At 36.9% G+C, this 144,179-nt stretch overlaps 1 protein-coding gene and 1 pseudogene across 13 annotated transcripts; both read right to left on the bottom strand.

Annotated features, from left to right (window-relative positions):
* Positions 1-944: 944 nt before the first annotated feature.
* PALS2 (protein associated with LIN7 2, MAGUK p55 family member) lies at positions 945-99,254 on the bottom strand. 12 transcript variants are annotated; one of them, XM_081079517.1, is made up of 13 exons: positions 98,988-99,254; positions 52,136-52,257; positions 39,726-39,878; positions 36,141-36,290; positions 35,144-35,371; positions 25,994-26,035; positions 24,423-24,554; positions 22,401-22,500; positions 22,008-22,076; positions 20,263-20,424; positions 10,037-10,239; positions 8,629-8,757; positions 945-1,403 (listed from the first exon to the last, which is right to left on the bottom strand). In XM_081079517.1, exons 2-13 carry the CDS (start codon positions 52,250-52,252, stop codon positions 1,227-1,229), a joined length of 1,662 nt encoding a protein of 553 aa, XP_080935643.1. In that variant the 5' UTR covers positions 52,253-52,257; positions 98,988-99,254; the 3' UTR covers positions 945-1,226. The 12 variants fall into 12 exon arrangements, with proteins under 12 accessions (XP_080935643.1, XP_080935642.1, XP_080935649.1 ...); XM_081079516.1 differs by having other exon boundaries at positions 52,136-52,254; positions 98,988-99,239; XM_081079523.1 differs by having other exon boundaries at positions 98,998-99,077.
* LOC308510324 (coenzyme Q-binding protein COQ10 homolog B, mitochondrial-like) lies at positions 56,796-57,533 on the bottom strand (annotated as a pseudogene). Its single transcript has one exon. The product of its transcript is annotated as a coenzyme Q-binding protein COQ10 homolog B, mitochondrial-like (transcript).
* Positions 99,255-144,179: the final 44,925 nt, after the last annotated feature.

A 144,179-nucleotide genomic window follows, 5' to 3' on the forward strand; every position in this document is an offset into this window, starting at 1 on the left:
TAGAGGAGAACTGTTTTACTAATGATTAAACAAAATAGTGCATTTCCTTACAGAAATGTAAAATATATATATATGTATATATATATTATATAATACATACAATGTACATATTATATAATGTATATATTATATATAGATAAAACAGCTAACACTTATTTCCAAATTTTAAAAATCGTTCAGTGGATTGGGTTCTCAACACAACAAATCGAAGAAATACCTTAATGATCCCATCACACTTCCTATCACATGCTAACAGTTCACCATCCCCACCTGCACCCCCCACTGCAAACTTAGAGGCATTTTTAAGCATCACAGAAATTTGCAGAGGCGCGATACATTTGCCGACCATATCCTAATAAAACACTGTCTAAAATAGGTTCATTTTTGTCAGATAAACTTTTACATGTGAAAATAAATAAACTGTTAAGTGTCATTTTGCGGTAAGGTTTTAAAGGAGAAGGCACTCTCTCAGTGTGCAACGGCCTTGCTTGGTGTACATACACACACGTTCACTCAACATCAGCCCGTCACTGCAACAAATGAGAGTGCAAGGTATTGCTCTTTGTTTCTTTCACTAAAGGTAGAAACGAAGGGGAAGAAACCCAATAAGTCTGTATAAAGTAGAACGGATAGCCACACATCTCTGAAATAACAAAACTACATAGCATTGAGCAGACTTTCATGTCAGATTTGGATGGTGGTAGGCTAGCTGTAGCACTGACGTTAAATTTCTGCTTCTATAAGACATTATATTAGGAAAGAAGGCCAATAACTACTACTTTCTCCTAAATCAGAGTAACTACTCTTCACTAGTTAAATACTGAACTAAATGACAGCTTTACAAAACTATTTCAAGTATTCATTATCACAGTGAAAATGTGAGACCAACGTTAGAATGAATGATTTGAAAATTCTTTGATGAAAAAGGCAAGGGTACTAAATCAAAACATATACAAAATGCTTCAACGCATTTCTTTATGTGATATGAATAGAAAGATTATCCATAAAAAGTTAGAAAAATTAAGATAAATTATATATTAGTACACCTTCCCAACCACATTTTATATAAAAATTCAGAATAGTGTACTGGTATTTCAATCCACACAATAAAAATGCCTGGACTTGGCAGATATCTTCTATCTGTGCATGTATTTTCTCAGTAAAAGGTTTATTTGTTGCAGTCACTTTTTAAAAGTTGTATTTTAATTGTGAACCTTATTGAATCATCAGTAAACCCAGCTGATGGGGACCCACTGTGGCTCCATTCTCAGTTTCTCTATGGCAGTTTGTAGTTTCTCAAAGGCTTTGTCCAGATTGTCGTTTACGATGATCAAATCAAAATAGTGGTTGTATGCTCTTTGAATTCGTGCACTTTCATCCACTGTTTTCTTCAAGTCAGAGTCCTGTTGAAGAGTTTTAAAAGTAAATGTAAATTTTTTTAAAAAAAAATATTAGAATATATATTTACTTGCTCAAACACCAACTCAAAGTGAACATAAGAAGTAAGTAGGTTTGATAATTTTTTATTTTGATTCTGATATTAATCCTCAAAATCTAATCTATGCAGAGTGTTAAAAAAAGACATTACCACCTGTTCATATACTAGTCTTTCCAGCTGCATTCATGTTTGCACTTATATCCTGTATCTTCTATTTCACTGATTATTAGGATAATATTCCTAATTAAAAGGCTGCTGACAATAATCTGAGGGTGAAATCTAAGGTAATAAAAGAATTATTGCAGGTGACCAGTCTCTAGCCCAACTATATCATCCTTTTCAAAAGATTTGTATCTTAGGGACTCTGTAGATCATGGAACCTAATTTGTAGTGGTTGTTAAGCTCAAAGCCAAATTTGGTACCAATCTCTAAGAAAGAGATTCTTAGAAATGCATTTTGAAGACTCACTTTACATTTATTTATTTATTTTAGCTAGCATTGTTTATATTTCATAAAATATTTCTAGTCATTTTGGAATGATGTGGGGGAATAAATAAGTAATGGGTTCTGCATGAACAAGTAAAGCTTTTCATTAAATTACAAGTGTTTTGAAGTTTCACAACACTACACATTCTTCAAATATTTACTGAGCTCCTACTGTAAAAGTGCCTACTGTATTGCATTATCTGTGGATATAACAATGAATAAGATAGAGTGGGTTCCTACTCTAAAGTGAAGGGGACAAACACAAAAATTGCAAGTTGTAATAAGTACCATAAAAGAAACTAACCAGGAACAAAAACCATTTTAAGGGATGTACTTTAGACAGAGTGATTACAAAGACATTAAGTAAATGACATTTAAACTGAGAACTATAGCAGGAGAAAGCATTCCAGGCAGAGGAAACAGTGATGCAAAATTCAAGGGAAATGACGCTGCTGTGTTTAAGATACTGAAAGATCAGGATGGACAGAGAGGAAGAGGGGGCAACAGGTTGAGATGAACAAGGAGTGAGTCATGGAGGATCTAGACGCAATGGAAAGACATCACTGGGTTATGATGGTGACAGAGGAGATGGAAATGACACCAGACTGCAAGTACATTTCGGTGATAAAAATCATCAGGATTAGCTGATAGGCTGAATGTGAAAAGTGAGGAAAATGAATGAATTAAGAATAACTCTTGGGTTTTCAGCTTGAGTAAATGGGTAGTTGCAGAAGATGCAGAGTTGGGGAGTGCGACAGGGAGAATACGACTTTTGGGGAAAAACAAAATGTTCTGCTTTGTACACATTAAGTTTAGTGTGTCTGTGAGACATCCAGGTGGAGATGTAAAGTAAGTAGGCAACTGGTTATGCAAGTCAGAGCTCTGAGATCTGGCTGAATTCTATATAAATTAGGACTCATCAGCATAACAATGACATAAATGTTTATATAAAGAAAAGCATAGAAAGAAAAATGGGTTCTTAAGTAGGCCTAAGGACCACTAATACCTAGGTTTAAGTTAATACTTTCATTGCGATAGCTAAATAAGTTTGAAACATTTATTGTAGATGTATAATCAAAACACAATTCAACTTGAAAACAATTCTTACCTATTATAGTCATTAGCAATCTGGCTTCTTAAAAAAAAATCAGTTTTTTGACAATACAATTCTGTAACAATAATTGAGTACACCATATAGATGGAAGGATGATTAAAGAATCTATATATGTTATAGAGTGATCCTCAGAAGGTAAGTGAAAAACACAAGCAGACTAATTAGCTACCGTTTATGTTAGAAATGGAGGAGGAAGGATACACATACATACTTGCTTATATTATTAAAAAATAGTGAAAATGGCTACCCATTATGGTTGGAAGGAAACAGAGAGCACAGAGAAAAGCTAAAGTTTTTTGTTTTTAAGATTTACTTTGGAATTATGAAAATGTATAAAAACATATAATAAAATTACATTCAAATAAAAAAAGAGCAACACCTAAAAATCAATAGCAAAATGAAACAAACTTGTGTTTTAAGTTGATGGTTTAACCACATAGGAATTATTTCAGTGACTTTAAAATAAAATAGTACCCAGTGGGATATATCCTAAGAACAATTTAGAAAAAAGTCTGAAACTTAAAACTTTTCAATAATCATACTGTTAATTATTTACCACTAAGAGGAACCAGGGCTGATTCCTGGTTTTGACCAAGAAATCTGTAAAGATAACCTGGAACAGCTTTTTGTACCAGGAAGCAAAGAATCATCACATTATTGGGGTTGTGTTAAAAAGACCCACAAGACAAGCTGAATAGGCTCTTACAAGCTGAAGACAGGACAATTTAAACATTAAAAAGAATACTACCCAGCCTAAGTACACAGAGAGGAATCATCCCAAGTGACTTTGAAACAGTGATTTGACTGTCTATACTTAGCGGCGTAAATCACAGGATTGAAAAAAATAAAAAACAGTTCACAGTATTCAAGCCTGGTAATTGTGTTGGTGTACTTATTCTCAGGCTGCTGTGTGTGTACCGTGGGACAAAGCAAATGAGCAATTACGTATAATTCTAACATTCCCAGTGTTTTTTTTTTTTTTTTTTTTTTTTTTTTTTTTTAAAGATTTTATTGGAGAAGGGAATAGGACTTTATTGGGGAACAGTGTGTACTTCCAGGACTTTTTTCCAAGTCAAGTTGTTGTCCTTTCAATCTTAGTTGTGGAGGGTACCATTCAGCTTCAAGTTGTTGTCCTTCCAGTCTTAGTTGTGGAGGGCGCAGCTCAGCCTCAGGTCCAGTTGCCATTGCTAGTTGCAGGGGGTGCAGCCCACCATCCCTTGCGGGAGTCGAACTGGCAACCTTGTGGTTGAGAGGATGCGCTCCAGCCAACTGAGCCATTCGGGAGGCAGCTCAGCTCAAGGTGCCGTGTTCAATCTTAGTTGCAGGGGGTGCTGCGCCCATCCCTTGTGGGACTCGAGTTGTTGAACCGGCAACCTTGTGGTTGAGAGCCCACTGGCCCATGTGCATTCCCAGTGTTTTTGAGAACTAGGGTACTCAGCATAGAAGGAATTAAACATAAAAAAGAGGTTAAATAAAATCCCTGTAACCCTCAATTTGATTGGAAAGTATAAGTATGAATTTATGATATACTTTCCTTCAAACACAAAAGCATTGGTGTGATCAAACAATATGGTGAATGTTTAAATTAAAAGAAAAAATTTTATTACAGTAAAAGACACATTGCTATTAATTTCCCGCAAAATACTCCCCCTCGCTTTGAACGCACTTATCACATCGTTCTTGTCACTTTCTGACGCAGTTCTGGAAGTCCTCTTTTGTGTCGTTAGTTGTGCTGTTGTGGCTGCCTCAGTGTCCTGAATCATTTTGACTTTGGGGAAGACCCAGAAGTCACACAGTGCCAGATCCAGTGAATAAGTTGGATGAGGACACACCGTAATGTTGTTATTTGACAGAAATTGCTGTACCAGAAGCGATGTGTGCCATGGAACATTGTCATGATGGAGGATGATGTACAGCACACTTTACAACACACCTTCTCTCAACCGTAGCTCACACCTGACTGACTGCACCGAACAAGTTCAAACTTGTCACACTGTTACTACGGTTCAATGCACTACTTCCCATATTGAAGATCCCTGTCTGTCCGTTGGATGGCACTTGGCAGCAGCATTCACCGCATTTTGTGATCACAATGGAAAGACTCCATGTCACACATCGCTTCTGGTATAGGGCAATTTCTGTCAAATAAAAACATGATTGTGTGTCCTCATCCATCTTCTTTACTGGATCTGGAACTGTGCGACTTCTGGCTCTTCTCCAAAGTCAAAATGATTGACATCAAAGCAGCCACGACAGCACAACTAAAGACACTCATGAAAGAGGACTTCCAGAACTGCTTCAGAAAGTGGCAAGAATGATGGGATAAGTGTGTTCGAAGCGAGGGGGAGTATTTTGAGGGGGATTAATGGCAATGAGTCTTTTACTGTAATAATTTTCTTAAATTTAAACATTCACCATATTATTTGATTACACCTCATGTATCCTAGCTCTGTCTACCTAAAACAGGGGTGTCCAAAATTTTTTCAACGTTTTTTACCAAGGGCCATATGCGGTAAAATACACAAACAGCCAGGCCCCTCACTCGAGGTGAAGTAGATATTGCCTCACCTGGTTTATTTAAGTAAATTAAATATATTTTTGGAATTTGCTGTGGGCCAATAAAAAATGGATTGTGGGCCGCAGTTGGCCCGTGGGCTGCAATTTGGACACCCCTGACCTAAAAGGTGTAGCTAGAAATGATAATTGATCTTGTGACAATGTACATCCGTAACGTTATGGCCTTCAAATACCATTCATCCTAAAACGAACCAGAGCTTCGTGGAGAAATAGCTGATTCCTGGCCTGGAATGAGAAATGCACAAGATGAGCCTGGAACATTTGTCATACCAAATCGTAAGGAAGCCATTTGAGACCGTTAGGCTCATGAAATAAGGTCAAGGGCCAACTTAAACAAGCTCTTATTTGTCAGAGATGAGATTATTTGAGCATCGATAATAACTGCAAATAATTGTTTTACTCAGACATCAAATAAGTTTAAACCCATAATGAAACTAAAAAAAAACCAAAGTAAGAAAATCTTACTTGGTCATCTGTCACGTCTGATGGCTCTTATGGAACAAAACCGACCCATAAAGGGAAAGTATCAAGCATATATCTTGACTTTCCTATAGGAACTCTACTTCAGAGTAATCAACTATTGATGAGAAAAAGTTACTTTTTAGACGCACTCTAGTTTATAAATGCAGAAAGAATTAGAAGCTTCGAATATTAGCACTTTACAATCCCTAAAAAATAACTGACCCAGATCAACAAAACTTGCTAAAATCATTAGATGAAAAGCTACTGGGGAACTTGACAGATCTGGTTAACATCTGAATGCACTGATTAATCTTATCACAAAATGAGAGACAGCCTTTTCCTTCCTTCCTCCCTTCCTTCCTTCTTTTTTTTTTTTTGTAAAAGAGGATAGTTTATTAAAAGTAAAGAGTAAAGAATCGCAGCTCTCAGAACGAGAAGGGGTCCTGACTAGGTTGCCCCGAGACAGCCTTTTTCATATGCCTCATAATGTAACCAAATAAGAAGTACCACTTATCAAATATTCTTGAAAAAATAACTGAATCTGTATCTGATCAAGTCTCTATCAGTTCGCAGGAAAAACAAGGAATAGAAAAACGACACAGTGGCGACAGAATTGGTAAAATCCAGACTATGGAACACTCTATAGGATAAACGACCCAGTTTTTTGAATAACTGAATTAAAAGGTTAAAAGAGAAGGGAGGAGGAAGACAGTGAGAACTTAAGATTAAAAGAGACTAAAGGGACATCTGCTTTCAGCTAAAACGCAGTAACAGAAATCAGATTAACCCTCTTGCTTGACAACTTAAAACAGACAAAATGTATGAACAATAGTTTTTAAGACATTGTACATCAGGCAATGAAAGACAGATATCCCAGAGAGACAGGGAACAAATGAAGCTAGCCTTGTGATTATCCCCGACTACTGGCCTGAAAGAGTTTCCAAGAGGAAAGAGTTTCCAGCGAGGCATAGCCCAAGAGGAGCCCATGGAACTCTAAGTCAGGACAGAGCTGAGCCCAGGAGGCCAAAAATGGCTGGACAGAATACCGGGTGGAATAGCAGCATGGACAGAGAACTTCTTAGACTTCACAAAAGGTCTCCTTCCAGCATTCAGCTGAGTACCAATCAGTACACATGTACAAATACCAGAGGCCACCAGAGAGCCACCAGAGAGGATGTGAGGTTCCCGAGCCAGGAACAGGACCTATTCCCACGAAGCACCAGGCACCTGGGAGAATGCTCCAATGGTCTTACCTCAGTAGTGGAGAAAGAATGTCCCTAGAATGAGAACTGCTCTGGTCCTGTCTAACACATTTTAAAAGTAAGACATGAAAGGAACAAACTAGTTCTAAACAACTATGCTCACAATGTCTGGTACCCAATAAAAAATGACCAGGATTACAAAGAAGCAGGAAAATATGACCCATAATGAGGAGCCAAGTCATTCAATCAAAACCGACCCAGAATTCGCACGTATGTTAGAAATAGATGATGACATGAAAACACTTATTATAACTATAACTGTAGATATTCAAAAAGTTACGTAGAGACATGGAGCAACCCGAGAAAGAACAAAGAGGACTAACACTACTGGATTTCAAGACTAAGCAGCTACAGTGTGGGAAGAGATAGAGCAGAGGAGGCAGGGATTCTGAGGGGCACAAGGAAGCCTCTCGAGGTAATGGACACGTCCATAATCTTGACTGCGATGGCTGCATGGGTGTATATATATGCCCAGACTTAACAAGTTGTACGTTTTCAATGTGAACAGTTTATTGTATGTCAATTATACCTCAACTAAGCTGGGGGAAAAAAGATTTAAAAGACACCAAGAAAATGCAATGGATTGATCTTACTTGGATCCTGATATATTTATCTTGGGGAAATTCAAAGATTCCAAGATTGTATATTGATGATATTACGAAGTTACTCTTATTAATGTTTTACATGTTGATGGTGTTATGGTTATGTTGAAAAAGTCTTTACCTTTTAGAAATAAATTCTAAAGTATTTATGATTGATATGATATCAAAGCTTTGCTTCAAAATAATTCAAAGTAAGGGAGGAAGTGAGGAGAGGTGTAACTGAAACAAAAATAGACACACGTTATTGAAGCTAGGTGATGGGTACATGGAAATTCATTTTTTTCTCTTTTGTATATATTTAAAATTTTCCATTATATGAAAAAAGAGAGAGGGAGAGCAAGAGAAAACATGTAACAGAAACTAAAATGGTCTTGGGGCCCATTTACCTCATTAGTAAAATATGGGGTTGGATTAATAGGCATGTTTTAATACTGGTCCATTTCATTTACATAGAGGGAGTAAGCTTTTGTTTTAAAATAAAGTGAACAATGATTTCTAAGTAAGAACAATACTATTTCAAATCCTAACTATTAATATATCTAGTGAATGAATTTTTATTCTATAATAGCTTAGGTAGTATGTTTATTTCATAAATGTTATTATACAGAATGAAATATGCTCAAAAGCAAAGGACAAGGAAAAGTTTTGGGAGGAAGTGCTACTGTTAGCCCGCCCAGAGCTGCTCACCGTCAGAAGCTTGGTAGTGATGCCAGCATCCACCACAGCCTTGTGCATGGCACGTAACGTCTCTAGTTCCGGAGCAGCAATAAATACAACGTAGGGCATGAACTCAGATGTCCTCAGTACTTTCAGGGCCTGTGCAGAGGAATGATGACACACCAATTTACGTAGAATTTGAATTTGTATTATGTTGCCCTTTAATGTATATTAAATAATCAAAGTCTAGCTGCCCTCTTCCTAAGGATTAAGGATGTAACTTAACACTTGCCCAACTTCAAGTCTTTTGATTCCATATGGTATTTTCCTAAAATAGTGATCCGTTAATTGTGTTCTGACCTCAGTCGCACTACTCTTGGATGCTCTTAAACAAAAGATTGAACTCAATGATCCGAAAGTCATCAAGAATGATGTATCTATAGAATCACCGATACGGAGTTCAGCACAGGGAATAGAGTCAATAGAATTGTAATAGATATGTATGATGTTAGGGGGGCAGTAGATTGGGGGAGGAGGGTTATCACTTTGTGGCTATTGCATTATTTTGCTTACCTGAAACTTAAAAAAAAAAGTTAATTGTAGAATTCTGCTGTTAATATTGAAAAAACTAGTGTCTATTAATTGGAGACTGGTTATATAAATTAATATACATCCATACTATGAAATGCTATGCAGCAATTACAAAGAATAAAAACAACTCTATGGTAACTGACATGAATAGATTTTCAAGAAATACTGTTTAATGAAAAAAAGCTAAAGAATTTATATAGATCTTTTTCCATTTAGGTAAAAAAGAAACAAAAATAGAAAACTCATTACATTATCCATGTATATGTATATATATATATTATATATATATATATATTTTATATATATATATATATATATATATATATATATATATATATATATATATATATATATATATATATATAAACTTAAGGCATACTAAAAAGACAGAAAGATACATCCCAAACTATTGATCAGAATTATCTCTAAGTAGGGAAGTGAGGTTGGATTGAGTGTGGAGCAGTGGGAAGGGGTCAGTGAAAGACATGGAATAAAGACGAAATGAAGTGTGTGTGTGTGTGTTGGGTGGGAAGGGGTGCAACTTCAAATTTTTATTCTTGATATTGTAGCCTTATTTAAATTTTAAATTGAACATTTCCTAACACATGCATTTATATATTACTTGAGCAAGTAAATAAATACTGAACTTCTATCAAGTTTCTATTGCTATCCAAGCCTCTGCTGGCTAACTGATCACAGATTTATTAACCAGTGGATGCATAATGAGGTTCTCTATCACCAACAGGTAATAGGGAAAGAGCCACCTTCACAATCTCAAAACAAAAGAAAACAAAAAGTCCATAAGAAATAAAATTTAAAACACAGCACTAGAATCCATGCAGCTTACTTGAGGGTTGACATCCAAAATGCAAGTTCGTCCAGTTTGGACAACTTCAAGAATAGAATCAATCTTGGTTCCATAGAGATTTCCTTCGTATTCTCCATGTTCCAAATATTTTCCGGCTTTAATATCTGCTTCCATCTCAGATCGTGACATGAATTTATATGCCTGGCCATCTTTTTCATCTTCCCTTGGTTTCCGTGAAGTAACTAAATGTGAGAATTTGTACAAAGAGAATGCAGGGTATTAGAAAATAGACTAAAATGAACAGGGTAGCTTAAGATTTTTCACTTTACTGCAGCTGTTGGCAAACTACGGCCTATGGCCAAATCTGGCCTGCTTCTTATTTTTGTAAAAAAGTTTTATTGGACCACAGCTACGCTCATTCCTTTTATCATCTATGGTTTCCTTTGGTCTGTAATACTGGTGGAGTAGCTGCAACAGAGATTAGACGGCCTGCAAAGCCTAAAATATTTACTATGTGGCTCCTGAATAAAATAGTTGGCTGACCCCTGATCTACAGGAATGTTTTAAGATCTAGTCCCCAGTATACAGTTTGTCTCCTAAAACTGTGAGTTACAAGGTCATTTGGAAACTCAAAATATTACCTAGAAGTAGAGTCCTACATTTAAATTCTTAATTATGGTGAATCCCAGTAAGTGTGAGGTAAATTGCAAATGAGCATCTTTTCTAGCTGACCAGCACTTCCCTTCTTAAGGAACATCAACTATATCCTTTCTTTATACTTTAACATTTCGTAATTGAGGGCCCAGCAAGTGAGCAAAGCTCTCCTATTCTTAGTTGGCATTATCAATTTTCTGAAGTGTAGTTTCACACACAAGTTATCTATCCTTTATCTCATCTCAACACCAAACCTTTCTTTTAGCTTCCAGCTTACTGATATTCCCAACCATTAATTGTTCTATTTTTCACTTTAGTGGTGGAGTGAGCTACCTCAAAGTTATTACCGTCTATTAATTTTCTCTACTCTGACCTGAGGTGTATACTCTTTCTGAGAGAATGAGAATGAATAGACAAGTCAAAATTTAGGAGATTCTTTTGTCTGATATTTTAGAGCTCTAAGTATGGCCAGAGACTTACAACTCCTTTACAAATTGGGCCATGCTAGGAATGGACTATTACCACCTTTCAAACTTTTGCAAAAGGCAGAGTTAGGTACTCTCTGCCAGCTGATTAATACTAGCTGGGAAGAAGGGAAGTAATTTGTGTGTGTATGTTATTTTCAAGTTTAGCCTTAATCTGAGTTTGGCTGGATCAGATATAAAAAAGTATCCAATTTCTAATCGAGTACTTTTGCATACAGAATATCTGATGAAATCATTAAACATATACAATTAAAATGAGGAAGTAATCAGATCAAAAGTAGACAGTATTTTGACTATTTGTAATAAGTATAACACATCAGGAAAACTTTGAGAACAAAATGAACTTCAAACTCAAGCTCAGTAATAGGGTGTAATTCCTAGACGAGACCATTATGTGCAACAGGACTCCCTTTTTCCCGTTGTTTCTGGCTCAGCCTTGAAAGTGACCATCCCAGACCACTGTGCAGAGCATTTATAAAGTACTTTAAAGATCTTCAAGATGCGGTGACGTTTCATAGTAAAAAATGTGTGCTCTCAAAGGTTCTAGAATTATTCACCAAAGGTGGTCTGATAAAATTTCTAAGGCAATTTTAAACCCCCCAGATAGACACATACTAGAACTTGGCTCAGTATCTGTGAACATAATTTTAGAAGAGTACTATTTTTTGGTGAAGCTCTGTGGTAAAACCACATATGGGATTGGGCTGCTTGAAAAAAATACACATGTATAGGCACACGACTGCCCCACTGGCATCTCTACATGCTGAGAGAATCTTCATTCTTGGCGAAGTGTCTTTAGTTTACAAGAGAACTTTAACTACAAACTCATTCTCTAGTGAACACTCAAAAACGAAATCTATATTTTTGCCACATATTTAAGCCCATTTTCATTTCCAGAACAGAGAAATTGGAACAAGGTAGCTTGATTACAACTGATTTCTTAGGCTTATGTGCTAAGCAACTAAGTAATATAATCTCTTGGGAGTATAATTTTTGTGATTGATAGGCAAAATATTAGCAACTCCTCAAATAATGAGGAAACAATAAAAAAAGTAACATTTTATTTGTTGGTCTCAAGATGTCAATGTTAAAGGGAAAACAGGATTCATAAGGTAGCTTATCCCTGTGGATTACCAATTTTTTCCTATTTTATTTCAGGATCATTTTATAAAGAAAATTAAATCAATTTAATACAATGCCAGCATTTAAGTCCTTCCTTATAAGACTTCCCCATCTATACCACCTGACAATGTGTAACACAATCTCATGTATCAGAAATTAGGCAAGCTTGTCACATTTTATCAGCGTTTCTTTTTTTGTTGATTCAGAGGCTTAAGAAAAGCTAGATACCATAGAAATGCAAACGATTTAAAGAGCAGTCAAAAGTGACTTGATGTTTGGATATACATAAATCTTTCTACATAAAAATTCAGATTTGAATCTTTACCAATACTAAGTCTGTTGAAAAGTAAAATAGTATAGCTTTCTGTAAATTAAATTGTTACTAAGAAATCAATAAATTTATATATATTATATATTATATATATATATATACACACATATACATATATCTCCTTTGGTGTAATAATTTTACATCAGAGATTTGTGTATACATACTATGTCATCTCCTTACTTGTAACAAAAATAACCACCTCAATCATATAAATGAGTAACAATAGTAATCATTAAATAAAGCATAGTATACTTATATGCTGGAACATTAAGAAGCTATAAAGATTAATTTTTAAGGGTTTTAAAATCATAGTAAAATATACATAACATAAAATTTATCATTTAACCATTTTAAGTGCACAATTCAGTGATATTAAGTACATTCACACTGTTGTGCAACTATCATCACTATCCATCTCCAGAACCTTCCATCTAAACTAAAACTCTATACCCATTAAACGATACTCCCCATTATGCCCTACCCTAGGCCCTGGTAACCACTACTCCACTTTCTGTCTCTGAGTTTTACCTCATATAAGTGGAATCATGCAGTATTTGTCCTTTTGTGTCTGGCTCATTTCACTCAACCTAATGTTTTTAAGGTTCATCGATGTTATAACATGGATTAAAATTTCATTCTTTTTAAAGGCTGAATAATAATCTGTTGTATGTACAAGTACATATCACATTTAGTGTATACATCCATCCACTGATGAACAACTGAACTGTTTCCACTTTTGGCTACTGTAAATAACGCTGCTATGAGCATTCATGTACAGATACCTGAGCCTCTGTTTTGAATTCTTTTGGGTTTATACCTAGCAGTTGAATTGCTGAATCAGATGGTAATTCTATATTTAAGTTTTTGAGGAAAGACCATACTGTTTTCCACAACGGGTACTCCTTTTCACATTCCCACCAGTAATGCGTTAGGGTTCTAATATCTCCACATCTTTGTCATCACTTGTTATTTTCTATTTTTGTTTTTTAATATATATAATACCATCCTAATGGATACGTCGTGGTACATCACTGAGACTCTCTAATTTGTACTTCCCTAATATTAGTGATGTTCAGCATCTGTTCATGTGCTTATTGGCCATTTATATGTCTTTGCAGAAATGTCTATTCAAGTTCTTAGCCCATTTTGAATTGGTTTGTTTCTTTTTTTGTTGTTGAGTTGTAGAGTTAATATTTACAAAAAACAGAGTAATGATTTGTGAGAAAAAGCTCATGATATAATAATGTCCATTCATTCAAAATATTTACTGGATTGATACTCTGTGCCTGACCCTGTTCTAGATGCTGGATCCACAGAAGTACAAGGGACAAACAAATTCTCTGTTCTCATGAGACATATTCTTGAGCATGAAGATAGGTGAACAGTCAAATAACAAATAAGAATTTAAGTGCTAACATACAAGCACTAGGTATTGGGGAGGCTACTTTAGAATGAATGATCAGTGAAGGCCTCTAAGAAAATGAGACCTGAATAAAAAGTAAAATGCAGGCATGTGAACATCTGGGAGGCAGAGTGCTCCAGACTGAAAGACCAACAAGCACAAAAAGATGTGAATGGTAAGTGTGAGGAATGTGAAGAAATGATCAGTGTATTAAGTAAGGAAAAAAGCATGCAAATTTTATATGAATAATGTGATTGCAGTTCTGTAATTTGAAGTTATTTCAATTGTTTTCTTTATATTTATAAACAGAATGTTGAATGACACTTTTCTCAGAGTCTCAGAATTTCCTTCAAGTCCCAAGTAGGTGCTAGAATGCCAAAGATCTACAGCCTCCTCTTTCAGAGTTTGCCAAAAAGCAGACAGCTTAATCCTGGGGTCATTTACCTAACCACCTACCTCTATCTTACGTATACTCAAAAAGGAGTCACTGAGTTAACGAGTCACAGGTTTGGAGGTAATGCTTTGTTTTCTTTTTCTCCTTACCCCATGGAAAAATGATTCCCTCTGGAGAATTCTGAAAGGCCATGATGATATGTCAGTGAGGTGGCCTGTACTTTCACTATTTGGCAAAGCAAGAATGAATTTCCTGGGGAAGGCAGGGGGTGGTGGTGGTAGTGCGTGTGTGAGTTTCTAAAGATATACTGGCTTGAGCTGTTCTTAAGGTATCCTGCCTAGAAAGACAGTATGAAGGGTAGAGAATCATGTAAAAGAGAATATGAAGTATGGTATTGGAGCTTGGACTGGGTCTCTAGGGGACAGCTGGAGATCATAGTATTCTTGCCAGGGAATTGCAAAGTATGGAGTTCTCTACAGTCTCCAAAACATGATCCAACTATATGTTGTCTACAAAGACACTCCTTACAGTCAAAGACATAAATAGATTGAAAGTAAAAGGATAGAAAAGATATACCACACAAACAGTAATCCAAATAGAGCTGGAGTGGCTGTACTCTATCAGACAAAATAGACTTTAAAACAAAAATTGTTATTAGGGACAAAGAAGAACATTTTATAATGATAAGTGTCAATCCATCAAGATAAAATAAATATAAATACACATGCATCTAACAACAGAGCCCAAAAATACATGAAGCAAAAACTGACAGAATCGAAGGCAGAGCTATGTAAGTCAATAATAATATTTGGAGACTTCAACATCCCACTTACAATAATGGACAGAACAAATAAGAATAAAATCAACAAGGAATCAGAAGGCCTGAACAACACTTTAAATCAATTAAACCTAACAGAAATCGATAGAACACTCCACCCAACAGCTGCAGAATACACATTCTTCCCAAGTATACCTGGGACAGTCTCCAGGACAGACCCTACCTGAGGTTATAAAACAAGTCTCCATGTTCTCTGACCACAATGGAATGAACTAGAAATCAATAACAGAAGAAGTTTGTGAAATTCAAAAAATATGTGGAAATTAAACAATACATTCTTAAACAATTAATGGTCAAATAAGAAATCACAGTGAAATTAGAAAATACTTCGAGATAAATGAAAATAAGAACACAATGCCAAAAATTATGACATAGAGCTAAAGCAGTGCTTATAGTGAATTTCATAACTGTAAATGCCTGTTATAAAAAAAGATCTCAAAGCTAACCTACCCTTCCACCTAAAAACAATGGAAAAATGGCAAACTAAACAAAGCAAGAAGAAAGAAGGTAATAATAAGGATTACAGCAGAAATCAATGAAATAGAGAATAGAAAAACAATATGCAAAATCAACAAAAGCAAGTTAGTTCTTTGAAAAGATCAACAATTGTCAAACCTTTATGTAGACTGACCAAGAAGAGTCAAATTATTAAAATCGAGAGAGAGAGAGAGAGAGAGAGAGAGAGAGAGAGAGAGAGAGAGAGAGAAGGAAAGAAAGAGGGGTATTACTATTGACTCTGTAGAAGTTCTGAAGCTGATTAAAAAGAAATAGAAAAATCTCAGCAGACCAATAACAAGCAAAGAAATTGAATTAGTAATCAAAACTTCCTACAAAGAAAACCCCAGGCTCAGAAGGCTTCATGGGTAAATTCTACAAAGCATTTAAAGAAGAATAAACAGCAACCCTTCACAAACTCTTCCAAAAAAACAGAAGAGAAAGGAACACTTCCCAACTCCTTCTATGAGTCCAGTATTACCACGATATTAAAATTGGCCAGCAACATCACACAAAACAAACACTACAGACCAATCTCTTATGAGTATAGATGCACAAATCCTTAACAAAATACTAGCAAACTAAGTCCAGAAGCATATAAAAATTAATACACACTGTGAAATGGGATTTACCACAGGAATGTAAATAATGTAAAAGAATAAAAAAAATCATATGATCATCTCAATAGACAAAGAAAAGGGATTTGACCAAATCCAGTACCCCCTTTCATGATAAAGTTAATGAACCAGAAAATTTCTACATCTGATGAAGAATACTTATAAAAAAACTACAGCTAACATCATACTTAGTGATGAAAGACTGATTGCTATCTCTCTAAGATCATGAACAAAATAAGAAAGTCCACGTCTGCCACTTCTATTCCACACTGCACTGGAAGGTCTAAGTGAGGGCAATGGCATCAAAAAGATTAAAATACTTAGAAATAAATTTGACAAAAGAAGCATAAGACTTGTACATTGAAAACGACAATATCATTGAAAGAAATCAATGGAAAGTCATCTCATGTTCATGAGCTGGACGCCTTAAAGTTATCAAAATGGCAATACTCCCCCAACTGATCTACAGATTTAACACAATCCCTGTCAAAATCCTAGCTGCCTTTTCTGCAGGGGTGGAAAGCTTATAATTTATACAGAAATGCCAGGGACTCAGAATAGCCAAAAGAATCTTGAAAAAGAACAAATTTGGAAGATTCACAATTTCTGATTTCGAAATTATAAGAATGCAGTAATCAATGCAATGCAGAGTAGGCACAAGGATAGACATATAGGTTAATGAAATAGAGAGTCCATACGTAAATCTTCATATTTACTTTTGACAAGGGTGGCAGGGCAATTCAATGGAGGAAAGAACAGTCTTTCAATAAACTGTGCTGGGACAACTGGATATCTGCAAGCTAAAGAATGAGGTTGAACCCTCTTCTCACTTTTTCACAAAAATTAACTCAAAATTGATCATAAATCTAAGTATAAGAAATAGTGCTATAAAACTCTTTGAAGAAAGTATAAAAATTTTGTGAACTCAGATTAAGCAAAGCCTTCTTAGGTATGATACCAAAAGCATAAGTCACAAAATAAAAAGATATGTAATACTGAACTTTATAAAATGATAAAGTTTTGTGCAAAGCACACTATCAAGAAAATTTAAAAATCCCTACAGAATGGGTGAAAATATTTGTAATCATATATCTGATAAGAGATTTGTATCCAGAATATAAAAAGAACTCCTCTTAACAACAACAAAAAGACAACCCAATTGAAAAATGGACAATTCATCTGAATAGACATTTATCCAAAGAAGATCAACAAATGGCCTATAAAATAAATGAAAAGTTGCCCAACATTGTTAGCCTCTAGGGAAATGCAAATTAGAACCACAATGAGATACAATTTCACATCTACTAAGATAACTATAATCAAAAAGTCAGATGACAAATGCTGAGGATGTAGAGAAATTGGAACCTTCACACATTGCTGGGAGTGTAAACAGCACAGCCAAAGCAGAAAACAATGTGGCAGTTTCTCAAAAAGTTAAACACAGAGTCACTATGTGACCTATCAATTCCATTCCTAGGTATATAGCTGAGAAAAATCAAACAGGTATGTCCAGATAAATACCTGCAAACAAATGTTAATAGCAGCATTATTCATAATAGCTCAAAAAAATAGAGCTCTCCAAATGTCTGTCAACTGATGAAGAGATAAAAATGTGATGTAGCCATAAAATGGAATAGCATTTAACAATAAAAAGAAACTAAGTACCAATGCAAAAACATGGATGAACCTTGAAAACTTATGTTAAACAAAGTCTATCACAAAAGACCACATATTGTATAATCACATTACTGTAAAATGTCCAGATAGGCCAATGTATCGTGACAGAAAGCCCACTAACCATCAGCGTACACAATGAGTTAGAAAAGATGCACGGAAGGCACATTATTATATTCAATTTCAAAAAACTGAAAAACAACAAAATAAAACAAAAGACCCTGAATATCTGTGAAAGAAAAAAAATCAGGTCATGTATGCAATAACAAAAATTAGAAAGCATTGAACTTCCTAATAGAACTGGATTCAAGAGTAACATCTTTTGAGTTTTAGAATCTAGAATGTCTGTTCTCCGTGAAATAATCAACTACAGGGCAGAAAATATACATCGTCAAATACAAAGATGCAGAGTTACATCACACACACCATTTCTTGTGAAGTAACAAGAAGATGTGCCAAGCAAAACAAGGCAATAAACTACGAAAGATAATGAGACCCTGGAACACCAGCTTCACCCCAGGACAGCAACCTGGGGAAGCTCTGTGTTAACGGTGGGCGACCAGAACGGAGAGCATGCCATCCTCACTGGAGCAGGAAGGCAGGTCCTGAGACAGAGGTCTCCGATAAAAAAACACGACTTAATGGATAAGTGAGGCTTTGGTTTAAAACAAAACTATACACATATACACATAAAATCAAGGTAAAGAGGGGAAGAAAAAAAGATGTCTAGTGACTGCTGGGTCGGGGGAGAGGCTGTTGAAAGTAAAATTGAATTAACTGCAACTAGAGCTCTCTCTACAGCTCTCTCTATATTGGGAGGGCAGCCAGGAAGTCAGTAAATGAGGTCTACACGGGATAAAGCAAGAAACAGCAGAATGAAGACATTATTAAGAAATATGCAATACTACCAAAAGAAGTAGCAAAAAGAGTGAAAAATGACTATTTCTGGTAAGTAGACCAGAGGTGGGGTAGAGGAAGACTGGGGGTTATTTTTTACATTACATGTCTTTAAGAACTACTTGATTAAAATACTGGATATGTATTAATTTGCCAAAAATGAAAAATAAAGTACTTAAAATACTTTCAGCACAGTGAGGTTTTCATAACTCCTTAACTAGGATTTGTCTGAATTTAGTGATTTATACTGTCTACAATGGAATCCAAAGCCGTATCCTGAAGGGATTATAAATAGCACATGGGGGCAATGATAAGGCTATTCCCCCAACCAGCCCCTAACAATTTTAGCAATAAGATTAGTCACTGAGAATTAAACCTCAAAACATACTGGGTGAAAGCCGAGAAACTCTAAAATTCATCTAAAAGAGATGGAATGACATTAGGCTAAAATTTGACACAGAACAGCTTACATTTATTAATATACCTAAAGAAATACTGTGTTAACCAAAGAGGGGCCTGGTCAACAATAGGAGCACAGAAAGGGGAGCTATAACAGCAACACTGGCTTGTCTCCTGCATTGTTTAGGGGACAGAGCATGAAAGTTCCCACAAATAAAGGTACATGCATCCTCAGAGTAAGACAAGTGTATATTAGTCCTGATAATAAATCAGGGCTATCATCTAACTCCTTGATCTAATTCCATTCTCATCAAGCATACTTTGGACAGCATTACTGAATTTTCCATATAAATATGCAAATAGAGAAAGAATGCAAAGATCATAAAATGAATATTTGGTTCACTTAATGGTTACACTTCCCATCAGTATCATTTTATTTTCTGTATCAATCTTTGTGACCTTAATTAACGCTGCCTGCTCTGGAAGATGAATTGCTCTTGGTGTGCTATCAAAAATCAGGTTTATGACCTTGCAGGACTGAGAGCTACAAGCCAAATCACATAAATTCGCTAAGGGATTGCCACACTGGGAAGTGTCTGAGGATTCAGCAGTTTCTCCCTTTTCTTTACACTAAATTTGGGGAAAAATACAACTTTTCAGATAGACAGCAAATGCAAAAGAAAATACCAAATTGATGCTGATTTTGCCACAACTCTTAATGCTTGCATTTAACTAACATTTCTGGACTGAAAAGTTTGGAGAAGCAATTGCTATCAGGCAGTACGCCAACAGGGCAAGAGCGCTATTTCAAGGCAGCTATAGTCACTGAATTTTTCAATATCTTCTACTTCTTCGTTTTCACTGACATAATACTTGGGAATAAAAATAATAATAATCTGCCCCCACTACATTTTCCTGCCAATTAAATAGCAATGAAAACACACACAAAAAACTTACATGGCACTGTAGTTCCAAATCTAGTGGGATTCAACACTATGAACCTGTTTTTCAAGCTCCTTCGTCCCACACCTTGAGCTCCTATCAATACTAATGTCTTTCTCTGGAAGGGAGGCATTTTGGCTACCTCCTCATATATTTGTATTTCATGACGATCAAATTCTAAATGGAAAAGGAAATGGAAAAACATCATATTTGGTTATCTTTTGTATGGATGAAAAACCTCTGCTCTTCTGTTCAGTAATGGCTTAGGTGTCTTAATAGTTAAACATCATTTGAATTGTACTCAGTACAGATTTGTTTTTATACATTTGATAAAGTACAATAAATTATTTTTTATTTTGATTGAAGCATCTGCTTCCATCCATTTGCCCTTAAAAATGTGTCTAGCCAAGCTAGAAAAGTGCCTATGCTTTATCCTTATCAGACAGTCTATCTGTTAAAATCCCTTTCTTATCAATTCATCAGAATTCCTTTAATATAAATAATCAAATGACAAATGGTTTATCTAATTTTATTGCTAAAAAGTGTGCATCAAATATGGAGGACAGCAAAAAAAAAAAAAAAAAAAAATGGAGGACAGCAGTACCCAGAGCATGGCTGCTTAAGTAAGTCCTATGGAATGAGTATGTCCTTCCAGTGACATAAATGAATAAATACTGTCTGGTGATTCTGCAAATAGTTTGATTAATAAAGATTAACAGTTTGATTAATAACATGCATATAAACAATATACTGACATTTAAATATTAAAATTCTGAATTTATGTATAAAATAAAATATAGGATCCAAATTATTTTCAGTAGAAACACATTCCAAAATTATAATGTTAGTCAATGGGAAAGTTATGAATTTTCTATTTTGCAATAAAGTTTTAAGGACATATATATAATGAATAATAAGGCCAAAATGAATTTGAAATATATTACCTGTTATTCTGGCTATAACTCTCTATCTATTTCTTCCTTTGGTTATTGTTTTAACAGCAACTCTTTCTTTGCACAATTTCTCCATCATACATTAAACTAATATTACGGGAGAGTCTATTTTCTCATTATTATATTATTTCCTTTATTGTATGCTATTTATTTTATTACCAATAGAGAGGCAGCTCTGAAGTCAAGACAGTACTTTAACACTGTCAATTCCTTTGACAGAGCCTTCTGATTCAGAGAGCTGCATTTCACTCCTATCAGCCTCTATAACTGAAAAGAATAACTATAGTAGTTGTTATATTTATCTTTGCTTAAGGCTAAAAGATTTAAGAGAGAATTCTATTCGATCAGACTAAGACTTATATGGTCCAGTACTATTTCTCCCAACATACCATGGACAATGTTATGGCAGAATATATAGCTACCCTTTATCATATCTTTTAATATCTTCATAAAGGCATTTTGCTCTTTAGAAATGACATAAATTACTATCAAAGTTTTCTGAACAAATAGTTCCAATTATAACATTGCCCCTTCATTAATACAAGAATATATCCTAATCAATTAATTTTATTGTAAACTATACTCATAAAATAAAGCATACTGGTGAGAGTATAAGTATATACAATACCAGAATTTAAATAATGTCTTCATATTATATTTTACCATGCATTCACATGCCAACCCCTTGCAATTTGGTACTAATCTGAATTACATTCATGTAAAATTGTACCTGTAGAGTTTATGTCACACCGATTAACAGTATAAAGCTACTTCACTCAGACTTCTCCAAAAGTATTTCAAACATACCTGCATTTCTGGTTGTGAGATACATCATCTTTTTCTTTTTTTTGCTACTTATGGTTCCACAGAAAGGTCCTGAAGAAAGACAAGGCAAATGTAACTTAAACATTATGTAAAAATATGATAAAAGTGCCCTGTGGTGTTCTGTAGGGGTGGGAGAATTGCCCTCCCAGTGTTGGACCCTACAAGCAGAAGGGAGCAGCTGAACTACTGAATTCTGATACCATCCCAGCAGGTGGCAGAGAGGGATGGAAAAGTTTTGAAAGGGATATGATAAAGTAGATGATAGGGATTAATTCTAGACATATTTTAAATAAATTCATTTGCTAATTCAGATGAAAGAGGCAAAGAAAGATGGCCACAAAGGACTACTGTTACTTATTGTGTGGAGCTCATCACCTGAATTGTCCCAGTCTCTTCTAACAAATGCCTTTCTCTTCTCTTCCAGGAACTGGCTTGGAATGAGACCAGCGCTTCCTCCCTCTTTTACATGGCTAGCCTAGAATCAAATTAATGAATTGTATATCTCAGTGACCAAAATTTGAGACCATAATCTAAAAAGTAGGACAAGCAGTAGTCAGTAAAAAAAAAAAAAATATGTATCACATTTGCTCTTAAAAATTGACCTTGAGATTTAAATCCATGGCATTGTCAAGTTAAAATATTTAAACACTTTAGCTCTAAGGAATCAACTGGCATCTAATCAATCCACCATCTGGTAGGGGAATTTGGGAACCAAAATAAGTAAGTAGACAGGCTCTTTTAACTTACTAAAACTTTTTATTTGCAATACTAAGTTAGTCAAAGAACGGAAAGGAATAAATGTGGAAAAGGAATAAATTGTATGTGTTCACACATTTCATCTAGCATCCTTTAGTAAGGTATTCATTATCAAACTTAATCCTAACATGTTGATATCTCCTGAGGCCGAATCAAAGAAAAAGACAATAGTGGAAAAACAGAGTGGAGAGTTTAATTCATGCTCCCAGGAATCTGAATATCCTGAGAGGTAGTAAGTTTAAAATAGGTAAAACTTCACCTACTGTCAAGAAACTAACTTTTCAAATAAATTCTAAAGAAGTGTTATACTAGAATAGTGGCTGGAGAACTGGCTGCTAATGGCTTATCCCATAAAGTTAGTGACTTTATCCTTATAGCTAGCATAAAAAAAATCTGGTATATCTTTAGCAATTAAAATACTGAAAAATGGAATTAAATAATAGACCACAAATTGCAGGAAGAAACCGAGATAATGACGACAGGATTAGAAAAGTAGAGATGGCATTCACAGAAAGGGGAAAAAGAAAAAAATGGGCAAGTTCTAGATAGGAAACAGAAAGCAGATTTTTTTTTTTTTTTGATGAGCATTCTAAGAAATTCAGTGGAAACCTCTTGAAATTATGAATTTTAGATAATTTACTCATTTCTTAGTTATTTCATTACATAGTACACTTATACATGTCTTAATTTACATTTAAGGACACATTAAAAGATTGTTCTCATTCTTGGTTTGGAAAAGATTTCAATCTCTTCTAAATTCATTCGCCTTTAGAAGTCAATATAACTTATTAGAGCTAATGTGAGTTACTGATATCTGTTTAATTTAAAGTTCAGTGCTAGGTCCTGGGTCCTTTTCTCTCACAGCTTGTTCTTTAATGAGACTCTCACGGGCTCTGACAGTTTAAGGGATTTTTGGACTTTCTGATTTGTCAGTTTCTCCAATTCTGAATACTGTGGTTAGCTGATGTAAACAATGACAAAAAGACATTAACTGCTGCTAGAGATTTCTGAAAGCTGTATTAGAGAAAAGGAGAAAGAACATTATTACAAAGATCTTCTGGAAAATGGAGGGGAGCGGGGAATACAGTGATAACACACATCCCTTTCCATATAGTACACAGATTTCAATCCAAGACCAAAACCCAACACTGATGATAAAGCAAACCTTCATTTCTCAATAACTGAGAAGAAGTGGGCAAATAGATTTAATAGCTTAAGGAATTATGTTTTATTTGCCATGAGTGTGTACAGAGGCAGAGGAAACAAGACAAAGACTACTATAACCACAATGACAGACTCCTCATTGAAACAAACAAAATGGACATTGAAAACGGATCACCCCAATGGAGTTGTTCTTGACCAATTCTTTATCTTACTGCAATCACCCACGTGGAAGAACCAACTGCTCTAATCCTTACACCAACAGGCTAGTTAATTCTGCATTCATTAACAGCTACTCACAAATTCCCTCCCAATTTGGTCTTCTGTCCACAAAATTAGCAGCCATGAAGCAAGAGCTGTTCACGCAGGAAAATCACTGGAACAAATGCTAATACCTTCTTCCTGAATATTTTAGATATTGGCCAGATATAAGATTGAAAATAAAAAAGTAGTTGAGGAAATTCTGAGAAGCATACTAACCTGCCACCAGTTTGGATCTTCTCTGTTTACGATCTGAAGAATTTCTCCTTTTGAAAACTTCAATCCTGCTTCTTTGCAAGGTATCAGGTTATCATTGTATGGATTATAATCAAAATGACATTTCACAAATACCTAAAATACACAGCACAATTAAAAATACTACAGATGTATCATTTGTCACTGGAATTTTGAAATCTTTTCCAAACCACTGTGATTTTATTGTAATTGACAAATGTAGTTAGTACTTCAACTAAGGAACTTATGTCTCTCAAATAAAAATTAAAATTTTAGAACATTAATAATTTGGTCTCAGAAAAAGAAAATATGAAATAAACATTAGTAGCACATTAAAATTTAATTTCTATTTTAACTTCTCATTTCAAATCCAGAGTTTGATTATCATTTTATTCCACCATCCTTAAACTTACCCCCAAATCTTCACACGATTTTCCAACCAACACTGCGTAATTTTTATGCAAGTAAGTGCTACTTTCTAATTAACATCCTGAGACAATATATGTAGTTGATTTAAGGCATATGTTTCAGATATATTAGGACTGACTGTTTGAAAGGGCCCTAAAACCAAAATTAAATAAAAGTTCATGTTGAAGTCAGACCTCAAATATATTTAGTAACCTTAAAAAAAATTAAAAGCCCAACTTTCATCCCTGGTAATGGTATTTTTTTATATCACATAGACTTATACTGGCCAAAACTAGTGTGGAAAATACTTTTCTGGAATCATTTTGCTCTAATTTAAATGATCAGCAGGCATTAAATTAATTGTAAGACAAATACTGAAAAAGTCTTGAAACTACTACCAATTTAAATTTATTCAACTATATAAATCTTATCAATAAAAGTATGTTAGTTACCAGTTAGTTATGATCTACAATATCTAGAATATTTTGCTTATTCACTTTAATTTGAATTCTAATTAAGTTAAGCATTTTCAGTATTTGATGGCAAGTTCAGACTAACTCTTAAAACAAACTATTTTCATACATATTTATAGAAATTCAAATGTTATCTTCTAAAGAATTGACTTAGCATTTAACAAGCAGGAAAGTACATAATTAGTTTTAGTTAATGTTATTTTTCTATTTGTTTATCATACTTCTATAATAAAACCACAAAATATTCAAATAACATAAGTAGATACATTATATTATTAGTGTAGAAAAATGTAATGTGATGGATGCATATTAAAATAATTTAAAAATAATTCAGGAACATCAGACAAAATTTTAGTTATTTACAATTAGATGATTTTGATAGAAAGCATTCAGAATATTTTTATAACTCTGGAAAGACCAAATGTTAATGCTTAAAAAGTCAGTAAGCCCCTAATTTGTTTCAATACACTATTTTAGAAATATCTAAAAAGCCAGCATACAAACCATATTAAGACTGCCTAAAATGTGACAATTGGCTAACTTGACAATGGCATGCAGCTCAATGTTTTGGCAACAGGAAAAACCCAAAATGATTAAGTTTAATCCAGGTAAATTTAGTTTGCTGATCAGACAGAAATACAGAGTACCAGACACTGCCATGGAATGACATCATACCTGACGGATGAGTGCCGGATGCCTCTCCATATTGATGCAACTCTAAAAACATAGTTTTCATTGCATAAATAAAGCCAGGCTTTAAACTGATAATAAATTAACAAAATATAAACAAACTACTGGCCTATTTTATTACTTCACTCATTTGATAAAGCAATTACTTCCCTAAGTAATTGACCATTGGTTATAATATCTGAAAATTATAAATGATAAAAGTGAAAAGTGAGAGGTATTTGAAATGAGGCAGAGAAAAAGAATAGGCATGCAAAGTTGTAAAAATACTTGGATACTCCTTACTTCTCAAGAGAGCTGCACTGACTGAATAATAAGAGCATCCTGCCGTCTAAACATGAATATGTCTGTCATTCTTATCTGTGGGACTGAACATGTTTTGTAACCATAAAGCTCAGACTTTGAGAGTCCAAATTTCAAATATTCATTCCCCTATTCTCATCAGATTGTTCTGGAAATGTCATTTGTGGAACAAAAACCATATTTTTCAAATGTAAAAGATTTCTAAAAGGAACAATTTTTATTTTTTCATTTATCAAATTAATTTTGGAACATTACTCCCATGCTCAAAAACTCAGATTAAACTGGTTTTACTTAAAAATTTATCTGAAAACTGAATGAACCCAATCGTTCTGTAATGACCTTAAATCATTAGAGATTTGAATAGATTAAGTGTAATTATATTTTAAGTGCATTTTAAAGTGTTTCAGTAATAGGCTATAGATGTTAAGTCTTCATTTGTTATTAAGAAGTTACTAAGCACGACCTGCTAAAATATTTCAATCTCATATTCTTATCACTAAAAAAAGAACCAAATAACCAACAATTTAAAGGAGATGGAAGAGAGAAAAGGAAGTACAAATGCCTTTTAAACCTGAGGGAGATATTCAACCTCACTCAGAGTAGAAATACAAATTAAAACTATATTATGATAACATTTTCTTTCGGTCAGATTAGCAGAAATCCAAAAATTTGATATTCTTTGGCTGGGACTATGGACCAATGCTCACTTTCCAAACAGGTTGGTGCAAGACCTGGTTCAATCCTCTGGGAGGATAATCTGGCAATAGCTATTAAAATTACAAATGCAAAAACTTTCTGACCTAGCAATCCCTCTCTGGGAAAGTATTCAATAGCAATGTTACTCAGACATACGCAAAATGACTTATGTAGATAGAAGACAATTAACTATTTAATTATTCCTAATCGGAAAAGATTGGAAGCAACTAATCATTTAATAATAGGGAACTGGTTAAACAAATAATGGTAAATCTATGTAATATAACACTATATAGATGTTAAAAAAGGAGGGAGGGGTGTATTTCAAGAGGTAGACTATGTATACCAAAAAGGAAAGATCCACAAGATAACGTGGTGAAGTGAAAAAAACAAAGGTTCAGAATGTGTATGCTTGTGTAACCTTTTCATAAAAAAAGAGGTGGAAGGAGAAAAAGAATATAGAATTTTCACTTACTTGCCTATGAATAGAGATTCTGGAAAGATAAACAAATAGCATGATATCTTATGGGGGAAGTGAGGACTAGAGAGTAGAGGATTAGGAGGGAGGTTTCAACTGAATATAAATTTATTATTTCTTGAATTTTGAACCATGGGAATGATAAACCTATTGAACAATTAAATGTTTATGGTAATACAAGTAAAGATAAAATGACTCCCACTTCTGACTAAGATAAAATAACAAGGATCCTCCAACCTGAAACTAAAACACTGGACAAAATTTATGAAACATTTTTCAAGATACCAGACAAAGTGATTCCTAAAAAGTGGAAACAAACACGATGAGCTATACAATTGCTCCAGCTAACTGTATAGAGAAAGTTTCCAGGTTCCAACTTGGGAAGGGAGAATCTGGGTGGAGTCTGGTGGTTTCCAAGTTGAAAAGATGAGCTGGGAGACCAGTGAGATCAAGGTGGCTACAGTGAACAGAACAGAGTATCAGTGAGGAAAGGGGTGCACAGAGCAAGGGCTTGAGAATTGCAGAGGATTCACTCTTCAGCTAAGTACTGATCAATACATATGTTATAAGGACACTATCCAAGACTAAGTAAACAAACAGCGTTACAGGGAATATCAGGAGGTCATACAGGGTCAGTAAGAGTCTCTGTTTTCATCAGGATGAGTAGAAAAACCTCGTAATTCATGAGGCATTGAGTATTCAGAAGGGTTATACTATACACTTAATCCTGCTCTGGTTGCACCTAATAAAGTCTAAAAATCAATATCTGAAAGGATCAAACTGCTCCCAAGTAACAAGTATACTAGAGCAAAGCTTAAGACTATTTCTAAGAATACAAAAATATCCAGTACTCAACAAAGTAAAATTCACGATGTCTGGCTTCCTATCAAAAATGACCAGGCATGCAAATAAGAAGGAAAATAACCTAAAACGTGGAGAAAAATCAATCAAGAGTGATCCAGAAATGACAGATATGATGGAATTAGTAGACAAGAACACTAGTTATTTTTAACTTTACATATTGTATTCATATGTTCAAGAAGCTAGAAAAAAGGATTCTACATGTTAGGTAGAAACACAGCAGATATAAAAGACTCAATTCAAATTTCTAGAAATAAAACCCAAAATGTCTGAGATGAACAGTACAAAAGATGTCATTAACAGCAGATGAGACATTGCAGAAGAAAAGGTTAGTAAACTTGAAGACATAGCAACAGACACTATACAACATGAAAACCTGGGAGAAAACAAGACTGAAATAAATGAACAGCGTGTCAGTGAGCTATGGGACAACTTCAAGGATTCTAATAGACTTAGAACTGGGGTCACCAAAGGACAGGAGAAACAGAGGAATAGAATATATATTTGAAGAAGTAACAGTGAAAAATTTTCCAAATTTAAGGGAGGAAATAGTCTGTAACAAATGGAACTGGAAAAATTGGATATTTACATGCAAAAACCCTCTTTGATCCGTATCTTACACCCTATACAAACACTCACGAAGTAAATAGATCATAGAGTCATAATCAGGGCAGGATACTATTCTTCTAAAGATTTTCTTTCGTTTTTCTTTTTTTTCTTAGTTTCAGGTGTACAAAGCAATGTAACAGACGTTTATCATTTATACCCCTCACCAAGTGATAACCCCTCTCCCCCAATCTTCTACCCCTCTGCATCGCATACAGCTGTTACATTTCCACTCTCTATTCCTAATGCTGTACTCCACTTCTTGTGACCGTGTGTATGTGTGTGTGTGTGTGTGTATATATAAATATATATACATTTATATATATATTAAATTAGAGTTGACATTATTTTTCAGCTTCAGGTGTACAGTGCAGTGATCAGGTATCTACACAATCCCTAATCTCCCTAATAAGACAAGTGTCTAAAAAAATAAATAAATAAAATAAAGATTTTTCAAGTGTTTGAACATGGCCCGTTACATGCAGAGACAGAGAGACAGAGACAGACAGACAGACAGACAGACAGACAGACAGACACACACACACACACACACACACACACACACACACACACACACAGTTTGAGATCAAGGAAACCAGAATACATTTGTTAGAAAAGCTTTGAGGAGCAATTCACACTCCTCTCTGGTAAATATCCATCTGTGGGCCACAAATTTCAGCTTCTGTCAGTCAAAAAAAAAAAAAAAAATCTACTAACCTAAATTGCTCAGAATTATACTAATAATAATCCTTAATTTACATTACAATAAAATCTGGTCCATGGTAGGCCTGCATTTATTTGTTTATTTCATTAGTTTTAATACAATAATGAGCTTGCCACCTGAAACAGACGTTAGAGACCTACGTGGTCCTCCTGCCCACATTCTATTCCATCACTCTGGCTTCCCCAACCACAGTAACCCTCACGCCGAACCTTGTTCACAAAATCCTTGCTTTCCTTTTGTACAGTTTTATTGCATCCACAGGTATTCTTTAAAAGTATATATTTAGGGCTGGCCCCTTGGCTCAGTTGGAGTGCCATGCTCCTAACGCCAAGGTCACCAGTTCGATTCCCACATGGGCCAGTGACCTGCGCTCTGTCCTACACAATTAGACTGAGAAACAACGCCTTGAACCAGAGTGGGGGGTGAGGTGGAAGAAGGGGGAAAAAATAAAAGTATATATTTAGTTATTTTAAACTTAAAAATAGTATCATGCTATAGAGCATGCATGTATTTTTTTGGAATTTACATACTTGTTAATATGTTTCCAGTCGTGTGTGTATACACACACACACACACACACACACACACACATGATTGCTGTAGGAAATTACTATCTTGATATATGTGAATATGCAACTCTGATAATGCTGAATTTCCCCCTTAATGTGGTTATACCAATTTACACTGCCACTGGCAATATAGGAGAGATACTGTGGATTCACATCTACATTTTTTGCCAACTGAATGTTATAAAATGGCATCTCACATTGTGACTTTTAATCTCTCTTCATGTTTACTGACAGTGGACCGTGCATCTCCTTTCACTTGATTTGTGTATGTAGACTGAAACAAACACAACTTCATATATTATCCCTATGAACAACCAAGTTCATTAATTGAATAGTCTCTCCTTCTCTCACTTAAAAGACATATCATCTCTGTCATATCAAAGCAATATGTTTGTAGGTCTCATTCTGAACTCTCGATTCCATTGATCATTTCTGTCTTTCTCCTTGCCAATACTGCAATATCTTAATTCCTACACCTTAACAATAAGCCTCTATTTCTGCTTTTCTGACCCAGAAGTGCCTTGGCTATTCATCTTATCAAATACTATGAAAAACCCTATTGGAATTTTTATTGGAATTTCATTGAATCTACAAGTCAATTTGAGGAAAATTGACATCTTCACAATACCGTCTTTCTGTTCATGAACATGATCTATATCTCTGTTTATTCAGATTTCCATCATAATTTTTGTGTGTGTAGCGGTCTTGAGTATTTTTGTTAGATTTATTCCTGGACATAAATGTGACATTCTCTGACTCTACTGTAAATGACGCCTGTCTCTCTTATATTTCTATATGCTTGCTCATGACATACAGAAATGCAACTGACTTTTGTATGTTAATCTTGTTTTCAAGTACCTTGCTAACCTCTATTATTTCTAATAATTTATAGTTTTGCAGGGTTTCTACGTAAAAAAATCTTATTATTTGAAAATGATGTTTTATTTTCTCCTTTCCAAACCTTTTGCTTTTATATTTTTGTCTTTTTGTGCTTATGGATCTTTCAATAAAATATTAGATGGAAGTGATGCTGGTGAACATCGTTCTCTAATTCTTAATTTTTCTTTAACTCGGCAAAGGCTATTAATCCTAGTTTTAAACTTTAGTTCTGGCTTCTTTGGCTTAATTAACTACAAACAAATAATTGTGTATAAATAATAATTTAAAAAGCAGCAGTGTCCAAGGGCCTCAGAATGTCATTACATCCTAAACAAAAATTTTTAAAGCAGTCAAAATTCTTGATGTTTTATTATTTTTAAAAAAGTTCAATTCCACTTGCCTCGCTGTTGGAAGCCTCATCAAAATTCTGAACAGTTGTCACCCTCTTTCCCAATAGCAACTGGTGCTTTTCCATCCAGCTTCTGCCAGTTGAGCTTGTTGACACCAAGGTGGCCTAAGATGCTGGGATGGTGGGTGGCATTTCTGTCAGCTGTTTTGTCTCAGCATGGCTGGTAATGGGGAAAACATTTGCTGCCAGAGACGTGTGAGCTTTAGTGTTGTTAAAGTGGGTCACTATCCCCTGGTCTGCAAACATACTTAGCTTTTTAATACCGGAAATACTGTTTATTCCTAGTTTCTTTGAGGATAATTAAAGATTCTTGTATCATCTATTATAACAGATAATTGTTGTACCATCTGTTACTCTATATATCATCTCAGGGCAGTTCCTTTTTACCAGTCACAATTATGCCTGAAATTTGGCAAGTTTCTCTTGGCACTCATGTCATCTTGGGCAGACGAGCGGAGGAGTCCAGTTCCTGATTTTAAAGAGAATGATTCCAACACTCAATTATTCAGAATGTTTATTCTTTTTTAAGTGAAATCAAGAAGGCTCTTTCCTATTCCTAACTTCCTAATCTTTTTAAAAGAGTCATGAACAGGTATTGAATTTTGTCAAATTTTCTATTGAGGTTTTTCTCTTTTAATCTGTTAATGTGCTTGGTTATATACGAGGTATATGGATTTTTCTAATATGAAACCATCCTATTATACATGGGATAAATCCAACTGGACATGTGTTATCATTTTTATACATCATTACATTTCATTTGCTAATATTTCATTGAGAAATTTTACATGTATATCCTTGAGTGAAATGGAACTTTAATTTATTTTCTTACATTTTTGGCACCTGGGTCATACTGGTCTCAAAGAATAAGTTAAAAAGAATTCCTACCATTTTGGCCTTCATGAATAGGTGGAACCGAACCTATATGTAAATTGAAGAACTTCAGAATTAACTACAACTTAAGTCACCCTGGTCTTCAGATTTAAATATGTAAATCCTTAGGTTTCGTGAAAGATTTAGGATTTTTAGTAAGAACCTCAAATGATACTGATCGAGCGATGTACTGACTGACCATGCTTTGAAAACCACCACCCTGAGTAGGGCGAGCTCCTGGCTTCCCCCTGATCTCACAGCAACCGAGAGGAAGAGCTAAGGCAGGTCCAACAGCACTACACGGTGGAGCTTCAGTGAAAGACCTGCAGAGGGTAAAGGCCCTTGCTCCTTCCCCCTTGTGTCTCTTAGTGAGACGACCAGTTTGCCCAGGACAGTCCTTATTCCAGCATTCCAGCATAATGCCTATTATTCCAGTATAATGTGTAATTGCTCCCCCTTTCCCTTAAAAAAATGTCCCAATATGGATATGTTTTAGCTCTCCTGTTGGAAGCCTTCATGTTACAGTCTCTTTTCTTTTTTATGGTAGGACAGGCTTGTGACTGCCTTAGGCTTGGATGACCTCTCCTTCCCCATTTCAATGCCCTCTCCAAGTTCTAAAGGCTAAATAAAAACCAGAGCTTGAGAAGGCATGAGATGGGAAAAATTTATGCCTAAAATAGGGCTAAATATCCTTGCACTTCACGTCAATCTGACCAATTCACCAGGTGCAGAATCTACAAAGGAATTTGGGCCAAAGGCCACTATTAACATTATAAAAACATTCTTTTCCTGTAAAAGTCCATTACAGCCATGGTGAGCTGTAAGAATTCTGAGTTTGGAACATGGAGGGTGGGAGGGAGTGGGGGGGTGGATCTTCCTCTTATGCCTAACATATAATTTTAAAAAACAGAGAAAGACAAGTACCATATGATTTCACTAATATGTGAAATGTGAAAACAAAATAAACAAAAAAACAACAGAAACAAACTCATAGATGCAGAGAACAAATTGATGGTTGACAGATGGGAATGGGATTGGAGGGATGGGTAGATAAGGTGAAGGAATTAAGTAGAAATTGGCAGTTATAAAAATAGTTATGGGGATGTAAATAAAGTACAGCATAGGGAATATAGTCAATAATATTGTAATAACTATGTGTGGTGCCAGATGGGTACTAGACTTATAGGGATGATTACTTCTTAAGTTATATAAAGTCTAACCACTATGTTGTACCTGAAACTAACATAATATTGTATGTCAACTATAATTAAAAAATACTAAAAAGAACTCTTAGGTTCTACTTTTCCGATCTATTCAAGTCCAAATGGAAATGTACCAGTCGAGGAATAAAGGTAGTCTGAAATATACTGGCAATATGAATTGTCTATTTTCTAGTACCATTTCTTTCATGATTCTTTTCCTTGAAGACAAGGTCTCTATCTTCATTTCAACCAAAGTTCATTACAAGCCTATGTTTATTCAGAAGTCCAGTTTACATACTAAAATCTGTATCCATCCTCCACTGAGCAATATAAAACAGGTATTCAAGACATATTATTTCAAAGTACATTGAAATATAAAAACCAGGCTTTAAAATTTTCATATTAACAATATAAAAATAAAATACACTAGCAGTATATTAAGTACAAAACTTACAATTTCACTCACACATGAAACAATAAATTTCTAGAATAAACCTGAACAATTAAAGGCATCTAATACATTGGCAGATATTTCCAATTTCTACATTTTCTAGTCTTGAAAACTCCTCAGTTCCAACACTCCTACCATAACCGTCAATGGTTTCTTTGCAATTACTTTACCACTTTTTCTTTCTTTGCGATTCTATCACATGCCACTACCTCACAATACCTCACACCGCCACCATCACCACAATAGCGGCAGCTATTTGTTAAGCGCTCACTATGTGCCAGGTGCTTCTATGAGAGCTTTGCATGAATTAACTCATTTAATCCTCAAAACAATCTTCTGAGAAAAGAAATATTATCCCTAACTATATGTGCGAGAAAATGAAGCAGAGAAGATAAGCTCCTAAGTGGCAGCACTTAGGTATTTGAACTCAAGCAATCATCGTAACCTATCATTAGAGTCTTTCACAAACCACCTCACACCTTGAAACACCTGCTGCCTGGTGACACAATCACATCTCTCGTTTCTGAAATTCACTCAACATAATGAGGCTCAATGATCATTGTCATTAAAACATTCCCCTGTTCAATAATCTATTTCACCTAAAAATTAGTTTAAAAATACAGACCGAATGTATACACACCAGGTGTTCACGACTCTCTTCAGTCTGGACCCACCCTCTTTCTGGCCTCATTCTCTAGCCCATCACATGAACACTAAAGCTACAGGTGTATCGACTACATTCTTATTATGTTCCCCAGGACTTGGAATATAATAGGTATCAAAATGCTAGATTAATGACTAAAAGGCTTTATATGGTTTTTCTGATACCTAGCTGTAGGTTACTGAAATAGCAGGGTTCATGGTGTTCACAAAGAGATTTCATTACTAATTCCTCTGTATAGTAAGATAATGTTAATTGTTTAAAAATTCAAAATTTCACTCAAGACAAAATAAGGCAATTCAGAACAATTAAATTGAACTTTTTTTCTCTTTTCTTTAGCAAAAGAGCAGCAACTGGTGGTTATATCCAACAGTGTGATTAAAGAAATAAAGTGCTCTTAATATTATCAAGAATTTTGTTACTCACCTGTTGCGGAATAATGGTGTCTCTATAGCTTGGTAAAATTTTTAGGGTGACACTTCCACTAATATTTTTCAGTAATTCTTGTAATTCCTTTGGATTGTTTCCAACCTCATGGCCATTGACTTCTTTAATGATATCTCCCACATGAAGCAGACCTTGTCGATCTATCATGCCTCCATGAAGGATTCGGGCAATCACCAGATCATTATTTTCAACCCTAAATGTTACACCCTAAAGGAAAAAAGGACCGGAATTGTCACAGATTTTGGAGTTTTAGGAAAAAATCTTAAAATACTCATGAACATGCATATATAACAAAGTAAATCTAAAAGCAGGTGAGTGAATTATTCCTAGTTTCCCCATGTTCTCTCCTGTTTCAATACGCTACTCTCATTAAACCATGTGCAACTGTGACAACACAGACCACCTCTTAACCTTAAAAATGAAACATGGATTAGGCTGCATTCCACAGGATAAAAGGAAGTTCAAAGGAATAAGAAAAGACAGTTGTGCATTCTGATGGCCTTGTTCCTGGCTTTCTTTCCCATTTCGCTGTTCTTATAGTCAGGACCCAGAAATAATTTTAGCAGGGAACTGTGAACTTCACTACTTAAAGAGCCCTACCATGTCTTCGCTTTTTAATAACAACTTTCTTCTGTGTTTTGATACTGTCATTAGAGAGCTTCCTGAGTTTATTCCTTCAAATGGTATAGGGAAAAAATGAAGCACTATCTTCTGAAATTTTTGCTACCCATTGGCAAACTTCTTCTGGCCTCTATTTCAGTTTAACTTTTTATTTGGATTTAATTCTGTATGCTAAATAAAGCTGAGAGTGCATCATCTTTGAATTTTATTCATAGACCAAAAAAGGCTGATAAAACAAACACAAATAAAGTTTTCATAACGATCCAAATTATGAAAGAGAAGAAAATAAGAGCAGTGACTAAGCCACAAGTATGTCAGATTTCAGATTTAAGAAGACACCGATTTATCTACTCACCAATGGTTCCCCAGCTCTTTTGTGAATACCAAGAATACGAATGGCATCTACTGGTAATAACTGATTATTGACAGAATTATTCATTTCCGGGCTTGAAGGAGGTGAGTCATAACACTTTGATGCCACGATATCATGGGCCTCCAGGAGTGACTATAAGGATTCAAAACAGCCATTAATTATGATGGAATAAGGTATTAAAGATAACTTAGTTCATTATCCCAGTGGAGTACTAAAAATTTCCCAGGCATGCATTAAATCCACAAATATGAGTTGTCAAATGCATATAGAACCTTTTAAAAAATATTTTTAATTATCAAACAATATCCTATTCCTTGTTTAAAAAGACCTGAAGAGCTTGATAGGGTTTTGTGACTTTTTTTAAAGTGGCATGTTCAGTGGAAACTGAACCTAGATTTCCAAGTGTGGTGCAATGGAGGCACTGGATTTCATTCCTACCAGCGTCATCACCATCATCAGCATTCAGTACTTACCACCCAATCCTACTAAAATTGTTATGTTAATTATGCCACATCACTTTCACATGTACAAAATGTCTGTTAAAAAAATGTCCAATAGAAAATGAAAATGTATCAGCATGTTATGTAATGATGGGAAATTTTGTATTACCAATAAAAGTTGTAGTCTCTAAAATACACATTTTTAGGGGGGAAAAAAGAGCCAGTAATGGTCCTGAATATAACCTACTTTTACCTTCTACATAAACTATACACACCATCATTGTCATCATCATACTATCATCAGAGATGACTTTGATCCAGGTTTCTAGGAATTTCTTTTTTGTATATTTATTTTTATTTTTCATTTCTACTGTAATGGGGTATACTCAACATAAAGCTAAGTTTAAAAAATCTGAGTGAATGGAATGCAAGTTTAAAAACAATAATTCAAAACAGAAAGAAGGAAGAAAATGTCAGCAGGCTCAGAATAGAAATAAACAGCATTTGGGCTTAACTGGTAATTTTTGGTCATTTCACAAAAATATGTGTAAGAAACTAAAGAAAAATATCAAAAGGAAAAATTTCACAAATCCATATATAAGGATTACTCCTATAAATGCTGCAAGTCACTCAACTCTCTAACTTGGGCTGCTTAGTTTCACGCTATACCCTTCCTAGGGAGTATTATCTACTCCTGTGACTTGAACCATTATTTAAACATTGATAAATCCCAATTTGTATCTTTGGTCCAGAACTCTCCTGAGCTTCAGATTCATAAACTAAAAATCTGCCTACAACTGGACAAAATGATGGTAATTTGAAAATAAAAAGAGTTGATTGCAGAAGATTGAAACATAATGAATTAACTAAAAATCCTTAAGTCCATAGTGCTACTGAAAAAAACAAAGGACTGAAAAAACTTTTTTGCTACTCTTTAGGATTGCTACTTTAAACAATTCTTTACTTTGAAAATTAGTGAAGGGAAAGATCAAGCATTTCCCTGACTTTTCAGTAGGAAATGCATTATAGTGTAACTAGAATAAATAGTCCACTTGGTAAGGAAAAGCTCTATTTTATATAGGAACACCAGCTAATAAATGTAGAATGAGAGAGTTTGAAAATTGTCATTTTGCAACCTCTAATGAAAATATTGATTCAGAGATTATTAGTGTGTGCTTGTTAGTACATAAATGGTTGAAAGGAAATAGCATTTGTATAATGCTGGGATAATAACATACTAGATTACTCCCTAGTGGAGAGGCTTTCAAAGGAAGGATTAAACTGTCATTACCCTTAATCAAGGGACCAATCTCAGCATCAATAGTGGTGGGTCATCCAGGTTTATACATCTTCTGATGTATTCTAATTCATATTGCATCACATCACTTAAGATACATTCCAAATAATTAACTTGAATCATCAACCTTTTAGACAGAACTTCTGTTTACAGGAAATAGAAGGGGTAACTAAACAACACAGCAGGGAAGCAAAACGACACATCCAGGGATTGGGACATTCTGCAGGACAACAGCCTGGTCTCTTCAAAAGGTCAACACCATAATCAAGGGAGAGGGATGGTCTGTCCAGATGCTACACATAAGCCTAAGTTGGAAACTAGTATGTACAAACCAGCTATAAAGAATATTTTGGCATCAAGTAAAGACATTTGAATATAGTATGTGTACTACACGAGATGGCAGTCCAAATAAATGGAAAAGTGGAAATCAATGATTGATAAAAAGGCTAAGTTACAAAAATAGCTTGTAGAAAGTGATCTCAATCAATAAAGGAAAAAAATATGTACATTTAACGCATAGAAAAAAATGGAGGAATATGTACTAAGATAGTACAGTAGTAATTTGGGTAGTAAGAAAGCGATGTCTTAATTTTTGTATTTTTGCTTGCTTATATTTTCTAGTTTTATGTGTTTGTATAAATTTATACATTTATTAAATCTTATACATTTATTTAAAGAAATATATAGCATGTCTGAAAGCTCTACCCAGATGCTTCCGAAGTATCACAAACTTAACATGGTCAGTTACCTTAATATTAACACGTCCAAAACAGTTGCTCCTAGAGTGTTCCGTATCTCAGTGGATGCCATCAATTGTGTCTCAGAAAACCTATCCTTAATGAACTTTCCACATCTCCTACAATTGTCACATGTAACCAATCACCAAGTCCCACTGATTTACTGCTTAAAACTTGAAAATCCTCACATTTTTACACTGCCATCACAATTTCTTGCCTTAGTACTTAATAATATCGCTCTACAATCTGACCTGTTCCTGTTTAATACCTCCTCTCATCCCTGCCTAAGGTGTCCCTCAGGATAAAATCTGAATACCTTAGTGTGTCTTTTTGTACCTAAGATAGTGATTTATGTAGGAACCATCTCGTTATAAATCTTCTTATTTTACTGTAACATTGTTGGAGAGTCATGGAAAGTCTTTGAGAAAAAGCAAACAGGTGTTGCCATTTGATTTTCAACACTAAGATTTGCAGCGGAAAGTAGGTGACACTTTATTCTTCTATCCTAGGACAATTTATTAAATATCCCATTCTTTCTCCACTAAAATGTAATATCTCTAGCATAAATCAAGTTGCCATATGTGTGTGGATGTATTTGTGGGGTTTCTATTCTGATTGATTAACCTATTTTTCTAATACTGACCCAAAAACCACAGTCTTAATTACAGATTTATAAGAAATCTTCCCCACCCTTTCTCTTCTGAAACTGATTCTTCTTTGTTAAAATGATTAACTCTTCACTGATAATAGATCAATGCTTAAACTGCACTTATTTTTGGTACCTATCTAAAGTATATTACGCAACAGTTTCCATCCTTACACTGCTTTCTTTTGTTCCAAGACCATCAACTGCACCCAAACCTTAGAAGCGCCACTGAAGATGTGCATAACTGGTCATAAGGAGGTCCAGGGGACCGGTAGTAAGGAAGAAAAATTCACCATCATGGGGATAAAAACATCTCTAGCATGTGGTCTGATGGTGAATCAGGGTTTTTTTTTTGTTTTGTTTTGTTTTTTAATTACACAAAGAGAAAACCCATTTTCATGTATTTCTGTGACAGATATCATACATTATCTGATAGAGGAAGCTAACCTGGAAGTGAGGCTCTTTGAGGATTCCAACCAGTTCTGCCACATTTTCATCCACAGGTACTAGAGGAGTGATATCTTCAAGAATTTCATTGACTAATTCCAAGTTATTGTCGCTGACAGCTTCTAGTTTTGAATCTTCTAGCCTCTCATGAGCCTGAAAAGGCAACAGTATGTTAAAGAACACATTATTTTGCTTCAGACTGTGTTTTTTTTTCTTGATTTGTTTCTTTTTCATAAAGAAAGTTCAAAAAGATATTACTTGGAGGTTTGATTCATTGAAACCAATTTAATACTTCAATCAGATGCAGTATTATAGTTTTTTTAGTTATTGTTATTATGCAGTATTAATAAATCTTGGCCCCTCTTCCTATCCTAAAAGTCAGAGAAAAGTCATTTTTAAAATTAAACCATGAAAAAACTAAATAGGCTGGATGACAATTTAAAATTGTCATATTTCCTACACAATAGAACTTCCTAATGACACTTTAGTCTAGGATCAAACTCTAAATAAACTGTTCATGCTTTATTAAAGTAAATCCAATAAAAATAAAGAATAGGAACATAATTGTTATATAGATTACCATTCAAAAAATAATAAAAATCATTTTGGGAACCCCTGAATCCTAAAGCTACCATTTTCCAATTGTGAAAAAGTCAGTTCAGGGAAGGCTGCTCTTGAACTGGACCCTTAAGGACCACAGGATTTCATGTCTCTATATCTTAAGCTGTTTTTCAAAAAAATCTCACAGTTTTTTCCCCACAGAAAATAGACCACGAATTACACTGTCACAGAAAAGATGTAGTCCTAATTATCCTTTAATAGTGGGAGGAAAGCAGAGTTTTAATTTCAAACTGAGAATGAATACTACTCAGTCTTCATCTTTTAGGGTTCTTTGTTTTTCTGATAAATGGTTGCTGTGTGATTTTGAAGACAGGCAAAGCATAATTATTAAGATTTAATTTTTAAGTGAAACCATGTAAAATGACAAGTCTTATGCTAAATATTTTAAGATTCATTTCTGCATGTGATGAAGAAAAGTCCAAATTTCAAGTGGCAACAGTATCAACTAAATTTTATCTGATACCTATAATACCTTAGATGTTATTTCTATAATACAGAATGAATCTTTCAAAGTCTAAATACACATTCTAACTTTTTAAATGCAGTATTTTCATTTAAATGTATTTTTTTCAGGTGATTCACAAAGCAAAGTTTTTAAGTGAAAGAGGGGCTATATGTTAAGCAACATTTTTATAAAACACCTCAGGAGAAGAAATTTTAAGTCACATGAAATAAACTGATAAAAAAAGAAATTTTAACTGCTATTAAACAAAGAAAATGTCAAAAGACCAAATGTAATTTAAACAGAGGGAAAAGTTTCTATTAGACTTAGATAAGAAAAAAATTAAGACTAGAAAACGCCACAAAGAATGAGAATAGGTAAATGTGTAATTTTCTGAAAGCCTGATAAGGATAGGAAAAAAACTAAAATAATGTACATTACTAGTTACCGCTTACAAAACAAGCTAGAATTTCTATTTTAATAGAGATATTTCCTTTAATAAATATCTCATTTAGCATCATTAACCTTGTGATACTCTACACTCATGATGGTACACGAAAGCTTAGGAAAACACATTTACTTAACATTTACTGAGGGCCTTTTTGTGTGTGTCACAAACTACATTTTCAGTACAGTGAGTGTGTGTGTCTTCAGCAAAGGTTGGTATGTTATTATCATCCTCACCTCATAGACAAAGACACTTGGGGCAAAATGAGATAAAGCGATTTGCCTGAGTTGACAATACTGATTAAGTGGCAGATCAGATGTCTAACATCAAGGTTTGAGCTCTTACCTACTAAAGCTTATTTGACTTTATCACTATAGAGGAAGCCATGCTAACATCACCTTGTAGTTAATTATTCTATCTCATGCACGATGCCTTAATTTCATTTATTTAAATATGTGAAAGACGCTGTCACTGACTGCTAGTTGAATTGTTGCTTCAGCCTGGCTCTTCTAGCCCAGATGTGTTAATTCTGTTCCACCACATCTATTCCCATAGTTATTTTACACTCCTATGGTTCAGAATACCACCCAGTTCTTCCACTTCCACCCTTCTCCTCTATGTAAGAGCTATCTATAAAGACTATCTCTTTCTCCAGGAAACAGATAATGACTAGCTTACAATTTTCAGGTACTACGCCAATATATTTTCTATAATATCCAATGTTACATGATCAGCATATAGTAACAATACTTTAGACATTGGTAGATATTGGTTCAATCCAAGACTTTGAGACAGAAAGGAACAGAAATGGCCATTGACTCGAAAACCCTAAAATAGCTCCCTTCCTTTTTCTATGTTCCCTTCCTTTTTCTTATTGCTCCCAATTGGGTGGGGACAGGTGGGAATGTGGAAAGACTACTGGCAAGACAGAAAGAAGAAGTCAAGAGGTAGAATTATTAAAAAAAAAAAAAATGCCTGAAGGTTTTTTCACAACTGCACAGACTGGTTCTATGGTAGGAAAGAATTTCACTGTACAATACAGAAACTCTCAGAGGAAAATAAAGTTGTTTAGTGAAACTGCAGCTATAATTATATTAACATGGAAAACCAATTTCTGAAATATAGTTGGGTTCAAGTGAGATCAATTTTGTTTTTTCCAAGAAAGCAAATGCAATCCATATTTGTTAATATGTAACTTTCTAAGCTTCAAGATATTGTGAAATTTAAAGTCAGAATATATTTAGTAGCTTTCACAAGGCAAGTACCAACTTAAATTTAACTAATCAAACCAAAGACAAAGGAAACACTGAAAACTGACCAGAGGGACAGAGGAATCATGCTATTTGAATAAATGAAGCTTCTTTCCTTTAAGAAAAAGCATTAATAGAAATCTAGCAAACTCAATAAAAACATATGTCACCTGCCACAAGTAGTTGGAAGAACATGCCATGACTGGCTTTGCAAGTCACTTGGACCTGACACAAACATGGCCTAGCCTTCTTGTGTGCCCAGTTCTGAGAATCCTATTCTCACTACTGCACCTCAGAAAAACGAACTGCAAAGAACAAAAAGTTCTTTCACAACTTCTGGGTATTTCATCCAAGAACAGTCCAACCATGCTTGCAAATTAAAAAAAAAAAAATAAGCAAAAATTGTGGGCTATATCTAAAATGACAAATACTATTATCTAGTAATGATAATGCCATTATTATTATTATCTGTAGTAACCTTGCGTTTCTCCCTTAAAAGCAAGGACCAAAATATTAAAAACTTTGTTTCTGTCTTCTTAGAACATGACTAAGTATGTAGCAGTTGCTCGTTAAATATTTCTTAATAAAGCGAAGTAAATGGGAAATAAGTTTAACTGTGGTCGAGAGTCATCGTCTTTTATCGTAGAGACTTTAGAACAAGAAAGATGAAGTCCACAGTCAACAATAAACAAGAATTTGAGCGGGAAGTAGAAATGAGACAGAAAGGATGGAGAACTCAATTTTTATTTTGCTTCTGCATACATTATATCCAAAAGGATGACATTTGCTCTGAACAAAAAAAAAATGGATGAAATAAGTATAAGTAAATTAGAATTTAATTCTCTAATGAGTAAAGAACTTGTCAAAAATCATCCAGTCAACCAAAAGGAGTTCAAACTCTTAGATTAGATAAATTATATCTCAAGGTACTCAGGGAAGCTTCTAAATGACACTGCTGAGCCACTCTTAGAGATATATGTAGAATTAAGAGAACCACGCAGATGTCAAAAAACTAGAAATGGAAATCTGTTATATTTTTAAAAAGGAGAAAGAATCTTTTTAAAAAGCTTGACTTTAATAGTATTCAGACAATACAAAAGAATCTTTTTATAACCTTTGAGTGGGAAAGACCTTTCTAAAGGTCTTTAAAGATTCAAACCTGGAAGCTATAAATTAAGCAAGCAAGCAAACAAAAGCCCCCAATAAAATTAACTACATAAACATTTAAAATTTCTTGTCAAAAATCAGCAAAGTCACAATACAAATGATAAACTGGGGTCAAAATACTTACGAATCATCTCACATACAAAACATTAATTTCACACCAATGAGATCAATAATACATTAAGAGAAATTGAACACAGAATATGAACAGCAAATTCACAGGAAGGGATATTCAAATATCCCTTAATCATGTGAAAAGATACAACAACAAAACCTCATTCATGATAAAGATACAAATTAAGACTATCATAAAATATGCTTTTTTTTCCTTATCAGATTGGCAAAAATAAGAATTCTGGTAACATAGTATACTGGTGAGAATATGGTAGAAGACAGCCATTCTCACACATAGTTGTCTGGTGGGAATATTCTAGTGAGCAATTTGATTATATTTACCAAAATTAGAGTGATTCTTTTTAGATTTATCCTAAAGATATACAGACATGTGCAAAATAACATGTAGCAAGACTACACATTATAGCGTGGTTTGTATGAGAAAAAGCCACCTCAGTATCTATCAAAAGGTTAACTAAAAATTTTCTGGTATATACATACAATGAAATATGATGCCATTTTTACAGAGAATGAAGGTGCTCTATAGGTACTGATATGGAATCATATACCAAAAAAAACCAAGATTTCTATTTTAGATAAACCCGCAGCATTATTATATTTAATAGTGAATACTATTGTATTTAATAGATGCTTTCCCCCTCTCACCATTCTATTCAACATTTATACTAGAGATCCTAGTCAGGACAACTAGTCAAAAAAAAAAGATAAAAGGTATCTAGATTGGAAAGAGATAAAACTATCTTTATTCATATAATTTGTATTCAGAAAATTATAAGGAATCCACCAGAAACCATCAGAACCAATAAACATGTTCAGCCAGGTTGCAGGACACAAGATCAATGACAAAAATCAACTTCAGTTCTATACACGAGCAACGAACAATCAAAAATCAAATTAGGAAAATAATGCCATTCATAATAGCATTGAAAATAATACTTAAAGAAATGTAAAACTTATACTCTGAAAACTACAAAATATCGTTGAATAAAAGATTTAAATAAATGGAAAATCATTTCATGTTCATGGATCTGAAGAGTTAACATTGTTAAGATGGCAACACTCCCCAGAATTATCTACAGGTTTGATACAATGCCCACTGGAATCCCAGCATATTTCTTTGTAGAAACTGACGAGCTGATTCTAAAAATTCATATGGAATTACAAGGGACCCAGAATAGCCAAACAATCCTGAAAGTGACCAAAGTAGGATGACTGACACTTCCCGATTGCAAAACTTAACTACAAAGCTACAATAACCAAAACAGTACGGTACTGGCATGAAGACAGGTGTACATCCTAATGGAAGAGAGTCCAGAAATAAATCCTCACATATATAGCCAAATAATTTTTGACAAGGCTGCCAAAATGATTCAACGGGGAGAGGATGGTTTTTCTACAACACATGGTGCTGGAAAACTGGATATTCACATGCAAAACAATGAAGTAGGATCCTTACCTAACATTATATACAAAAATCAAAATGGATCAAAGACCGAAATGCAGAACTAAAACCATACAACTCTTAGGAAAGAACATAGGGCAAAATCTTCACAGCACTGGATTTGGCAGATTTCTAGGAAATGACACTACAGGCAAAGGCAACAAAAGAAAAAATAGGTAAATTGGACTTCATGAAAATTTAAAAACTTTGTGCACCAAAAGACAGTATCAAGAGTAAAAAGACAACCACCAGAATGGGAGAAATATTTGCAAATTATATGAGGTCAGACAAGTAAGTTGGTGAACTTGTTGCAACGATGCTGCTAACCTTTTCTGAGATCAGAGGGATTATTCATTATGAATTTGTACCAACTAGACAAACAGTTAACCAAGTTCACTATTTGGAAGTGCTGAAAAGGCTGCATGAAAATGTTAGACGACCTGAACTTTCCACCAACTATTCATGGCTGTTGCATCATGACAATGCACCAGCTCACACGGCACTGTCTGTGAGGGAGTTTTTAGCTAGTAAACAAGTAACGGTATTGGAACACCCCCCCCCACTCACCTGATCTGGTCCCCAATGACTTCTTTCTTTACCCAAAGATAAAGGAAATATTGAAAGGAAGACATTTTGATGACATTCAGGACATCAAGGGTAAGATGACGACAGCTCTGATGGCCATTCCAGAAAAAAAGTTCCAAAATTGCTTTGAAGGGTGGACTAGGCACTGGCATCAGTGTATAGCTTCCCAAGGGGAGTACTTTGAACATGACCATAGTGATATTCAGCAATGAGGGTTGTAGCACTTTTTCTAGGATGAGTTTGCAAACTTAATTGTCAGACCTCATATATCTGATAAGGGAGTAACATCCAGAATACATAGAGGTCTCCTAACATTCAACAAGAACAAAAACCCTGATTCAAAATGTAAAGGCCTTGAATAGACATTTCTCCAAAGATATAGAAATGGCCAATAAGCACATGAAAAAGTACCAGTGAACCAGAAGATACGTCAATAGAAACCTCCCATACTAAAAATCAAAGAGAAAAAGGAATGAAACATGGAACAGAATACCTAAGGAATAAGGGACAATTACAAAGATGTAACATATCATAAAGGGAATACACAAGAATGAGAAAAGGGAACAGAAGAAATATTTGCGATACATTTGTTACAATTAATGAGCTAATATTGATACAGTTATTAAGTCTATAGCTTACATTAGGGCCCACACTATGTGTTTGTTATATAGTTCCATGGATTTTGACAGATGCATAATGTCATTTACCTACCTTTACAGTATCATACAGAATAGTTTTTCACTGCCCTAAAAATGCCCTGTGCTCAACCTATTCACCCCTCCTTTGACCTTTCCCAAATCCTGGCAACTACTTTTTTTTCCTGTACTCTCCTCAATTTTTCCTTTTTCTAGAGTGTCAATAGTTGGAATCATACATTATGCAGCCTTTTTAGACTGGCTTCTTTCCCTTAGCAATAAGCATTTAAGGTTCCTCCATGTCTTTTCATGGCTTGGTAGCTCATTTCTTCTTTATCACTGAGTGATAATATTCCATTATCTGGACGCACCACACTTTGTTTATCCACACATCTACTGAAGGACATCTTGGTTACTTCTAAGTTTTCACAATTATGAATAAAGCTGTCATAAACATTCATGTGTAGGATTCTGTGTGGCCACACGAGTAATTTATCAACTCGGGTAAATACCAAGGACAGTATGGATTGTATGGTAGTGACACTATGTTTAGCTTTGTAAAAAACTGCCAGACTGTCTTCCAAAGGAGTTGTACCATTTTTCATTGATACTGGCAACAAATGAGCAGCTTCTTTTAGGATATATGTTTTGCAAATATTTTCTCCAGGCTATAGCTTGCCTTTTCATTTTCGTAATGGTGTCTTTTGAAGAGGAAAAGTTTTTAATTTGGATAAAATTCTAGTCAAATTTTTCATTCAGCTTCATGCTTTTTATATCTTACCTAAAAGGTTTTTCCCTAACCCAGCGTCAGAGTTTTTCCTTATGTGTTCTTTTAGAAGTTTTACCTCTTACAATTTATATCTATAATCTATTTTGAGCTAATTTTTGCATACAGTATGAGGAAAAAGATGATGTTTTAGGGTTTTTTTGCATATAAATATTCAGTTATTCTAGCAACACTTATTGAAAAGACTAGCTAGCATTTCTTCATTTAATTACTATGGCACTATTAATAAAAATCAACTGGCCATATACATGTTGGTCTCTTTCTGGACTTTACTCTGTGCCATTGCTCTATCTGCCAATATTACATTCTCTTCATTATTGGGGTCATTGTAATCCTTGAAATCAGGGGGTGGAAGACATCAATTTTGTTCTTTTTCAAAACTGTGGAGGCTAGTCTAGGTCCCGAAATTCTGACAGGTGTCATACTGAATCTACAGTTCAGTTTGTGGAGAATAAGCATGTTTAAGAGTATTGAGCCTTCCAATCCCTTAATTTATGTATGTTCGTATGTACAGACATACCTCGTTTTATTGCATTGGCTTTATTGCACTTCACAGATATTACATTTTTTACAAATTGAAGGGTTGTGGCAACCCTGTGTCAAGCAAGTCCACCAGTACCATTTTTCCAACAGCATTTGCTCACTTTGTGTCTTTGTGTCACATTTTGGTAATTCTCACAACATTTCAAACTTCATTATTACTAAATTTGTTATGGTGATCTCTGAGCAGTTATCTTTGATGTTACTACTATAATTGTTTTGGGGGCACCACAAACCTCACCAGGAAACCTAAGATGGTGACCCTAATTGACAAATGTGTGTGTTCTGACTGCTCCACCAACCAGCAGTTCCCCCATCTCCTTCTCTTTGGGCCTCTCTACTCCCTGAGACACAATAATACTGAAATTAGGCCAATTAATAATTCTACAATGTTCTCTAAGTGTTCAAGTGAAAGGAAGAGTCACACTTCACTCACTTCAAATCAAAGGTTAGAAATGATTACACTTAGCGAGGAAGGCACTAAAGCTTAGGCCGAGACAGGCTGGAAATTAGGCCTGTTGTGCCAAACGGTTAGCCAAGTTGTGGATGCAAACAAACAAACAAAAAGCTCTTAAAGGAAACTAGGAGTGCTACTCCAGTAAACACTCAAATGATAAGAAAGTGAAATAGCCCTACTGCTGACAGGGAGAAAGGTTTAGTGGTCTGGATATAGAAGATCAAACCAGCCACAACATTCCTTTCAGCCAAAGACTATTTCAGAGCAAGGCCCTAACTCTCTTCAATTCTATGAAGGCTGAGAGAAGTGAGGAAGCTGCAGAGAAAAGTTTGAAGCTGGCAGAGGTTAGGTCATTAGGTTTTAGAAAAGAAGCCGTCTCCATAACATGAAGTGCAAAGTGAGTCAGCAGTGCTGATGTAAAAGCTGCAGCAAGTTATCCAGATCTAGTTAAGAGTACTAATGAAGGTGGCTAAACTAAACAACAGATTACACTGCACAACTGATTTTGAATGTAGATAAAACAGCCTTATATTGGAAGCCATCTAGGACTTTCATAGCTAGAGAGGAAAAGTTAACGCCTGGCTTCAAAGCTTCAAGGGACAGGCTGACTCTCTTGCTAGGAGCTAATGCAGCTGGTGACTTTAAGTTGAAGCCAATGCTTATATACAGTCTGAAAATCCTATGGCCCTTAAGAACTATGCTAGACTTACTGGGTCTGTGCTCTGTAAGTGGAACAACAAAGCCTGGATGACAGCACATTTGTTTACAACATGGTTTACTGAATATTTTAAGCCCACTGTTGAGATTTGGTTAGTAAAAAAGATTCCTTTTAAATAATTACTGCTCATTGACAATGCACATGAGCTCTGACGGAGACGTACAATGAGGTTAATGTGGTTTTCATACTTGCCAACACCATATCTATGCTGCAGTCCATGGATCAAAGAGTAATTTTTACTTTCAAGTCTTATTATTTAAGAAATGCATTCCAAAAGGATATAGCTACCATAGACAGTGATTCCTCTAATGGAACTGGGCAAAGAAAATTGTAAACCTTCTGGAAGAGATCATCATTCTAGATGCCATTAAGAATATTTGTGATTCATGTTGTCGCAAATGGCACTATTTCATCTTTTCTTATGGCAGAAGAGGATCTTGAGATTATTATGCTAAGCAAAATAAAGCAAACAGAAAAAGTGGAGAACCATATGATTTCACTGATATGTGGGATATAAAACTGAAAACAACAAAGAAACTAGACAAACAAATAAAGAAACAAAAACTCATGGACACAGAAAATAGTTTAGTGGTTACCAGAGCCAAGGATGCGGGGGATGTGGATGAACGGGATCAAATGTATGGTGATGGAAGGAGAACTGACTCTGGGTGGTGAGCACACAATGGGATACATAGATGATGTATTGCAGAATTGTACACCTGAAACCTATGCAACTTTACTAACCACTGTCACCCCCAATAAACTTCAAGAAAAAAAAAAGGAAAAGAATATTTGTGATTTATGGGAAGAGGTCAAAATATCAACATTAAGAGAAGTTTGAAAGAACTGGATTCCAGTTCTCATGGATGACTCTGAGGGGTTCAAGACTTTTGTGGAGGAAGTAACTACAGATGTGATGAAAATATCAAGAGAACTAGAATTAGAAGTGGGGCCTGAAAATGTGACTGAATTGCTATAGTCTCATGATAAACTTTAATGAATGAGGAACTGCTTCTTAAAGATGCACAAAGAAAGTGGTTTCTTAGGATGCAGTCTACCTCTGATGAGGGTGCTGTGAAGACTGTTGAAACGACAACAAAGGATTCAGAATAGTATATAAGCTTGGTTGACATGGCAGCAGCAGGGTTTGAGGACTCACTCCAATTTTGAAAGAAGTTCTACTGTGGGGAAATGCTATCAAAGAGCATCGCCTGCTACAGAGAAACTGTTCACTAAAGGAAAAGTCAATCGAAGTAGCAAACTTCACTGTTGTCTCCTTTTAAAAAATTGTCACAGCCACCCCAACTTTCAGCAACCACCACCTTGATCAATCAGCAGACACCAACACTACGGCTAGACCCTCCACCAGCAAAGAGTTTGACTTGCTGAAGGCTCACATTATGGTTAGCAATTTTTTTTTTAGCAATAAAGTATATTTAAATTCAAGTTAAGTTCATTGCTTTTTAGATACAATGCTACTGCACACTTAATAGACGACAGTATGGTATAAACATAACTTTTCTATGCACTGGAAACCAAAAAATTTGCATGACTTGTTCTAGTGCAGTATTTGTTTTATTGCTGTGGTCTGGAACAGAATCTGCAATATCCCTGAGGTATACCTGTGTCATGTATTTTAAAGACCTCTGTAAACTAATAAGCACATTTTAAGATGCCTTATATGATAATATCTAGTTTCTAAACCTACAGATCAAAAGCTATACATTAAATGAATATGGCGACAGAGGTGTAATAGATACATTCACAATAAACTGACAACTAACAACTTAACATGAAGGGAAGAGTCAAAAACTATTTTTAAAGTATCAACAAGAGCTCAGGGTGAGCCATTTAATAAAGGCTGAAACAGCCTCTATGAATTTCAACAGACCCTGAAGCTATTACTTTTTCTCAACACAATACAGTGAATGATATTTATGAGAAAAAGCTTGAATCTGAAAGTAAATCATATCCTAGATAGTATGATTAAAGGAAAAGACTATATAATAAACTTTGGATAGAGTGAAATCAAAAATTATAAAGATATCGGGGGTGGAGAGGTGGGGTAGTACTAGACTTATCAGAGGGAATCACTTCGTAAGTTATATAAATGTCTAACCACTATGCTGTACACCTGAAATTAATAGAACATTGAATGTCAGGTGTAACTGACATATTTTTTTAAATTGTTTTTAATTACAAAAATAAAAATTTCAGTTGGGTTATCTGCAAGTGGATTAGTTCTATGTAGGAGCCGAAGCCTTTATACCATGTGATCTTTTTTTTTCTCCTTCACCTTCCCCCACTCCTCCTTTAATCTTGACCAGATCCTGTATCATGTGATCGCTGAATGATTAAGTTTGTGAATAAAATGAAGAATCTGCATTATTAATTCATTCTTACCAACGGGAAACTTTGTAAAAGGTATGATTTTTCAGCAGTCTTAAAGAAAACAAGTAATAGACTATGGCTAAAAAACGATCATGGGAGAGGGTGAAATCAACACTCTGGAACAGACAAAATGGCTCTGTGAAGAAAAGGTCAGAGAGCGCATGGGGCATAGGTTTTTCAAAGCAAGAATCATTTGCGGGAATGTTAAAGAATGGGACAGGAGGGTTGTGAAGTAGTTAATACACTAAGCTTTAGTGATGCTTTTAAAAATTATTGCAGGGCATAGTATAAGTGAAATAAAACTGGACCAAAAGCAGTTATATTTATGGATGAGCTAAGATTACTAAAGAGCTGATTATGGAAATAGACTTAAAATATCAGGGTTATCTAAGAGAAAACAAGATTTCAGGAAGTATTAGACATAGGAAGTCAAGAACTAAAATGAAAAACAGGTACATGGTATAACAAAATCAGTACCTTGCTGTTGAAAATTGAGATACGACCAGGATCTTTTTCACAGGTCCTGTTGTAACATAACTGTTTGGTTATGATTCCCCTAAAACTTTAAATGTGTTAGGTTAAAACTAAGAGTCATTTCATCCTTTATTTAAAATCAGCATAGAAAAGGCAAAAATGGTCTAACTTTGGTGTACAGTAAGATTTCATTATGTTGTGTTATTATTTGCTAACTAAGCATAAGGCAATCAACCAGGTTCTAAAACAGTAAGATCTGAAAAGACCTCTGCAAAAACAATTTTAAAAATAACTTGGTAATCTTATGAATAAACCAGTATACCTTAGCAAGTGATTTTACAATAGGATTCTCCATAATCCCCTTGAGGAAAATTAGGTCTATTTCTTCTGCTCCTGTAGATGAGGGCAGCTCCGTAAGGTTATCCAACACTTGCTGCATTGCTGCTGTGATAAAAGCAATAAAAGAAAAAAAACAACAACCTTAAATTCCAAGGCATTCATTGTGAAATACGATTCGAATTCAAATAAAAAGGCATTAACAACATTCTTGAAAAATCATATTTTAAAAAACTGAATTGTTAAATAGTGTACGATTCAAATTTACTTCCCATGAATTGGTAGCAGGACAGGTTTTTTATATGCCATTTGGGCTTTATCAGACTACCTTATACTTACTTACAAACTTACATTTGCTTTGCATTTTTCAAATTAAAGAACTTTACTCAAGAAGAAATTTGAAATTTTAACAGATCTATAAAAAGTAAAGAGATTGGATTAGTAACCAGGAAAACCTCCCACAAACCCAGAATCAGATGGTTTCACTGGTGAATTCTATTAAACATTAAAGAATTAAAACCAATACTTCACAAAGTATTGGAAACACCTCCCAACTATTCTATGAGATCCTAATACCAAATGCAGACAAAGACATCAGAAAAAATTACAGCCAATATCCTTTATAAATGAAGATGCAAAAATCTTTAGTAAAAAACTAGCAAACTGAATCCAGCAACATATGAAAAGAATTGTACACAATGACAAAGTACAATTTATCCCAGGGTTCATCAACATATGAAAATCTGTCAATGTAATACACTGTATTAATAGTACAAAAACAACAAAAAAAACCACACAATATCTCAAAAGGCACAAAGAAAGCATTTGACAAAATCCATTATCCTTTCATGATAAAAAGCATTCATTCAACAAACTAGGTACAGAAGGGAAATTTCCTCAACTTGATGAAGGGCTTCTATGAAAAAATTCCATAGCTGACATCACACTTAATGGTGAAAGACTGAATGCTTTCCAGAAGATCAGGAACAAGGCAAGGACGTGTACTTGCGCCACTTCTACTCAACACCGTACTGGAGGGTCTACGTAAACAAGGCAGTTAGGCAAGAAAAAGAAAAGGCAATGAACAACCTGAAAATGAAATTAAGAAAATAATTCCTCTTACAACAGCATCAAAAACATTAAATTAGAAATAATGTCACAAAAGAAATGCAAGATTTGTACACTGAAACTATAAAACATCATTGAAAGAAGACTTACATAAATAGGAAGATATCCCTTATTCATGGTGATATTCACCAAATTGATCCACAGATTTAATGCAATCCCTATTTAAATCTTAGCTGTCCTCCTCCTTTTTGCAGAAATTTTTAAAAAAATTTCTTGGAATGACAATTGTTAGTAAAGTTACATAGATTTCAGGTGTACAATTCTGTATTACATCATCTATAAATCCTATTATGTTCACCACCCAGAGTCAGTTCTCCTTCCATCACCATATATTTGATCCCCCTTACCCTCATCTCCCTCCCCCCACCCCTCTTACCCTCTGGTAACCACTAAACTATTGTCTGTGTCTATGAGTTTTTGTTTCTCATTTGTTTGTCTTGTTCTTTTGTTGTTTTTGGTTTATATACCACATACCAGTGAAATCATATGGTTCTCTGCTTTTTCTGTCTGACTTATTTCACTTAGCATTATACTCTCAAGATCCATCCATGTTGTCACAAATGTTCTGATATCATCTTTTCTTACCACCGAATAGTATTCCATTGTGTATATATACCACAACTTCTTTATCCATTCATCTATCGAAGGACATTTTGGTTGGTTCCAGGTCTTGGCCACCATAAACAAAGCTGCAATGAACATTGGAGCAAACGTGTCTTTATGGATACATGTTTTCAGATTTTTTGGGTAGATACCCAGGAGAGGGATTGCTGAGTCATATGGTTAAGTCTATTCGTAATTTTTTGAGGAACCTCCACACTGCCTTCCATAACAACTGCACCAGTCTGCATTCTCACCAACAGTGTATGAGGGTTCCTTTTTCTCCACAGCCTCTCCAACACTTGTTACTATTTGTCTTGTTGATGATAGCCATTCTGACTGGGGTGAGGTGGTATCTCATTGTGGTTTTTATTTGCCTTTCTCTGATGATTAGTGATGTTGAGCATTTTTTCATGTGTGTATTTGCCATTTGTATGTCCTCTTTGGAGAAATGTCTCTTCAGGTCCTCTGCCCATTTTTCAATTGGGTTGTTTGTTTTTTTGTTGTTGAGTTTCATGAGCTCCTTGTATATTTTGGATATTAGACCCTTATCGAAGGCACTCTTTGCAAAAATCTTTTCCCATTCAGTTGGTTGCCTCTTCATTTTGTCAATGGTTTCTTTTGCTGTGCAGAAGCTTTTAAGTTTCATATAGTCCCATTCATTTATTTTAGCTTTTACTTCCCTTGCCTTTGGAGTCAAATTCATAAAATGCTCTTTGAACCCAAGGTCCATAAGTTTAGTACCTATGTTTTCTTCTATGCAGTTTATTGTGTCAGGTCATATGCTTAAATCTTTGATCCATTTTGAATTAATTTTGTTACATGGTGACAGATAGCAGTCCAGTTTCATTCTTTTGCACATGGCTATCCAATTCTCCCAGCACCATTTATTGAAGAGGCTGTCTTTTCTCCATTGTATGTTTTTAGCTTCTTTGTCAAAAAATTATCTGTCCATATTTATGTGGTTTTATTTCTGGGTTCTCAATTCTATTCCATTGGTCTATGTGTCTGTTTTTCTGCCAATACCATGCTGTTTTGATTATTGTAGCCCTGTAGTGGCAATTTTTGTAAAATCAATAGTTAGTGCTTTTCATATGGGACTCTTACAAGTTATTTTCCAAACGTTCCAACAAACTTTTCAGTTCTATCGGTAATTTTTCCAAATGCTCAAATAATTTTCTAACACTCTATTAGATCTATTCCCTGACTTCTACCACTCAACTCTCTCCCCAAGTAATCTTTTCCTGTATGTTAAATCTAGGTAAGTTCATCATCATCTAGGTCTCCTACTCAGTATATGTAAAAGAGTGACAATTCTGGAAGTTTAGAGGTGAACAGGACAAAAATGTCCCCTTAAAACAAGAAGGTAAAGCAGTATTGGGAAGATGAAGAAAGACGAAAGAAGGAAGACACAAGGAAATAAAGAATACAAACAAAGGCACCTTCATAATTTTGCTTGAGGTCCAATATGTACCTTTAAGTAGGTAGGAAACAATACAATCAATAATCTAGAAGTATTTTCACCCTGTGGCTATAAATTTTCTTAGCTCTACTTCTCATAATTACTTTTTTCTTTCCTTTGACATTCTGTATTTGCCTTTATTTTTATTTTTAACTTTTATTATGGAAATTTTAAAATATATACAATAGGAGACAAATAATATAATGAACCCAATATTATCAGCTCCAACAATTAGCAATTTATGGCAATCTTATTACATACCCCTATATAATTCTTAGGTAACTTTGAAGCAAATCCCCGATATATTTCAGTGTATATGGCTAAAGGATCAGGACTCTTTTGAAACAACATAACCAAAATACTGTTAGCACACCTAACAAAGTAACAATAGTCCTAAATATCATCAAATATCTACCATGCTTCCCCGAAAACAAGATCCGGTCTTACATTAAGGTTTGCTCCAAAAGACACAGTAGGGCTTACATTCAGGGGATGCCATCCTGAAACATCATTCTAGGGCTTATTTTCCGGTTAGGTCTTATTTTCAGGGAAATACAGTAGTTGGTGTTCAAATTTCCAGTTGTACTAAAGGTTTTTATTTATTTACTTTTTAAAACAAATTAACTTTATTAAGTTACCACTTCAGTCTTTACATTGATTTATTTACAAAAATATCAGTTTGAAATACATTATTGAAAGGGAGTACGCGCAATAAATAGAAAATAGGGATATATGGTGCTGGAGACATATTAACTAACTTATCTTCATCTGTTGCCCATTATTGTAGACATAATTTGATGCACAATCAGCATTATTGAGTACCTGGGAGAGGGTTGCAAACTATAAGAAAAGTAGCTTAAAGCTATGGACCATTCACGCCAAAAAAATATTCATTGTTTATCAGGGAGCTAACCTCACTATAGTATTGATTTATCTACCACTACTCACAAGAACAATTTTAAAATAATAAACGTGCCAGGGAACTTTCATTAACAGTACTTTTAAGTCAAAGTTTTTACTGTAAGTATATGATGATTACTCAAATATCCTAACCCATGAGGCAGATCCTGTGACAATAAATTATAAATAGTCTGAATTTAATAACTTAAACATGATATGGTTAAAATAATACATACTAGGTATCTCAACTAACTAAAAGGTTTAAATTTAGTTTTAGTTTCTGCTCAAAAGAGTGGTGCCAGTATTCTAGTAATAGTAATCACATACTATTATTGTAAATATTCTATTATACACATTACTTTGAATTATACTTGACTGAATTCTGTGTATCCATGGTTCCATATTCCAAGTGCAAATTTTCAACGGTGCAGATTTAAAATCAAAGCTGGGTTGAACAAATGCTTTCTGACTTCTGAAAGCAAACGACAAAGGCACATTTTAAAAGTGAATAAACTGAAGTTACAAGTAGGCAACCAGTCCCAGTTCTTTTTTCCCTTTACGTTTGATGAACTTGATGAAGCATTAATTCCTGAGGTATATGTTTCTGGACCATACATACAGCTTACATACTCTTCTTTCAAAGGCAGCTACCAGCTGCTTTACAACTTCATCAAAAAATAATGTGGCAAGCTGAGAGTGCAGAAGTGACTGAAATTCAAAAGAAATCGAAAAATACAAGGTACGAGTTCTTGGGTAACCAGGAAGATTTGGGCTAAAATGCCAAACAGTCTCCAAGTGATTGAAAAGCTTCCCATGGATACAGAGTGCCTTTCCAATGTGGTCTCGCCATGGTTACTACAGATGAATAGCGCTGCACTATAGAGTGGAAACCCAACTTCTAATCGTATTTTGCAGTATCCAGATCTCTCTGACACTATATCTGATTGTTTGGACCAAGGAACAAAATGCTTGTACTCCTCCATTCCACACAGAACAGCAGACATTTCCTGCCGAGAGCATCCTACAATTCTCCTCTCTGAATATTTTCTTTTGTTAATGGTGCAGCAATTTTGAAGAAAGTTCTTGCATATATCTCCTTAGGCAAAACTGAGGTATGTAGTGGAAGAGTCGGGCTCATCCGTATACCACGATGGGAAGCCAAATGTCTCATGTTCCACGAAGGCCCCTGAACCGAAATGGGGGCTCCAGCTGCTGCCGCCAACTCAGGACGACATCCCGAGTCCAAGACCACATTTCTCAGGGCCCTCTGACCAACCCAAGCTGCCATGAACATCTCCTGTATTAAAAGATGTATCTTCTACATTGGTGCTTAAGGTGCTTAAATTTTTATAATTGCGCTGAATTAATTAAATGGGAAGAAAAGTGGTGGAGATTGTGAAATATACCCTTGGTTATCCTGAAGATCTTCGTAAGTTGTTTGAGTCTTTATTATATGAAATTTAATTAAAAACTGTCAATATCAGTTTTTAAAAATTGTCAATATTCCATGTCCTGGAAAGGCAATCTTGAACATTACCAAGTTGCCCAACATTCCTGAACTGGTTTGTACATTTTCAGAGTTCTAATGCAAATACAATAGGCCCCCACATCGCCAGGTCTGGCTGGGTCTCCCCAGTAAGGAAACGGCCGGGGAGCGCCAGGGAACCAGGGCTCACGAGGCGGGCCACGGGATGATGGAAGAAGTTCTGCACAGGACGGGGCGGCCATGACGCCCAGCAGCACCTGGCTGCCCAGGAGGAACGCTGTGCTGCCGAAGGTCAAAAGCGACCTGGTATTTGTGCTACTATGTATCTCTGTGAAGAAGCAAATTATGTGCTTTTCGAATTACGAAATCTTGAAGGAGACCTCGTGACCCTGTGGGACACGTGCCCTCAGAGACTTGAAAGAGGAGGCGGATTCTCGGCGACTATTCAGGCTTCAGCGTGTCCAGTATGAACCCTGGCTCCTCCTGCAGGATGAGGCAAGCCTGCGCCAGCCGGAAAGCCGGGAAAGCGGAACTGCTACAACCATGTGCACAAGGAAGAGCTCCGGATGCCGGCCCTGCCTCTGAGATCCCGTTTCGAGCTGAAGGCTGGCACCCCGTCCCTAACGGGCAAGCACTTGTGCCCCCGCCCGCTGGGTCTCCCAGCCACCAGACCGCCTGCAAGGGTGTGTGGCAGGAGCTCACTCACACCGGGCTGCACGGCTCACACAGCCCGCTGTGCAACACGCGCCCGGGGCCCGAGGGCACGTGTGCTACCAGGAGGCGCTGAGGGACCGGCCACTGTGGTCCACGCACAAGGGGGCGGCCTCCGCCACAGTACCAGTCAGTGGCCAGAGACTAAGCCAGTGTCCTGATGTCTCCCCAGCAACCTTCAGGTAACATACCTCCCCTCCAGTCAGAAGAGCAAACCTTCCCAGCACTTGGAACTGAGGAGCTTTAGGACAACTGCTGACGCGGGGGTGGGGGGGGGGGCGAGCTGTGACGAGCTGCAGGGCTCTCGCTGAGCACTGAGCCACAGGACGGCATGTGCTTGCCGTGCAGCCCCGGGGCGTCCCGCTACTTACGCCCCACAGGACCAGCCGAAGCCCCTCTGAGTCCAGAGCTCTGAGAGCTCACACTACAGTCTCATCCCCTGCCCTTTCTTAGGGACAGTTCCAAATAAAGTCTGCTAACCTGGCCTGCTCCCGGCTACTTAATCCCGAAGGTGCGAGCTGGGGTGAAGAGACTTGGTGTCTTCCATATCTTCTCCTTTGTACGTAGCTGAATGGGAATTGTTTGGGTTTGGGGCCTCGCAGCGCTGACTGGTGGGGAGGACACAGGAACTGGTGGGAAGGCTGGGGGAGGCGGTGGGTGTACGCGCAACCCCTTACCCTGCTGTCCCTGTTAAACTAGGATGTTAACACATGAACACAATTTCCCTGCCATGCAAGGATCTGTCCTAACACTTTCATTCCTCACTCTGTTGTGAATAAAATGATAATGTTCTGACACCTGGCATAATCCCATCCCCCCTCTTTTATTGGGATGCAGTGGGACAGTATGAAAGAAGAGGTCCCCCAACAAGTTGATCCACTGGTCTGACTTTATAAATTAGTTATCTAATAACATAAACTATTAAAAAATACAATTCTTTTTAACCAAATTATCCTAAACATGTGAAAAAACAAAATATATAAGACATGAGAGAGAATTAACCACATAAAATATTAAAACATAATTTAAATCTACAATAATTACTCAGACATGGAGAACCACAAGGCAACTCCAGTGTATGTAAAAGCTTAATATATGAAATAGGAAGCTCTCTGCAGTGAGAACTTTGCAAAGTTGGGTAGGAGCCAGAGAAGCAGGGAAGTGTCCTGATTTACTCTGAGATTCTGGGAAGAAAGGAAAGTCCCCAAACTCAGAAGGTAAATTTTTAGAAAGGTCCACTCCCCCGTCATAATCACTAGAGAATGGACCCTTTAATTACAAGCCAGATTCAATGATATATAAATTGGATTCTTATTTGAGCTAGAGAAAAACTAATATATTTAATCTAGATACTTCAGTTACAAATATGAACAAATCAAGAAATCACAAAACACTTGTAAAAGCATTAACCGCCAAAGAAACAGAATTACTTTGGGGTCAGGTGGGGGAAGAAAAAAAGGAGCAAAAGAGATTTTTTAAAAAAGGATTAAATTATAATGTGCAGGAAGATCAAACTGAAGAATTCTCCCACTAGAAAAGAGTAATGAGGAAAACTGCTGTGGGTCATGAAAAAATAAAATTTACACGGTAAAATTTGCATGGTAACAGGAAATTGAGAAATTGGAAAAAAAAAAACAGAATAAAAGAGAAAGCAGAAATCAATCAAAAAAAATCATAGATTTGATCATTAAGCTAGCTTTTTCAAAAGACCAATAAAAGACAAATACTTGGCAAGTCTGATTAAGAAAAGAGAAGACACAAGTAACATTAGGAATGCAATGAGAAAATAACTGCAGGCATAAAGATTTAAAAAGGGAATACAATGAACAACTTTATTTTAAAATCCAGACAAATAGATATTTTCTCAGAAAATGTCAATTACTAAAGTTTAGGAGAAAGAGGTAAAAATGGAAATAGTTCATAATAGAAGAAATTGAAAAGGTTTTCAAAGATATACCCTTTTATAAAGACATTAGTCCTGAACAAATTTAAGAATATATTCTATCAAGCCTTCAAGAAAGATAATTCATGTTTTTAAAATAAAACAGAAAAGACCAAAAGACATCTATGTGGATTTCAAATTTTAATTTAAAAAGAAAATTATATACTAAACTCACTTATGAGCATATATGCAAATATCTTAAACATACCAGCAAACTGAATTTAACAATGTCTTTAAAAATAACAAATAGCCAAGTACAGTTTATCCTAGTAATGTAAAGATGGTTTAACATTAAGAAATATATAATGTAATTTTATATATTTTCACAGTATAAGAACTAACCCCACAATCGTCTTGATGCTTCAAATAAACCAAATAAAATTCAAACCCAATCGAAGGGGAAAATCTTACCATAGTAAGAATAGAAGGAAATCAGTCATTTTATACCAGAATCTATAAGAAGTATCATAATTAATGGAGAATGTTAGAAGCTTTACCATAAAGTCAGGGACAAGAAAAGAATGCCCACAGGGATCACTACTTTTCAAACCTATGTTGACAGTTTTAACCACTTAGTAGTAAGACCTGACATTTTTAAAAACTATAGATAACTATCTACTTAGAAAAGTCTCAGTTGAAAATTATTAAAGTTACAAGAATTTGGTTAAGTGACTAGATATACGAGCAATATAGAAAAATCAAAAGTTTTCCTAAATAAGGGTAATATTACCAATTAGAAAACATCATTGGGAAAGAAGAGATCCCATTCACAACAGCAACAAAATCTACAAACAAGGAATAAGGCTAAAATAAAAATGTTCAGATATGAGAAAATTTATTAAATATACCAAAGGATATTAAAAAAAAAATAAATGAAGAGATCATGTTGCAGTAAGACAATTTAACACTATAAAAATGTCAATTATCTCCAAATCATTCTTTTAAAAAAAATGGAATAAATCCTAATAGAAATCGCAACCGGATTTTTTTGGTAAAGTTATTCTAAAATTATGTAAAACAAAAAATATATAAAACTAGCCAATATATTTAGAAAAAAGCATAAATATAAAGGGGATACCTGTACTATCACGAATAAAACACTATCAATTAAAATGGTGCAACATTGGCACAGCAACAGACAAATCTTGAAGCAGTACTGTAGCTAAATAGGATTTAATATATTCTAAAGGTTTCTTTTCCAATCAGTGACGGTAAGGTCCAACTAAATGTGGTAGATTTCCCTTCAGAATCTCTATTAAAACAGCAGCAAAGTATTAATAAAGGTTAAAAACAAAAACAAAAACAAAAACCCTACTACAAGAACAAGGAGAATGGCTAAAGAGAAAAAAATGGACAAAAAAAATATCAAAAATATTCAAAAGTCTGAAATAGGAATAGAAACTAACTTAGAGCATAATCTACTGCAAAGGAAGCAGAAGTTTCTACCTGCTAAAATGTTAGCGGAATCCAACAATTTCCTTCCATCACCACCCTCATGAGTCCTAGCCAAAACCATTTCTCGCCCAGACTCCCACAAAAGCCACACACAAACACATAATTATTAAAATAGAAATTTATGGCCTGGAAGCCTTTTACTACATTGCTAGACTCAACCTACACCCCCTTTTGTACCTTTAGACATACCCGTCTTTCCCCTGTCCTGATGCAGAGTGCTCCGACCACTTCCTACCACATATGCATAACCACCTTTGTGTACTTAATTCGCACACATCCTTCGGGAGCAGAATATTGATGTCTCTGGCTGCCTCAATCAGGATGAAGGCTCCCAATATACTGGTGGTGCCAAAAAAGTGTATACACATGAATTGTATTCATCTGATGTTATTGGTATATATTCAGTATTACAATTTTAACACAGTTTTTTCCTTCCTTAAAATGTGCATATATTTTTGGCACCTTTTATATATTTTCAGAATATTCTATACTTTATAACTCTGACTAGCTTATAATTAAATATTTTGGTAATTATTTAATGTATAATTTCCTTTCTAAATCTAACTCTGATGAGCACAGAAATCATACCTGTCTTGTTCAAACCCATATTCCCACCTAGCCCAAGGTCTGGTACAGACATCACACGTGCTCAACAACACAGTTCCAGTCACAAAAACGTAACATTGTTCGGTTACCAAAATCAAGAATGGTTTGTTTAATTTACTATAGTTTATTTAGATATTGTTATTTGTAAATAAAATATCTCTAATACTTGCAATCAGCAAAATGTGGTATAGTTTACAAAGCAGTAATCTTCAAGTTATCAACTTTCCACAAATTGTACAACAAGCCGAAAAGAAGGAAGTGGTGTCTTTCAATGTTTAACCCACTAAAATGGCAAACTTTTACAGTAATACTTCTTACATATAAATATATTTCTAACTTTCTAGTTCAGTACGGAAGGCAAATTTAATGAGTATTTACCCACCTATATTCTGTTCCAAAAGTCTTATGGAATTGCTTTACAAAAGCATTTCTATCCAGTTTTAGAAACATAAGTAATTAAATAAATTACTCTTAATAAATTAGGACTAGAGCCTATTTTAATATTAAAAATTCTTCTGTGACCACATTTGATACAGCATAGTGAAGCGCCTGGATTCTGCCACTTAGCATTTGGTGGTGTATTCACCCCCATTCCATCCAACAAACTGGATTCCCCATTGAAAATATGATAGGTAAATTAACTTTTCATAAGATGATAAAAATTACTCCTGCTCTTCTATTTTATCATAGATAAAATAACAATTATTTCACTAGAAAAATGCTGTATAATTTACAGAGTATAGGAAATAAGAAACAAAATCTCATTCTGTGTGCATTTGGAAAGATTTAAGTATAATTTTAAAGGAGGTACCTAAGAGTCATTTGGTACTTCTAATGTATTTGCAATAGAGAAGTAGGATTCTTTTTAAAAATACCTTTCCATGAAATGATACAGAAAAATACCTACTGAAATGTGGATCAAGTCAGGTTTAAGGTTAAATTTTGACACTATTTCACAACACTGATTTGATTAAGACAGCTGAGTTCATGTAAACTATTAAGTTAATAAAACAACTGTTTTCTATAAAATGACTTTATGCTGTCAGTACTCTAGCTCTCAAACTAGTATCTTGAAATCCTGATTTGGATATATTGAATCAAAGAAGAAAAGTAAAATTTTGAATGCACTGAGCTAATTTAATCACCGTTAACTGAGCATTTATAGTCCAGGCACAGTGGCAGGTGTTGGAGAGAATAGAGACACACTATCTTTCCTCCAAAACCTCAATCTAATAGAATAGATGAAAATGTGTAAGCAAGTGTATAAAGCACACTAAAAAGAATGCTATGAAGGAATCACCGAGTTAGGTTATACAACACAGTAGCTAAGGGCCTGGACTCTGCCGCGTAACTAATCCTAAAAACCTGAATCAATGTCTTCACCTCCCAAGTCAGTTTCTTCCATCTGTTAAGTGGGGAACGACAATAATATCTATCTCACAGGGTTGTTGCTGCTAAATAATACATGGGAAATTCCCAGAACAATACTTCCTAGTGCATTATTAACATGGAGGGAGTACAGGAAAGGAGGAAAATGTTAACTTTCTTTGATGGGGTGGTGGAATGATAAGATGGGAAAGTAGGGAGACACCAGTGGAAATAACCAAACTGAGCTCATCTTACTGAAAAGCTTGAATGCATGATCCATATTTAGAGCCTTAAAACAAAATGTGAAGCTGTATTTCCCAAAGAATTCCTAAAGCTAGTCTAAGCGTGGAGTCAACAAAAGGGCAGGCACACTGGAGAGGCAGCCCTTCGGGGCAATTAAGGAACCCCATTCACAAGAGCCATTTTTTGACTGAAACACCACAAATTTCTTTCCAGAGACAGTGGGTGTTTGTTTTGCGTGGGAAAGGTTCCTAACATGGATGGTGGGGCCTAAACAAAGGAGTGCAGAGGCTGAAGTAAATCTGTTTCTTCAAAACAGACACTATAGTGGGGCGGGGGGTGAAGGAAAGGAGACTATACAAGAGTGAACACACTAAAGCAGTGTTTCTAAAACAGAAAACTACTGGCATTTAGGGAGCAAAAATTTGTTTTTGCACAGGATTGTTCTCCACCAAAATGCCTGTAGTGCCAGTTATTATGACAACACCCCCCCCCCAGAAACCCCTTACCACATTTCCTAACACTCTAGGGGTGGTACCACCTCCTCCCCTCTGTTCTTACAATTTAAAGCATTAAATTGGTATTAATACATTCTATCATCAGGGTAAATTCCTCCTTCTTAATTTAGCTATTTTGAGGGTTCCCAACCTGTTCACCAGCTCTTTGCCCACAAATCTGAAGGAAAACCCTGCTTGAAAACAGGTTCACCACTTACTCAGTGCCTACTGGTACCCTCCCATTCGAGGGGGCCGTGAGGCGGGAGACGGCCTACACAACTACAGAGGAAATCCTCACCAGATATACACTCTGGATTAACCAACCTACTCCTTCATTTATAAATATAAACCAACCATTCGAGATCACCAGACACTTGAAGAAAATATCAGTGACTGTGGACATAACTGAATAAACTAAACTGGGAGTGAGGCAACAGATGGTGCTAAGAACAGAACTTAAAAAATTTACTTTTATTAGCATTCTCAGAGATATGTGAGAAGCTATTGCCACTGAGAGGGAGTAAATGGAGCAACCCGAGAATAAGAAAAAGGCAATTAAAAATATTATTGTCTCCTTAAAAAAAAATAAAATCAGGCCACAAAGAGATAGAATAAGGTTGAAACTGCTCATCAGGAAAATGAAGTCAAAGTAAACTCCCAAATGCAGAACCAAAAAATGAAAAATATGACAAAACTGAAAACATATAGGCCAAATCTAACAGTGCCTACCAGGAGTTTCATAAGACAAGGTCAGAGACAAGATGGGGAGGAAAGAGTTGTAGTAATAATAGAAGAAAATGTCCCTGAGTTTTAAACACAAATAGAACTTCAGAATAAAAGGCTTCCCAAGTGCAGAGCAGATTGAATGAAAAAGACCCAGATCTGGACACATCTAAATGAAACTTCAAAATGCTGAGGACTGAAAGGGGAGAAAATGGAGATTTCCAGAAAGAAAAGAGTTATGCAAAAGGAACAATAATCAGGGCGGCCGGTTTGCTCAATAGTTAGAGTACAATACTCATAACACCAAGGTCGCCGGTTCGAGTCCTACATGGGCCAGTGAGCTGTGCCCTCCACTAGATTCAAAAACAACGACTTGACTTGGAGCTGAGCTGCGTCCTCCACAACTAGACTGAAAACAACAACTTGACTTGGAGCTGATGGGTCCTGGAAAAACACACTGTTCCCAGTATTCCCCTATTAAAAAAAAAATTTTCAAAAAGGAACAATAATCAGACATCTATACCATTTATTATTGGTAATATTGAATACCAGAAGATACTGGAATAAAAATGTCAAGTGAGTTAAAACACTTTACATGTTATTTTTAAAACGTCATTACACCTCACACAGTTATATACATACTAATATGTGTATATGTGCACATATGTAGAACAAGAAATTCTAATGATATTGAAATATTTACCTCCTCCTCCAAAGACATTTCCTTTCTAGCCTTTCAGACAAAATTTTTGCCTGCATTTGAATATATTCTTTTTAATTACATGCATGTGATTGTTTTATTAATAAAATAACCTGGTGATCTTTCCATATTAGAGCTCATTCTTTTCAATATATCTAATACTTTATAATATGGATGCAACCAAAATTTATTTAGTCTGTCCTCTGTTTTTTGCAGTTATAATCAGGGTTACAATCAGAATCTATATACCTATATATACACACATATATATTTATACATGTATCATTAGTAAGTAAATACTAAGAGTAGAATTGCTAGATCAAAGGATAAGGTTTTTCAATTGACAGATATCAAATTGTCCTTTAATCAGGTTGTATCAAGTACATTTCCATCAAAAGGTCCTCATTTTATTGTTTGTTATAATAATAAATTGCCTCATAAAGATGTATCATAAATGCTGAGAACATGAGCAGCAAAAGGATTGAAACAGTGAGAACTAAATTCTAATTTCATTTTTTCCAATATAGCACTTTAAAAAAAATCTAACCACACATTTATTTCCTTATCTCTATATTAAAAATGACACTGACACAACTCATAAGGTTATACAATAAAATTAAATGACTAATCTAAAAATATATAAACGCTAAATATTCTGTTTCATCTAATATTCTGCAACTCATAATCTCTTCAGCCACTTCTCTTGTGACTACTGCTAATTCGGTATCAATGAAAAATGAATCTCATTAACAGGAATTTAATTATATTTTTTCTTAACTTGAAAACATTGTTTTATAAAAAAATTTAAATGGTTGGGTTTTTCTAATTTAATCATCTTAACTGACTGCTTTGCACCTTGTCATCTTCTGATGACAAGTTTAATTCAGAAAGGAAAAGTAAATTACCATTTTTAGTGAACTTATCGATATTCCTATTATAAACCAAGTGTCTTGCAAAAGCAGTTAGTTAAATTTCTGGAAATCTTACTTCTTAGAAACAATTTTCTATCACATGCAATGCTTTCAGAAAGCAGTATTCTCAAAAAAGGGGGGAGTACAGGTTCTGAATTCTGGATTGACAACCCCCCGCTCCTTTACCCCCAGCATATTTCAAACATTGTCTTACTTCCTTCTGGCCACTATAGTCTCTCATGAGAAATCCACATTCATTCAAATAGTTATTAATGGGTTTTGTTTTTCTGTTTTTCAGTATTTTTTTTCTTTGTCTTTCTATCAACAGTTTGATTATGATGTGTCTGGGCATGAATATCATTGGGCTTATCATTCCATCTAAGGTTCACCAAACCTCTTGCAGCTATAGGTTTATGTTTTTCATTAAACTTGGGAAGTTTTCAGCCAGTATTTCTTCAAATACTTTTTTTCTGCACCATATTCTTTCTGCTTTATTTCTGGGTGTAAAAAAAAATGAAACAAAATGTCAAACCTTTCGGTGTTGTCCCATAGGTCTCTGAAATTCTGCTCATTATTTTTTCAACCTTTTTTCTCTCTGTTGTTCAATTTGCATGAATTTTTATTGATCTACCTTCAAGTTCATAGACGCTTTCTTTGTTATCTCCATTCCACTACTGTTCTTGTACAATGAGTTTCTTATTTGTTATTGTATTTTTTAATTCCATATTTTCCACTTGATTTTTCTTCTATTTCTGAGGCATTCATTTCAAGAGGGCTCACCTTTACTTCTTGTAGCATATTTATAATAGCTACTTCAAATCTTTCTCAGATGATTCCCACATCTGTATCATCGCACCGCTGTATCTGTTGATTATTTTTGCCTATGTGAGTAGTGATCTTCCTGGTTCTTCATATGCCAAGCAATTCTGGATTGTATGCTGTACATTTTTAATATTATGTTATGAAAGCCTGTGTCTTGTTGAAATATTATGAAAAGTGTTTCTCTGTTTTACCAAGCAACTGACTAAGTTGAGTTCAACCCTCAAATTCTGATCTCCTGAGGTACCAATGTCATTTTAGTTTGGTCTTTCATGTTTATCTGCAATGCACCATTTATGAACTTCAGGTTTCATTTCCCTTGGGTAAATACCAACGAGTGGGACTGCTGGGTGATACAACAATCATATGCTTAACTTTATAAGAAACTGCTGTTGTCTACGGCCATACCAGCCTGAACACGTCTGATCTCGGAAGCTAAGCAGGGTCGGGCCTGGTTAGTACTTTGGTGGGAGAAACTGCTAAACTGTTCAAAAATTCCCCCATACTATTTGGATCTGTCCCACATGCACTGCATACTAGCCATTCTGGGATTTAGGTGGTGTTCTATCAGTATTTCATGCTCTTCAGGGTTAGAGCTACAGATGCACAGCTTCCGGTGTCCCCAGCAGTGCATAAACAACTTTAAGTAGAGTCTCTTTGCAGACCTCCTCTTCTCTGTAATCTGTCTAGTACTTCTGGTTCTCTGGGATTTACCAATCCTCCAGCCAGAAATCTCAGGCTTTGTTTAACCCGCTCTGCTGTGTCCTTCCGACAACTGTGCTTGTGACCCGGTTCAGGTGGCCAGAAAACACAGAAAAAATAAAATAAAATAACTGGGACCACAACTCCTCTAACTGAAGGGGAAGGTTTTTTCCTTTGGAGTTTTAGTTAGGCCCCTCTTGACTACTGTAGCTGCTTCAACACTGTGGCTAAAGGATTTGTTGGAGGCTGGAGTGCAAGAAAACTCAGAAAATAGAAAAAGAGGAATTTTGGCACTCATGCTGAGCATCTTGCTCTTTAAGATAGAACTAGAGGGTTTCTGGAGTTTTCTCTGTTCATTCTGATGCCCACTTTTGGGCTTTGGGCTGGATCAGGGGAGTCAAAAAAAAAAAAAAAGGTAAATTCACCCATGATTCAGTGGTACTTACTTGTCTTCTCCAACGTGCCTGCTACTTTTCAGTCTACAAATAGCTACTCCTGTTTTCTGTCCAGTTTTTACCTGTATTCAGCGGGACAGAAAGTGTAGTGCACTAGACCATTTTACGGAACCCTTTGTAAATTCTATTTTCCACCAAATTTGAGATAGTTTGGTGCCATTATGCCTTCAAATATTTTTTGTCATTTTTCTCTCCTTCCTTTCTGTCTGGAACTCTCATTACATGTATGTTAAAATGCTTAACACTGCCCACAGTTCTGAGGCTCTGCTTACTTTTCTTAACATTGTTTTCTCCCTCTTCTTTGAACTGAATACTTTTTACTGATCTTCATATTTTCATTGCTACCTCAAATCTGCTGTTGAACCTATCCAATGAATTTTTCACTTCAATTACTGTACTTTTCAAATCTAAAATTTCTATTTGGCTCTTCTTTTCTGTTTCTCTTCTGAGATTTTCAATTTGTTGAGTGTTGTGAGCCCTTCCTTTAATTATTTGAACATATTTATAACAATGTTAAGTCTGTTAAATCCAGCATCAAACCCAGTCAGTTTCCATTGACTCTTTTTCCTGATTGTGGATCACACTTTCTGGTATTAGTTTTCTTTCCTTTTTTTTTTCCCCCATGTCCAGCAGCTTTTGTTGAAAACCAAACCTTTAATATAGTATAGTAACTCTGGATTCATTTTATTTTTCATAGTTGTTGGGTCTTTTTTAGTAATTCATCTGAACTTAAACTACAGAATCTGTTTCCCTCCATGGTATGCAGTTGGTACATCTCTGCTCAGTTTAATTCTTATTTTTATGTTTTAACCTGGCTTCCTAGGGGTTGTGCTTATGTCTGTACAACTTAATCATCAGCCAATGACGGGCAAAGGTTGTGCTTAAACATCTCAAGTCTGTGAGACTTCTCTGCCAGATGATTTGTGTATAGATTGGAGAATATATTCAAAGTTGCAGCCAGTTCTCCAGTCTCCCTCGTTTTGAACTGTTGCCAGGCTCTCATCAACCAGAGCTGTGTGGAAAGCTTATCACAGCCCTTCTATGGGTCTCACATTTCTAGGATTTCCCTATTAAATTTCACTGGTCCATGGCTTACCCCAAACTAGATCCACAACCTTGAGTTAGCATGGTAGCAGGTTTTTCCCATCTGTTTCCAACCAAATCTATCACTTCACCAGCAAAGCCACAGGTTTTTGTGTCCCCCCTCACTCCCTTTCCTGAATCAAGTCACTCCCCAACTCTTTGGCAGCAAAGCTGCTGGTTTTCTCTGCCAGACCCAAGCTGGTAAAGCTTCAGTTCTCACCAGCCAAGCAAAGGGGTTGGGGGCGGGGGCATCTGGAAGAGCCCTGAAGGAAGGCCACAGACTCACACTGCTCTCTCCCCAAGCCCTAACAGTTTTGCAAGATCATTTTTTTAACTGCCTTTGGTCAATTTCCAGTACCCCTAAACGGCCTTTTTCAACAATTTTGTCCAGTTTTGTATTTACTTTTTGCAAAGGGGAATTGCCAGACTTTGAATGCCACCATCCAGAATTCAAGTAATGTTTTTAATGAAAGATTTTCAAAGTTTTAACTGCACTAAGTCTTGACTGTCACAACTTATTATCAAGTGAAAGAGATCATCATGTAAATTGGTAATACTGCTTCTAATGAGACAATTTTTAGATGCTCATTGTGACATTATTGGAAAATATGGGGGAAAAACCCAAAACATTCTCAATGTCCCTTGGCAGGATCATGGTGAAATGCCCATTCTATGAGTAAACTGCAACAGTTAAAAGAACAAAGTGGTTTTATATGTTCTAACATGAAAAAACTCTCCAAAACTCATTTTCCTGTGGAAAACAGAAAGTGCCATAAAGATAATACTGTGTTATATTTACAGAAAAGTTGTATTTTCCACAGGTACAAATATATTAATATAGAGGAACAGGTCTTGAAAGATAAAGCAAAGTGTAATAGGTATTACCCTTGGGGAAGGAGCAGAGATTGAAAGAGGGCTAGTTAAAAAGGTCTACCTGGTAATATTTTTAAATTGCTAGAAAATTAATATATTTATGTATATACCTCTGTAACAAAATAATTTTTTTTCATTTTTTTCAGTTGTTCTTTGTTTCTTTTTTTTTAATTTATTGGGGTGACAATTGTTAGTGAAATTACATAGATTTCAGGTGTACAATTCTGTATTACATCATCTATAAATCCCATTGTGTGTTCACCACCCAGAATCAGTTCTCCTTCCATCACCATATATTTGATACCCCTTACCCTCATCTCCCTCCCACAAAATACTAATTTAACAAATGGGTTGCTCCAGCTATGAACTGAATATCTGGAGAGTCACTATCACGAGGGTTCCTAGAGGTTTTTATACAGATGCATAAGGATTAAGGAAAACCACTTTACCTAATAAAATTAAGTATACTTATATATAAGATTTTATTAGGCAAAAATGTTTAGCCTCAATTCTCAAGTCATGAATTTGTCCCTCCAAAGATAATCTCCTTATATAGAATACTTCATCCCTTCAATACCCATTCCTTAAGTATTATTAGTAGTTTTTGTCATGGACTTCTTTCCTAGTAAGCCACTTCAGTCTATCATATGAAATAATACCTTTAATAACTCTAATAGACACAGTTTAAATTACGTCTTTAATACCTACACTTAAGAATTACAATGAATAACACTCATTAAAAGTTACTCTTAATTCTTTAAATTTCATCCTAATCACAACCTTTACAGATTTCAAAAATTAAACAGAGTCTTGAAGACACTGTGGGAATAAATGGAAACAACTTATCTTCCACTATTAGCCACACACACAAAATGAAAACTGTAGTTCCTACAAGTAAGTAGCTCCAGGGAACTTTGTTGGAGAGTACTAAGAATTAAGTTCTATACTGATTCTTAATAAATACTTATCAGGCCAGAGGACTTTTCTTACTCTCCTACAATACGGTATTACTTTCTCATAACTGTAAAATGATAAAATAGACAATCTTTTCTAATTATAGTAAATGATTGAGGAAGAATTTCTTACTACTGTTGTTTTAAGGAGTCCCTTTTATAAGAATTGTTTTTGGATTTTTCTGCTAATACTATAAACACACATCTACACCGGCTAACTTAACCAAAGCCACAAAGCGATATCAGCGGTAAATGTCTTAAAATCCCTGATTCTTGACAACTTCTTGGTCATTGAATCATGCCTGCACACCACTGCAAATGCACAAACTAGTTTTTTAATTTCATTTTTAGGTCAGTCACCCATTGTCTTCCACCTAGATTAGTCACTTCAATATTCATGCTTCCATTTCCCCAACTCAATGAATCTTAAGTGTTGCTTTAAATTACTGCTTGAGTTCAAATAATAACCACTGTTTGTATAGATTATTAGTCTTTCCTACATTTTCTATCCCATTTTAGTCTCAAAACATTTCCTTAAGCTGGGATAGCTATTATCTCCATTTTATACAGGAGAAAAATGTTTAAGAGACATGCCCAAAAGTTTAAGAGACATGCCAGAAGTGGGCCAATAAAAGGGGGTGGGGGGAATCAAGAATTCAGTTCAACTCATTGACCAAAAACTATGCTCATCTTTTTCGGCTGTAATCATAGATTATAAGCAGCATTCCCCATAGAGGATCCCTCTACAAAGCAATTTCAGTATTTTCCCTAATCAAAAGGAAGAAAAATGTCCAGGAGACAGGAAGGATAACAAATCAGGACATTTTGCAAGGGATGACCAAGAACATGGGAGTATGAATAGCTCCATTCTATCACTGAGGTCTTGCAGTTCAACAAGTAGCAGACATGAAGAAAAATCATGAAACAATCAAGTTTGGTCAGTGGTGAGAGCACTGGGCATGAGAAAATGCAGTTTCTAGTCCTACTCTTGCCACTGTGCAGCATGACTTTATTGATTTTAGCACTGAGGGAGTAGGCAATTTCCATGGACAACAAATTTCTCTGGATCAACACCGGCCATCTCTCCTCATTCCTACTGCCACGCCACGTATTTGGACACAATAGTGGAATCAGAAATATCTACAGACTTGGAAGCAGCTGCAAAATTCAGTAAGATGGAAGAAAATGAGTTTCAGTAATAATATGCACAGGAGCAGTAAATGACTGCTTGCAAGAACAATGGATGACTGAAATAAAAGCAACGTTAACAGCCAGAAATGTCCATTAGAAACTATTTGCAGTCAGAAGCATCCAGAGATGCGGGATGTTACAGATCCACCGTGGGTGAAAACATACTTCTCAGCACTCTATTGTATGGTCTCGGTCTCCCTAGAACTGTGAAAGGTAAACAGCCATTGAATCGAATGTATTTACTGAAATCTGAAGAAAAGAAAGTATTAAATATAAAAGTTTTCCTTTTTTTTCAAATTATCAAAATTCTTTTCTTTCATATTCTTTGCTTAATCTTTTAGAGTTAAAAGTAATTATCAAGAATAAGAAAAATGCTGAAGGAAGAGGGATAACAGATACAGATTTTAATTATGTCACTGTACATTATGTAATCCCCCCCCAAAAAAAAACCCAAAATAACCTAGTTGTTAATAAAAGAAGCCAAGATCTAAAGGGAATACATAAGAGGGCTGACAATTAAGTTCCCGAACTTGTTGCAGTGATGTTGCTAAACTTTTTTGCTATCAGAGGGATTATTCATTATGAATTTGTACCAACTGGACAAACAGCTAACCAAGTTTACTATTTGGAAGTGCTGAAAGTCTACGTGAAAAAGTTAGATGACTTGAACTTTTCGCCAACAATTTGTGGCTCTTGCATCAAGACAATGCACCAGCTCACATGGCACTGTCTGGGAGGGAGTTTTTAGCTAATAAACAAATAACTGTATTGGAACACCCTCCCTACTCACCTGTTTTGGCCCCCAATGTCTTCTTTCTTTACCCGAAGATAAAGGAAATATTGACAGGAAGACATTTTGATGACATTCAGGACATCAAGGGTAATTAATATATGCAATAACTCTGATGGCCATTCCAGAAAAAGTTCCAAAATATCTCTGAAGGGTGGACTAGGCATTGACATCGGCGCATAGCTTCCTAAGGGGAGTACTTCGAAGGTGACCATAGTCATATTCAGCAATGAGGTGTGTAGCACTTTTCCTAGGGTAAGTCATGAACTTAACTGTGAGGCCTCGTATATTCATAATCTCTTTTCCCATTTTCCCAACTGTTTTTAAATAAAAATACGTGGTAAAACCAGGGGAAAGAATGGTTTTCCAGCACTCACTAGATGTTTCATGTATGTTCCCTGTTTCTCTTGGTTAAATTATAACCTCTCAACAAACAAAATTTTCTGTTATAGTTCCCAGTATAGTGCCTTGTATATAATAGGTACCCAACAAATACTTAATAAATGCTCAATTACTTTTCTGAATTATTTTTCCTTTTTACTAGATTTCAGCTCAAATTGAAGACAAAATTTTGTATAATTAACAACTAACACATACCAAAGTAAAATACAAAGTCACTTTAGGATTAGCTTGAGTTTGTAGTAGCACCGGTATGCCAAAGGAGCCAATTCATTTCTTATGTTATCATTCAAGAGTTTTGGAGGAAAAAAATAAAACCTCAAATTGAAAGCAGGGCATGGATGGCTGTAGTGTCTCTTAAAGCAAACAACCTTCTTTTGGAAGAGAAAGTGAAGGATGTTTTTCATCACAGATCCTTTTACCCAAGGCATAATTAAAGATTGAAATTAAGAATGGTTTTCTAGCAGAAATTTTTCTCTCTGACAAGCTCCAAAATGTCGGTGTGCTTGGATTTGACAAAATCAAATGTCAAGCTTGGGGAAAAAAAGTAAATAGAAATGCAAAAGTAAAATGAACAAACACTTTTATTCAAGAGAACAAATATCAATTTTTCTAGGTAAAGATAAACTGAACTCATCTAATTTTGCTCTTGCCTCAAAACCTTCCTAAATGTAATAAAATGCGTGTCTGTAATTTTATTTTTAAAAGGATACACTTACAAAGATAGGGAGAAGGAGAGAAAAGTTGACTTTGAAAGCTGTAAAACATATGCACAAATGAGTAACTGATTTAGCCAATCCAAAGAGGCTAAACTCCAAACTAACTGCTAGGAAAGCAGGAAATTTCATTTACAACAAAATTTTCCAAAGGCTCAAGAATTAGCAGCACGAGTTACTTGAGGTGAGGAGAACTACAATAAGGAGACTCAGATAATGTTAGGTCAGTATTCATTAGCTGATCCATTAGTAAAGTGCAGCTACCTTTCTCCATTCCTGTATTTTTATTTTCTTGGAGTTAATGTTTACTTGCTTAGTTTTTCATTACACTACTTACAGTAATTCCACCCCATCCTCCTTGCAGGGTAATAATTGTCAGCCCCTCACCCTGCACCATGCAGGACCAAACAAGAGAGGTTTATTTTTAGAAAAAGTAAAATAAAAAGTATATCTGAACAAGTAACAATGAAATCACATGGAAAATAGGGTTCTTGGATACTGAGACAACATATACACACACCTGCTTCTCGCTTTAGCCTGGTCTTGACCTTCCAGGCAGATGTGAAGAGTGTTTATTCTCTAGAGAGTTAGACCAGCCTAAGAGGAAAGACAAGGACATCAAGATCAGGTATTACCCCAAACAATCAGTCACAGAATAACTACAGAGAAGCTCAACATGAAACAGAGCTTCATGTTTTCAGTTTTCCAGTCTTAACAATAAGCTAATAACCCTCGGATATTAGACGCTGAGAAAAGCCTGTAATATGAAAGATAGAGACCAAAATGTACACTCAAACAAGTAAAATCTACTTGAAATAATGAAATTATTTAGGGTGAAGAAAATAAGCCTTAATATTCTCAAAGAAATAAGAGACCACTGTATTCATGAAGCTAAAATAAGTTTGCTACAGGAGAGGAACATCCAGAGGAAACAAAAGAGCTCTTAGAAAATAAAAGAGCAAAAGCAGAAATTTAAAAATTCATTAGAAATCATGGAAGATAAATTTGGGGAAATACAAAAAAAGCAGAAAAGCACAAAGGTAGAAAAACAGCAGAAAACTGGAGGACCTAATAGAGGGCATTTAAATAAGAGGAGTTATAGAAAAAAAACAATAGAAAAATGGAGGGGAGGAAAACATTACTATTTTCCAAAACCAAAAGCTCTAAGTTGCTAGACGAAATGGCGAATGGAGGGCCCAGTGCAACAGATGAAAACAGACTCATACCAAAACATATCATTGTGATATTTCAGAACACTACAAAAGGAAAAACAAAAAACAAAAAACAAAACCGCATGTCAAGAAACAGAATTCAAAGTGCTTTTGAACGTTTCAGTGATGACATCCAATGATAGATGATGATGAGATGATGCATTTGAAAACATTTCCACCCTAAATCCTTTGCTCTGCCCAATGATCAATCATGAGGATAGATAAAAATAATTTGCATATTTTCTTACGGCATTTCATGAAATTAATCTACCACAAACACTTTTTCTCAAAAAGGTTGAAAAAAAATAAACAGACATGCTGACCTCTGGCAGAAACAAACGGGCAGAATAGAAAAGGGGGAGATATGAGATACAGGAACTAAAGGACTCCACCCAGAAGGGCAAAGGTGATTCCCAGGAAGATGATGACAAGTGTGTATCAGGTCTGGAGAAAGGTGAATCCATATTGGACAGTTCAGAAGGCTCCAGGAGTGAGATCTTCAAGAAAATGAAGTTGATAAATTTAAATAAACATTGAAAGGTGATTTAAAAAACTAGCAGAGATTTCGGGTTTGGATTATTAGAAAGTAGTAGATAATGGAAAACTAAGCAAATAAATATTAACTCCAAGAAAATAAAAATACAAGAATGGAGAAAGGTAACTACAGTTTATTAATGGACCAATTAACAAATACTGATACCATCAAAATTGCTAATGTAATTATGTTGAGAAAACTGAGAGATCAGAAGTGTATGTGGTACATATAGAGAGTGTGTATGGGGTGAGGGAGAGTGGAAAAAGAGCTAAATCCTCATTTCCCATAAATGGTTAAAACTGAAAAATTAAGAATCAGCCACAGAAGCATGTCATTTACTGATACAGCGCTAAATGCCAAAAAAAATCAGCTAAGAAGTTCAAAGTAATAGCCTCTGGGGAGCAAGAAATGGAGGAAATGAGAATTGAGGAGCATTGTCAGTCTTTGATCTATCTATACACTCATTAACAATTTTAATAAAAACTAAAACCTATGAAAAATACATCTCTCATGTGTAAAGAGTAAACAGTTTGAATGTAGAAAAATCAGAGAATTGTTACCATTCTTCAAGAGTTAAAAACAAACAGGATTTTTTTTTTTTTTAAATAAAGGCCAAAACCTAGGGAAGAACGAGCTGTCCCTTGATGATATGCTTCATTATATTCTTCTTTGTATACATTATGGCATGAAATATATTTTGGTAAAACATTCCACTGAAATATAACGTGTAAAATCAATATTTAAAAGCCTATAAATAATATTTTCAATTTTTAAAAGATATGTATATTTCTACATTCATAGGTACAAAGATTTAACTTAACCAAAAGGAAATTTTTTAGTCAATCTTATTTAATTCACCATAAAAGTGCTTCTACTTACTGTCATGTTCATCTAGTGCCAACCCAAGTCATTTTCCTTAACTCACACACTATCAATTCTACTCTAAAAAGGAACTAGAGCTCAAAAACCACTGACCTATAATAAAATACAATTCAGATTATAGTATTATGTTATACTAAAATGAGACAGACAGATCTTTGTAAAAATATTTTATAAACTACTCGAATTAGCTATCGATTTGTAATATTTTATTCTTTATCTCACTCCACACCTCAGGCTGTTCTTCACTCCTACTTATACCCACCTGCCCTTAAAACATTGAGCCAAACAGTAAATGCAAGGCACTGCATTAAAAATAAGCAAAAAAATATCTTTTTGATGGAGGGAAACATTCTCTTCTCGAAGGTATAATGTGACTCAGTCGTGTCCTCTGGGCAAGAATGCTCAGGTAAGAAGATAGGGGAACACAGGCTCCCCACATACGGAGTCCTTGCATGAAATGTCAAAAGATTAGAAAACTTTGATTCCATGCGCCCAGATGAAAACCCTACATGGAACAGCCTTACTAATTATTTAACAAAGTTTTAGAAATTTAGAAAGTCCAAAGAGGTACTACCTCAATGAGAGCAGCAAATCATATCCTACCCAAAACGAGAGGTTATTTCAGGCTTTAACTTCACATTTCTTATCTGGAAGACTTCCCGGTTTTAAGAAACTTGAGGAACATGCAATACGTTCAAAGTGGTGAAAAAGCACTCTAAATAGATGAAATGACAATTGAATACTGGTACTATTTTATCTTTTACTCATTGCAAATTTCCGTATAACAAGCATAAACACTAGACACAGCTGGATATCCTTGCCAACTCTTCACTTCTAGCACTTAAGGACTGAGTTGGATAGGGTGTTTTGAGAATGTCGGTAACTAGATGAACTAACAATATTGTAATTTGTGTCTTTCATAAATTTTTTAAAAGGTTACCTGAAGATATGGTTTGAAATATTGCCAAATGTTTTACAAGTCATTTTCTATGATAGTTTCCTGCTTTAACAAAACTTCCTTTATATGCTTAGGTTTGATAAAATAGCATTAGTCGTGTAGTTTACATTCAGACTTAGTGAAAAGATTCACCCAGCGGCGTGGCTGTCGCTTACCTGCTTTCATTTTAATACAGGTAGAGCTAGACGAAATTATCAGGGAATCAAATTTGTCTTCATCTCCCCTCACCTCTGATTTCCACAGCTTTTTCCTCCATGTCAGTGCCCTTCTTCATATTCTTATCCCCATATTTTTCAATATGCTCCAACTTCCCTGGTTCTCCCAAAATCATCAAGGTCTCAAATATTGGGGCACAGTTCTATTACTTGTCCTTTCTTGGGTTTCTCTCACATTCCCCATTTCAAACATTTACTATACTGAATTGTCAGCAGATGATTTTGTCAGACGGGAAAGGAAAGAAGAGGCTATCAATTATTATAGAGATTCCCCTCGACTTGCAGAATTAAACATATCCACACCATTCCTTACCTCATCCTCAAGTCTCAGAAGAAAATATGCCCCTCTTCCCCTACAAGGCTGCTGCCTGAGTAACGAATGAGGCCCCGCCACCCCTCACAACATGGGACCATGACTCATGGGTTACCTCTCTCTCGTAACTTCAATATTTTTTCATTTGATACTTCTGCATTTATAAATATGCTCACATCTTCCTCATCCTTCAGTAAAAATTTTTTAAAGCTCTATTTGAACCCCACTTTCCTTGTAGGTCGTGGCCTTATTGATCTCCTTTTCCCCACCACACCAAGCTTCTCTAAAGAGTAGTTCACACTGGACTTCATTTCTTCAGTTCTCCACCCTTCCCATCGCAGCCACTGCTGTCTGGCTTCCCGAGCCCCCGCTATCCTCAAACTTCTTGAATAAACTGAAGAATGACTTAACTGAAAGACCAATCCCAGTCTGTCGTCACCCTGCCTGAGCACGGACAGACCATCACTGTGGACGGTGTCCCTCAGGTTTTCATTCTTGTCTTGAGTTACCTCATTCACATCTAGGGCGTCAACTAGTTTCTACATGAATGTGATTTCCCAATGTTAGTTACAGCCCTCACCTTTCTCTGACTACCTTCTTAACACACTTACCTGGGAGTCCAAAAGATGGGCGCTTTCATTTCCCATTTTCAAAACGACTCACCCTAACGATGCCTACTCCTCCTACGGATTCTGGCTCCCATCATTGTGACATCATCTGACATCAACACCCACCCTTTCTCCAAAGCTTCAAATTTCACAATCATGTGATTTCTCTCTTCTTCCAAACTTCCAGACATCTAATTTTTCTCAAAAATCTTTTCATTCTTCTTCTGTGCTTCATAAAACTCTCAAATTCATCCTCATCACAATTTCTACTCTCCAACCTTTGCTTTATAGAGTTTTTATCTTCTTTTGCCTAAACTATTTTAAAAGCCTCTTAATTGTCTACTTAATCCCCAATGTGTCTCCCCACTAATCACTGCTCCATACTACATCCAGAAGTATTCTGGTTCAAGTGCAGAACTCACAGAAGAGTTAGATCGACAGAGTCTTTTGAAAATAGCTCAAATGGGTAGTGCTGTTCCTAATTTGCTCTCACAATGTAGTAGTCCTACTTTGAATAAATTTTTTTTGACCTAACGAGTAATTAACAAAGCAGGTCGAAGCCTCATTACTTTAAGAAAATATGTAGTAACATAAACTGAACCAGCAGAAATGTCTGAAAGTGTTTTTACACAATGAACACTAATAAACATGAAATATGACTATAGGATCACTGCCAGATTTTGTTAAATGTGCAAATTTGAATCTTTTTTTAGTATCTCAAAACTAGATTATTTTAGAATAAATTTCACCAATAGTTTTCTCTTTTCAAGATAACACTTTACATATGCGTTTACAAAAATACCTAAAATTCATAACAGACCCATCCAGTGATAAACTGGTTCCTAAATTCAGCCATGATGGAGGTGAGTGAGAGAAAGTAACCTTAAACAACTGCCTCAAAATCGGACTCGCACTCTCCCACTGTTGTCATTTACTCTAAGCCACTGTCACCTATTGTCCATTTACAGTGTTTCCCCAAAAATAGGACCTAGCCAGACCATCAGCTCTAATGTGTCTTTTGGAGCAAAAATTAATGTAAGACCCGCTCTTATATAAGACCAGGTATGATATGATATGACATATGATATACGATATATGATATGATATATGATTCCAGGTCTTACATTAATTTTTGCTCCAAAAGACACATTAGAGCTGATGGTCCGGCTAGGTCTTATTTTCAGGGAAACACGGTGTTACAGTAGTCACTGGATTCATTCCTCTACTTTCACTCTAATTGTCAACAATATTCTCCAGAGTGACTAGAGCCATCATTTTAAAACATAAAACAGATTCTGCTACTCTTCTGTTAAAACTGTTCAAAGGCTCCCACTGCACTTAGAAAAATACTCAAACTCCCATCCACAGCCTACAAGAGCCTTCCCGATTTGGCAACTCCGCACCCCTCCGAGTTCATCTTCTACAGCTCTCCCCCTTGTCTGCTCACCTCCAGTACACCGGCCTTCCTCCTGCTCTTCAAACACTCCCAGTTTATTTCCCAGCTCTCATTTCTCATCTTCACTATTTTTTGTTCTCTCCGCTTGAAATGATCTTCCCAGATATCCACACGCATATCCCTTATTCTTTTTTTGTCTCAGTATAAACATTACCTCCACAGAAAGTGACTCCAAACACCCAATCTGAACGGGTCACCCTCCTCTCACACCTTCAGCCACTCTCCCTGTTAGTTTCATTTTCATGGTAATACTCACCTGAAACTATCTTTGCTTGTTGTCTCTCTCCCCTTACTAGAAATTCACTCATCGTCCTATCTCCTCTGACACAGGACGGTACCCTCACACACAGTAGGCATTCAGATATTGATCAATTAATAAATACATGCTACCTTCTCTCAAAGCTCTATCTCCTGAGCTTCATACTTTCTTGCCTAATTTCTGTAAATATGTCCCATGGGCACCATAAACGCAACAATGTCCACAACTTACCACAGTACTTCCTAAATCTGTCTGCCTGTGATATTCCCTATCTTAATTAGGCATGCCTGCTCAATGTCCTTTATTCCCTCCATCTAATCTGCCACCAAGACCTTCAGTGGGATATCTTGCATCTTTCAAACATATTCCTTTTCTCTATGTCCACTGTCACTGCCTCAGTTCACACTCATTATCTCTCACTTAACTTCTACAACTTTCTATTTATTTTCCTTACATCATCTATCCCCAATACCACCATTAGTGTGAGCTTTCCAAAATACAAATTTGACCATATATCTCCCTTGGTTGAAATCATTCACCAGTTCCCCATCACCTACAAAATCCAAATTACTCGATATGTCCTAAGGGCCTCACATCCCTCCTTTACAGGATGTTCAAACATCCTTTCTTCTATTTCCAGCCACAATGGGCCATTTGCTCTTCCCTAAATCCACTGCATCATACTACAGAGACCCCATCTTAACTGTCTCAAATAAAGCCTTTTCCTGACTCATCCTAGCAGATTTAGAGTAATCGGTACTACTAGCTAATACAGTTGCTCCTCATTATTCGTGGAGTTTGTATTTGTGAATTTGCCTACGTGCTGACATTTACCTTTAACCCCAATATCAGTACTCGCAGTGCTCGTGATCATCTGCGGACAGGCACAGAGAAGCTTTGAGAAGGTGACCTGAGTGAAGGGTGTGGCCCCAGCTAAGGTGCCACAAGGCAAACGTTCTGCCGTCTTGTTTCGGCTGTCACTCTAAAAAACAAGTACCCTTTTTATGGCCTAGTTAGTGAAATGGTTTTCACATTTTTTGCATTTTTGTTGGTGATTTCGCTGTCTAAAATGGCCCTCAAGCATAGTGTGTAAGTGCGGTCTAATGTTTCTAAGCACAAGGCTGGTCGCGTACTTTACGGAAAAAATACATGTGTTTGATGAGGTTCCTTCAGTCACGAGTTATAGTGCTGTTGGCCACTCAATATTAATGAACCAACAGCATACACCTATTAAGGTGTCTTTAAACAGAAACACACATACAACAAGGTTACGTACTGACCAGCTCATGAATACGTGATCAGAGGCTCATGGAAACCTAACCCTGTATTTCCCCTGCAAACAATGGGCTGGTATTTGCTAATGCAGTGTTCACAGAGAACTCATAGACCAGAACTACCACAAATCACAAATAACAACAATTAACTGTACTTTCATTTATTAATATACGTCTGTCTCCACCACAAAACTAGTGGGTTTTCTGAGGCCAGAAATCGCATTTATTTATCTTTGACCTCTAACTCTTACTATAATGCCAGAAATACTGACATTAATATTCAATGCATGTAATTTTTAAAATCGTGGTACTTCACCATTGTAATGTGATCTGCCCTATATGTTTAGATTTCATCGTAAGGCCCCCCACCCTGCTGCCTACACTGCACAGAGGCCTCGCTCAACTGCAGTTAATGGTCTGAACTCCATCTTCCATCCCTGCCCTTTCACCTCTTTATAACCAAAGATTATGCTCTTTAGGTTCGAACATAAAAATCCCAGTTAAATGAGAAAGCATTTACAGAGATTTACTTTTCATCAGGTCAGTTAGCCCAAATGGGCTCAGACCTAAAAACTATTAGACAAGCTTCCACACAAAATGGAAGACTGAGCACACATGCCGACATTTCCTACCTCCTGAAATAACAGAAAAGATACTTTTTAAAGAGAATAAAATGCCAACAATACTGGAGGTAAGGTGGGAGAGAAATGAAAGAGACAGAGATTAGCAAACCAGAAACTTTAGGAAATTCTTAGAAGTTAGAAAGCAAATGAATGAGGCTTGCATGTTCAGCAAAAAGATAGACTTGATAATCTGGAAGTAATTTTCTCACAAAATAGCTAGCAATGCTAACTAAAATATCAAAAACATCTTCTCAAATACAAAAACAAGTCCCCAGAAAACCTCCACAGGCCAACATGAAGAGGATAAAAAAACAAACTTCTAAAAGCAGGTGCTGAAGCCGTGTCTGCTCTAGGTACAGACGTGAGTACATACAAGATCAGGCCAAGTTCAGGCTTTAGTGTCTGGTAAAGATGGAGAATTGCAATTTAGATCCCTCCATATAAAGCTGGGATCTTACGGGACGAACCCCCTTGTGAAAGAGTGACCGGGCAAAGAGGTGTCTGTTTGCAGAGGAAGACAACAAGAAAATTAGTCTGTCTCGGCTTGGCCTCCATATTAAGGGGAAATATCACCTGAGAATGTGTACATAGCCTACTCTCAAAGATTCAGGGTTCCAATATACCTACCTAGTTCAGGAAACCCCAAGCAGAGAAATGACAAAGGTGCCAAAGAAAAGCCTTAGGAAATCCTCCCTGGAGGAATGTGCCTGCTAACCAGGCGGCACAGGGTCCCCTGAATAAAACTCAGCCAAGCATGAGCTCACAATTCGAAAATCACAAAAAACACTCAAGGGGGAAAAAAAAGACAGGTCACTGAGAACACAAGAAAGTAATACTGTCATAAAGGAAAGCAGATAAGATTATGAATAAACATTATAATCTAAGACATCAGAGATAAGCACAGTTCTTTCCCTTGGCTTTTCTCTGGGCCTCCATTAAGAAGTGCATGTGTGCTTAATTTTTTTTTTAACGGCAGAATCAATAGTTATTGTATAAAGTTGAAAAATAGGCACTCTTTTAAGACAGGTAGTATAATTTAAAATTTACAATACTCTCACCCAGGGTAAGTACCACCCCCTCCCCAAGAAGCATCTGGAAATGTATGAGGACATTTTTGATGTCCCAATGGCTGTTGCAGAGAACCGGGGCACTACATTTTAAGTAGTGTTCAGGACAATCCCAAATGATGGAATACAGTACTGCCAAAAATGGCAATTGCAATTTGTTGAGAAATACTTTACTTAAATCCGAAACTGTTACCAATGATTAACTCTATAAGACTGGGAACAGAAATTTTAAATTGTCATTGTACATTAATTCTTCTGTACTATTTTAACTCTGTTTACTGTGTAACAGTAAGATTTAAAAGTTTGATTAGAAATAAATGTGCGTAAGTAATTCAGGAGAAAGCCGTTCTGCCCATCGGTCAATGTAATGACCAAACCTACAGGCAAATGGTTTGTTCAGCGCACCAAGGACAGAAGTTCACTTGACTACCCTGTAATTCCTAGACTCAGAAAAGCAGTCACTTCAAACACTTAAATATTTCTTAGTTAAAATACCTTCAGAATTAGAACAGGCTTCCTGATGTTGGCTGTGTGCTCAGAGCAGGGACCACCTGACAGCTCTTTTGGGAGGCAGCAGCTGCAGCCCCAACGCTCTCCATGGCTGGCAGAGTCGAAGGAAGGATTCAAGACTCAAAACAATAACCATGGACACATTTGAAGCGGTGAGGTAGGATGGTTCTGGGGTGCAGTTCAATAATATACCACTTAGTAAACTAATGAAAGCCTGTTAATTGTTAACAATTTGATCAGTGAGGCAGATGGGTTTTAGACTGATGGAAGGCCAATAGATGAAACATTTGTACACAAGAAAATCGAAGATTAAGATATAATTGATGTGTACTAAGCAGACAGGAAATAATTATTAAAAAGAAAACTTACACCTATCCCAGAACTTTGCTTTTCAAAGATGACAAACTGTCAACACACACACATACACACACACAAGTGCATGTGCACAATTTGGATTCACCATCCTGACTAGTATGTAATAGTTTGCTCTATACTTTTGCTTTCCCTCTCTGTTCCTTTATGGTACATAGAATAGCTAGTATACACAGGCATACTACACTTATATTTTACTAAATGGCCAATATATTTAGATCAACATCAAACTTAGTTAGGGTGAATAAAAAATAAACTAGTTCTTTGAAAATATCTCCCTTTTTCCATTATTGATATATTCGTTCAATTTATCTTAATATTTCAGTGAGTTATTTCGCTGTGTAGTGTAACAATAAAACAAAAATCCTTGCATTCCTTGTATCATTCTAGGATTTCAATGTTTTTCACTTATTATGCAACCATTATAAACCTTTTTGTATGTAGCTGTTATACATAGGGCAATCTTTTATTGATAAGCTAGAATAAAATTATTCTTTAAAAAGAGCTATTATGTGGTCTTTGTTAAGCATTTTATTTAAATAAACTTCTTGCATATAGAAAGATTATAACAGGTTCAAATATTGTCAAAACAATTCTTGCATTAAAAAAACTACAAAAAGCACTATCAGAAAAAATCTGACTCAAGAACTAGGTCAACCTAGACCTGGGACTTGAACCACAAGAAAAGTCTTCTTGCAAAAGTACTTAAGAAAGCACATCAAGAGGCCCACAGAATTTGCAAATAGGGTGATTCCTCAAGAATTTAATTAGCAAAAGGAAACACATGATACATAAACTTAGCAGAAAAAAGCCACTCCAAAAGAAGATAGTTAGAAGTCTTCGAAAATATTTGTCTAAGCAAAGTGTCAAAGATATACCCTTAGGATAATAACATAATAAAGAAAACAGTGACACTCAAGTATATTGTAAGCTGTTGGAAGAAAGTGTGTTAACAGAAGGACAGTATCTGGTAAAGCCTAGAGAAAAGGAAGTAACAAACTGACCCAGGTCTGTAAAATTGCCCTGGGTGGTTACCGAGTGGGGAGAACTCGCCTACTCTGTACCCCGGGTTTCTCAGTCTTGGTACTATCGACATTTGGGGCCAAATTTTTCGTTTTAAAATCTAGCTTTCTATCCAGTCAACCTAATTCTTCTATTCTCTAATTAAACTCTGCTCTAACCACATTGATCCTTTTACACTTACGCACAACCAAACCACACGTCTCATTCCCACCTGACTGCCTTCACTCATGTTACCCCCACCAAACAATATTTTTTTCTTGGCTATTCAATATCTAATCAGTTTATGACCTTCTTATTGCTTTTTTAGAGTCAAAATTTTAGAGTTAAAGGGGATCTTAAGACTCATCTCAAAATTAATTCAATGAATGGTGAGTCCCTCCCTACAGATAAGAATCTTTTTTCCTAAACTCTTTCAGAATGTACAGTCTGCTGCACATGATAAAACGCTATTTATATGCTAATCTGTGTTGCTTCCTAATTTGTTCAATAATAAATATTAAGCATAGCCTACCACCATGGGACAATGCTTGGCTGAGGGACTACAAAGACAGTTTCTTTCCTCAAAAAAACTATGTAAAGTAACCTTTTTTATTATGTGAAATTCTGGTATACACATACACACACATTTACTTTTGGTGAAAATTTCTACTCGAGTAACAAATTCTAAGTTGCTCTTTTTGGAGATATTCTGGGAAAGAGGAAAATGCATATAAAAGAAGGGAAGATAAAAAAGAAGGGAAATAAAGAGATAGCAGAGTAGGAATAGAAGATATTTGCAGTGCACTCTTAGAAGCAGAGACAAATGTCCAGCCTTCGATCTAAAAGCGGTCTGTTGGGAAGGAGACAATGGAGATGAGAAGGACAGACAGCCAAGTCAGGGTTCCATTATGTTATGTTCTGATGAGTACTGGCATCAAATTATCCTGGGTGGAAAAGAACTATAAATACCCACTCTGCGACAGCAAACGAAATGAGTTAAATCAAGGTTACTAAAAGCTTACTTTTTAAAAATCTCAAACATCCACGTTATCCTATCTCTAGAACCGTTGGAACCAGAAGTTGGAGTTAGTAACTTGTAAGTGAAAATAAGAAAGACTCTGAGTAAGACACCCTAATAAATGCTACTTAAGATTTATGAGTATTCATTCACCCTCCCACCCCCAGACTGGGAATCCTGAAAAGTTTCTTTCAAGAAAGTAGTGGTAAATGGAAACTAATTGTAGAGTACCTGGCATTTCCAAATTGAATTGCATAAAATGTCACTGATAATCTGTTTGACATATTGTATTTAATGTTTTAATTGGGTGAACATTAAAAGTTTATAAGGATTTTTAAGGGTTCATTCACAATCTTAGCTACTTAACCTTCTTTCCCCCATAACATTTTAAATTCCTTCCGGGACAATTTCTCTACCTTGGGGTCTTCGAGACCCCAACACAAAGGATGACCAGGGCCTGTGTGCCCCACAAGGTGTTCCCATCTTCTTCAAAACATGGTCGAATTTTTTTTCATTTACTCCCCCATTCCAAAAGATTACTGGTTTTGAAAAGAAAATGAAAAACATTTGAATCAACTCATATAAAAACATGCATGACCATCGTTCAATTTCTAAAATAAGCAATTTCAATGCATTAAATTTATTTAACTTAGTTATTACCCAAGTTTCTTACAAAGTCCCAGAGAGAAGGACATTTAATAAAAGAATAAAAAGGCAAATAATTTTATTTATGTAAAGCTAAATTTTCCATAAAACATTTTATTATATGTATACAGGCATACATATTCTAGGTAAACTAAAAAGACAAATACACTTGAAGACAACTACATTAATTCAAAACACTCAAGAAGCCTTATCATGTGATAATGAACCATTGTAAACATATGTAAGTATGGTCATTTTTTTTTTCATTCAAAATGAAATGCTATCTTATCAAACACTATTTACTTTTGTGGACTTTTAAGCGAAAAGCAGGAGAAAAACTCAGGATTGTGTGAATTTTATACAATCTTTAGATTATGTTGGAAGGAATCTTTGAGGTCACATAGTCATCACCCAATATTTAATTTGCCTTTGTAAACACACTGAAATGTCATGTAAAAATAAGACTTATTAACATTAGTCAACAGCACATCATTTATTGGACTATTTTAAAAGCAAAGTTCTTTTAAAAATATTTACTAAATGACACATAGCTCTTATACTGAAAAGAAAAATATGAAAGTTATGAATCAAGCAAAGCCAACTGAAAACACATTCACTCAACAAATATTATTCGCTCTACATATAACACTGTACCAGGCAGTAAGAGAAGGAAAGAATGCTGACATTTACTGAACGCTTGAAACGTACCAGACTCTCTGCTAGACACTTTACTTATATTATCCAATTAAAGTCTTACACCAATGCTGTAAAGCAAATATGACAAGCCCTGTTTCAGAGGTGAGGTGTACTGAGTTCAACAGTAACACCGACATAGCTGTGCTGCAGCAAGCTTACTGTGTGTACCACGTACACCTACGTGTCCTGAACGAGGGAAAGAGCTGGGAGTTAGAAAACCTGGGATTACAACCCACGTCTCTAACTTCTGCCATGATGAGTAAGAAAATAATAAATAAAATGAAATAAAGTACCTAATTTCAAGGAGTTGCATGATTTAACTATATAAGAAGCAGTGAAAACGAGCAAAACTGCAGGTAATCTTTAATATAGTTAATGAAAAGCCAATGTTTCCATTAGCAGAAAAGTAATTCAAGCATTAAGTCCGTAATAGCAATAAAGTATTTACAATATTATCCTATAATTTATAAACTCTGTCGTTATTGTATTAAAACAAAAATTTCTAAAACTCCCAAAAGTTTGGAAGCAACGGTGACATTAGCTCTCATTATATCACCAGATTAAAAGCTATTCAAATGAGCTGCAACTGGGGGTAGTTGTTCCATTATCTTAGAGAGTCATGATTTTTTGTACAAAATAGGATTTCTTTACACACACACACACGCACAACTGTATTTGGTACAAGATCATGGGAGTTATATTGTTCTTTATATGAAAACCAAGTTGAATGCTTTGAAAAGACCCAAAGAAAGCAAGCGACAAAACAAGAAAACAAAAAACCAAATTACTGTATAATTAAGTATGAGCAAGACAATTATAAATAATTGAGGAGTCATAAACCACTACAAGGATCCTACACACAGATTTCTTCACAAGCTTTTAAGTTCTTGCTCCAAAGCTAAGAATTGGTGATAATGCACTAGTTTACATACTGTTGACCCAGAGCTCCAGGCAAAGACACATATTCAAAGACAAGACTGGCACATGAATATATGTAATTTCTAAGTAAAACTGTGTACCTTATTTAAGGTACGTGTGAATCATTTTTTATGACTCATTTAAATCAACTTTCAATCAACCAAAAAACTACCATCAGTCATAATCAAATCAGATTAAAGGGTTTTACTCATATGTGTTCATATAGGTATAAACTTTTTGCCAGGAATGATATACAAGAAACGACTGGCAATTGTACTTACCTCTCGCATGGCGTTTCTCAGCCTCAGCACTATGACATTTGGGCTGGATACTCCTTTGTTGTGGGGCCTACCCTGCGCATTGTGTGTAGCATTCTGGGCCTCCAGCCGATGGAGGCCAAGAGCAACCCCCTCCCAGTTAGGACAGACCCTGGGAAGTGAGGCGAGGGCAGCAAAACTGTCCCTGGCTAAGAAACACCGACTTACAGAGAGAGGAATGAGGATGGGGCAAAGACTTACTTTCATTTTCTGGACCATGTGAATTATCACTGTGGTAGGCTGAACAATGGTCCCTAAATGATAATCCAAAGATAGCATGTGTTACTCCCTGGTACCTGCGAATGTCATCTTATGGAAAAACGGTCTTTGCAGATGTGATTAAGTCAAGGATCCTGTGAAAGGGAGGTTATCCTGGATCATCAGATATGCCCTAAATGCCATCATGTGTCTTCGTAAGGGAGAGCAAAGGAAGATTGCATGCGCGCGCGCGCGCGCGCACACACACACACACACAGGCGATGAAATAAGGAGCCCAGAATGATTTGTAATCAATGCTGCTTTTGAAGACCTGCGTGCTGCAACCACAGGCGGAGTAAAGCTGGCGGCTACGGAACCCGTGGGAGCGCCACGGGGCAGGTTCTCCTCTCTGGCCTTCCGAGGGAGCCAGCCCTGCTGACACCCTGATTTTGGCCCAATGATACTCATTTCAGACGTCTGACTTCAGAGTGAATTTCTTTTGTTTTAAGCCACCAAGTTTGTGGCGATGTGTTTCAGCTGCCACAGGAAATCAAAACAATCATATAAGGGTTTTACTTTCATTTAAAAAATCTGTTGATGAGCACATGAGATAACGTGTGGAGAACATTTACTCGCACAGTTCCTAAAACACAGTAAGCATTCAATAATACTGGTGACGCCGTTATCACTACTAAGCCACTTATGATTAAGCTCCAAGCCCTTGGTATTGAGAGGAAAAGGACTTCCAAACAGTCAAACCGGGCACACATGCTAGGCTCATGTGAGTGAAAACACACCAACCACAGGATATGTACGTGCCAGGGAGGTAAGTGTTCTGTTATAATTTGTCCTGTACTGAAAAGATAAATGGGGGATGAGGCCAGCCAACGACAGCCTGGGGGAGACAAGCTTCAACACTTACTAGTAGAGAGGAAACAAGTGGTAAAGCAATGCAAAAGGATTAGGAAATGGCTTGCAGAGGTATCAGTCTGGCTAAAGCATGCTTACAGGCCATGGTGAGACAGACCAAGTTCTGGGATTAGAGTTATCTAAACAGCGTAGGACTCTAAAAGCTATGTTGACTGATTTGATTATGAAAGAGAACACTTTATAGGATGCATTATTTTATAAATATTGGCTCTTCGGGATTTTAAAAATAGAAACATTCTCTAGCCCCGCCTCAGATCTACTAAATTAGAATCTTTTGGTATAGAATAACTCTAAAGGATTCTGATGTCCCCTTAGGTGGAGAACCTCTGTACTAGAGTCAATTCATGATAAAAATAACCTACAGAACAAAAATATCAAAAAGTATATATTGTATCCCCAAAGTATGCATTCAGTAAATCAGCTTAGCATTTTCCTAGGCTAAAACTTCTCCCAAGATGTAGCTCCTCTGGGCCCTGCCACAGACTTTCCCTAAACTAATCCCCACCCTTCACTTTTCCTTTACTAAGCATATGGCCCTTGATCTGCTCAGAGTATTGTTTCCCTCACACTTTCTCACAATTTTTTCTAGAAAAGTTCCATGCATCTTCAGCTGCCCTCTCCCACTTTTTCACAACATTTATCCAACTCAACTAAGATCTAACAATATTTTATAGAACAAAGGAACCATAAAAGTTCAATTAATATACAATATAACGTATAAAACTGCTCTATTGACCATTTATTGTAATAAAATGCTAAGTACATTTATCAAGTGAAATTCAGAATCACTTTTTACAAAAAATTTCCAAAAGCATGAAATTATGAAGTGGCTCTGTAAAAAGCTAATATGCTAACCTCCTTCACTTTAATCTTACATGCTGAGTAGCTAACAAAGTGCTACGCTCTGAAGGATACAAAGTGTATGGAAATCTCAGTGATTTCAAAACAAACTTTTCTAAATCACTGGGATCCCCCTATAAGTCTACTACCCAGCTGGCACCATAGTTATTACATTACTGACTATATTCTCTATGCTGTACTTTACATCCCTGTGACTATTTTGTACCGAAAATAAGACCTAGCCAGACCATCAGCTCTAATGTGTCTTTTGGAGCAAAAATATAAGACCCGGTCCTCTTTTAATATAAGACCGGGTCTTATACGATATGATATGATATGATATGATGATATATGATATAATACAGGGTCTCGTATTAACTTTTGCTCCAAAAGATGCATTAGAGCTGATGGTCCAATAGGTCTTATTTTCGGGGAAACACAGTAACTACTGATTTGCACTTCTTAATCCCTTCACCTTTTTCAACTAGTCCTCCAAACCCCCTCCCATCTGGGAACCATGAGTTTGTTCTCTGTATCTATGAGTCTGTTTGTTCATTTATGTTGTTCTTTAGATTCCACATATAAGTGAAATCATATATTTGTCTTTCTCTGTCTGACTTACTTCACTTAGCATAAGACCCTCTAGGTCCATCATGTCATCAATGAGAAAATTTCATTATTTTTTATGGCCAAGTAATATTCCATTGTGTGTGTGTGTCTCACTTCTCCTTTATCCAATCATCCATTGAGGGGCACTTGAGTTGCTTCCATATCATGGCTATCGTAAATAGTGTTGCAATGAACATAGGGATGCATATATCTTTTCAAATTACTGTTTTGTTCTTCAGATAAATACCCAGAAGTGGAATTGCTGGGTCATAAGGTAGTTCTATTTTTAATTTTTTGAGGAACCTCCACACTATTTTCCATAGAGGCTCTACAATTTGCTATCACACCAACAATGCGCAAGAGTTCCCTTTTCTCCATATCGTCACCAGCACTTGTTGTTTGTTGATTTATTGATGATAGCCATTCTGACAGGTGTGAGGTGGTATCTCATTGTGGTTTTAATTTGCATTTTGCTTATAATTAGTGACACTTAGCATCTTTTCATACGTCTATCAGCCATGTGTATGTCCTCTTTGGTGAACTGTCTATTCAGGTCCTCTGCTCATTTATGAATTGGGTTATTTGGGGTTTTTTGGTGATAATTTGTATGAGATATTTAAAAATTTTGTATATTAACCTCTTATCAGATGTATCATTGGCAAATATCTTCTTAGTAGAATGTCCTTAGGTAGTAGGTGTTCTATGGGACCCTGTGGCACGGTCTCCCTGATCACTTGGGTCCAGATACTCCAGGAGTGTCCCTTAAGTGGGTTGTGTGTCCTCTTGTTGTAGTTGAGCTTTGATTGCCGTTGACACATCAGTGAGTAAGATTGATCCTCAGACTGACTAGCTATGAAAACTGGCCATCACGATAAGAGTGTGAGCTGCTCTGTGGGGACTGACCTCACAGAGCAGGATTCACCCCAGTGGGTTTTGGTGCCTGCCTGAACCACCCTCTTCATGTACCACTTGTGGAGTTAATCGGGGGGTGCTCTGCTGTGGTCTGAAGCCAGCCATCGGGTGTGTTGGTTCTGAGACCTCTTGGGAGGAGCTCCCATGCAGGTCAAGGTCAGTCACTGCCTATGACCAGCCTGGGGCTACCTGGTAGAAGCTACAAAGTGATCTGCAGTTGGTAGCTGCCTGTACTGGGCCACATGGGAGAGGCCACACTGTGAACCTAGGCCAGCTGCCACCATTACCAGGCCTGGGGCCTTTCAACCAAAGGCACAGTGGACCCTGAGGCCTGCTGGCTATCTGTAAAGCTCAGCCACTGAAAGGGCCTCAGGTGATACACAAGTCGGGTGAGGAGGGGATCTCAGGGGGTCATCATGGTGGAACGAGTGGTGTTCTCCAAGGTAATTCAGATTTGGTACCAGTGCCAAGCTTGGGATCACTCAGTAAGAGGCACACGGCACACTGAGGCCAGCCACCACCTGTTTGGGGCCTGCAGACCTTTAAGAGTTTTTAAGACTGCAGCGTGAGCCATAGCTGGCTGCCTACAGCTTAAACAGCCTCTGGAGGTGCGCAGGCCGAGGCTGGCCACCCACCGCCACCAAGAGAGCCTCCAGTGGTGTAGATGCTTAAGTTGGGTGGAGTGGGGTCACAGGGAGCCATTGGGGTGGAGCAAGTGGTGTTTACCAGGCTAATGCAGATTCAGATTTGGCCATGTGGGAGGAGGGCTCAACACATGGACAATGGTGGCTGTCCCTCCCGCCCGTGCCCTGAAGCCACATAACTCAGTCTCTCCTTTGATGTCTTTGGTGCCCGTCCACCGTGCTGTTGTCCCACCAGAGCCCAGGGTGCGTGAGCAAGTGTGTGCACGGGCCCTTTAAGAGGAAGTCTGGCTTTCCAGCAGCTTTCCATCTCGCCCGGATGAACGGAAGCCCCACTTATTTTCACAACTAGATGTTGTGGGGGACCTTCCCGGCACTGGTGCTCTGGGCTGGGGAGCCCAGTGTGGGGCTGGAACCCTTCATTACTCAGGGGGGACCTCTGCAGCTGAGATATCCCTTTCAATTCTCAACTATACCACATGTGGGCGTGGAGGCCAGACCATTTCGTGTCTCCACCCCTCTGACTAGTCTCAATGGGATTTCTTCTTTATATCCTCAGTTATAGGACTTTATTCAGCTAGTTTTCAGAGGGTTCTCCAGGTTGATTTTTCTATAATTTAGATGTAATTTTGATGTGGTCCTGGGAGGAGGCAAGCACAGCATTTACCTACTCCACCATCTTGACTGGAACCCTCATAAAGGGACATTTTTAACACTAAAAACTCCACAAGCATAGAACCTCATATTTTTTTAAAAAAGAAATATTTAATGACAGCTGTATGCCAGGAACAGGTCTAAGTCCTTGAAATATAGTATTAAACAAAAGAGATAAAATCACTCTTTCCATGGGGCTTACATTCTAGTGAGAGTATACAGATAATGAAATAAAAATATTTCAGTCAGTAATAAACAGTTTGCAGGAAAAAAAACTTTTAAGGTAATGGGATAGAGGGAAATGAGGATAGTATGATTCTGAAAGGGTGATTAGACAATACTGCTTGTCTGAAAAGGTTGTTTTTGAACTGAAACCTGAAATGATGACCAGTCATATAATGTTTTAGGAAGAGAATTCCACGCAAAGGGAACAGTACTTAGTTGGGAAAAAGCCATGACATTTCTGACGCACAAAAAGAAGGGCAATGTAGATGGGCTATAGAACAAGGGGAATATTAAAGAAGCGGTGAAGGAGTAATAGACCTAAGAGAAAAAGGTGTACATTGTTGAAGTAAGTAGGGATGAGATCATGTAGAAGAACCAGTAGTACACAGTGAAAAGGATTTGAAAATAACTTGAGCTTTATGAAAAACTTCGTATTATCATCTTTGATTCTCATTTTGCCTTGCATCAGTGATAACTTTAACACACAGGCCTTTAGAAACTACCATCCTCCAGTATTTGACACAATCCTAAGGTTAGCCAGGAATGAACATTTCCTAAGCAGCAAATATCTCTTCTTGTGCACTATGAGAATTTTTTAAAAAAGAATTTTATGACAAAAGCAAAGCCATCTTAAAGGAAAGAAGAACCTACGATGGTAGAAACTACTCTAAATTCTATCCTGTTTATTACGCTATGCATGAATTTACTATGATCAAGACTGTACAAAGGTCTTAGTTAAGAACAAAACACTTAAGTTCTAAGCTACTGTGAACATAACATTCTTTGTTGATTGAGTTCACTGTTATTGAATCGGATACTAACATCATTAAACACAGCCAGGAGAGAACAAGTGGAAACCAGACTTCTGACTTTATTGCACCTCCTAAGAAGAGTTACAGCTTAACAGTCACCATAGGTGTGAGTTTTAATCTTATCTCTATTACTATGATAAAGGAAGAACTCCTATGTGGTGAAATTAGGTACAAGGGATGCTTCAAAATCTCCTCCTGTGAAAACTTTTTAAAACAGGAGATGAATCAGTTTCAAGAGGTTTGGATATAGTTATCTCACAGAACAGTGATGTTCTCTCTAGATCTTTTCAGACAACTAATGTCTGTGTACACTAATCAAGCAATTAAAACTACAGTGCTTCTACGATTTATGTCATGACGTAAAGTTAGATCTTTGAAAACTCTAATGTATTCATGAATCTCATCTTTCACTATATTAGATATTTAGTTAGCCCACTTAACGGTAGACCAAAAAGTAGACCGTTATTAACACAATCTATAAAGGGAGGTACTTTGTGAGAGTGGTGTGAGCTGAAGAAATAAAAGTCATTACACACCTTGATCAAGACTTGATTCTAAGTGCGTCCTCAACACATTTCCAGTAGTTTGGCAAAACGCCCAGGGATGATTAGCAGCCAGTGTGTGTGAGAGAGGGCTATGGTCTACCTAAATTGTAAAGTCTCCCCCAAGTGGTCACATACAAATAACAGGAGTTGCAGCTTCTGTGAGACTGACCAAAAATACCCTAAGCAGACCCTGGTCCCTACAACATGAAACCTTTAATTCAGTACTAGTACCATATCAGTAAAGAGATACCGTATGCTTATCTGCTCTTATAATATTCATAAATGTAAAAACTGTTTTTGGAAGGAAGGAAGTTACAGGTAAAAGAAAACTAGCATAATTTTTCTGTTTATTTATTTTTAGAAATAACAATATCCTCAAACAGCCCAGTATTTGTTTTATCTAATGGTCAGGTGTTCATCCGTCCTCAAATAAATAACAGCACATCCCTTGCAAGTTAACTACAGTCACTTGAAGTAGTTCTGATATAAATTTAGTCACTTACCAAACAAATCACCTTGGAAAAGAAAATTATTACCTAACGTGAAATTTGCAAAATGCTGTTTTTCAAAAACCACCTAGAACTAAAAAATTTATAATAAAGTAAGTGATGTCAAAAGTACAAACGGGTCCTCCTGCCTCTTTTGATATTTATTGTCCTAGTGTTTTATAATTAGAAAGCCTTTGACTAGCACTAACCCTGTATTATTTGCAACTCTCAGAAAAAATTTGCAGACATTACTTTTAACAAAGCTTGAATGTCAAAAATGTGAAAGACGTTTAATTAAAATATCAGTTATCTTCTGCTAACCATCCATTATTAAATAATAAAGTATATAAAGGGATGGTAAATAAACTTTAATTTAAAAAGAGCTTTTTAATAAGGTAACATATACAGAATCTCATAATTATGATTTTCTTGGTTATCCCAAGCTAAAAAAAGTGGAGGAGAAGGAGCGGGTGAGAAGCAGGCTATGTAGTCTTCTGGAACAATTTCAGCCTGAAATGATAGTCAGGAAAAAAGCAACCTGCCCCTTCGAGTGTTTAAGCAAAATATGATTCATTTTTTAAAATCCAACAGTTGGCCTAGAGAACAGCAAAAAATGATTGTCTTATTTAGAGCTACCAGACTTACTTAAGGACCTTAATTTTTCCAGTGTTTATTTAATCTAGAATGTAAAAATAAAATCATTTTGAAACTCCAAGTGGAAAAGGAATTGAGTGTCATCTCTTTAAGGACACACGGACAGACACAGACACATGGACACACACACACACACACACACACACACACCCCTGAATGTTTTTTCATAAAGATATTTAGTGTGCAATCTCGTAGAACAAAACAGAGCAATTAAAAGTGTTACTATTCGTATATTATGTAACCCTAGTCTAAAATAAACGTGAACCTTCAAAATAACACATTGTGCAAACATATTTAAATATATGATAGATTTCAGATACAAATGACCTCAAAATGACAAAACCCACACAAGTTCTTTGTTTACTGTAATAAGGCCTCAGAAGACATGACTCTAATCAGGCCTGATGCCTTATCATAATTGTACAGTAGATGCCTAAAATAAGCAAGAATTCCCGTGAGGCCCGTAGTTAATACCAATGCACCGCAACGACCTGCGCATTGGTAACAGTGTGTTATCTCGCCTAATACATTCCACGTACATAAGTTTCCAAACGACCATTTGAAAGGTTTCACGGGAAGAAATGGCTGCTAAATCATACTCCAATGGAAGAGCATTTTAACGCACCTCAAATGTTCCGAGCCATCCTGCAAGAAGACCAATTCAGGAAGCAGAAAGTAAAATCCCAACAATCCCCAAAGGTGTAGGAAAGACTAAAACGTGGCGAGCTCGACCTTAACAGGCTGTTTAGAAGGAATGCGGAGAATTTTCTGAGCTTCCCCATCAGCCTTCAATTCCCTTCCTCTCCTGCCCCCAACACCCTTCCACAAATGATGCCCCAGATGATGGAAGTTTAATGGATACAATTTCGGGAGCTGCAACCCCAGGAGCTGGTGAGGCTGAGACTTCACTCCCAATAAAGTGTTAAAAAGTCCTTCGGCAAAAATATGCACCCACCAATCCACATCTTGTCATCCTACCGACCATATGATCCCTCACTTGACTCCCTCCTGGCCCTTCACCCAGCGAAAAAACAAAAAAAAAAAAAGCCCCAGCACCTTCCAGCTTCCAGATAAATGGACCCAGGATCGGAAAGCCCCGCCTCGGCAGCGAACGCCTCCGGAGTGCCGCGTGCTCGGCCCACCACCACTTTGGCCAAACAGCTGGAGTCTCGCGCCTCGGAAGTAGCAGTAGTTGCAGAAAGCCTCCTCCCCCCAAAACTCGGAGCTCGCGAGCACGCCAGACGCAGAGGGAGTCGCCCCCTCTCCGGGCCGACCCCGAAGGTGTCAGTCACGGCCACCACCGCCCCGGCGCGGCTCCCCATTCACGCTTCCTCACCGCAGAGGGTGCGGGCGCCCGCGCCCCCAGCCCCCGCCCAGCCCTGGCCCGCGCCGCGCCGCGCCGGGGAGCGCGTGGGGAGAGCAGCGCGGCGTGGCTGCCGGCAGCATGGGCCAGACACGTTGCCGCGCTCCGGCCCGCCCGCCTGCAGCCCGGGAGCCAGGGGCCCGGCGGAGGCGCCGGCTCCGCGCGGGCTGGGCCGGGAGCGCCTCGCAGCCCTCCCCGCCCCCGGCCCCGGCCCCGGCCCCGGCCCCGGCCCCCGGCCCCCGAGCCCAGGTGCGGAGGGGAAGGGGCGGGCCCGGGTCCCCGCGTGGCGTGCGCCGACCAGCAACAGGGCGCCCCGCGTCCCACCCCGGCGCTCAGCCAGACCGTTACCCGAGCGACGTGGGGCCGCAGGCAACTCACCGGCTCGCACCTCGGCCGCCTCCGCGCCGCCGCCGCCGCCGCTCGCCTTCAGCCGCAGGAGCCGCCGAGCAGCCCCATCTACAAACTCGGGGCTCGGAGTTGGGAATGGGAAACGCGGCTCTCAGTCCCCTCCGCCTCCCTCCGCCTCCGCCCCTCCCTCGCTCCCCACTCCGCCTCGGCTCCGCTCGCCCGCGCAGCCACAGCGCGCGCGGCCAGCGTCCCCTCAGCCGCCCTCCTCCTGCTCCTTCTCCCGCCGCCGCCGCCGCCGCCGCCGCCGCCGGGGCGCGCTCCCTCCCTCCCTCCCTCCCGGCCTCGCGCGTGCGCCGGACGCCGGGGAGCGCGCGCTCGGGCGCGAGGAGGCGCCACCGCCTCCGGGAAGCCGGCCCCGCCCCTCCGCCAGGTGGAGCCGCGCTCCGAGCGCCGGCAGACGGCGCCCCCGGCGCCCGGGCCCGCGTGCACCGCCTGCGGCCGCCGCCGGGCCTCCTGGCTCCTGGCTCCTGGCCCCGAGCCGCGCCGGCGACGAGCTCCGCCAGACCCCGTCCGCGCCCGGTCTTCCAGGCCGAAATTGCCGCTGTCATTCAGCGTTCACTGATGGGCAGGATGCTTCAGGGGGCTCCTCCCTGCCCTTTCCAGGAGTTTACATTCAAAGAACACAGTCTTGGGGCACGAAGGATAAATATAGCTCGAAGAAAAGGCTCTGGAAAATCACCTTTCTCCCCCTCCACAGACCTCCTGGTTTTAATGTATATTTGGCAGGTTCTACGGCGCTGACGATGTCCTTGATGGATTTTCTCCCCAAGACCCAACCAGGGAGTGTGATTCACACCCGAGGAAATGGACGGACACTGGCTCTTTTCATAGCACCGAACTCCCGGAGCCGGCTTTGCCGGACACTCCCAGGACACCAGTTCTTCTGCTCCTCCAAAACATCTGGCCTTCCCAGACCTCAGAAGGGGGGACCGTGCCATCCTTTCCCCTTGACTCTGCCTAGAGTATGGTGAACTGTGATGAGTGTCCGGTGTGCAGATGGCACATTTTGACAGGACTGCAGATTTAATTTTTCAGTTGAAAGGAACGGAGCGATGCAGTGCAGCAGAGGCTCTGGCTAGAAAAACACAGCAAGGCAATGAGAGAACTTGGAATTCCCAGAACATCTATAATCCCAAAAGATCTCTGTGAACCCTCAGACCTGAGATGGCTTTCCAAAAAGCTGTTTCTTCCTAAACTCGAAGAAACTATGAGGATGTTATTTAAATTTTACAAAATGTTTACTGAAGTCTTTTCAAATTGTGCAGGTACAAAGTGCAAGCTAACACTTGACCTGGGAGGAATATCACATCAGGTGACCTCCAGTCTGCAGCCTTTCCTGGCTTCTCATGGGCACGTGGCAGGCACAGTCCTGCACAAACCAGGCATTTGATAAATGTCTGCAGAATGAGCGATTGCATCATGGCCCATTGGATTCAGTGATGGAGTTTCAAGCTATATTGTCCCCCCTCTCGGTGAGAGTGGTTAGCACAGGAGGGAAGGAGCGAATACTATGGATGAGGTGTATTAAGAAGGCCCAGTCCCCAAAACAGTGATTTTTCTCCTTACCCTCAACCAAGCTTCAAAGATTAGTTTACTTTTCCATTAGGATCATTAATTTTACAAACCAACATTCAGGGGGAGTTTGTACAGTATTAATTTAGAACCTCTTTTCCTGGAACAGCAAAGCCAAGGAAGGGAAATTAGAAGCATTTAAGGAGGCCTAAGGGTACTAAGGGGTACAGAGTAACATGGGGATGCGCATGTTGCATCCCCAACCCCCATAGTCAGGCCAGCTGGATAAAATGAAGTCGAGGGGGCTGTGTGCCCAAGAGTGAGGCAAGGCAGAGGCAGAGGGGAAGAATGAGGTTTCTCTTCTCAGAGAATCGGCACACCTTTCAGGTCGTCTTTTTCCTCCTTCTTGTTTTCCAGGCCCATTTGCTTTCCACAGGATACCCAGTGGCTCATTCCTGCTGCACCCTGCTCGGGCCTGTGAACTTGTATTCTCTTCTGACTCCCAACCTCACCACACGCCCCTCCTACCCAGCTAGTACCCTGAGGGAGAGTGGGTGTGTTCCTAACCCTTTATAGTGGACTTTTATTTTCTCAATGGTCTTCTGGAAACAAGGTCCTAACCTCCTACCCCCATACCTTGCGAATAGGATGAAGTTAACTGAGGAAGTTTAGGGGAGGGAGAGGTAGAAGAGTCTCGGCCCCTCAAATCACAACATGTAGACCTCCCTGACTTACAGCTAGGACCAGCCCTGCCAGCTCCCATATTCCTGTGCCAGGGATACAACATTTGGGAGCAGGACTATAGGAACAATTATCTTTCATTTACAGTTCCAAGTCTGTTCTCCAAAAAATGATAGCAGCTATTAGATGGAGGCTTATCATGGTTGTAAGACTCGGCCTCATCCTCAGAGCCAGAAATGATTTGAACAAAATCACAACTGTCTTCAATTGGTTCTCTTCAGGGTGTTCTGGCCGGTGAAGTGTTCCTGGCAGTGTCTATATTTTATCAAATACCCATATACAGATTATATCATAAAACACTACTTTTTTTTTTTTTTTTTTTACAAATAATAGTGTCACTTGATGACATTCCCCCCTTCCTCTAAACTTTAAAGATGGGACGTGCCAGAATAAATTTAAAGTGGTCTAACAGGAACATTGGGACTCCCATCATTGCTTGCCAGCCCATCTTTCTGAGAGGTCATCATTTCCAAGACACCACCCATCCATTTCCCATACCTGTTACAAATTCTTCATTCCAGGAGAGGGGAATGTTATGATTGGAAATGATGGGGAATCCTTTTCTTCAGTGTTCTTAATGATCTGACTTTTCATTTCCTTCAAGGTTATGATTCTTAAGGGATCATCATTTTATCACAGCCCAATATCTCCTAATCATAACTCAATTTAAAGTCTGAATGTTGAATCTTAATTCTGGAGCATCCATCATTGGCTGTATTTCCTCTTTCAAACATAAACAAAAGGTTATCTACTTTTAATATGGTTGTGTTTCCTCTTCTGACCTGCCTTGCTACTTCAGAAATGGAGCATTTCACTAACAGTAAAAACCCTAAATTTTAGCACAGCAAGTCCTACCTGCTCATTTTCCAACTAATCCATCATAATAAGAGCAGTGATGGTCCCGGAATATAGCTTTATGAAAAATTGCAACTGACATGCATCACAAAGTCCAACCAAGCTTTTCTGCAGGATACTTTATTTAGCTTCACCCCTTTTATCTCTGTTCTCAAAGCTAGGTCAGACTCCAATTTCCAGCCTCCTTGCTAACCTTTCTAATTCAAATCTCTTTTGCTTGCTTGCTTGCAATTTCCCTTACACTTAGAGCAGTGTTCCTCACTTTTGGCTGCTTTTTGGAATCATCCAGAGAACTTTAAAAAACAAAAAAACCCACTGATGCTGGGTCTCACCTCTAGATGTGATTGTTCTGGGATGCAGCCTGGACACCGTGATTTCTCAAAGCTTTCCAGGTAATTCTAATATGCAGCCAGAGTTAAGAACTGCTGAAATGAATCATCTTCCAAACAACATTTATACCAAGTCTTCTCAGAACATTGAGGTGTCTCCAAATTACCTCAAGTAATCAAATTAAAATACTAATCCTGTGCTTTAAGACTCTTTGCCAATTGACTAGAATAGTCTCCTTTCAAAACAGCTTAAATTTATCTCCTTCCTAAAGCTTCTCCAGATTAGTCTCACCTGGCTGCCTAAAGATTTCTGTTCCCAGTGCTTTAAGCCTTCCAACTGGCGTTGGACCACAGTTGATTGTGTATATTATTGTTTTAATCTAGCTTTCATCAATACCTGTCAGAGGCTTTTATTGTAACCTAAATCTCTCTGAAGTCTCACTAGGTCAACAATCTCAGAATAAACAGAAATGTCATTCTTAGCAGGACTTTCTCCTGTTTCTCTGAAAGAACATTCACTGACACAATGGCAGTTCATTTCTTTTTCTTTTCTTTTTTTTTTAACACCACAATTAAAGCCAGCAATTGTAAGAATTTGCGAGCTTGGGGTTGTTTTTTGTTTCTTACAAAAGAAAAACTGTCTCACTATAACTCCCTGGCTCTCTTTACCACCATTCATTTACTTGAGGCATTGGAATTTGGCTTCTACACCCACCTCTCTACTGAAACTACATCACAACTGACATTTTATCCATGTGTTTATTCATTTATTCATTCATTCATTCATTCACTCATTTATTGGTGATAAATGTTGGGGATAAAATAATCAATAATGTCAAATTACCCCTACCTAACGGTGGAGACTAATAAGCAATTAAAATATATTGTGATAAGTGCTATGTCAGGAGTCTTAACCAGACACAATGGAATTGTGGGGAGCGTGTTTTCTCAATGTGCAAGCAATCCAACTTCTCTGCAATATTTGAAGAGGTTAACTCTTCCCCTAGAATGCTGCCTTTTAAACCTCTCCTTTCCTGAGATTTCCATGATACTATACAACTCAGGAACTCCTTTTATTTCTCTGATGACCCCTTCATTGTCGTCTTGTCCCACTTCGAAAACAAAAATGTTCCACTAAGAATGGAAGAGATTTTTGAGGGAGAAAGTATAGAAAGAGAAGAAACCACACAGTTTCTCTCAAGACTCTCCTTGACCCTTAGGGCTCTATCTCCAATGCTTCCACATCTATGTCTATGGTTGTACTCTCCCCTGAGGCCTGTTTTCAACTTCCTGTGGAATATCTCCATCTGGCTAAGTCATTCACAGCTCCAACGAACATGTCTAAAATAAAATCCATTGCTTCCACCACCCTACTCTATCCCCACGTGAAGGTCTCTCATGCTCCTCCCTTTCCTCACTTCTCTTTACCCTCTCTCTGATAGATACAGCCTGCACCCAAGTCCCTTGAAGTCCGTCTTCTCAGTGTCATGGGCATGGACCCTCTTGTCCCTTTCCTCTGGTCCAATCCTTGCCCAATCCCATGTGTACCTAAATGCCAAATACCAATCACATCATTCCTGCTTCGTCATCGTCTATGGGTCTCCATGCACAAGATTATTTACAATGATCTTCAAGACTTCCCAGTGCTTGGATATTACACATCAACCAGACATTGCACCTTTAGGTTTGCACCCCTCTGATTTTGTAGAAATGCCTTCCCTCATCTGTGCTGGTCAAAAACCAAGCTTTTATGCCCATCTCACTTCCTCCTTTTCCATAAACCTTTCCTGATCCACCCCCAAACAGAGGCAACTGCTTTCTTTGAATTCCTGTACCACTTTGACGATCTCTTATAAGCCTTTTCTTATTCTGTTTCATAATAGCATCATTTATGTTTTTGAATATTTATCTTCACACTCTTTTCACCCCCCGCCCCCACCCCATCCCCTTCTTGCTTGTATATAAGAGTCCAGGGTGCTGAGTACAGCAATGCCTGCAGAACTTGGCACAATACTGCTCATAGCAGGGGCTAATTTATGGAAGCAGGTAAAGTTGTTACTTGGTAGACTTCTAAAATTAAAGAAAATTAAGCGGGAACAATGTTACTACTTAGAAGTGAACTACTCTTGAATACGCAAGTTACAGCTCAGCTCTCTTACAAGGACAATAGTATTTCAGCCAGGGACCCTAACTGAGCTAGTTGTGTTTATCATGTCAACAGCCAGCTTCTATAGCTATTTAACCCTTTGTGATTCTCATTTAAAAGTGGCTTCTGCATTGCTCATCTCCCATTTATATAAGAGCTTAAAAAAAATAGCCTTTGTACCTACTCAGGTATCGCAAGAATGTTTAAAAAAATACGGAAACAGGAAAAAGAATTTTCTTAACTGTGAATGTATATGCTGTCCTGGCCTCATTGGAGAGACAGAAGTATGAAGCCCTGGAGGGCAGAGGAGATTGTTATAGGGATTTTATGGCATTATAGTAAAGAAAAAAAAAGTGTCTTAATAGTGATTAAGCACAAAAGCAAAGGGTAACACTCTGAGTCTGAGGCTCCTTCAGAAGACTGGAGAGCAGTCATGAAGGTAAAACCAAGTCATGAGGTTGCCTAGTAGATACCTAAGACATTTTTGTCATATAAGTGAATGAAAGAAGGTCAGGATCAGGAAACTGGGAACAAAGATGGAAGTAGGTGTGTGTGTGTGGTCAGGGCAAGCTGTTAAGAAAATCCAAGAACTTAATGACCCATTCTAAGTGATGTTATCTTCATGCTAGAAAGTACAGGGCACTTCATTCCTCCTTAAAATATCAGCTGTTTATAAACATGAAAGACCAGGTATTTTTTTTAAAAATCCTGCTTTGGTAATAATAGTGAATAATAACAACTATCTACTGAGCTCACATCTACGTGGCAGACAGTGTTTTACGCCTTTTATATCCCATTATTCTCATACCGCTTTACAAATGAGGAAAACAAGGGAAGAGGGGTTAAGTTTACCTGCCCAAGGCTCCAAAACTATGCAGTGTTGAGGTCAGCTCCTGCTCATTCCCACACTTCATACACAGAGTGCTTTGTAACTCTCGGGTCTGCTCAACCAGAATGAATTATAGTACAAGTCACCACAATTAAGGGTTTTCTGTAACATGTTATTTAGCTCAGACTCATCACCATGATTTTTCAAACTCAACATGTTTATGGATTTTAACAATGTGGAGAGCCTATCTTTGTTGTTGTTGTCACAATAGAACGATGTTACAGAAAAGTGCACATTTTTCTAAACTATTCTTTTCAAAAAATAAGAGTCACAAATAGAATAGTAAATAAATAACATATTAGAAAAGAGTAAGAAAAGAGTGGGTTTGTAGTACAGCTATTTACCACGTAAAAAGGAAATGGAGGACCTCAATTCAGTTTCACTATGTGTAAATCCATTTCCCTCCCAAGAAAGAATAACACTAGGATTAAATAAAATACTTTTTAAATACACTTCTTGCTCTAGTATTTTTTTCCTCCTTGCCCGATAACTTCAACTTTTTTAGAGAATGTGGTGGACCCAGAGTCCTTAGATCGGCTTTCAGGGAAAGACTTGTTGGCCAGATGCAGGAGAGCTATCAGAAGATAGCCTCCTGCTGTCAGCCCCTCGAGGATCACCTCAGCTGCAGAAAGCACACATGCTCAGATGCAGGTCCCAAGCCCTTTTTCCAGGGTGGTCCACATTAAATGACTGATGAACGGAGACATATATAGGCCCAGCTGCATCAGCCCAATGTGGCAAGTCTGGGAGGACCTTTTATCACAGAGTCCCCTGTGAGGTCATCTGAAACTGTTATTTAGGCCTGCATCCCACATTGATTTCTCCCTCTGCCCAACCTTGCTACCCTTCCCTTCCTTCCACAGGTGTTCATCCAAGTTTCCATACTGAACTTCACACGAAACTGTCTCAGAGTCTGCCTCTCAGAATCCACCAAGTGACACATTTTGATTCACATACACACATTTTTTTCACCTTAGGGAGAAACATAATCAAGTCATCTATGCTAATTCAATTGTTTCAACAGAGGTTCATGGATGACTGTCAATCTATTTAATTATTTGCATGTATATATCATTTGTCTTTATGCATTGTTTGAATGTCTTCTATCCACATGGATAATTACTTTGATAGTTGCTATGAGGGGGATGAAACTAAGAGCAAGAAACTTTGTTGACTTAGAAGAGTTTACAAATTCTGATATTTTTATCTAATCAATATTCCTTCCCCTGTCTTCTGATATTACAGACCCTCTACTCCTTTGCAGAAATGTTTCTCTCACTACACATCACATTCAATTCTGGTGGGGCTGCTAATCATGGTACCTTTCCCATACTCTGAAGTCATTGAAGTGGCCATGTTACCCAGGCCTGGCCAGTCAGAGAATCCCACCCACTCAGCCACAGTGATTGGTCCAAGAAATACACTTGTTACTTAATCAAGAAAATTTTGGATTTTTAAAAATATACTACCATAAGGAATAGAGACAGTGGAAATGTAACTGGCTGTGTGTGATGTCAGAGAGGTAGCAGATTGGGGGAGGGAGATTATCACTTTGTGAGGGGTAAAAATTACATTGTTTTGTACACCTAATATATTACTAATATATTACAACAAGGAGAAAGATAATTTTTTTCTTTCCTCAAATCAACACTTGGAGAAACTCAGAAAAGGAAGATTTAGTCATGTCTGAGGCCAGCCCCACTTCTGGACTTTTCTGGTTACATAAGTTCATAAAAACCTTTTTAACTTAAGCTAAATTGAGTTGGATTTCTATCACTTGTCATAAACAGAGTTTTGACTTACAGACATTCTACTTGTGGGAGAACTTACGCATTTATTAAATGTTAATCACTATTCAATCACTATATGATTACATGGTACAGTTAGGTAAATAATTATTTACCTGACATATTGTGGGAACTTGACATTTATTTGATTAACTCATTCAAATTTTTAAAAATTAAGACATGATAATTATAATTCATCTTATTGTAAGTCAATACATAATTCTCACAAGTTGAACACTTACTTAAAATGTCTTAAAGTATATCATTGCAACCTACACCAATGGTCCAATCAGAGATAACCATTTACATATATCAGAATTCAGTCATTATGGTATTTATATAATGCAGGTAATGTGGTACAAAAGAAGAATTTAGAATCAGAAAGCTCTAGGTTCTCTTTCTGGATTCACCATTTGTGAGCTCAGTAACCTTGGGTAAGTTATTCTATACATGAAAACTTTCCTTATCTGCAAAATGGGTATATAATAGACCCACCTTGCAGGATGTTTTAAGCATTATAAATTAAACCTATAAAATACCTGATACAGTTGCCTGCTCAGAGAAGAAAGTAGTTATTGACTATTGTTATTTTCACAATACTTGTGGAACATTAAATGTCATTTACTAATTATCTTTAGTGCATAATTAGGAGTTAAGAAATCTCTCAATTAGATTATCTTCACTCCCAAAGAAGACAAAATCTCCATTATATCTACTATTGTTAAACATTGGTCTGGAAGTTCTAGCCAGTACAACAGACAAGAAAGGGAAGAGACATGGTGTTAATACTGGAAGGCAGAGACAAATATATCGTTATTTTCAGGTGATGAAATTGTCTCTCTATATGACCAACTAAAAGAGCTAATAGAACTAAAAAGATTTGAAAGATAGTCAAATCTAATCAAAACTTACAAAATTCAATTAGTTTTCCATAGACATAACAAAATAGAAAATTAAACTGAAAAAGGAAGCATCCCATTCACAATGGCAACAAAAATGTGCCATATAAGAAACTGAAATATAAAACCAAAGTAATTTAAATACACAGTATTGGAGAAACAAGAGATGAATAGATTAATGGCACAAGAGTCAAGATACACATGCGCGCGTGCACACACACACACACACACACACACACACACACACATATACCGTGTTTCCCTCAAAATAAGACCTAGCCAGACAATCAGCTCTAATGCGTCTTTTGGAGCAAAGATTAAAATAAAACCCGGTATTATATTATGTTATAACTGGTCTTATAGTAAAATAAGACCGGGTCCCATATATATATATGGGTCCCATATATATAATATATATATATATTATATATATATATATATATATATATATATAATATATATATATATAAATTTGGGAATATATATATATTATTATATATATTTATATATATATTTATATATATTATATATAAATTTGGGAATGCAAACGTTATTTATAATTGGTAGACAAAGTTTGGATCACTCAAAAAGGTGTATGAAGATAATTGGCAAAACATTTTTAAAATACCACCCCAAAAACTAATTCCAGATGAAAGGAAGATTTAAATTTAAAAGATTGAACCATGTAAGTAACTAAAACAAAATACACCATCACATCAAGACAGACATTGTAATCAAAAGACTAAAATCTGTGACATTAAATTATGTGAAAAAAAAGATGCCACATACAAAGTTGAAAATCAAATGATAAATTTAGAAATACAATTGAAATCCATGCAAAGTCTCAAGTCGTCATATATAAAGACTATCTAAAATTCAGTATAAATATAAATAACCAGGTCTAGATTAAATTAATAAATGACAAATGTAAACTAAATGGAATCGATGTTCTTCAAAATTTACCTTGCACACTTGGTAATTTGTAAAAGTTAATGAAAGAGTCAATAGACTAGGATCCAAGTGCTCAAAGTATTCTTTAAATTTAAAGCTTAAAAAAATAAATAAATAAATAAAGCTTAATGTATCAGGGAACTTTTGAAAAAGAGATTATTTGAGTGAATTTGATTCCCAGAGTGTAGGGATTGTACTTGTTTCAATTAAGTCATTTTGCATGGTGCTAGATTAGTGCAAGTTATTAGATTAGAAAAAGGATGAAATAAATCAATTCAAATCGGTTGCCTCATTAAGAAATTCCAGTGTCTCTCCCTATTATTATAGACTAGAGCAGCCTCAGGCCTCACCTTGGAACTTGTTAGAAATGCAAATTCTTAAGCCCTAGCCCAGACCACTGGACTCGAGTTGCTTTCTGAGAAGAAACAACTGCAACATGCATTCCTCAAAGCACTACCTGCCCCTCCTCTCTCTCTTTGATTCCTCCCTCCCCCCAATTCCTTCTGGAAATTGAAGGATTGTCGGTGCTTCTCTCAAATCTGGGAGATATTCAGAATGTGTCCAAAACATTTTGTGATGTTATTCTTTAGAGTTAGAAAGAATCAAAAGGTAATAGATATTGAGGTGAGAAGCCCTTCTAAGCGACAAACCCGATCAGAAGTTATAAAATGAAATTATTGATAAATATGACCACATAAATTTTTAAAACTCCTCAAGGTCAAAACTCAGTAAATAAATTAAAATGCAACTTATAACTGTGAAAAATAGCTGTACCTATGTGGGAAACAAAAAGTCATTATATAATTTATTTAAAAAATAAAACTCTTACAAATAGGAGAGAAAAAGATAACCACCCCAAATGAAAAAAAGGGCCAAAGAATAGACATGAAAAGGCAATTCACAAAAGATGAACTACAGAGGCCAATGAATGTTTGTCCTCATGAGAAATCAAAAAAGCATATTAAAACAAGAAATCAATTTTCTTACAAAATTGGTTTAAAATTTTTAATAATAAATACTTGATGTTGAGGGTATGGAAAAATAGACATTATCATAAATTCCTTTGGAAAAATAAACTGGTATAAATCTTTCTGGGAAACAATTTGGTAATGCATCAAAAGTCTTGCAAATATGCATATATTTGACCCACAAAGAGGATCATTTTGATTTGAAAAGAATTCATCCAAAGGAAATAATCACAGATCCACACAAAATCTGTCTATAAAAATATTCATCAAAAAAAATATTCATCTTACCATGTTTATAAGAATGAAAAATTGAAAACAACCTAACCTCTAATAATAAGTTGGAGGTTTATTAGATAATATATATCCTGTCTCTAAAAATATTACAGTGCAGCTTTAAACAACTATGGTGTAGATGAAAATGTAATACAATAAAATCATGCTTATGACATCCTATTAAATCAAGTCACCTAATAAAAGAATATATGTAGTATCCCAGTCTTATGAAAATATACGCGTGTGTTTGTATCTCTGTCTTTATCTGTGTCTCTATTTCTGTCTCTATCTCTAAAAGAATGAAGAATAGAATATCTTTGAGGGCAAGGATTTTGACTATCTAATTCACAGTGTAACCCCAAAATTTGGAACAGTTGCTGGACATGTAGCATATACTCACCAAGTATTTGACTGTCAAAATGTTAACAGTCTTATTTCCAATTGGTAAGTTTAAGGCACTTAAGATTTTTCCTTTATGTTTCTCTATGTTTTCAAAACTTTCTAATACAATAAATTTATATTCCTCTTTTCGGTCAGAGAAAGAAAATACATTCTAGTTTTGAAAAAAATGTCAATGGATAAAATTAACTATCTATGGACTGATCCTAAGAGCTAATTGTCAATAAGAGGCTCATAAAATGTAAAACACCCAATTCAATCAAAGTGAACCAAGCAATGTTGTAGGAAGGCTGACAAATATGAGATTATGATTCAGGAAACTTAAGTCTATTCAGCTGTTTTGTGTTGCCCTTGGACTATATTTTTAAAACTTTTCCACCAATACCCTAAAAGAGAGATCTCAATATTTTTTATTTTACAGGTGAAATTTCTTCAAGTTTTATGTTTAACATTCATTCAAATTTTGCATTGTGCTTCATGTAATATCCAGTTTATTGTATATAAAATATTTGACATTGTTTATCATCAAGTAACATTGATTCTCCAGAAAATTCTCCATGTTTTTCTGTGGCTTGTGTGCCTATTGGCACTCTTTGGGAAGCTTTAAGAGTATTGCTTATGCAAGGGTGGGAAACAGTGTTAGCCAGCTGGACTAGCAGTCTGGTAAAGCAGTGTCAAAGAGAGAATTTGTTATGAATTCTCATGTGTTCAGAAGAAAGAAGTAGGTTGACTAATTCACATCAGTATGCCATCTGCTTGTCAAGTACATCTCTGCAATGAAAAAATCTCATAGGGTGAGGATTAAATGAGATATAAAGTGTTGAGTACAACACCTGACATGCGATTAACTCTCCATAAATGCTAGCTGTTATTATTACCATAGAGAGTTTTCACACCCAGATGTCACTACCACTTACATTATCAAACTAATTAGCTTTATTCTGATTCAATGTGAATCAAGCCACATTCTCATTTGACTACCCAGGCAGATAGTTTCCACAAGGAGCAAATGATCAAAACAGGTTTGTGCAACTATATTTATCTTTGGAAATTAATAAGTGAATCTGTCCTACAATACTCTCTCTTCATGGGAAGAGCAACCAATTTCTTTACCTGTAAAACAGTGGAATAGACCTTGGGACATGGTGATTTTATCAAGGTAAGGCCACTCTCTGAAACATATCAGGACCATATGTCTACCCTGTTTAACAACCGTAGCTTCCTTTCCTAACTACCACTGACAAGAGTCAACTTTTCTAGAAAATCCCACGTTCCCTAAAGGAGATTTCAAAATATTTTGGCCATGGCCCATAGTAAAAAATACATTTTATAAAGTGATCCAGAACATATATTGAAAGTTTCATGAAGCCATACCTACTCTTATTACATTAATTACCTAAACCCAGAATTATAGGCAAACAGCCACTGTTCTGGGATCCATAGATGAAAGCAGAGTGTGCTTTCCTGGTTAGTCTTATTTTCTTGCCTCTTCGTTTATTCTATTGCCCAGTCTGAACTGCATTGGTCCATGCCTATGTTATCCTATGACGCCTGGCTGACCTTGAGCTCTTAACATCAATTTGAGCCCGCCTACTGCTTATATTTACAGCAACAGATAGTTTTGCCTGGAATTTTCAGGACAATTTTAATATTTTATTCTATGATCCCTAGCTTTGGTTTAGAATGTATGTTCTTTGGCCTAATTCCTTTTGCTAGCCCTGATTCCTTAAATTCTGACCTCAGCTTCACCCAGAGGATTTGTGGTGCCCAAGAATCCTAAATGTCCTCATTCACTCACTTATGGTACCAGGCCCTGTTCTCCAGGCCACCAACTCTCACTTGCCCACACTTTGTCCATTCCAACCCACCTTCATCTTCCAGATAGAATGGTTTCTGTCCATTCTAAGAGGGTATAAGCCCCTTTGCTTACTGCTTAGTGTGTGTGTGTGTGTGTGTGGGAGTGACATTATGAATAACTGATGAACGTTTTCCTGGCAGACACCCACCATCCCCTGACATGGTTCTTTTTCATCTTGATGATTGCTTCCTTGTAGACATAGAAAAATAATTTCTGGAGTCAGAGAACTATGGATTCAAATCCCAGTTCTGCCATTCATTACCTGTGTGACATTGAAATCATTTCTCATTTGTAACTTCATAAAAGTTTTGTAAAGATTAAATAAAATAAATAAAATTGTATATTATTTAAATGCTTAGTGAGAAATCTAGCACATAGTAGGTGGTGAATAAATGTTAATCCATTCCACTCACTTTTTTTCTAGTTAGTAACGCATGAAGATAAAATATAGTTGTCTCTCAGTACTTGTGGGGATACTGGTTCCAGGACCCCAGAGACACCAAAATGTACAGATGCTTAAATCCCTTACATAAAATGGCATAGTATTTGCATATAATCTATGCACATCCTCCTGTATACTTTAAATCATCTTTAAATTACTGTAATGCCTAATACAATGTAAAGGCTATGCTATATTGTTTAGGTAATAATGACAAGACAAAAAGTCTACATATTCAGCACAGATACAGCCTCATAGGCCTAACTACATAGTACATGTCAGCAACAACATAACATTCTTTTTTTGAATATTTTTTATCTGCATTTGGTTGAATCAGTAGTTGCTTGAATCTGGGAATGCAGAACCCACGGATACAAAGGGCCGCCTGTATGGTGTGGTAGCACGGTAATGTTAGCGTGTCTTAAAACACACTGTGTTAATATTTCATGTGCCTTATCTGCTCTAATCTTAGAACAACTCAACACGTTTCCTTATCGTTTTGCAGATGAGGAAGGTTGATTAGTAAGTTTCAGAGCTGGATTTGAACCCCCAAATAGAAAGGTAACCAAACGTTTGACCCCATTTATGATATGAGATCCACTGGGGGTCAGAATTCTCTGCAGATTAGATTCAGATTGCTCCTTATATACATCTGTACAATTATATTTTTTGTCTTTCCTCAAGATGAGGATTCTAGGCTTCTTCCCATTGTCCTCCACCCACCATTAAGTTAGAACCCTTTGGGAAAATCTTCAGCATGAAGTAGTTGGAAGAAGCAGCTGAAGTTCATGATAGAAAAAAAACAAAACATATGAACTATTTGACCATCTTCACTCACCATTTTACACAGTTCTGCAGTGATCTGTACCAAACATTCTGAATAACTGACTCAGCCCAAGGCCAAGTGTGTGAGGGCTCTGTCTGGGCATTTAGTTTCCTGTTAGCTCACAGAGTTGCCTGCCTTGATGTTACAGCTTCTCAAACACATTTTTGTTAATTCTAAAGGCTGTTAGGTTACTACGTGCCTAACCACAGTCCATCTGTTTGTTTTGGATAATAACGAGTGCTTTTCCAGCTGTTCATTTTTTTTTTTTACTTTCCTTCTTTGTTTCCCCATGGCTTGAGCTTTTAGCATTCATCATTTTTTTTTCAAACTTTTAGACCACAACTAGAATTAGCATTTCAGAGGACTTGGCTTCATCCATTTTCAGATTTATGTTAAATCTTGAAAGAATAGCCTACTATTCTTGTACTCTAAGTATATATCAGTAATTATTTCACACCTGGCAAAACATAGTTTTCATTACCTCAATGTATCTATACATTTTCTTCCTTTCATTGAATTTATTTTTGCATATGTAAAATATGTACATGATTCCAAAGCCAGAGCTATATAACAAGGTAGATTCAGAAAAGTCTTGCTTTTCATCCCATTTTATCTACCCTGCTCCCTCCCTCCCTTCACAAAAATTATTTGTATGCTTTTAAACACTTTTAAAAGTATAATATACATACAATGATGTATTCATGTCATTTTGCTGCTGATGAAGAGAAGGATTTCTAGTTTTTGGCTTTACCCAATAGTGCTTCTTAGAATATTTTTGTTATGTATTTTTAATGCATATATATATTTCTGGTGAGTATATTTTCAAGAGTAGAATTCCTGAGTCATATGGTACGTGTGTGTTTAGGATTTAGTAGATATTGCCAAAGAATTTCTAAAAGTGGATATTCCAATGTACACTTCTTGCAGCAGTGAATAAGTTACATCTTTTCCTCGTCTTTGCCATCACTTGATAATTTCAGTCTTAGTAATATTATCTGTTCCAGTAGATATCTCACCGTGCTTTTATTTTCCTTTTCCCTGATGACTAATTATTTTTGTTAGTCTTTGGTTTATTCTGCCACTATTTATTTTACAAAAAAATAAACATACACACATGCACACACATGTGTGCACACACTCATTTCATCATACAAAGGGTAACACTCTATACATACTGTTTCTGTTTTGCACATTACTTTTTTCACTTAAATTATATATCATGGAGATTTTCAAGTAATATTGCATATCAAGATGTCCCTCATTTCCCTTTACATACGCATGGTGTTCAATTGTGTGGATGTACCTTAGTTTATTCAATCAGTCTCCTGTTGATGGATAATTAGGTTTTTTCCAAACATTTCCTATTATAAATATGCTGCCATTAGTAGGCTTGTGTATATGTCTTTTCATATTTTTGCTACTGTATCTTTGAGATACATTCTTAGAACAGGTATTGCTGTGCCAAAGGTAAATTCACATGTAATCTTGTTAGTTACTGCCAAATTTCCTTCCATCAGAAGTATGCCATTTTACATTTCCACAAGTGATCTGTGAAACATGTACCTAACGTGGAGGGGGTAAGTAAAAATGGTAGTGATTTTAGAATATTTTAGAACTTAAATGACCATCAACTTAAAATAGACTGCTATAAACATAGGTTGGTATATATCAAGCACATGGTAACCACAAACCAAATATCTACAAGAGATATACAACAAATAGAAAGGAGTCCAATTACAACACTGCAGAAAGTCATCAACATGCAGAGAAGAAAACAAGAGTGCTAAGCGAAATAAGTCAGACTGAAAAAGCAGAGAACCCTATGATTTCACTGACATGTGGTATATAAACCAAAAACAACAAAAGAACAAGACAAACAACTGAGAAACAAAAACTCATAGACACAGACAATAATTTAGTAGTTATCAAAGGGTAAGAGGGGAGGGAAGTAGTAGATGAGGGTAAAGGGGATCAAATATATGGTGATGGAAGGAGAACTGACTCTGGGTGGTGAACACACAATGTGATTTATAGATGATGTAATACAGAATTATACACCTGAAATCTATGTAACTTTACTAACAATTGTCACCCCAATAAACTTTAATTAAAAAGAAAGTAAGAAAGAAAACAAGAGAATAAAAGGGAACAGAGAAAAACTACAAAAACAATCAGAAAACAATAAAATGACAATAACTACATACCTGTTAACAGTTACTTTAAATGTAAATGGATGAAATGATCCAATCAAAAGATGAATGAATAAAGAAGAGGTGATACACATATACAATACTACTCAGCCATAAAAAGGAATGAAATCTTAACATTTGTGACAACCTAGAGGGTATTATGCTAAGAAAATAAGTCAGAGAAAGACAAATACCATATGATTTCACTTATATGTGGAATCTAAAAAGCAGAATAAATGAATAAAAAGAACAGAAACAAATTCATAGATACAGAGAACAAACTGATGGTTGCCAGATGGGAGGGGAGTTGGGGAGCTGGGTGAAAAAGGTGAAGGGATTAAGAAGTACAAATTGGTAGTTACAAAATAGCCATGGGGATGTAAAGTACAGCTTAAAGAACATAATTAATAATATTATAATAACTCTGTATGGTGTCTGGTGGGTGCAATACAGATGGGGGAATCACTTTGTAAGTTACATAAATGTCTAACCACTATGCTGTATAACTGAAACTAATATAAAATAATATTAAATGCCAACTGTAATTGAAAAATAAAGTGTTTGTTTGTTTGTTTGTTTTTAAGGAGAAACATACACCTATATTTTATGTAATAGACCTTTTGTCTTAGAATATTCAATAGCCAAGCAATTAAGACACCAGTAAATTTTTTTTAAATGAAGAATCTTTGAAACTACATTTTTTTATTATCTATAATGCTACAACCTCCTAAATATTTTAGTGTTCCTTAAATGTGTATGTATTTAAATTGAGTTAATAATGTAATATGTGTTCTTATATATTCATATAAAATAAGACATTTAATGACAGCATATTAATTAAGAATCTTTTAGTTATGAGTAAGAAAAAAAAATGTGAGGCACTTATTGATTCATATAAATGGGAAGTCCAAAGGCTGGATGGCGCTTCAGGTACAGCAGGATCCAGGGACACAAACAATATCGATAAGAATCCTTCTCTCTCTCCTTTATTCCACCTCTGCTTTCCTCAGTGTTGGCTTCTTTCTTGGCAGCCTTAGGGCCAGTTTTTCATTGTTCTTACAGCTTGCCATCTCACAAGACAAGAGGCCTTCTTTTGTCAAGCACTTACATTCCCCTCCCCCCCATCAAAGGACTCAGGCCCTGAATGAGTCATGACACTTTCCCTATGTCAGAGAAGGGTGTGTCTGAGTGTGTGTGTGTGTGTGTGTGGGGGGGGCGTACCTTGATTGACAGTGTTGTCAGAAACACACAGCATAAGGGAAGCTGAGGTCCCCAAAGAAAAGGTTGTGGGGCAATCCCAAAAGCATTAGGCATCTTCGGTGGCTGCAAATTCTGTTATCAGGATACACTGTAATTAATGTAGCCCCCTCACTGGTCTCCACCTTCACATTCAGATTGTTTCTAGGTCTTGCAGTATATATTATGTTGTAATAAATATCCTATATTCTACACTTTTGTTTCTTTGGGATATATCTCGATAAGTGGGATTACTAGGGAAAAGATATGGATATTGGACATATATGGTCAACTCCTTCCAGGGTGTTTATGGTAGTATACACTCTCAACAGCAGCTGAGGCGTCTGCTGTTCTGTCACACCCCAGGGAGTATTACGAATTTTAATTTGATAGGAGTTATCACATTGCTTCATGCTTAACTTGCACAAAACAATAAATATCCGTTCTGTTTATACTTCTTACTCAATATATAGCACTTCACTTGAGTAACGTTTCTTATTTTCCTATATTCTTTTTTAAAATGTGTATTATTCTTTTTCCAATTTAAGAGGAAAATTGTAAAATAAGAGAAAGGAGAATGTATTCATTAAGTGCAAAAATGTCAAGTTCTTAAATTTTCCCCTTTATACTTAGAATTTACAACATGACCTGAGCGATTAGAAAGGTACAGCAGTGTCACCAAGAGGAGGCTGGGGCGTGTGAGCAGCTAGTTATTGTTTCCTCAGCTCTCCCATTAAAGTCTCTCCAAACGAACATGTGATCTAAAAACAGCATGCTTACTGTGAACACTGGGAAGGCAAATCTCCTCGTCCTTCTTCCAACCAGATTGTTACCCACAGACCCCTTTTGTATAGAAATTCTGGAGCTGTCATAAACTTTGTTCATCACAGTGGTTCTCAGAGGACAGACCCTGAACCAGCAGCATCAGAACCACCTAGGAACTAGTTAGAAATGCAAATGATCAAGTCCCACCTCAGACTTACTATATCAGTACGTGATATAGAGTCTGGCAATCTGACTATGTGTACGTATGTTTTTTTAATTGTGATAAAATACACGTAACATTTAAATTTACTAATCATTTTTAAGTGTACAGTTCAGTGGTGTTAAGCACATTCACATCATTGTGCAGCCATTACCATCATCCATTTCCAGAACTCTTTTTGTCTTACAAAACTGAGATCTATACCCATTAAACAACACTCTCTACACCACCTCCCCTCAGCCCCTGGCAATTACCATTCTTCTTTCTGTCTTTGTGAATTTGACTACTCTAGCTAACTCAAATAACTAGAATCATTGAGTATTTCTCTTCTAGTGACTGGCTTATTACACTCAGCATAATGGTCTCAAGGTTCATCCATGTTGTACCATGTGTCAGAATTTCCTTCTTTTTTAAGGCTGAATAATATTCCATTGCATGTATATGCCACATTTTGTTTATCCATTCATCCATCGATGGACACCTGGGTTACTTCCACTTGGTAGTCTGTATTTCAGCAAGCCCTCCAGGTGAACCACTCATTATTAGGGAATAAAAGTACAGTAATTGATACCATCTTGACAGATCTAGAATTCTGTTTTAGAATGTATTAAGCTACACAGTAAGTTCTCACTTAACATCATCAGTAGGTTCTTGGAAACTGTGACTTTAAGCAAAACAACAAATAACAAAACCAATTTTCCCACAGGCTAATTGATATAAATAAGACTTAAGTTCCTGGGGGATATTTTTGGTCACGAAAACATCACTGAACTCCTAAATAAAGACCCCAAACACTGCTAATACGAAACATTGAAATAAATGTAAGCTATGCATACACTTAGGAAAGATTAATCAAAACAAGTAAGAGAGTAGTTTTCTAACCTGCTTATTCCAGTTCAAGGTGACCAGAGCCTCTCCCAGCAGCTCAGGAGGCAAGGTGGACCCCACCCTGCACAGGATTCCCTTTCATCGCAGGGCCACTCTCACCCACACTCACACTCACTCAGATTGGGATGATTTAGACCCATCAGTTCACCTGATGTGCACAGCTTTGGGATGTGGAAGGAAACCGGAAGACCCACAGAAAACCTACACATACATGGGAGAACGAGAACGTGCTAACTCTACACATGGTGGCCCAGCCAGGAATCAATTTTTTTCCTCATCAATGTGATAACCAAACAATGTTGAACGAAATCACATTATTCGATGACCTGCTGTGTTTGATACAGCAAGTTAATCTGCGTGAAGCATATGACTCAGGGCAAAGAAGTGTAAACTACCTGTTTGCTTGCAGTCATCTCACAAGGATCCAATGTGGAATGCTATGATGCCATATGAAAAGTATTCAGTAATGTTTCAAATAAAAACTGTGTGACTTTAGGCAAGAAGATCCATAATGATATAGTGTTAAATTAGGTGAATCTGATCTTTGAAAGGTGGAAACTGAACAAGGATGAAAACTTACCCAATCAAAAAAGTAAGGTGGATAAAAGAAAAAATAAGGCATCAAAGGGCACATGCCATAAATAACATGAAGGTCAACAGAAACATTCTATTTTATGCTCACCATGGAATTTAGTGAGCCGTTTGTGGAGTTAACATTTTAGTAATTTTGAATGAACTGAATTCTTCTGCAGTTACCAGGGAACATCTGTGGTTAGGTCGTTTACTATAACAAGCGTAGTCAAATCTCATGAAACAGAGCATTCAGTAAACCGACAACCTGAGCTGGTAGGTCAGTCGAGGACATGTATTTGTAATTAATACATCTAATACATCTTATCTGGAGGAGAAAATGATCCAAATGATGGTATATCTGATGCCTGCTACAGAGTAGGTATTCAGACGCAGGTTATATGAATGAATGAATTAATGAATTTCACAGTTATTTATTGAGCATCTATAATGTGCAGGCTAAAGGGAGGCCCTAGAGATATATAAAAATACATAAGTTAGCAGACTCTCTAGTGGGTGAACAATATCTTCTTATTTGTGTTGCATCTCTAGTTCTCACTACTAAATTAACTGTATGACCTTGGGCAAATTATTTAATGTCCCTGGGTCTCAGTGTATTCATCTCTAAAACTGGGTGTATATGGATACCATGAGATACCAAGATGGATAAACTTCAAGGCCTCTAACATTTTAAAAATTCTGTTTCTTATGCTTTATTTGGGGGTATGGGTGCCCTTATTCATTAATTCATTCAGCAATGTATATTAAGTATGTATAAGGCAGTGTGTTATAATTTTTCCATAATTTTTTAAAATCACTGTCTTTTTCATCACTAGAAAATAGCACGCTAAAGGTCAGGGAGGAAAACCTTCATAAACGGATCACTATAAAACTCATACCAATAGTAAGCACTCTTTGGATCCTGGCACAGCCCCAGATAAGAGTTAGGTTCTCTCCTACCTTCCCAGAGTTTCCAAGTTCCAAGAAGTGATCATCGGAACACGTGTGGGTCCTGATGACTTCACAAAGCATTCTTCGGCAAAAGCTCTACAGGGCTTTCTACCGATGGGCAATACTGTACAAAAAGTTGTTACAAGATTATTTCAAAAGTGTTTGGTTATTTAAAAATTTGGGTCTTTATAAACACATCCATTCCAAGTGATAGAGAAATGAGACTACCAGATGTTGCTTGATTTTTCTTTTTACCTAGGGATTTCATGGTATCTGTTTTTCAATTTCCAACTAAGTATTAAATGCTTGTATAATTTAAGTGTTTCATTTAATTAAGCTTGAAAATGTGTTTAAACTTCAGATCAACCTAGATAACTTGAAAATAGAAACAATTGGAGCAATTCTGCCAGTTCAGGCTTGATCTAGAGTGTATTTCATTTCGTATGATTTAGGCTTTCATAAAGATAGCTCTAGAGGTTTATGGGCAAATCAACTCTAAATTCTTGAGTCTTTCAAAGGCTATATTTATGTAAATAAGGCTATCACATTCTCTCTCTCTTTCCCATCATTTAAAAATTAACCCATTAGTTGGGCCTGAAATGGGTGAGGAATAAGCTTTTGCTTTAAATTAAAAAATGGTGCCAAGTCAGTAGAATGACATACCTAAGTAACATTTTTATTATAGTAGAAGAGCACTTTGACTGACATTCATGACAAATATATTCCCGAAAAGTTGTTTTTTTTTGTACCCAATATGAACATCTTGCAACTTTCCCGGCTTATGGCTTATTGCTTTGCTACTCGAAATATAATTTAATCCAGCAGTTTTTATTCAGCAAAAATGTGTAAAATAGGTTACTTATTGTTTGCTATACTAAGTGATTCTATGAACTAGACTTAGCTGAGAAAAATGAAGTCTGGTTTACATGTACATCTACATTGGTGATTTTCCCAGAGATACAAAGGGCAAGAGTTGACAATCACAGACAGATTTGTAAAGTATGATAATTCCTTTTTAATGAATATGAGTTCTAAACAACATCTTTTCTTATGAGGGTAGTAAATGTATACTCTACATCCTATAAGTACTTATTTAAGACCTTTAGGTGTGTATTCCAGATGGGTAGTGCCTCCTGCAGAACCCAACCAGGCTAATTCTTTCTGCCTTTCTTCCCTGTCTGAGAAACCTTACAGACTCAGCCCCACGTGTGTGAGAACTTGCCCAAGCCCTCTTTTGTTTCTTCTCCATCCTTGCCTCCTCCGTGCAAGCTTTGATACATTTCTTTAACCTACCGTGTCTTAGCACCTAATGGTCTTCCTGATGCAGGATTTGTCCAGGTCCAATCAGTGCTCCATGCGAGTCCTGCTCTCCTGGGAACACAAATTAGACCATGTCACAGCCCTGCATGAAATCCAGAGCAGTTCTCATCACCTTTAGGATGTAGTTAAAATTTCTTAGCACGGCGTGATAAGCTCATCATCATCTGGCCCCTCCTGTGCACGCAGCCTCATTTTGTACCACATGGATCGCACACTTACTTGTTCTCTCCTTCAGTCTTCCCTGGGTCACTATTCTCACGTTCACTCATGCTGTTCTTTCCGCTTGGAGCACACTTTTCTGGCTTCTTTACTGGACAGATGGCAAGGCGTCCTTCACTTCTGATGGGGAGCTTCACTGATCTCCATGCTGAGGTAGGTGCCTTCTCTCTGTGCTCCCACAGTGCCCCGTGCCTGTCGTTAGTGTAATACTTAGGACACCTCTTTATTCCTCTGTTTCTTTGTCTCTTTTATTTAACAAGGAGTCTACCATTTCTGTAACCCCAACTATTAAATCTTTCCCCTTATCGATTGTTTCTCCAACGGTGACAGCAGTGCCTGAGGTGCAGTAGTTTCTCAATAAAGACAGGCTGCAAGAATGAATTCATGCACTCATTCATTCATGTTTTGGTCAACTGTATTTTTAAAAAGCTCTGTTACCTGAGGACTTTTTAATGCTAGTAGCATTATCTCTAGGACATGTGTTTCAAAATAGTCCTGTGCTTCATTGTTACACTTATAGGATTTTACATTAGCATTAATATCCCATAACATCACCTGGGCTGCAGCTGCAATATTTTATACAGCATGGCAGCTTATGCCAAAAGATAATGATGAGAACAGATTCTGAAACCCCAACGAATTTTTCAGAAAGATCTACTGTATACTTAGTCATTTCCGAAGGGTTTCCGAAGGTCTGTCTTTTTATAGATTCTCCCACAGAATAGGAGCTGTTTGAACAAGACTTACATCTACACTGTGTTATTTAATGGTTGAGTCAAATGCTTCTACATGCATTGTTAAAATGTGTTTTCTTGTCTAAATAAGTTGTACCTGTAATGCGTTCACATAAGCACTTTCTTCATTATCAACTGGCAAGCAGAATGAATAAGCCCGTGAATTTAGGGCTGCAAACACCAGCTATGACTTTTGGGGGTGTGAGCTTAGAAAAAAGAATTTTTTAGTGTGCAAATAAACTGGGCCCAAGACTTATTGTTCTCTGTTTATAAGTTTCCTTTGCCTACAGAGAGCTGTGTGCTGCAGTAGTTCTTGTACTAGAATTGGGGTTCTGTGCTGTGGTCAGTAAAATCTAGTATAACATCATACTCCCGCTAGAATATAACCTCTGTTTTGTTTACTGCTATACCCCTAGCATCAGAAATAGTGCCTGGAATACAGAGGTCTGACAAATAAGTTCTTGAACTTGTTGCAATGATGTTGCTAAACTTTTTTGATATCAAAAGGGATTATTCATTATGAACTTGTACCAAATGGACAAACAGTTAACCAAGTTTACTATTTGGAAGTGCTGAAAAGTCTGCGTGAAAGAGTTAAACAACCTGAACTTTTCGCCAACAATGCATGGCTCTTGCATCATGACAATGTACCAGCTCACGTGGCACTGTCTGTGAGGGAGTTTTTAGCCAGTAAACAAGTATTGGAACACCCTCCCTACTCACCTGATCTCGCCCCCAATGACTTCTTTCTTTACCTGAAGATAAAGGAAATATTGAAAGGAAGACATTTTGATGACATTCAGGACATTTAAGGGTAATACGAAGACAGCTCTGATGGCCATTCCAGAAAAAGAGTTCCAAAATTGCTTTGAAGGGTGGACTAGGCGCTGGCATTGGTGCATAGCTTCCCAAGGGAAGTACTTCGAAGGTGACCGTAGTAATATTCAGCAATGAGGTATGGAGCACTTTTTCTAGGATGAGTTTGCGAACTTAATTGCCAGACCTCGTATGTATTCTTTTTATATTAAAAACTAATATAGAGTACAGTAAAAGTGTTCTCCAAACATTTACCACACACTTCCTGGATAGTTACATAGATATAAAGACCAAAGGTCCCAACCTTTCCTGCCCCAGGAGTTCACAGTTTGGTAGGTAGATTTATGGCTTTCTGTGGGGCTATTCGATGAAGTCATGTCCAACAGAGAGAGTGACCTGTGGCTGCTGTGTCCCCAACAGACCTAGCAGTCTTTGGTTACAGGTGAGTCACACTCAACATTCACTTTGAGGAGTCTTACTTTCCCCATTTTCTCTTCATCCCTAAAATATTGAAATATTTTAAAGTGCCTAAACTCATCATGAATGTAAATAAAAACTACAAAGCAATGCTGAAGTCTGTAGGTTTTTAGCAGGTAGACAATGGGCAAAATTTTTAAAAAGGGAAGATTTTTTTTATTTTTTATTCTAGCTTGGTTTCTTCACAGCTGACGGCCTTTCTTTAGCCCCTTTCAGTCAATTGTGGGACTTTAAGCATTGAGTCATGGGCAGACGAAAAAGATTATTTAGTGTTTGTCTATCCTTTAGATCTAGATTAAATTATAGATACATTACATTTGAACCCTGATCATTTCTAGTGTTTTCTCTGCCATAATATTGGCTCATTTATTGTTACAGTACCATGTGCTAAGCGCTAAGCTTGACTTAAAGATACACTGGTGCCAAGGTTAGGCACAACCCCCTTTCAGAGAACATCCAGTTCAGTGAGGACCACAGACATTATAGAAGGGGAACAACTAGATGCTATGGGAACAGCTAACCTACGAAAACAAAAGCATTTCACATGAGGAGGTGACTTTTACGCTGAAATCTGAAGGTTGAGTAGTCACAGGTGAATGTGTGAAGGTGGTTGGAGGTGGGGGTAACGGTGTACCAGGCTGGAGAGGAGTATGTGAGAAGGTTCTAGTTGGGGAAAGTAACAGCAAGAAGTTTATATTGCTGGGTGTGATGGATGAGGAAGGGTCCAAGATGAGACTAATGAATTGGATGGGGATGGGGCAGACCAGGCTTTCCAGGCTGGGGTAAGAAGTTTAGCCTATTGTGGGGTCAGTGGGAAACCACTGAAAAGTTGTGAGCCATGGAGCGCTGTGATCAGATTTTTAAAGAGATCTGTGTGGCAACTGTGTGAAAAACTTTTCAAATTTGCATGAGGACAGAAGATTTAAAAAAAAAAATCTATCACACATCTTTACTCCAAAATTTTCTTCATTTTCAAAACTCAGAGGAAGCTTCACATTTATTTACGAGAAATGACAAGTAAAATGCCACATTCTACTGAACCTATTTAATCACTGGGTTATTCAGGGGCACAGCAAAGAAAGTTTGTTTTCAGCAATATTTTTCCTCATTCCAGATGTTTGAATTTTGAAGTCCAATAAAAACATGAACAAAGACTTTTTAATTTCTAGAACAAATGCCACAAAAACAAATGAATGGAGTGTAAAAGAAATTATTTGTGGCCCAGTGAGTTGGGTGGGCGGTGGATGGCAGAGTCTGTGGGTGTTGGTATGCTGAAAATCCAGGCACTTCTCTGTTGGCTTTGAAATAAATTGAGCAGGACCCAAGGCCTGTGGAGGTGTGACAACACCCCAGAAAGTCACCACTCCAAGAGAATACAAAATTAGAATAGTATTAGCAGAAGAGAAGATTAATTTCTCTTAGTGGCTTAGAGACATTTCTCCTTAATTCCAGTCTTTTAATTAAGTCAACAAATACTTATTGAAACTCTATGTTGTATAAGGAATGGTACTAAATACTAAGGGATATAATGCAATGATGTGGCACAAAGTCTGTAGATGGTCCATATGTTCCATATAAGTCACTTATTATTACAGAACAGTCCCATAGTTTATTTGAAAGACTTAATAGAGCAGATCTAATCTTATCTCCCCCCAACAAAACAATATTTTTCTTAAGTCATTTATATAATAATTAGTCTGTAAAGCCAATAAGCTGTGTTCTAAGAAATAAAAGTGGAGGCATATGGTATAAAAAGTATATTCATGGAACAATAGAACAAAATATTTGAAATCACAACCATCTGTGGAAATTTTAGGATGCATTGTCACTTATCTGTATCACTGCATTGTTAGCATTACAAAAAGACTCCACTGTGATTCACTTAAGACAGAGGTGACTGAGAAACTCCATTTCGATCTGCACAACACATACCTATCAATCATTCCACTACTTCCTACCTTCAGGAAACCAAGCAGCACACGCCATATGTGGAAACTGACTGATTTTCACTTTCTATTATGATTTATATCATTATTCATATTATCCCACCGGTAGTCTCCTTGGGGATGGTTGGTTAACATTCATGTTTGCTGTTAATCAAATCTTGCACCTTTCCTTACCCTTTCCTCAAGTCTGAACTATAGTAGAGAATAAGACAAGAGTAGAAGTTTCAACACACACACACAAATCACAGGATATGTGACTTTTAACCAACATTTTGATCATATGTTTCATTTTAAAATAAGATCTACAATTAGAACTGACAAGTGCCAACAAAATTCAGTCATTTGTATCATTTCTGTGTATAAATAAAAGTTGATAAATTATAGCTAAAATGGAGAATGAGTCTTAAGATTTAATGCAGAATAATTTCTTTAATGACTGTCTGAACATTTACTCAAGATGGTCACTTAATTCAAAGCATCCATTTTGATTAAACCTTGTTTTAGTAATATTGGGCCTCAATATCTTCCTGACTTACAGGCTTTCCCCCCTCTTAAATAGGTTTTTATTTTATTTTATTCATTTATTTATTTTTAGGGAGGGCATAGCTCACAGTGGCCCGTGTGGGGATCGAACTGGCAACCTTGAGTGTTATCAGCATCACACTCTAACCAACTGAGCTAACTGGCCACACTGGGGCATTTATTTTGAAAGAGATTCCAGATTTATAAACAGGTTAGGGTGCTGATGTTAATTCCTTTTTTCTAGGAGGTTAGACTTCCGTATTTAGAAAGGTCATTTCTTTCTTTTTTAAAAAATAACATTTAGCAGGTATTTATTAGGTGCCGGGCCCAGCTTTAGAATCTGAAATACAAAGGTGTAAAATCATGGTTTTCCTGTTTTGAAAACTTCCCTGTTAGGGAAGGAAGAAGGCATGTTTCTTTTTCTTTTTCTTTTTTTTTTTTTTAAAAGGATACTAAAATGTGGAAAGTGCTAACAAGTAATGAAAGCAGAGTAGGAGCTCTGACGTTCTCGAGGAGGTAACATTGAGGTAGAGTTTGTGAGAGGAAGGAAAGGGAAGGCATTTGACATGTAAGTGTTCCTGAAAGTGCTTGGTGTCTTGGGGGAATATTGGCCTGAGCTCAGGGTTCATGGGGTGAGTGAAAACAAGGTCACAGTAAATAGTACAAGATGATAAGTGAAAAGTCACAACAATGTACTGAATTCTTCCAGACATTGCTATGTATGTATATTCAAATTATCCATCCATCCATCCATCCATCCATCCATCCATCCATCCATCCATCCATCCATCCATCATTATCTGTCACCTATTAATCTATCCATCCATCTATCTGTCTTCCCCCTCAAATGGTATCATGCTGCACATAACTATTCTGTAACTGTAACCTGCCTTTTCTCCATACATCTTGAATACAACACAAATCAGTAGGTAAAGATCTATTTCCTTATTTTAAGTACCACATCCCTGATATGGATGTATCAAAATTGATTTAATCATTCCACTACTGATGAACATTTAGGATGTTTGCAGTTATTTGCTGTTGCAAACAATGATGCCTTGAATATCCCCATGCATCTGTCTGCATAGTTTTAAAGGAATATATTTGCAGGATAAATTGATAGTCATATATCAATTTATATAAGGGTGGTGAAGATTTGACTGATACTGCCAAATGGCCTTCAAAGGACAGTCCCTTCTCAGTTATATTAGAGTGCTTGTTTCCCTAATCTCTCACCAATACCCACCCCACTCTTATATAGGGTATGGGTATTGGGGAGAGGTCAGAGAAACAAGCACTCTCATATAAGTAGTACTTATTTATTTTAATGAAATTTCTTATACAAGTAATTACAGTCTCTGAGGGAAAAAAACTTAGAAAATGAAAACAAGAAGCTAGAAAAAAAATCACCCTTGCTTCCTCCACCCAGAGATGTCTATTATCAACATTTGGTCTGTAGCCTTTATATTTTTTGCTGTGTCAGGATCAACTTGTACCCTGGTTGGGCTATAGCTGAGATACAGACACAGTTGGGGGATGGAACAAGGAGATTCCTCCTCTACTCTAAATTTCTGGTCATTGTTTAGCTCTATTGATGCAAGGGCACTGGGGAAACTGCTAGGGGAAGAATTCAAAGGGTTTCTGCCTGTGGCATTCAGATAGAGCTCATGTGGTAGACTCTGGGATATCTAAAACAAGCCAAATCAAAATGAGTGACCAAAGGTTCCCTGAAAGAGAGCAACCTGGTAGAAGAATCTGGCATAAATAGCCACATTCCACTACAGGTTCTAAGTATTTGAAGGCAGCCACTTGTCTTGGGGACAATAGTATCTGTTAATTAAAATGTTTCTGACCCAACCACAATACTATATTTCCATTTCTCCCCTTCGAACTTTTATGCTATTGTTGCCATACATTTTATTTCTGTAAATGATAGAAAGCCCATATGCCACTATTACCATTTTTGTTTAAACAGCCTATATCTTTTAATCTTTTAAAGATATTTAAATAATGAAAAAAAAATCTTTTTCACTTAGTACATAGCTCTCATTTTTTATCTCATCATTCAATTGTATTTCAATGTGGTATCATTTTCTTTCTGTCTGAGGACTTTCTTAACATTTCTTGTAGTTTAGGTTTGCTGCTGATTAATTCTTTTTTTTTTTTAAATCTTGTTGCATGGCTAAAACAGTTTTTAATTTGCCTTTGTTTTTTGTGTGTTTTTTATTAGTTTCATGTGTACAAAAGACTGTAATAGTTAGACATTTATCATTTATATTAATCTGCCTTTGTTTTTGAAAGATATTTTCACTGGGTATAAAATTCTAGGTTAATAGCATTTTTCTCTCAGGAGTTTGAAAATGTGTCTCTCCTCTCTTCTCACTTTCATATTTTCCTTGTGACATGTCTGCTGTCATAGTAATTTTTCTTCTGCATATAATGTATCTTTTTTCTCTAGCTGATTTAAAATTTTTTCTTCATCATTGGTTTTGAATAATTTTATTATGATATGCCTTCTTGTAGCTTTCTGTATTTTTCTTATGCTTGGGATTAATCGGTCCCCTTAGATCTGTGGATTTACAGTTTTCATCAGATTTGGAAAAATTTTTGCCATGGGTCCAGCAAATACTTTTTTCTACCCCTCCCCCTGCTTAGAAGACTCCAATTTCATGTATACTCAGCTGCTTGGAGTTGTCCGATAGTTCTCTGATGCTCTGTTTATTTACTTTTTTTCTTGCATCTCTTGTTATATTTGCTGCTTTCTCCTTCTCATATATTTGGGATAGTTTCTGTTGTTGTGTCTTCAAAATCACTATTTTTTTTTTGTTCTGCAATGTCTAATTTGCTGTTAATCTCATCTAGTGTATTTATGTTCCCATATATTGTAGCTTTCATCTCTACAAGTTTGATGTCAATCTTTTTTATGTCTTCTAGGTCTCTAACTTTTTAAATACATGAAGTATCATTATAATAACTGTTTTATTGTCTTTGGCTGCTAATTCTAACACCTGTATTAGGTTAATCACCAGTGTGATTAATTTGTCTCTTCATTGTGGATCTTATTTTCTTTCTTTTCTGTGTGCCTTTACATTTTTTGATTGGGTTCTAGACACTGAATTTTCCTTGCTGGGAACTGAATATTTTTGTATTCACATAATGGTGCAGGGCTTTGTAGTGGGATGCAGTTAAATTACTTGGAAACATTTTGATCCTTTTGGTCTTGCTTCTAAGATTTGTTAGGTGGGACCAGAGCAGTGCTCAGCCAAGGACTACATCCCAAATCAGGCAAAACCGTTCTGAATACTCCACCTAGTCCTATGACTCGCGAGGTTTTCCAGTCTGGCAGGTGGGACAGGTTTTGTGTGAGCACCAGGCACTATCTACCTTAGTGCTCCCAGGGGGGGTCTTTCTCTGGTCTCTCGCCGGTTTTCTCACATTCATGTGCTAATCAGTACTCAGCTAAAGACTGGACGGGGATCCTCCCTCTGCAGATTTCTGGTGTTTTCTCTTTGTGCAGCTTTCTCCTTCTCATTACTGTATCTAGTAATTTCTAGATGCTGTAGACTCGCTAGACTCTCTTTTCCATCTTTTCAACACAGGGAACCCACTAGGCTCTGCTTGAGTCTCCCTCTTTGTGCTATAATCTGGAAAGTCTCTCAAGGCAGAAACTGGGCAATCATTTGGCTCACCTTACTTTTCCCCATCTCTCAGGGATCACTGTTCTCAGTGACTGATGTCCAGTGTCCTGCAAACAGGTATTTCCTATAGTTTGCCCATTTTTCAGTCATTTAGGTGCAAGGAGAAATCTGGTTACAGTTACTCCATCTTGGATGGAGCAGAAGTGAAGCCCACAGTGACATTGTCACCTTTCTCAGTTCCTAGTCAGGTTGAAACATTTTGCCCCCATACTTGTTAACAACTTTAGTTTCTCCTCCTATGAATTGTCTATTATTGTTGCTCATTTTTTTATTGGAAATTTTAATTTTTTTTTCTCGTCAGTTTGTTAGAGCATTTTATATATTGTTTTTTTGGTCCATATGTTTCAGTCTAGGCAATGAGAGACAATGGTTTACGATTAGAAATTTCTTTTTCTGTGAAAGCCTCACATTAAGGGTTATATAAAACAGTGTTTAGTTCTTACCCTTTTCTTGACCCTAAAACACTTGAAAAGTGTGATGCACTCGCATCACTAAGAGTGGCTCGCTATAGCAGTCATAATTCTCAAAAAAGAAAAAACATCCTCACCTCACTGCCCTACCCAAAAGGTGTACCAGTATCTCTGCAGGGGCTCAGGAAAATGTCTAGCTTGAAAAATCCCTGAGGTGATTTTGATAAGCCTGATTAAGGTGGTTGCCTCTTCTCTGTTGAGATACACTGACAGAAACACTAATTATTAGACTAGTCATTCCTTATTAGAGACTCTGGAAGGTAAGCAATGAAGGTGCCCAAGCTCCTTTCAGTATTTCTAAAAACATAATGAATTTTTAGTGTTTTAAAGTATCTAAAGTCATGTATAGGTTAGCAAACAAACAAACAAACAAACAAACAAACACCTGACAGATAAGCCTGACAGTCAATCTTTGTTTTTACCCAAAGTTATATCAACAGAGTTTAGTAACACTGTCTACCTCAGGCTAATCAGAGACACAAGTAGCATGGGTAGGTATATATGTATTGTACAATGGAGAAGTAGAAAATAGAAAATGAAATGTTCATTTATTTAACAAGGACGGTTCGTTTGATATTATTGAAGAGACATTACCTTTCAAAACATGCAATCCCTGCAGGAAAATAATAAATAAAGATATTCTTTTTGGTGACAAAGCTGAAAACTACTGTAGAGACCACAGCCTTGGATTTCATAAGTACAGAATGGCATTGGGAGATCACATTCTCTAAGAATATAACTCTTAAGAAGCAAATAGAATTAGACTGGAAAAAATCAAGGACAGCCCTTTTCTTAGATAGACCTGGAAGTAATTGTTTTCTGGTATTACTTAGACTTTCTTTTTCTTACTTTCAAAGTCATGTCACATACAACCCAAATTTCATTTCTTTCTTAGACACTGTGCTTCAAATCTCCTTGCCAGAAAAAAATCTTCACAACATTGCATAGCTGTGCTTTTTCAAAAGCATCTCTAAAGCAGAGAGAAGCTTCCCACATTTCTAAAATATCTGAGTTGTATAAGGTAGTCAAACTCTTTTAATTCTGGGGAACACATTTTATGTTACATTTTTTTGTGTGGTAAAAACCACATATCATAAAATTTACCATTGTTACAATTTTAAAGTACACAATTCAGTGGCACTAAGTACATTTACAATGTTGGGCAACTATCACTACTATCTAGTTCCTGAAGTTTTTCATCACCCCAAATGAAAAGCCTGTGTGTTACATTTTTGAAGTTAAAAGATATATAACTTGTCACAGTAGAGAGGTTTTTAGATAATCTATGTAATTCTTCTACTCTAAGAGGAAGGATATATATATATATATATATAAATATATATATATATACACACACACACATATATATACACACACACATATATACATATATATGTGTATGTCCATACATATGTGTATATCCATATATATGTATGTGTGTGTATATATACACATACACATCTCTCTCTATATATATTACATATGTTATATATTATATATTATATTATATATATTATATTATATATTGTATTATATATTACATTATATATATTATATTATATATAATATTATATTGTATATATTATATATTATAATATATATAATATTATATTATATTATATATATTATATATATGTTATATATATATGTTGCAATTTTCAACCACAAAGTTCGCACCCAAGATTCTATATTGTCTTTACTAGAAATTGAAATCAATCAGATGAAATAATTCCAATGAAAATAATGGGTTACAATTTAAAGTATTAAAATACTAATGTAAACACTCAATTGAATACAGCCAATAGCAATACTTCACACACAAACTTGTGCTCTGTTTTCCTTTCTATTGATAGAATGCCATTTTCAATACTTGTATAGTCTCTTTAAAAGCAAACAGAGGAGTAGTGTTGTGTGAAGCCCTGTCTGTACAAGCAATTCTGCTCATGTGTTCCCTCTCTCAGGGCACGGAGCCACACACTAGACCCAGCCAGAAATCTGAGCCACAGCCTCCACTTAGCCAACCTCATTCATTTGACACAAATGTTTATTGAGTGCTCTACCAGGCATTTTTCAAGGCTTATGCAATACAGTGGTGTACCAGACACATAAGGGCCTGCCCTTTTCCCCAATTCTTTCCCCTCATTTACAGTTAATTTCCAAGTCCAGTCACTCTGAGCACTTAAGACTTAAATCCATCCTCTCATTCTACCTCCTCAGTTCAGGCATACCTTTTAATTGTCTCTGGTCATCATTCCTGTATCCAATATATAACAACTGAGTGATACACTGAATCAGTATTGTGCTAGGTGATGGGGGTACCATGACTAAGAAGAGAAGTGGGACAGACAAATTCAGTCTAATGGGAAAAACTGGCATTCAATAAGCATGTTCAATAAAGTGTAATGAGAAAAGAGGTAAACTGTGTAATGGGAGTGTCCAGTGTGTAGTGAAGAATTTAATTTAGTCAAGGAGGTAAAGCAACTCATCCTTGAGAAAATGAAGTTTAGGCTAACATATAAATGAAAAGCATAAACTAACCAGAGACAGATAAGTCCACTGTTCTAGGCAGAGAAAACAAACCATTTGGAGTTCTAGAACCAGTGAAAACAAGAGCTTGCTCCCTTGAGAGAACTGGAAGAACACCCACCATGACTGGAATTGAAAGACCCAAGGAAATAGGGATGGTGTTGAAACTGAATGGAAACTTTGGACCTGATTGAGCAAGGACTTGTGAATGGTATTAAGGATTTGGGATTTTTTGGTAAGAACCATGGCATGCAAAGCATTGTTTCAGTGGGGAGCCATGTGACCTCTTTTGCATTTTTAGTTGGCTGGTAAGTATGGATTGGGGGACTCTTTGGGGAGACTGATATAATGGTACTAGAGAGAGATGATGGGGAACTGAATGTGGTGGTTGGATGAGAAAAGGTTGGATTCCATTCCACCCCCTTATATCCATGCTCTGAACTGGGGCTGAAGTGATTTTTCCAAAACACCAACTTTCCTAGTGGTGCTGTCTTGAAACTATTCTGTGATTCCTCAATGCTTTTGAATAAATTACAGTCTCCTTAAAATTCCTGGGCTGGTACCAGCTTACCTCTCTAGATGTCTTTTTACCTTCCACCATCTACCTTAAGTTTTGACCTTATTGAATTGACTTGTGTGGTTCTTCGCTGTACTGCACTTTATGTTCATTGAGTGTCCCTTATACTCTCTTGTACCAGTTTCTCTCTTTCTTGGAGCATGCTTGCACCTACCTCTGCTTAAGACCTTGATTTCTTTATAACCTCCCTTCCCAAGACTGGACAGGGGCCCTTCTTATGCGTTCCCAAAGTGCCCTGTCCTTACTCTATAGTAGCACCTTGTCTGTTTTCTCATCTGTCTTTCCCAATAAAGGTAAGCTCCTAGAGGTCAAGGATTTGCTCATATTTGAATTACCAGCACAGAGCGTAAGACTGGAATAGAATATAAGGTCAATATGGAATAAATGAGTGAATAAATGACAGCACTTTCAAAGACCTGGACTAATAGTCAAACATGGAGTCTCAGAAGATCTGAGGAAGATTGCTTTGTGAATTTTCAAGGACCCAAAAACAAAGGGCTTAAGAGAAGACATACTTAGTTTCGAATATCCATTCTCAAGCAATTAAGCTTCAAATATGATCCCCAATCCCGACATTGTTCTACAGACTGATCCTCTCTACAGTGATTCGGAATATTCAACGTAAAGATTCTGACATCAGATTAAATAAGCAATTTTTTAATGCTTGGCAAAGTTAAAAGTTTTAAATAAACTTTCTTCTTGTTATGAAGCAAAGAAAGATTATTTAAAATTGTGTAGTGGTTGAACATTTTCTACTGCTGATAGATTCTGAGAATCTTTCTGTTGATGTAAAAGTAAAACAAAAAATGGAGAGTAATATTTTGTCATCTCACAGCAGCTAGGTAGGGGAGTTTGGGCAGAGAGATTATAATTAGCTATTATTGTGGGGAACACTGACAAGTGCCTTAAAGTTTCTTAATGATTTGCAATAATTTTGGTTCTTATATTTTATTTGAAATGATACCTTGGTTCTTTTATGCAAAATGTTGAGATATTAAATTTGTGCCATTGATTTAAAAATCTGTCAATACCCTGGCAGCTCCCCCTCCAAATTCTATGAATTTCCACGGCAAGGGATTGGCCTGGTGCCAGGTTATAGCAGAAGGCAAAAAATGCACAATCAGCTCAAGAGGTCTTTGACTCTTCTTTTTCACAATCCACAATTCAATCCATCAGGAATTCTGATGACTGTAACTTCAAAATATATCCAGAAGAATCTGACCACGTCTCACAACCTTTCCTGACACCATTTGAGTCCAAGCCATCAGAATCACTCACTGGATTCTTGAGATTGCCTCCTCACTGTTCTCTTTACTTCTGTCCTTACTACCTATCCTCTCATAGTCTACTGTCAATATAGTACTCAGAATAGTCCTTGTAAAACACAAGTCAGACCATATTACTCTTCTTCCCCAAAACTCTAATTGCCCTCCATCTCAGAGTAAAAGCTAAAGACCTTATAATGGTGAGGAAGCCAGACTCCCAGATGGCTGTCATGGATCCTCACATCCTGATTTTCGTGCCTTTATAATGCCCTCCCCTGCAGAATCAGTGTGTGACTTGCAACTTAAGGCAGGAAAGGCATTACACTTCTGCCTCGGTCCCTGAGATCGCTTCCTCTGAGGGAAGCCAGCCACTGTGCACAACCCTCAAGCCGCTCCCTGGAGAGACTGCATGAAGAGGAACTAAGTGTCCCAGGCAACTTGCTAGCTGTGTGCTGAGCCATCTTACAAATGGACCCTCCAGCCCTTGTCAAGTCTTTGGATGACCGCAGTCCCAGCTGACATCTGACTGAACCTCAGGAGGAACTCTAAGCCAGAACTGCCTGGCTGAGCCACGCCCAAATTCCTCACACACAGAAACTGTGGGAGGAAATAAGTAGTCACTGCTGATTTAAGCCACCACGTTTTGGGATGATTTGTTATACAGTAAAAGACAGCTAGTACGATTTTCCACTACCGTGGCCTCTTGTACCCTTCTAGCCTCACCTCCAACTTCTCTTTCCCTCACTCACTCACTAGCATATAAAAGGCTTCAGCTAACAGGCATGCTCCCACTTCAGGACATTTCTTTGCATTTACTCCCCTCTTCCTGGACTATTTTTTCCTTCAAGTGTCCCCATAACTTGCTCCTTCTTATCCCCCAGGTCTGCTTAAATGATCCACTGCCCTGCATATTTTTCTTCTCCCCTTTTGCCCCACCTCATTTTTTTATAGTATTTATCACCATCTGACATACTATATTTTTACTTGTTTATTTGTATATTATTTGTCTTCTAGAAGGTAAACTCCAAGAAGACAGGAACTATTAATATTTTGTTCAGTATTCAACCCCCAGTACCTGTAGTGCCTGTTACTTAGAGACACTCAATAAATATTTATTAGAAATATTGAATGCAGGAAAGACCAAAGGAATAAATGGAGAAAATGTTATCCCTTCAGAAGGACTGTAGAAAATTATTATGGTACAAGGGTAGTTTTACTCTATCCTAATTCTGTCCCTATGACTTTGGTACAGTGGGGCCACATGCCAAATTCTCTGTTGTACATGTAAGTCAAGAAATAGTAGTTTATTACCATAATTGTAACAATATTTTAAAGATTGTTACCCTCAAAATGCTGTTTGCAAACAAAGTTCTAAATAATCCTTGAAAACAGTGCATATTATATCATCCTCTGGAGGAATCAGTGTGCACTGGCTTACAAAAGGCACCTAGAAGTCCTGTAACAAAGTTTATTTACTTTGTTTAACTCAGTATTTCCCAAATTACTTTCCCAAAGAATGTTTTCTTCTTAAGATAGAACTGGAGTTCTAATTTATAATACAGCCAATACTCATTGAGCGCTTCCCACGTGTCAGGTCCTATATCTATCACATCCTCTCAATAACCCTATGAAGTAATCATTACTATGATCGTCCCCATTTTACAGATGAGGAAACTGAGGCACAGAGAGATTAAACAAATTGCTCAAGGTTACACAGTCAGTTAAGTGGCAGGGACAGCAGTCATACTCACATGTCAGTGTGACCACAGCTGTGATTGAGAACTTTGAGCTCCTTAACTAATGACACGACTTTGAAAGTTTACCCTTTTTATTAGCTCGAATAGCAAATCATTAACCATGGCCTTCACTTTCAGAAACAAAGCTCAGCATGCTTTTCTGTGTAGCAAGGAATTTGTGGCCATTCTCCTATTAAACCTGTTCTCAAACGTTTTGATGACTGATAAGAACTTAACTTACTGTATTTCTAAATTTATATGTGGTTCAACAGGAGAAAGTCTCTAGCTAAAGGAATCTGATCTAGTGGTAGAAGTTGACACCACACCAGAGTAAGGGAGAAGATGCTTTGGGCTTTATGCCCAGAATTCATGTGGGGCGCTGGTTCCCCAAGTGAGGTCTCCAGAACAGCAGCAGCAGTAGCATCACCTGGGGACTTCATAGAAATGCAGATTCTTGGCCTCATCCTAGGCCTGTGGGATCAGACATTGTGTGGGCAGAAAGGGGGCCTCCAGGTGATTCTCATGCACCCTCAAGTTTGAGGTGGTTTGTGAGCATGTCTGTAATTCAGCCCTGTTAACATGAGTGTCCCAGAGAAGACAGGTTAGCATTCTCTCATCATGCGTGTGTTTATGCCTTAATATACTAATTGGTGAATTTAATAGCACTTCTATTGAATCTTTAAAATATATTTAGTCATACATCCTGACTACTTTCCTTAAGTGATTTTCTCTGGTGGCAAAACAAAAAGAAACACTTTGAAATTTCCCCTGGCTTTTAAACAGAATCTATTTAAGGTAACAGATAAAGGGCCTTCTTTAAAATCCAAAAGAAATGCATTGAATTCATGGTTTAACTTTATTACAGCTAATAAGCTGGTGATGTTTCCCCTATCTGGCAAAGTGATAATTGCCTTTTAATATCCTGCCTTTCCTGTATTATAAAACACTCAAAAGAACATGCACAATAAAATATACATTGGTTTGCCGGAGCTGACTGGATGGGCTATGGAAAGCTGCCTGTGTGTATCTCTTCCTATCTATTGCCTTCAGTGGTGTCACAAGGGTAGATTGAAATCACCAATAATGGGAGTATTTACACCATGGAAAGTGGCAAAATTTACAAAGCCAGGCTGTTTTTCTTTCTTTCTTTTTTTTTTTAAATTTTTTGATTCAGAGAAACTACTGTTCAAACATTTACCAGCATACCATTGAAAATGTGTGAATGAATGCTCATTGAAACATTATTTGTGATAGAGGAATAGAGGAAGGATAAGTGATTATCCATAGGGGACTATTGAATTCAAAAGAATACTCTGTAGCCATTAAAAAAAATAATCAAGCACATCATTGAAGGACATGATTGTCAAGTGAGAAAAATTTGCAGAACGATATGTATAGTATGATGCTATTTTTTGTTAGAAGTAAGCAAACATATAGGTATACGTATGTGTGCATAAATATATATAGGCACATATATATTATATGTTATCTGCTAACATGTTACTCTTACTAAGAGAGAATTAGACAGGCAGAAAGCAGAGGTCTCTCCCTATTTATTTTATACACTTTTGTAATGTTTGGATTTTTAAAAAATGTATGCATCATATGAAGGTCAGACAACTAAGTTTGTGAACTCATCCGAGAATAAGTGCTCCATACCTCATTGCTGAATATCACTATGGTCACCTTTGAAATACTCCCCTTGGGAAGCTATGTACTGATGCCAGTGCCTCGTCCACTCTTCAAAGCAATTTTGGAACTCTTTTTGGAATGGCCATCAGAGCTGTCATCATATTACCCTTGATGTCCTGAATGTCATCAAAATATCTTCCTTTCAATATTTTCTTTATCTTCAGGTAAAGAAAGAAGTCATCGGGGGCCAGATCCTGTGAGTAGGGAGGGTGTTCCGATACAGTTATTTGTTTACTGGTTTAAAACTCCCTCATAGACAGTGCCGTGTGAGCTGGTGCATTGTCGTGATGCAAGAGCCAGGAATGGTTGGTGAAAAGTTCAGGTCCTGTAACTTTTTCACGCAGCCTTTTCAGCACTTCCAAATAGTAAACTTGGTTAACTGTCTGTCCAGTTGGTACAAATTCATAATGAATAATCCCTCTGATCTCAAGAAAGTTTAGGAACATCATTGAAACAAGTTCTCAAACTTAATTGTCCGACCTCATATAACCTTTGTGATGAATAATTTTTGGTTTTGTGTGATTAATTTTTAAAAACCACTAATTTTAGTGGTATGATTATTGTTTATAAATGCTTACCTTTGGCTCTCTCACTAGATGATGAATTGCTCAAGCATATGAGTCTGTTTTCCACTTCTTCCTGCCTCCCACAGCATCTGGGTACATGAAAGAAACCAATAAATGCAAGTGGTGAAGTGGAAAAAAATCAAAAACCTTTAATATTTGCAATAAAGTTGTTTGGTTAGTCCTGCACAACTCATTTGCAGAACAGGCAGTCTTTAGACAGTGCAGTGCCAGTTTGGGATTTAAGATCCCGTAAAATGGATCCAAGTGGAGTGCAGAGACTGGTGGGACCTCATCAGAGAGTTTCCTGATAACAGCCTCAAGATTTAGGGCTTGCTATGGTGGGCAAGGGGGAACCATGGTGTGTTCTTGAATAGGAAGTTAAAAATGACCTCCTTCTACCCAAACCATATGGTCTCTTTTCTAGTACCCCATCTTCTTCAACCCATCTGCAGCCCTTGACACTGAAATTTGGCTTCCCCTGTTTTTTGTGGCAGTGTTACAAAAATACTGTGTTGCTTCCTTGTTTTTGTTCCGTCTCTCTTACTGCTCTTTGGCCTCCTGTCTTGTCAGGCCTTGTCCACCCTCTCCCATGGAAGCTGACCATCTGCTCCACGCCCTTGTCACTCCCTCCATGGGGAAGTGCATCAATTGTTATTTTCCAGTCTCACACCTATGTGGGTTCCTACAAGGGCATTTCCAACCTTTATTTCCAACTACCCCAGAACAGGTCATCTTTAACTTCCTTGAGAGTTGTTTCATTGTGTGTGGAGATATTAACGGTGGGTAAGGGGGAAGAGTTAAAATAAATCAGGTATTGAGAGACAATTATAGGAATGGGCAGATCCAGTTTTGCAGCAAAAGTCAGAAGAGACAACTGATAACTAGAAGGGTACAGGAGGGTCAATCAATACTTTGTTAGCTTTTTAAGATGAGGGAGAACTGAGAATATTTAAAGGTATAATGGAAAGGTCCAAATAAATAAGAATTAAAGATGGTAGGTAAGAAGGGATAATTGCAGGAAGTGGGAAGGGGTGGGAGTCCAAAAAATAAGACAGCATCACAGGGAAGATGGAGCTCAACCTCTGAGATTGTAGATAAGGTTAGGAGGAAAGATGTGATGGGTGAGGTAAAAAAATGGGTACATAAAAGAGCTTAAGTCAGATGAGACCAAATTTCTCTCTGAGGTAGAGGCAGGTCACCTTCTATATTCCATGGGTAAGAGACATGGTCATTAGGGTCACAAGAAATGAGGGAACATCTGAAATAACAGCTATGAATGGTATGATAGGGAGACAATCAAAGATGAATTAGAGGACTGTAGAATACTAGTTTAAACGTAAACTGGGTAACAAGATTCAACTGCAGATGAGACGAGGGTGATTTTTCTGTGTTGCACCAGAAAGAATGCAGGCCTGGGAGGAGACCAACCATGACTCTGATGTTATTTAAGATTCCTGGGTCACAGTTTCCTCATTTGTGAATAAGGATTTGAATACCCTTTTAAGGTTACTTTGAGACTTAAATTAGAAAGCATCTCACCCTGGGCTAAGTAAGGTAACAGATGCATGTTAGTATTTTTCCTCCAGTAGCCCAGTAATAGCAGCAAGGGAAGCAGGCAATGGGTATAATCCTGACTTGTGCATAGAACATGACAGAAGGTCATGATGGGCCAAGGCCAGGGAGAAAAGTATGCCCTGTGTGGTTAATTATGGAGTCTAGTACCCAAGGATGCTAATGAGCTGGGTGAATGACAGACCCAAGGAATTTTAGGTGTGGGATGGTTTATGAGAGGGTGAAGGCAGGGAAGACATTTGGACAAGAGAAACAAGGCCCCACAGAATGGCACAGCCCAGGGAGCTCTCCATGATTGAGGGGCCTGGTCTTCAATCCTAAAGACCCAGGAAGCTGATTTTATCAAGGTAGCCAGAGGCCACCAAGTCTTGAGGATGGGTTCACTGGCTGCTATAGCACTTACGATAACTTTTGTAGTAAATCGCTAAAAATCCAATTCAAAATGGCTTGAACAGGCAATTCGTTAGCTCATATATCTGAAAATGCAGCTCTGCAGTAGACCCTATGGTTGCCTGCCTAACATCTCTCCATCCCTCCTCACTGAGTAGCAGCAGTGCTAGTTGAGAGACTGATAAGGCTCTGAGCCTCTGTCTTGATTAACTTAAGACAATCATGATAATCCCCTTCTTTCCGCTCCCTTGACAATGACAATAAGTGGTTCACAGTTGGGCAAATCTATGCCAACCTGTACTAATGTGATACGAAGGAAGAATCACCCTCACTTTTCAGAGACAGAACCATGGGAATGCAATCTCTTCTACTGGGTGTGAAGGAGGAAGTGGGTAGCTCTGATTGTTATCCATGTTACCCCAAAATCATGACAGGGTCAGATTTGGGATGAGTAGTGGAGCAAAAAATTGGAAAAACCTGCCTCCTTGATGACATCACTGAGCTGCGGGATCAACTGACCCTGAAACCTGTTCTACCACTGGGATTTCTACTTGGTAAGTCGGACATGTCCACATTGTTTAAGGCAGTTTGGTTTTCTGTTACTTGCTGCTGAAATCACCCTGGTTGATCCATGTGGGCTTCAGACCGGACTGGATCCAGGCTCTGGCTTGCGTCCCCTATAATTGTCTTAGCTCTGCTCTCTTCTGCATGTCTGCTTTGTTCCCTGAGGGTAGCTGTACTGGGGTTCTCCACAGAAAGAGAACCCATTGGTTCAATTGGTGAGCAGCTCTCTCTCTCTCTCTCTCTCTCTCTCTCTCTCTCTCTCTCTCTCTCTCTCTCTCTCTCTCCCCCTCAATCTCTCAAATTTATTTTAAGGATTTGGCTCACTTGATTGTAAGGGCTGGCAAGTCCAATATTTGCAGGGCTGGCTGGCAAGCCAGCATCTAGGGAAGAGTAGATGTTGCAGTATTGAGTCCAAAGTCAGGCTGGAGAGAGAATTCTTTCTTCTTTGAGGTACCTCAGTCTTTTAAGGCCTTCAGCTGATTGGATGAGGCCTTGCCCACATTTGGAGGGTAATTTTCTTTATTCAAACTCTACAGATTGAAATGTTTAGCACACCTAAAAAATACCTTCACAGCAAGAGCGAGGCTGGTGTTTGACCAAGCAAATGGGTGCTATAGTCTGGCCACATTGACACATAAGATTAACCATCACAGTAGCAAACTGGCTTCCAGCAGCATCTAGGAGCTGCTTGCTTTCTTCTTCATCATCAGGAGTGAGATCATCTCTGTCCCAGATTTCTAAGAAAGACTCTTGAATTTTGTTTAGATTAGGCTGGTTTAGGTCATCTGCCAATGTCTGAATCAATCATTGTGGCTTTGGGCAAATACAATAATTGGCTTAACACAGTCAGGACTCACCTACAGCTGGGGGTAAGGTCAGCTAGTCCAGAAGCACAGAGACTTTGTGGTGGAGGGATAGATAACTAAATGGAAAAAAGGTTTACTGACTGGAGGAGAGAAGGGGAGATGGAGGCTGGAGAAACTACCACAAGTGTCCATTATCCTGACCAAACACAAAGGCGATGGATACAGCAATCATAATGCCAGCTTAATCATTCGTGGCAAAAATAGAAACGTAAATCAGACTGGAAAGTTTGTGTCAGCTAATCAGTACATTTTATGCTCATAGAAAAGATTCACAGAAAGCCAAACTGTGATCAGAAAGATGCTGGGTGAGCATGGAATCCAATTTAATCCAATTCACTGCAAACAAATATTTATTGAATGTCTGCTAGGCAGGAGGAAATTAACAGCTGGTGTCATCGAGTTATGACAGGCTAATATACTCGTTTGTACTGTTGGACTGCTCCTCCCAGTCTGGACCCTTTGCTGAAGACACACTGCTAAATGCTCACGCTTTCGGCTCCTACTGTTTTGGCCTCAGGCTGACATGCCCTTGTAGTAGATGCAGTCTTTCTTCAGACTGAATATAACACAATTGAAATGATTTCACTTTTGTGTATTGCAATCACTTTCCTTGATTAGGATTTAGAGGCCTCCTCAGCCATCCCTCACACATTTCAAAACCGTAACATCAAATTGTAGGGGCATTTTGTTGCCCCCCCAAAAGTTCTTCCCTGTGATTGTCGTAACTGTCAACTTCCCAGCCCATTCCATGCTCAGCGTCTAGAGTGGTTCTTCTTTTCTTTGCAATGGATTTTATTTTTAGAGCAGTTTGAGGTTCACAGCAAAAATTCACTGGAAGGTAGAGATTTCCCATATACCTCCTTCCCCCACACAATCACAGCCTCCCCCATTACCAGCACTCCTACTCCCCTACCCAGAGCGGCACATTTGTTACAACTGACGAACCTACATTCACACATTATTATCACCCAAAGTCCATGGTTTACATTAGGGTTCACACTTGGGATTGTACATCCTATGGGTTGAACAAATGTATAATGACATGTATCAATCATTACAGTATCATACAGGGTAGTTTTACTGCCCTAAAAATCCTCTGTGCTCAACCTATTCATCTCTCTCCCCTCTAACCCCTGGCAACCACTCATCTTTTTAACCACAGTTTTGCATTTCTAGCACTGTGTATAGTTGGAATCATACAGTAGGTAGCCTTTGCAGATTGGTTTGTGACTCTTAGCAACATGCACTGACGTTTCCTCCATGTCTTTTCATGGCTTGACAGAGCATTATTTTTTTTAACACTGAATAATATTCTGTTGGCCAGATGTATCACAGTTTATTTATCCATCCACCTACTGAAGGATATCTTGGTTACTTCCAGATTTTGGCAATTATGAATCAAGTTGCTGCAAACATCCGTGTGCAGGTTTTTGTGTAGACATAAATCTTCAACTTCTTTGGGGAAATATCAAGGAGTGTAATTGCTGGATCCTACGAGAAGAGTATGTTTAGTTT

Source organism: Rhinolophus hipposideros (genome assembly GCF_964194185.1).
Source record: "Rhinolophus hipposideros genome assembly, chromosome: 18".
Taxonomy (NCBI): domain Eukaryota; kingdom Metazoa; phylum Chordata; class Mammalia; order Chiroptera; family Rhinolophidae; genus Rhinolophus; species Rhinolophus hipposideros.

Coding starts and splice junctions, on each gene's coding strand:
- PALS2 (XM_081079512.1), bottom strand. CDS start 53,091: ATGTCAGCTATGGAATTTTTTCATAGAAGCCCTTCATCAA. Junction 24,555..25,993: donor ATCCGGCACTCATCCGTCAG/GTATGATGTCAT, acceptor TGTGTATTTTAG/GTATTTGTGAAATGTCATTT. Junction 22,501..24,422: donor AAGATCCAAACTGGTGGCAG/GTTAGTATGCTT, acceptor ATTTGATTCTAG/GCTAGCCATGTAAAAGAGGG.